This window comes from Mya arenaria, chromosome 2 (genome assembly GCF_026914265.1).
Source record: "Mya arenaria isolate MELC-2E11 chromosome 2, ASM2691426v1".
NCBI classification, from domain to species: Eukaryota; Metazoa; Mollusca; class Bivalvia; order Myida; family Myidae; genus Mya; species Mya arenaria.
In genome coordinates, this window is record NC_069123.1 from 4,288,155 (window position 1) to 4,432,333 (window position 144,179).

At 32.3% G+C, this 144,179-nt stretch overlaps 2 protein-coding genes across 2 annotated transcripts; both read right to left on the minus strand.

The window, feature by feature from the left end:
* Positions 1 to 6,246: 6,246 nt before the first annotated feature.
* Positions 6,247 to 9,883, minus strand: LOC128205436 (autotransporter adhesin SadA-like; the record flags this gene model as incomplete). The annotated part of the gene is given in 2 exon segments (XM_052907061.1): positions 6,247 to 6,685; positions 9,198 to 9,883. Coding segments are annotated over 2 exon segments (1,125 nt in total), but the record flags the coding sequence as incomplete, so codon positions are not given.
* Positions 9,884 to 14,687: 4,804 nt separating this feature from the next.
* Positions 14,688 to 58,919, minus strand: LOC128205484 (autotransporter adhesin SadA-like). Its single transcript, XM_052907167.1, has 3 exons — positions 58,841 to 58,919; positions 15,239 to 16,119; positions 14,688 to 14,702 (listed from the first exon to the last, which is right to left on the minus strand). Exons 1-3 carry the CDS (start codon positions 58,917 to 58,919, stop codon positions 14,688 to 14,690), a joined length of 975 nt encoding a protein of 324 aa, XP_052763127.1.
* Between the last annotated feature and the right edge of the window lie 85,260 nt (positions 58,920 to 144,179).

A 144,179-nucleotide genomic window follows, 5' to 3' on the forward strand; every position in this document is an offset into this window, starting at 1 on the left:
GTTCATGTAGTATGGAAGCGAACATCGTATATACCGATGATGTGTTCATGTAGTATGGAAGCGAACATCGTATATACTGATGATGTGTTCATGTAGTATGGAAGCATATATCGTATATACCGATGATGTGTTCATGTAGTATGGAAGAATAATTCGTATATACCAATGATGTGTTCATGTAGTATGGAATAATATATCGTATATACCGATGATGTGTTCATGTAGTATCGAAGAATATATCGTGATGATGTGTTCATGTAGTATGGAAGTGTTTATCGTATATACCGATGATGTGTTCATGTAGTATGGAAGCATATATCGTATATACCGATGATGTGTTCATGTAGTATGGAAGAATATATCGTATATACCGATGATGTGTTCATGTAGTATCGAAGAATATATCGTTTATACCGATGATGTGATCATGTAGTATGACAGTGTTTATCGTATATACCGATGATGTGTTCATGTAGTATGGAAGCGAACATCGTATATACCGATGATGTGTTCATGTAGTATGGAAGCATATATCGTATATACCGATGATGTGTTCATGTAGTATGGAAGCGAACATCGTATATACCGATGATGTGTTCATGTAGTATGGAAGAATATATCGTATATACCGATGATGTGTTCATGTAGTATGGAAGCGAACATCGTATATACCGATGATGTGTTCATGTAGTATGGAAGCATATATCGTATATACCGATGATGTGTTAAGCAGTATGGAAGCGTATGTAGTATAAACAGATGATGTATTATGCTGTATGGAAGTGTAATTTGTATTTACTGATGACGTGTCATGTAGTTCAGTAGACTTGTTTTATGCCGACTTGACAAGGTAACAAAGCGACATGCTGCCAAAATGTATGTCGACTTGTTCACTTGTGGTTATGATGACTATTTTGTATCGTAAAAACATTTTAACATTCCGTGTCGATTTTATGTCAACATATCCAGTTTATATGTCAGCACCTAATTGGGACAGCATGTGGTATTATAACTCACAAGCCGACGAGTCTGCAATCACGATCCTATTATCAGGAAATACGATATACGCTTCCATAAATAACCATTGTAAACAGTATTTGAAATGTTACATATAAGCATTCATTCTAGTTTATAGTATGTTTATTTATGTACGAATACCATGTTTTAGTGATAAATCTATTTAATGTTTGTTATTTGATATGGCATCAGGTGCAAAGCCGCTGCTTGAATAACCATTATAGTGTCTTTAATTCATCCATTGTCTCTTTTTCTACAAGTCGTGGTTTATTTGTGCATAATTCAGGTTTGAATTTTTCCAGTATAAATGTTTCTAAAACAAGCGTGGCTGTATGACTAATTTTGAAATGCTAGAATAAACTAAATATATATACATTTATATATCCTTTTAGTAACCTGTGGTTTCATGTTTTTATCACAGTTTATAAAAATAAGTCATTATGGAGGAAGAATTTTTTTTAGAAAATAACAAGTATAAGAGTGATACAAAGTAGACTGGGGGAGTAGTTCGCTCCACAAACTCCAAAAAACGGTTATTATCAAATTAAAGGGCATATAACTCTAAGACGAACTAACAGTAAATCTAGAATCCTACGCCAGGCACTACTAGCCATCATGCTGGTAATGCGTAAGAAGTACGAGAGTGATAATCTAAATAACAAGAAGTAGTTCGTTCCACAAAGGCTTTACAGACCGCCCACTCGACCATAGTACCATTTACTGTTTGCGGGAATATATGAGAATGTGGAAAATTGTGAATACCGTAACAATATATTTTTTTTAAAAACATGTAAGTGAAAAGAATCGTTGCTTGTATAATTAATATAATAAGCATGTTCCATGTCCACTTCTTACGCGATATGACTTTTATATTTGCCATGGGAAACTTGAAAAACAGGGCCTTTTAATTTCCTTTTCATTTATTAAGGATTGCCAAATAAGCTTTATAAATCTCCCTACACGGTGCGATTTTCTTTTACGAACGCGGACCCAATGCGGACAGGGATTTGGAAAAAAACATCGTATAGAAACCGGCAAACGAATCTAGTCTACGAACTCATGGCGCAAATCTATTTCCATAGACAAAATAATACGGAAAAATACCACTTTATGAGCATATCAAATATTTGGCGTACATTTGCTACAAAAACTAGATATGGTGTTTCACGAAACTGAGGCTCACATTGACGATCACCTGGGAGAACTGGACAGTTTGAAACTCAAAGATGGTGAATGTTTCAAAAATGTCTCAAATAAGAAGAAAACTCTGAAACTGAAAACGAGTTTGAAAGTGTTAGGCACAAGCATGTTTTACTCATTAAGGAAAACGTCAAACATATGATGAGAAAAGTAGATAGCGATATTTTCAAATTTAAACGTTTGTCATAAGAACCGTCCATTCTAACTATCGTGTCAAAGGATGAGTGCACGGCATCAGTTGAAAAACGTGCAGAACATTTGGTCAAAATAAAGAAGAATAAATAAATGGAACGAACATGGTCCTTGTTTGGTAGACAAAGATAAATTAATAAAGCAATGGCTAAGATTGGTGATAGGAATGATAATTGGGTAATAAAACTGTGCAAAGTCTCCTGAAACTTGATGACATTATGGATAAAGTCAGTAATGACTAAGAAAAGCAATGAATAAGTTCTTATCTGTATCCTTATATTTTACTATAGTGTTCATGGAATAAATAAATGCATACATATTTGTATTTCAATGTATTAGAACACCTTAGCAATCATCAGAATAATGAATGAACCAAGAGTGTAAATTAACTTAACAAAATGACATTAGGGTGTACATTACACTTTACGTCAAAAGTATCTGAAGCTCTGTGCTCACATACTCTGTTTATGAAAACCAATCCATCAATTTATCCATATCTTTCCCTATACCTAACCAGGTTGCTGCGATCTAGCTGAATTGTTATATCTTGTAGCAAATTGCTATATGAGTTTAGCCTCAACAATGATTTATATTCATGAAATACGCAAAGACCATGTGTTCCTAGTCAACCAATAACAAAACACTAATATAAATAGCATAAGCTATGGATTACAAACGACAAATGTAAAACTATGTTGTCATTTTCCATAAAATCCCTTCGTTAGCGTAGCCTGAACAATGGTTTATTTGTATTCATGACATACGCAAAGTGCCTGTGTTACTAGTCCAACTACAACAAAAACAATGATAGAAAAAAGCCTAAGCTATGCATTTCAAACGATAAATGTAAAACTAAGATGCCGTTTGTCATTCTCCATCAATTTGTTCACTTTTATCTGTCCCAGATCTCAGCAAATATTATGAAACAATATTTCCTGGAATGTAACGGTTTGAGATAGCATGATATTGAAAAGTCCTGCCAACCAAGTCATTGTCCGGAAGATTTGATTTCTTACGAAATATTCGAAATTAATAATCACTGCCAGAAACCAAAACAAAACGTTGTCACGACGGATCAAGGGAATGCCTTCAGTGGATGACTTGTTGTCTTAAATATTGTTATAACGGTAACCACATAAGTTTCACACAATTTGATGTGTCGATTAATGATCTACATGGAAACAGACATTTCTCTTTGAAGGAATATAACTACTATTTGCAAAAATGGACACTAAATATGACCTTAAACTGCATCCATGAACTAAGCAGTCTTAGCTGCATGATTGTATTTAATGATGGCAAGTCGGAAGGCCGTTATACAGAAGCGACTTAATATGTTTTCTTACATTTTATCTTAAGTTGTTATTGTTGAAATATCTTTTTTCAAGGAACATTGTCTTTAATTAAAAAGCTATGTTTTTCTTTATTACATTTAAAATATTTCGGATTAATGAAGCAGTAAAGAATTGTCAATTTTGGAAAAGATGAGAGTTCAACTTCATAATCTTCTGTAATGCGGCCTATAAAGCAGTTTGTTTTAGTTAGAGACTGAATAACATGACGTGTGGTGCTTGCCAAAGATAGTGACAATCCGAATTTCGAATATAATGTACGAGAACTGACATATTTCATTTCAGAGAATGCAATATATCAAACTGTCAAGCGGAACATCGACAATGATAGGGGAATCTTAAAATTCAATGTCATTCTCCGTCTAGACAACTGTTTCTCCAAGAGTTCACCCATCATTCATTCAATTAGCCAATTGGTTTTCATAGAACTAGAATAGTATCATGTCAATCTGAACCGATTCATAACTCTTGCTCAACTGGTTTACACAATGCAACAGGATACTCTAAGGACAGGCGAGCCTCTCGATTTATCAATTTTATATCTAATCTCAAATCTACTCCGATTGTCCATTTGGTTTGGTCAAAAGACACACGCCCAGACGGAATGTGTGAAAAAAATATCAATAAAATATTACATATTATTACGAGACCTCAACATCAATTGATAAGTATATGACGATGCATGTGTGGTTCATCGGTGTTGCTTGTACGTTGATTGTTTCTCGTTCGGTATCTGTTATGCCACAAATTTGTGCCTTAAAACATACATGAGCTTTGTTTCCATTGCATCATTATGTAAAGACCGAGGCGTCTATTGTTTATTCTTCCCTGATAAAGATAAATAGAAATGTAACCAATGTTATTACAATTAGGGTGCTTCACTCAGGCATTTCTACAATTTGTACTGAAGAAGTTATTATACACTATGCAACTTTAAGTCTAACATACGTCACCTTAAATATAACATTCCTCAAACTTGACGTCGATTGACATGATCTTCTGCTAACATGTAAATTAACAAAACCTTTTAAATTTGATTTAGTAATCCATGAACCATATGTTCTGAAATAACATATTTGACTTAAGCCATAACAACTTCATGTCTCCCTTTTAGTACACCCAAAAGCCATTATGCACAACACAGTAATTGTATTACATTTGATAGCAATCGTCAGTGAATACAATTGCCCCAAGTATGTTCCATATTGGATATCTTAAGAATGAGACAGTTTTGTAGTGTCACTCGTTTCTTACAACACACTGCTACTTCCATCAAACATTCATGGCTCTTAAGCTTAGAAAATATTCGGGAAGACCTATGTAACTAGGTCACTTGCTGTTTACAACACAATAATATTTTTACAAAAGCATAATGGGTCGTTACCTTATAAAAGAGTCGAGTCGGATCTTGTTGTTTTGCTGTCTTTTTCATACTTGTTGGTTACAACATAATGCTTCTTCTTCAAAATACTCATGGCGCTTTACCATAGAATGGAGTCGAATAGTGTACATAATTTGGTCACTTGTTGATTAGACAATGCTACTTCAGCAAAAGACTCCTGGCGATTTACTCACTTCTGGTCACTTATTGTTAACAACACAATGCTAACAGAATAGAGTAGGATACAGTTGTCTAACTGGGTCCCAAGATGTTCCCAGCACAATCTAGCTAGAAAAGGGTCGAGTTGTGTGTCTCCCATTTAATGTATGTTAGGCCCAAATATCTTCCAACAACCCACACCGTATCGTGTATGCCGATGATGTTTCATGTTGTTTGGAAGTATACATCGTATATACTGATGATGTCATCAAGTAGCATGGAAGTGTATATCGTATATAACAATGGTGTGTCATTTAGTATGGAAACGTATGCCGTATATAAAGATGCTGTGTTATACAGTATGGAAGCGTATGTCTTATATACAGATGATGTGCTATGCAGTATGGATGTGTAATTCGTATAAACTGATGATGTGTTATGCAGTATGGAAGTGTAATTCGTATTTACTAATGATGTGTTATGCAGTATGGAAGTGTAATTCGTATTAACTGATGATGTGTTATGCAGTATGGAAGTGTAATTCGTATTACCTGATGATGTGTTATGCAGTATGGAAGTGTAATTCGTATTAACTGATGATGTGTTATGCAGTATGGAAGTGTAATTCGTATTAACTGATGATGTGTTATGCAGTATGGAAGTGTAATTCGTATTAACTGATGATGTGTTATGCAGTATGGACGTGTAATTCGTATTAACAGATGATGTGTTATGCAGTATGGAAGTGTAATTCGTATTAACAGATGATGTGTAATGCAGTATGGAAGTGTAATTCGTATAAACAGATGATGTGTTATGCAGTATGGAAGTGTAATTTGTATTAACAGATGATGTGTAATGCAGTATGGAAGTGAAATACGTATCAACTGATGATGTGTAATGCAGTATGGAAGTGTAATTTGTATTAACTGATGATGTGTTATGCAGTATGGAAGTGTAATTCGTATTTACTGATGATGTGTTATGCAGTATGGAAGTGAAATTAGTATTAACTGATGATGTGTTATGCAGTATGGTAGTGAAATTCGTATAAACAGATGATGTGTTATGCAGTATGGAAGTGTAATTCGTATTAACAGATGATGTGTAATGCAGTATGGAAGTGTAATTCGTATAAACTGATGATGTATAATGCAGTATGGAAGTGTAATTCGTATTAACTGATGATGTGTAATGCAGTATGGAAGTGTAATTCGTATTAACTGATAATGTGTTATGCAGTATGGAAGTGTAATTCGTATTAACTGATAATGTGTAATGCAGTATGGAAGTGTAATTCGTATAAACAAATGATGTATTATGCAGTATGGAAGTGTAATTCGTATTAACAGATGATGTGTAATGCAGTATGGAAGTGTAATTCGTATTAACTGATGATGTGTAATGCAGTATGGAAGTGTAATTCGTATAAACAAATGATGTATTATGCAGTATGGAAGTGTAATTCGTATTAACAGATGATGTGTTATGCAGTATGGAAGTGTAATTCGTATTAACTGATGATGTGTTATACAGTATGGAAGTGTAATTCGTATAAACTGATGATGTGTTATGCAGTATGGAAGTGTAATTCGTATTACCTGATGATGTGTAATGCAGTATGGAAGTGAAATGTGTATATACAGATGACGTGTAATGCAGTATGGAAGTGTAATTCGTATTAACTGATGATGTGTTATACAGTATGGAAGTGTAATTCGTATAAACTGATGATGTGTTATGCAGTATGGAAGTGTAATTCGTATTAACTGATGATGTGTAATGCAGTATGGAAGTGAAATGTGTATATACAGATGACGTGTAATGCAGTATGGAAGTGTAATTCGTATTAACTGATGATTTGTTATGCAGTATGGAAGTGTAATTCGTATTAACTGATGATGTGTTATGCAGTATAGAAGTGTAATTCGTATTAACAGATAATGTGTTATGCAGAATGGATGTGTAATTCGTATTTACTAATGATGTGTTATGCAGTATGGAAGTGTAATTCGTATTAACTGATGATGTGTAATGCAGTATGGAAGTGAAATTCGTATATACAGATGATGTGTTATGCAGTATGAAAGAGTTGTTCGTATTAACTGATGATGTGTAATGCAGTATGGAAGTGTAATGTGTATATACAGATGACGTGTAATGCAGTATGGAAGTGTAATTCGTATTAACTGATGATTTGTTATGCAGTATGGAAGTGTAATTCGTATTAACTGATGATGTGTTATGCAGTATAGAAGTGTAATTCGTATTAACAGATAATGTGTTATGCAGAATGGATGTGTAATTCGTATTTACTAATGATGTGTTATGTAGTATGGAAGTGTAATTCGTATTAACAGATGATGTGTTATGCAGTATAGAAGTGTAATTCGTATTAACAGATAATGTGTTATGCAGAATGAATGTGTAATTCGTATTTACTAATGATGTGTTATGCAGTATGGAAGTGTAATTCGTATTAACAGATGATGTGTTATGCAGTATGGAAGTGTAATTCGTATTAACTGATGATGTGTTATGCAGTATGGAAGTGTAATTCGTATTAACTGATGATGTGTTATGCAGTATAGAAGTGTAATTCGTATTAACAGATAATGTGTTATGCAGAATGGATGTGTAATTCGTATTTACTGATGATGTGTTATGCAGTATGGAAGTGTAATTCGTATTAACAGATGATGTGTTATACAGTATGGAAGTGTAATTCGTATTAACTGATGATGTGTTATGCAGTATGGAAGTGTAATTCGTATTACCTGATGATGTGTTATGCAGTATGGAAGTGTAATTCGTATTAACTGATGATGTGTTATGCAGCATCGAAGTGTAATTCGTATTAACAGATGATGTGTTATGCAGTATGGAAGTGTAATTCGTATTAACTGATGATGTGTTATGCAGTATAGAAGTGTAATTCGTATAAACAGATGATGTGTTATGCAGTATGGAAGTGTAATGTGTATATACAAGTGTAATTTGTATTAACAGATGATGTGTTATACAGTATGGAAGTGTTCTTCGTATTAACAGATGATGTGTTATGCAGTATGGAAGTGTAATTCGTATTAACAGATGATGTGTTATGCAGTATGGAAGTGTAATTTGTATTAACAGATGATGTGTTATACAGTATGGAAGTGTAATTCGTATTAACTGATGATGTGTTATGCAGTATGGAAGTGATATTCGTATTTACTGATGATGTGTAATGCAGTATGGAAGTGTAATTCGTATATACAGATTATGTGTTATGCAGTATGAAAGAGTAATTCGTATTAACTGATGATGTGTTATGCAGTATGGAAGTGTAATTCGTATTAACTGATGATGTGTTATGCATTATGGAAGTGTAATTCGTATTAACAAATGATGTGTTATGCAGAATGGAAATGTAATTCGTATTAACTGATGACGTGTTATGCAGTATGGAAGTGTAATTCGTATTAATTGATGATGTGTTATGCAGTATGGAAGTGTAATTCGTATTAACAGATGATGTGTTATGCAGTATGGAAGTGCAATTCGTATTAACAGATGATGTGTTATGCAGTATGGAAGTGTAATTTGTATATACAGATGATGTGTTATGCAGTATGGAAGTGAAATTCGTATTAACAGATGATGTGTTATGCAGTATGGAAGTGTAATTCGTATTAACTGATGATGTGTTATGCAGTATGGAAGTGTAATTCGTATTAACAGATGATGTGTTATACAGTATGGAAGTGTAATTCGTTTTAACTGATGATGTGTTATGCAGTATGAAAGAGTAATTCGTATGAACTGATGATGTGTTATGCAGTATGGAAGTGTAATTTGCATTAACAGATGATGTGTTATGCAGTATGGAAGTGTAATTCGTATAAACAGATGATGTGTTATGCAGTATGGAAGTATAATTTGTATTAACAGATGATGTGTAATGCAGTATGGAAGTGTAATTCGTATAAAGAGATGATGTGTTATGCAGTATGGAAGTGTAATTTGTATTAACAGATGATGTGTAATGCAGTATGGAAGTGTAATTCGTATTAACTGATGATGTGTTATGCAGTATGGAAGTGTAATTCGTATTTACTGATCATGTGTTATGCAGTATGGAAGTGTAATTTGTATTAACAGATGATGTGTAATGCAGTATGGAAGTGTAATTCGTAAAAACAGATGATGTGTTATGCAGTATGGAAGTGTAATTTGTATTAACAGATGATGTGTTATGCAGTATGGAAGTGTAATTCGTATTTACTGATGATGTGTTATGCAGTATGGAAGTGTAATATGTATTAACAGATGATGTGTAATGCAGTATGGAAGTGTAATTCGTATAAACAGATGATGTGTTATGCAGCATGGAAGTGTAATTTGTATTAACAAATGATGTGTTATACAGTATGGAAGTGAAATTCGTATTAACTGATGATGTGTTATGCAGTATGGAAGTGTAATTCGTATTAACTGATGATGTGTTATGCAGTATAGAAGTGTAATTCGTATTTACTGATGATGTATTATGCAGTATGGAAGTGTAATTTGTATTGACAGATGATGTGTAATGCAGTATGGAAGTGTAATTCGTATAAACAGATGATGTGTTATGCAGTATGGAAGTGTAATTTGTATTAACAGATGATGTGTTATACAGTATGGAAGTGAAATTCGTATTAACTGATGATGTGTTATGCAGTATGGAAGTGAAATTCGTATAAACAGATGATGTGTTATGCAGTATGGAAGTGTAATTTGTATTAACAGATGATGTGTAATTCAGTATGGAAGTGTAATTCGTATAAACAGATGATGTGTTATGCAGCATGGAAGTGTAATTCGTATTAACTGATGATGTGTTATGCAGTATGGAAGTGAAATTCGTATAAACAGATGATGTGTTATGCAGTATGGAAGTGTAATTTGTATTAACAGATGATGTGTAATGCAGTATGGAAGTGTAATTCGTATAAACAGATGATGTGTTATGCATCATGGAAGTGTAATTTGTATTAACAAATGATGTGTTATACAGTATGGAAGTGTTATTCGTATTAACTGATGATGTGTTATGCATGATGGAAGTGTAATTCGTATTAACTGATGATGTGTTATGCATGATGGAAGTGTAATTCGTATTAACAGATGATGTGTTATGCAGTATGGAAGTGTAATTTGTATTGACAGATGATGTATTATGCAGTATGGAAGTGTAATTTGTATTGACAGATGATGTGTTATACAGTATGGAAGTGTTATTCGTATTAACTGATGATGTGTTATGCATGATGGAAGTGTAATTCGTATTAACTGATGATGTGTTATGCATGATGGAAGTGTAATTCGTATTAACTGATGATGTGTTATGCAGTATGGAAGTGTAATTTGTATTGACAGATGATGTATGATGCAGAATGGAAGTGTAATTTGTATTGACAGATGATGTGTTATGCAGTATGGAAGTGTAATTCGTATAAACAGATGATGTGTTATGCAGTATGGAAGTGTAATTTGTATTAACAGATGATGTGTTATGCAGTATGGAAGTGTAATTCGTATAAACAGATGATGTGTTATGCAGTATGGAAGTGTAATTCGTATAAACAGATGATGTGTTATGCAGTATGGAAGTGTAATTTGTATTAACAGATGATGTGTAATTCAGTATGGAAGTGTAATTCGTATAAACTGATGATGTGTTATGCAGTATGGAAGTGTAATTCGTATTACCTGATGATGTGTTATGCAGTATGGAAGTGTAATTCGTATTACCTGATGCTGTGTTATGCAGTATGGAAGTGTAATTCGTATTAACTGATGATGTGTTATGCAGTATGGAAGTGTTATTCGTATTAACAAATAATGTGTTATGCAGTATGGAAGCGTAATTCGTATTAACAAATAATGTGTTATGCAGTATGGAAGTGTAATTCGTATTAACTGATGATGTATTATACAGTATGGAAGTGTAATTCGTATAAACTGATGATGTGTAATGCAGTATGGAAGTGTAATTCGTATTAACTGATGATGTGTAATGCAGTATGGAAGTGTAATTCGTATTAACTGATGATGTGTTATACTGTATGGAAGTGTAATTCGTATTAACTGATGATGTGTTATGCAGTATGGAAGTGTAATTCGTATAAACTGATGATGTGTAATGCAGTATGGAAGTGTAATTCGTATTAACTGATGATGTGTTATACAGTATGGAAGTGTAATTCGTATTAACTGATGATGTGTTATACAGTATGGAAGTGTAATTCGTATAAACTGATGATGTGTAATGCAGTATGGAAGTGTAATTCGTATTAACTGATGATGTGTTATGCAGTATGGTAGTGTAATTCGTATTAACTGATAATGTGTAATGCAGTATGGAAGTGTAATTCGTATTAACTGATGATGTGTTATGCAGTTTGGAAGTGTAATTCGTATTAACTGATAATGTGTTATGCAGTATGGAAGTGTAATTCGTATTAACTGATGATGTGTTATGCAATATGGAAGCGTTTGTCGTATTTACAGATGATGTGTTATACAGTATGGAAGTTTAATTCAAATAAACTGATGCTATGTTATGCAGTATGGAAGTGTAATTCGTATTAACAGATGATGTGTTATACATTATGGAAGTGTAATTCGTATTAACTGATGATGTGTTATGCAGTATGGAAGTGTAATTCGTATTAACAGATGGTGTGTTATGCAGTATGGAAGTGTAATTCGTATTAACTGATAATATGTTATGCAGTATGGAAGTGTAATTCGTATTAACAGATGATGTGTTATACATTATGGAAGTGAAATTCGTATTAACTGATGATGTGTTATGCTGTATGGAAGTGTAATTCGTATAAACTGATGATGTGTTATGCAATACGGAAGTGTAATTCGTATTAACTGATGATGTGTTATGCAGTATGGAAGTGTAATTCGTATTAACTGATGATGTGTTATACACTATGGAAGTGTAATTCGTATTAACTGATGATGTGTTATACAGTATGGAAGTGTGATTCGTATTAACTGATGATGTGTTATTTAGTATGGAAGTGTAATTCGTATTAACTGATGATGTGTTATGCAGTATGGAAGTGTAATTCGTATTAATTGATATTGTGTTTTGCAGTATGGAAGTGTAATTCGTATAAACTGATGATGTGTTATACAGTATGGAAGTGTAATTCGTATTAACTGATGATGTGTTATGCAGTATGGAAGTGTAATTCGTATTTACTGATGATGTGTAATGCATTATGGAAGTGTAATTCGTATGAACAGATGATGTGTTATGCAGTATGGAAGTGTAATTCGTATAAACAGATGATGTGTTATACAGTATGGATGTGTAATTTGTATGAACAGATGATGTGTTATTCAGTATGGAAGTGAAATTCGTATTAAATGATGATGTGTTATGCAGTATGGAAGTGTAATTCGTATTTGCCGATGATGTGTTATGCAGTATGGAAGTGTAATTTGTATTAACAGATGATGTGTAATGCAGTGTGGAAGTGTAATTCGTATAAACAGATGATGTGTTATGCAGTATGGAAGTGTAATTTGTATGAACAGATGATGTGTTATTCAGTATGGAAGTGAAATTCGTATTAACTGATGATGTGTTATGCAGTATGGAAGTGAAATTCGTATCAACAGATGATGTGTTATGCAGAATGGAAGTGTAATTTGTATTAACAGATGATGAGTTATGCAGTATCGAAGTGTAATTCGTATAAACTGATGATGTGTAATGCAGTATGGAAGTGAAATTCGTATTAACTGATGATGTGTTATGCAGTATGGAAGTGTAATTCGTATTAACTGATAATGTGTTATGCAGTATGGAAGTGTAGTTCGTATTAACAGATGATGTGTTATGCAGTATGGAAGTGTAATTCGTATTAACTGATAATGTGTTATGCAGTATGGAAGTGTAATTCGTATTAACTGATGATATGTTATGCAGTATGGAAGCGTTTGTCGTATTTACAGATGATGTGTTATACAGTATGGAAGTTTAATTCAAATAAACTGATGATATGTTATGCAGTATGGAAGTGTAATTCGTATTAACTGATAATGTATTATGCATTATGGAAGTGTAATTCGTATTAACTGATGATGTGTTATGCAGTATGGAAGTGAAATTCGTATTAATAGATGATGTGTTATGCAGTATGGAAGTGTAATTCGTATAAACTGATGATGTGTTATGCAATATGGAAGTGTAATTCGTATTAACTGATGATGTGTTATGCAGTATGGAAGTGTAATTCGTATTAACTGATAATGTGTTATGCAGTATGGAAGTGTAATTCGTATGAACTGATGATGTGTTATACAGTATGGAAGTGTAATTCGTATTAACTGATGATGTGTTATACAGTATGGAAGTGTGATTCGTATTAACTGATGATGTGTTATTTAGTATGGAAGTGTAATTCGTATTAACTGATGATGTGTTATGCAGTATGGAAGAGTAATTCGTATTAATTGATATTGTGTTTTGCAGTATTGAAGTGTAATTCGTATAAACTGATGATGTGTTATACAGTATGGAAGCGTTTGTCGTATTTACAGATGATGTGTTATGCAGTATGGAAGTGTAATTCGTATTTACTGATGATGTGTAATGCAGTATGGAAGTGTAATTCGTATAAACAGATGATGTGTTATGCAGTATGGAAGTGTAATTCGTATTACCTGATGATGTGTTATACAGTATGGAAGTGTAATTCGTATTAACTGATGATGTGTTATACAGTATGGAAGTGTAATTCGTATTAACTGATGATGTGTTATGCAGTATGGAAGTGTAATTCGTATTTGCCGATGATGTGTAATGCAGTGTGGAAGTGTAATTCGTATAAACAGATGATGTGTTATGCAGTATGGAAGTGTAATTTGTATTAACAGATGATGTGTTATGCAGTATGGAAGTGAAATTAGTATTAACTGATGATGTGTTATGCAGTATGGAAGTGAAATTCGTATCAACAGATGATGTGTTATGCAGTATGGAAGCGTAATTTGTATTAACAGATGATGTGTTATACAGTATGGAAGTGTAATTCGTATTAATTGATTATGTGTTATGCAGTATGAAAGTGTAATTCGTATTAACTGATGATGTGTTATACAGTATGGATGTGTAATTCGTATTAACTGATGATGTGTTATACAGTATGGATGTGTAATTCGTATTAACAGATGATGTGTGATGCAGTATCGAAGTGTAATTCGTATAAACAGATGATGTGTAATGCAGTATGGAAGTGAAATTCGTATTAACTGATGATGTGTTATACAGTATGGAAGTGTAATTCGTATTAACTGATGATGTATTATACAGTATGGAAGTGTAATTCGTATTAACTGATGATGTGCTATGCAGTATGGATGTGTAATTCGTATTTACTGATGATGTGTAATGCAGTATGGAAGTGTAATTCGTATAAACAGATGATGTGTTATGCAGTATGGAAGTGTAATTCGTATAAACAGATGATGTGTTATACAGTATGGAAGTGTAATTCGTATTAACTGATGATGTGTTATACAGTATGGAAGTGTAATTCGTATAAACAGATGATGTGTTATACAGTATGGAAGTGTAATTCGTATTAACTGATGATGTGTTATGCAGTATGGAAGTGTAATTCGTATTTGCCGATGATGTGTAATGCAGTGTGGAAGTGTAATTCGTATAAACAGATGATGTGTTATGCAGTATGGAATTGTAAGTTGTATTAACAGATGATGTGTTATGCAGTATGGAAGTGAAATTCGTATTAACAGATGATGTGTTATGCAGTATGGAATTGTAAGTTGTATTAACAGATGATGTGTTATGCAGTATGGAAGTGTAATTCGTATAAACAGATGATGTGTTATGCAGTATGGAATTGTAAGTTGTATTAACAGATGATGTGTAATGCAGTGTGGAAGTGTAAGTCGTATTAACTGATGATGTGTTATGCAGTATGGAAGTGAAATTCGTATCAACAGATGATGTGTTATGCAGTATGGAAGTGTAATTTGTATTAACAGATGATGTGTTATACAGTATGGAAGTGTAATTCGTATTAACAGATGATGTGTTATGCAGTATCGAAGTGTAATTCGTATAAACAGATGATGTGTAATGCAGTATGGAAGTGAAATTCGTATTAACTGATGATGTGTTATACAGTATGGAAGTGTAATTCGTATCAACAGATGATGTGTAATGCAGTATGGAAGTGAAATTAGTATTAACTGATGATGTGTAATGCAGTATGGAAGTGAAATTAGTATTAACTGATGATGTGTAATGCAGTATGGAAGTGAAATTCGTATTAACTGATGATGTGTTATGCAGTATGGAAGTGTAATTCGTATTAATTGATGATGTGTTATGCAGTATGAAAGTGTAATTCGTATTAACAGATGATGTGTTATGCAGTATCGAAGTGTAATTCGTATAAACAGATGATGTGTAATGCAGTATGGAAGTGAAATTCGTATTAACTGATGATGTGTTATACAGTATGGAAGTGTAATTCGTATAAACAGATGATGTGTAATGCAGTATGGAAGTGAAATTCGTATTAACTGATGATGTGTTATACAGTATGGAAGTGTAATTCGTATTAACTGATGATGTATTATACAGTATGGAAGTGTAATTCGTATTAACTGATGATGTGCTATGCAGTATGGATGTGTAATTCGTATTAACAGATGATGTGTTATGCAGTATCGAAGTGTAATTCGTATAAACAGATGATGTGTAATGCAGTATGGAAGTGAAATTCGTATTAACTGATGATGTGTTATACAGTATGGAAGTGTAATTCGTATTAACTGATGATGTATTATACAGTATGGAAGTGTAATTCGTATCAACAGATGATGTGTAATGCATTATGGAAGTGTAATTCGTATTAACTGATGATGTGCTATGCAGTATGGAAGTGTAATTTGTATTAACAGATGATGTGTTATGCAGTATGGAAGTGAAATTCGTATCAACAGATGATGTGTTATGCAGTATGGAAGTGTAATTTGTATTAACAGATGATGTGTTATGCAGTATCGAAGTATAATTCGTATAAACTGATGATGTGTAATGCAGTATGGAAGTGAAATTCGTATAAACAGATGATGTGTTATGCAGTATGGAAGTGTAATTTGTATTAACAGACGATGTGTTATGCAGTATGGAAGTGAAATTCGTATCAACAGATGATGTGTTATGCAGTATGGAAGTGTAATTTGTATTAACAGATGATGTGTTATGCAGTATCGAAGTATAATTCGTATAAACTGATGATGTGTAATGCAGTATGGAAGTGAAATTCGTATTAACTGATGATGTGTTATGCAGTATGGAAGTGTTATTCGTATTAACTGATAATGTTTTATGCAGTATGGAAGTGTAGTTCGTATTAACAGATGATGTGTTATACAGTATGGAAGCGTATATCGTATTAACTGATGATGTGTTATGCAGTATGGAAGTGTAATTCGTATTACCTGATGATGTGTTATGCAGTATGGAAGTGTAATTCGTATTACCTGATGATGTGTTATGCAGTATGGAAGTGTAATTCGTATTACCTGATGATGTGTTATGCAGTATGGAAGTGTAATTCGTATTACCTGATGATGTGTTATGCAGTATGGAAGTGTAATTCGTATTACCTGATGATGTGTTATGCAGTATGGAAGTGTAATTCGTATTACCTGATGATGTGTTATGCAGTATGGAAGTGTAATTCGTATTACCTGATGATGTGTTATGCAGTATGGAAGTGTGATTCGTATTAACTGATAATGTGTTATGCAGTATGGAAGTGTAATTCGTATGAACTGATTATGTATTATACATTATGGAAGTGTAATTCGTATGAACTGATGATGTGTTATACAGTATGGAAGTGAAATTCGTATTAACTGATGATGTGTTATACAGTATGGATGTGTAATTCGTATAAACTGATGATGTGTTATACAGTATGGAAGTGTAATTCGTATTAACTGATGATGTGTTATGCAGTATGGAAGCGTTTGTCGTATTAACAGATGATGTGTTATACAGTATGGAAGCGAAATTCGTATTAACTGATGATGTGTTATGCAGTATGGAAGCGTTTGTCGTATTAACAGATGATGTGTAAAGCAGTATGGAATTGTAACTCGTATTACCTGATGATGTGTTATGCAGTATGGAAGTGTAATTCGTATTACCTGATGATGTGTTATGCAGTATGGAAGTGTAATTCGTATTACCTGATGATGTGTTATGCAGTATGGAAGTGTAATTCGTATTACCTGATGATGTGTTATGCAGTATGGAAGCGTTTGTCGTATTAACAGATGATGTGTTATACAGTATGGAAGCGTTTGTCGTATTTACAGATGATGTGTTATGCAGTATGGAAGTGAAATTCGTATTAACTGATGATGTATTATGCATTATGGAAGTGTAATTCGTATTTACTGATTATGTGTTATGCAGTATGGAAGTGTAATTCGTATTACCTGATGATGTGTTATGCAGTATGGAAGCGTATGTCGTATTTACTGATTATGAGTTATGCAGTACAGAAGCGTATGCCGTATTTACTGATAATGTGTTATGCAGTACGGAAGGGTAATTCGTATTACCTGATTATGTGTTATGCAGTATGGAAGTGTAATTCGTATTAACTGATGATGGTTTATGCAGTATGGAAGTGTAATTCGTATTAACTGATGATGTTTATGCAGTATATAAGTGTAATTCGTATAAACTGATGATGTGTTATACAGTATGGAAGTGAAATTCGTATTAACTGATGATGTTTATGCAGTATATAAGTGTAATTCGTATAAACAGATGATGTGTTATGCAGTACGGAAGGGTAATTCGTATTACCTGATTATGTGTTATGCAGTATGGAAGTGTAATTCGTATTAACTGATCATGTTTTATACAGTACAACAACGGATAGAAAGTCGGCAAACGCTGCTTGTTTACGAACTCATGGTGCATATCTATTCTTAAAGACAAAACAATACGGAAAATACCACTTTATGAGGATTTAACATGTAAGCTTACATTTGGTACAACAAATCGACCGGGTTTCTCACGAAACTGAAACTAAAAATGACGGTTCCCTGGGAGAACTAAAAAGTTTGAAACTCAAAAATGGTGAATATCTATAAAAGAAAAAAACAACACGCTCTTACTGAAAACCAGTTTGAAAGTATTAGGCACAATCTTGTTTCATTCCTTGTTGAAAACGTCAAACACAGAATGAGAAAAGCAGACAGTGATATGCTCAAATGTTTAAGTTTGACAATAAAAAATCGATTGAAACTAGTGCCTAAAACGATGAATGCATGGAATCAGTTGAAACACGTGCAGAACATTTGGTCAATATAAAGAAGAAAAATTAAAGAGAAGAAACATGGTCCTTGTTTGTGGACAAAGACTAATTAATAAAGCAGTAGCTAAGTTTGTAAGGAATGATAATGGGGTGATACAACTGTACAAAGACTGCTTACATTTGAAAACATGATGGATAAAGTCAGTAATGACTAACAAATGTGATATGCAAGTTCTTATCTATATCCTTATACCTTTTAATAATGTTCATGGAAGAATTAAAATACATGCATATTTGTATTTTAATGTTCCATTAGCAATCGCGAGAAGACTTTAATGATTGACCAAATAGTGTATTCTTCCCTTAACAAAAGGACATAATGGAGGGTGTACAATACACTGAAAGTAAAAGAAATTATCTGTATCAATTTATCCAAATGTTTCATGACTTACGCACAGAACATGTGCTACTAGTCGACATATAGCAAAAACACTGATAGAAAAAGAATAAGCTATGAATTTTAAGTACAAATATCAACCTATGATGCCGTATGTCATTTTCCATCAATTTGTTCAATTTTATCTGTATCATATCTCAGCAAATATAATGACACAAGTTTTCATTGAATGTAACGCTATGATATTGAAAAGTTCTGCCAACCACGCCATTGTCCTGAAAATATGACTTCTTACGAAATATTCGAAATTAATAATCACTGCCAGACACAAAAACAAAACGTAATCACGACGGATCAAGGGAATGCATTCAGTAGATGACTTTATTCTTTTATAACGTAATAACGGTAACCATATCTTAAGTCTCACACACTTTGATGTGTCGATCAATGATCTACATGGAAACAGTCATTTTTCTTTGAAAGAATGGTATTATTATTTGCAAAAAAAGACAATCAATATTACTTTCAATTTCGTTCATGAACTTAACAATCTTAGCTCCATGATTATGTTTATTAATGAGGATTGCAAGTCCAAATGCTGTATTACAAAAGCAACTAAATTTATTTTCTTATATTTTATCTTAAGTTGTAATTGTTAAAGTGTTTTTTGAGAAACTTTAAATGGAAAAGCATGATTATTTTGCTTTATTACAAACTGCAATATTTAGAATAAGTCTTAAGAAAGAAACAGTAAAGAATTGTCAAATTTTTGAAACTATGAGAGTTAAACTTCATAACCTTCTGTAACCATAAAGGGGTTTTATTGATCTAGAGACTAAATAACATGACATGCAGTGTTTGCCGAAGATGGTGACAATCCGAATTTCAAATATGATGTACGAGAACTGACATATCTCATTTCATAGAATGCAATATATCAAACTGTCAAGCGGAACATCAAATATCAAGTGTCAGCATGTCTAAAAATTAAATGTCAGTCTGCGTCTAGATAAGTGTTTCGCGAAGAGTTCACACATTCATTCAAAAAGCCAATTGGTTTTCATAGAAATAGAATAGTATCATGTCAATCTGAACCGATTCATAAGTCTTGCTTAAGTGGTTTACATAATGAAACAGGATAATCTAAGAAACACTTGAACCTCTCCATGTCTTAATTTTATATAAAAGTATTAAATAATGAAAAATCTACTCCGATAGTCCTATCGGTTTGGTAAAGAGGCACACGATTATACGAATGTGTTATATTTTTACCAATAAAAGATTACATATTAATACAAAACCTCAACATTTATAGATGGAGATATGTTGAAAAGCAGCCAATGTTATAAATTGTAGGGTGCTACCTTTATTTCAATATACCACTTTAAGATATTCTGTTAGAATGTAAATTAACAAAAGCTTAAAAATCTGATCAGAAATACATGCTCAAAAATATTATATGTTCTTAAAAAACTTATTTGCTTGATGATTGTAAATGTCAGAAATGTCATCATGTCTCCCTTTTGGTAAGCCAAAAAGCCATTAGACAACACAATAATTGTGTTACATTTGAATGCAATCGCCAATAAATATAATTTCCTCAAGTATGTGCCATATTGGATATCTTGTCAATGAGATATGTCTGTAGTGTCACTTGTTTCTTACAACACAATGCCTTTTCCACTAAACACTCATGACTCTTAAGCTAAGAAAAGATTCGGAAAGAGTTGTGTAACTAGTTAACTTGCTGTTGATAAATACAACATGATCATATTTTTCCCCAAAACACCATGGGTCTTTACCTGAGAATAGAGTCGAGTTTGATCTTGTTGTCTTGTTGTCCTTTTTATTATTCTTGTTTTCAACAAAATACTTCTACAAAATACTTATGGTGCTTTAACCTAGACTAGAGTCGAATAGAGTTGAGTAACGGGTTCCCTTGTTGTTTAGAACACAATGCTACTTCTACAAAAGACTCATAGCGCTTTGCCTTGGTCACTTATTATTAACAACACAATGCTACATCCACATGGTAAAATATAGTAGGGTACAGTTGTCTAACTAGGTCACCTGATGTTCCGAACACAATGCTTCTTTTATTAAGACTTATGACGCTTAACCCAGACAAGGGTCGATTTGTTATTCTCTCATTTAGTGTAAATTAGGCCCAACTATCTTCCAGCAACCCACAACAGTTTTCAAAATAATATTTGATGTCTAAACTTATCACCTTGATATGCTTTTCGTGTCCAAACAGGCTCACGTTTGCAATCATAAACGAACCATAGGCTTTAAAAGGGAAACGTTACATTTAACATTTTTATTGACAACCAGAATATTGTAGAATTACAAATGTTGAATGTGTCTTTTGAAGTTCACTAAAACAGCAATGATACCACATTGCAACTTTGTATCTTAGTATGCCTATCGTCGATTAATCAATAATTGCAATTTGTTTTGAACAATGGGCCATATGGGATATATTAAACGAATTGAGATAATTCTGTGGTATACCACTCTATGTTGTCTCCACTGAGACATTTAGTTTTATTACGATCTTTTAAGAACAAGAAGACAACATCAAACACACATCGATGAGAGAACAACCACAAAAGAATGCTTTTTCTCAGAGAAAGAGAAAAGGAAATACAAAATTTCGAAACACCACGGGAATTTTAAACGCCTTGTGGAGTTTTAACCATCCACAAGTTTACTGACAGAAAAATGTCTGCTATTCTTTGACATTCTAAATTTCTAAACAAGTTATTTTATGTCCTACGATTTACACTAGGCCCCAATATGACAGACGTTTTGAAGTCAATTTTCAATCTCGACTCATTTCAAAACAGCATGGTATGATTGCATTAGTTTTTGTTTTACTCTTTATAAAAGCGTATTTCTTACAGAATATATAGATAAAAAACAAAAAAGTGGTAATTTTATATCAAGCAAAGATGTTAATCAATTTAATAAGAGAATGCGTATTTAAAAAAGTTAAACGTTGGTAATTTTGAATCATGCCATGCTTGAATGCTGAAAATGAGTGGTGCTTGTGATTAAGAAACGACAAAGGAATTTTTGATTTATTGCAATAAGGTTTAACATTAATACGTTGAATATGGTACTCCAACCATGGCGCCAATTTTGTTGCACCGCCTATATGCTTCATTATGCTATAACACAACTCGTTGTTTTATTGGTCAACCAAAAAGGAAATGAAAACATATCTTAAAACTCACCGTGTGTATTTATTGGTCAACTAAAATGAACAAGAGAATATCTAAACAATTTACTTAGCGTATTGGTCAACCACAAAATAATTGAAAATATCTCATAAAATATTAATAAATCATAGAACGCAGGATATTTTAAGCTGTGCATATTTTTCAATATTGGGTCACAAATCTTTAAATCGTACAATCGCTACGCTCACTCTGCACATTCTTAACCATTAAGAATTTACTTGATGTCATCTTACTATTACCTAGGCCTAGCCGGGTTGTAAGCTTGCCTTAACAATGGTTTATATTCATGAAATACGCAGACCATGTGTTCCTAATCAAACTATAAGAAAAAAACTGATATAAAAAGCATAAGATATGGATTCCAAGCGACAAATGTAAAACTATGATTCCGCATGTCATTTTTCATCAATGTTTTTACTTAAACTGTCCCAGATCTCAGCAAATATAATGAAATCATATTTTCAGGAAAGTTAATCTTAGAGATTGCAGGATATTGATATGTTTTGCCAACCAGGCCATTGTCGTGTCCTGAAGATATGATTTCTTACGACGAAATATTTGAAATTAATAAACACTGCCATAAAACAAAACAAAACGAACTCCTGACGGATCAACAGAATGCATTTATTTGACGAGTTCATTCTTTAATATTGTTATTTCTCTTTGAATGAATATAATTTTGTTTTGCAAAAATGGACACTCAATATGACCTTAAATTGCACCCATGAATAGCAGTCTTGGCTGTATAATTATACTGTTCCAAAGGCCGTTTTACAGAAACTTATTTTCTTTAATATTATTTATATTAAGTTGTTATTGTTGAAATGTTGTTGGAGAAACTTTACCTTTCAAGTAAAAAGCACATTTTTAAGGCTATATTACATTTCCTATATTTAGAATAACTCTTAGCAATGAAGCAGTAAATAATTGTCAACTTTTGGAAATGGTGAAAGTTCAATTTCATAATATTCTGTAATGAGACCCATAAGGGAGTTATATTGAACTTGAGACTCAATGTCTTGACGTACAGTGTTTGCCGTGGATAGTGTCAGTCCAATATGCAAATATAATGCATGAGAAACGAAATACATCTCATATCAGAGAATGTCATGTGTCAGCGAATCTACAAATTAAATGCCTGTGTGCGACCAGACAAATGTTCTCTCACTGTTTCACAAATAAGCTTCTTGCTTTTGATATATCTAGAACAGTGTCGTGTCGATTTGTATCAACTCATTACTCTTGTTAAACTGCTTCGCACAATGAAACCGGATAGTCTAAGAACACGTGAACATATCCTTTTCCTAAGTTGTAAATATATTTAATAAAGGAAAATCTATTCAGCCACGCGTGAAAAGATGTTTTTTATGACACTCCTTAAATTGTCAATGTTTACCATTTAAATGTCAAACCCTGAGAAATAATGTAACAGTAAATGCGACGAAACCAAGTTTTCGATGATCAACAGACTAACTTCACCATTGTTGAAAGAGTCAGTTTCACCTTTTTTTCAAGTTTTGTTACTTTGAGCTTGACCCTAGCGGCCTCAAATGCAATCCCAGGAAAGTTCTCCATAAATTTCAAGTTTGGTCACAATATGTCAATCAAACGGCATCAAAGGCAATCGCATGAAAGATATCCCTTAACCTTTTGCTACATACCAAGTTTAGTCACAATACTTCAACTTCAACTAAACATTCACTGCCAACCGTTTTTCTATTTATTATGAAGTTCAACGCTTTTTCTATTTTTAGTAACAGTTACCTTGACCTTGACCTTATTTGCCTCAAAGGCAATCATGAAAGGTCTCCATTAAATTTCTTACATATCAGTTTGGTCTCGATATGTCAACCCAAACTAAAGATATTCAGTTTCAGCCGTTTTCTATTTCTAGTAACAGTGACCTTGTCCATGACCCTAGGGAATCCAAACGCAATCAAATTAAAGGTATCCGTAAACTATGCCTACATACCGAGTTTGGTCACACAATTTTAACTCAAACTTATGAAATAAAAGGTCCAAAACGCAATCAAATGAAATATATCCATTAAATATGACTTCCTTATTACCATGTTTGGTCACAAAGAATGTCAGCTCAAACTAAAAACATTCAATATCAATCGGTTTTCTGTTTTAACTGACAATGATAATGATCTTAACCCTACGAGCCCCAAACGCAATCCATGACCTCCATGAACGTTACCTATAAATCAAGTTTAGTCACAATATGTCAACGCTTCCTAATGTTATCCAGTTTCAACCTGTCTTTTAATTTCCTTTTTAGTAACAGTGACATTGACCCTACATGCTATACTGAGAGATCATTTCGTTAATTTCCATGCTTGCATTTATTGTGGCGCGCCATGTTCTAATTTTAAATTACATTAGTTTGAAACAATATGACTATTATTCTAATGATTTAGATGTCTCCCCTAAAATGACAAAAATAGTAAAAACCAACAGCAAACTATTGTCTTGCTGACCATTTGAAGGCGATGACTCGCGGATATGGAACCTACTCCACCGAAATAATTAACGTCAAGGATTTTAATGTCAACATGAGATATATTTATTAAACAAAAAGAACTATATCGCGTAATTTCCAAAAAAGAGATAACGTTTAATTGAGAAGGAACACCATTTATCAACGATAATACCCGGTAACATGCTATTTGGTTAAAATAACACCAGGGTGATTTCGCACGTTTTCCGTAATTTGTTGAAGTTTGTTGACAGAAGATCTGGAACAGCGATCAATCCCATTCGCGTTTGATCCTCGGGGACAAAGAGATATCATTTTTAGCCGAAATTTCTGTTAACAACATTGATTTTAAACTCCATGCAGATTTCAAATTCTTAACAGATATAGCAGACAATAGCAATTCATTTCAACGTTCAACGATACAATAACATCAGGCTTTTTCCCTTATCATCTCCCGCATTTTGACAATTTGTCTAAATAAAATAACTCATTCAACTAACATTCCCTTTCCCGCCTATCCCTCTGGGAATGAGCTATGATTGCTGGAGATTCCATTTCATTCAGTATTGCTGACAAAATGTTATGTTTACGACAATGAAAGGATACTTAACCGATTAGGCAGACATTTGTTTTATTTGTATTGTATCCAACACTTTTCGATATTTCGTTTTTCGTGGGTTATTACCAATCCATTTAACACGATCAATATTTTACTCGTAGGCCACCAGGGAGATATTATGTAGGAAATGTTTTACGTAACGTAACGCAGGACATGCACTATAACTTGTAAGCTATGAGGCTTACAGACAATATGTAAGTAATAAGTGCGTAATTCATTATGATAAAACATTGAAAAATACAGGGGCAAGCCCAATACTTTGTATTGTGTTATAATTTTATGATGTCAAAATTTCTCATAGAACTTTTAACCAAAATATGCAATTCTATTCCAACAATTTACCAATTGATTAAGCAAACCCAAACTAGATGGTTTCTTTCTTGGCATGATTTTGTTCTTAGCATTCTGATTGCTTAATGTGGATGTTGTCGAGATATCAAACATTGTCAAATAGTTCACTTCCACAAAAAAATAAGATTATTTTTTTTATCAGACAGTCGAATTGTCAGATAAGTTTTACTCATCCTAGCATAGTTTTGTTTTTATCATTTACAATTTTATCATTTCCGACAACGTTTGTCCCCCACTGGTCCCTTGAGAGCTGATCTTTGTTGATTTACCACTCAGAATATATAACCTTTTCATAAACCCTTAAAATAGCATGTGACAGTCTGGTGGCCGTTTCAGTAAAGGATTTTAGTCGTAACTTCAATTGTCTTAAATCTGTATAAAGATTACCAACAGTAATACATCATATTGGTCTTACTTCTTTATCTCTGTGTTCATTTTAATGATGGTTAAAGCTCGTTTCACTCAAATTTGAAGAAGAGTACTGGAACCATAATACTAAGATAATTTCAATTTACGACCAAAATCGACTAAGATCTTTATTGAAACGGCCTCCTGTTCTATTGGGAGAGTCTAAAAACTATAAATTTGAAAGAACGTGTCCAAAGCTATGACATAGTCTGAGACTTACTCTTGCGAAATATACCCTAGATTTATAGTATCAATCATGTGTTTCCGGTCCGCTTAAAAGCACGCCAACACGAAGACACGCGCGTAATCAGGCAACAATACTTGGCTATCCAACGTGCATGAAAAATACATCTTATGCAGATCGTTCCTATACGGTTATATTTACTTTAGTTGAATATATCCCTTCCAAAAGCGATTAATAGAAAAAACAAAGCATAGGAAGGACTAGATTTACTGTTTTATTGATTATGGTTTCGTTCTGGTATTTTTGATACATTGTCACACGAACTTTCGACTTAAAAGTATCATTACAGTTTAACACGATTTCTTGTCTATGCTATTTTGGTAACTGTGTAAATTGCGTCTTTTTATTATTTGTCTCCAGGTTATTAATTAAGATATGACAGTATTGTTTATAATGGTTGAGAAATACCACGAAATTCACTCATCCAAAATCTTCTGTCAAAATTTAACCAATCTTGACAGAATTTCTCTGATTTTTTCTTCATATGTCTCCAGGAATCTGATGAGTGTCTCAGTTTTTTTTATTCGTTGGAATATGTCATTATATGATGTGACACTTGTATGATAAGATAAAAACACACACCAACAACACTTTCTTAAATTCGATGTCAAATTAAGTGCATAATATTATTTAAACATTAATTTGTCCGACGTTTCTGCCATTCAGTGGCACCTTGGTTCGAAGCTCATCACAGATTCGAATGATTAGTGGTTCAACAAAATGAAAATGTTGACCATGATAATGCTTTTTATGTATGATGCATGTGATACGACATACCAAACATGATTCATTGCAAGAGTGCCATTAAGATCCTTAATCGCACACCTCCAAATAACTGCGGTGAGCTGGGAGAATCTTTGACTTCTAGCACTAGCGTATATAATCATATTCATAAAAAGACAAAACATCACTTTATCAAAATTTTACCCTTACCCTAACCAGGTTAAAGCTAGCTGAATTGTTATTGTGTACAGCAAAATCCTATTAAAGCGCAACCTTAAAAGTGTTCCATATTCATGCCGTTCGCAGTCACCATGTGTTACTAGATAACCTTTCTTGAAAGCACTTATAAAAATACAGCTTGATATATGATAACAATTGGCAAATATATAAACAGGGTGGCGTATTTCATTTTTCATAAAATTGCTCTCTTTATCCGTCCTAGATCTCAGCAAACATAATGACACACTATGTCATGGAATGTAACGCTAAGAGTTGGCATGATATTGGAAAGGATTTGTCACCAATGCCCTTGTCCTAAAGATACGATTTCTTACGAAATATTCGAAATTAATAATTACCGGGGGTACTGCATGTAACAACAACAGAACGAACTTATGATGGATCGAGCGCACGCATTTATTTAATAAGTTTATTCTTTTATAATGTTATACAATAACCATAACTTAAACTTCATACAATTTGATTTGTCGATTGATGATATACATGGTAACAACTTTTTCTCTAGTAAAGGTATTTCTATTCATGAATCAAAGCATAACCTTTTATTCTATGAATAATAAATAAAATATTTTTAGAAAAAGTATCGATGTCACCTCAATTGCATCCCTGAATTAAGCACTCTGCTGCATGATTCTGATTCTGATAGCGATGGCAAGGCCAAAGGCCATTATGGCAAAACAACTTAATAGTTTTACTAATATTTATATAAAGTTCTAAATGTTAAAAATTGGTATTTCTTGAAAAAAACGTTGTCTCTTAAATTGTGCTACTATTAAAACACCCTTTTTGCTATGTTTCAATCGCAACGTATGCATTAAGCAAAAACTCTTAACATAATATAATTCTCAGTTGCGGAATGACCAACAGGCAGTCAACTAAATAACACTGGTATGGAGACTCATCATGTTAAGTATTTGTCGAAGATAATGACACTCCAAAATGCAAATGCACAAGAACTAATTATTTCAAAATGTAATATATTAATTTGTCGAGCAGAACATCGAATTTCATGTGTCAGCGAAACTAACAAGTAAATGTCTGTCTATGTCTAGACAGATGTTTCTCCAAGAGTTCACACATTCATTCAATAAAGTTATTGGTTTTGATAGAACTAAAACAATATCATGCCAATCTGAACCATTTCATGACTTTTGCTGAACTGGTTAACACAATGAAACAGAATAATCTTAACACGTGAACATTTCCATTTCCTAATTCATAAATATACAAAATAAAAACAAAAGAACTATAATTGTCAAATTGTCTGATTGTCCAATGCTCCTTTGATTTGAAAAAAAAAAATTGTCAAAAGGCACAAGGCCATTCGGAATGTGTTATATTTTATCAATGAAAGTTTATGCATTAATAACAGGGTCTTTGTCAACTGTTAAGCTACTTTGGTTGTCACTGTTTTCCATTATATCATTGTATAGCGGGCGATCGTATTTTCGTCCCAGAAAATACAAATGTAGTCAAAATTATAAGTGTATAGTGATATCCGATATATTTCACACATTAAATTCTACATTATTTCCCTAAAGACATTTCTACAATAATTCACTCCATGTCTAAAATATGTAGCCTTAAATAAGACATTCCTCAAAACTGCCATCAATTTACATTATTTTGACATGCCCCTACGTTAAAATGTAAATGAACAATGATTTTAAGTACTATATAAACCTTATATTTTAAACTTTAAATAATAATGACAGAAAAAACCCATAATGTCCCCTTCTTAGTACATGCACAAATATTGTTTCAGTTAATAGCAATTGCCAGTTAATACAATTAACTTAAGTATATGCCATATGGAGTATCTTATGAATGAGGACAGTGTTACTTGATGCTTACAAAACAATGCGATTTCCATCAAAGACGCATGGCTCTTTACCTTAAAAAATCGGAGAGAGTTGTGCAACAAGGTCACTATGAGTTGGATAAGAATGTGAATTATTCTTTTGATTTGGATTTATCCTGTTATCTTTTTGTCTTTTCAAAGGTCGATTGGACTTTTCTGTCTATTTCTTTATTACTGTGCCATGTAAAAATATACAATTACGTGTTGTTATTTTAGAGCTGATATTGTTTAATAGCCAAGCTCATACTAATATTTGAACAAAGAAACACACAGCAGAGGACCCACAAAGCAAAAAGAAACGGTCATTTCCCACCAATAGCAGTCACTCTCCAACACATTTGATTACAACATGCAATGGGCTATACAACAACACAAGCCTTATGTCTCACATACAACCCCGGCATTTAGAGATTTAGTTAAGACAAAATATCTCAGTCAACAACCAATCCGCACCAATCCCGATCGAGAATAACACTGTTTGCATAAGATTTCCTTTCATTACGTTTTGTGGACTTATTGATATGTACACGACACTAAAAGGATGTTATCAAAATACTTAACAGATTTAGCAGACATTTTTTTTGTATCTTACACCGATAGATCTATCTTTTATGGCGGGTAAAAACTGACCCATTGTACAGTATTATTTTATTACGTTTAGGCTTTTAGGGAGATATTGCGTAGGTGAAGTTTTACGATACGTTACGCACTGTAACATTTAAAGTTATGAGGTCTACAGACGAGATGTTAGTAATTAGTACGCCATTCATTATGATAATACATTGAACTACAAAGACAAGCACATTTATACGTATGCAATTCTATTCAACAAGAGCCGTCGCAGTACAGCGCACTGGACTATATATCGCTTTGTCTTAGAAATTTATACAATAATGATGGAAAGCGTCCTACTCAAAAGAAATAAAAAGGTAAAAATAAGTAAATAAGCAACGCCGCAATGAGACGAAACCAGGTTTTCAATGATTGACAGAAGGTTATCAGCCTTCATTATGTGATTAAATTTTGACTGTTTCTTTTCTATCTTAAGTAACAGTGACATTGAATATGACATATGAATTCCGATTGACAAATGTATACATAAGATGACGTATGTCATTTCCATCAATTTCTTCAATTCTATCAGTCCTAGATCTCAACCATTACAATGACACAATATTTCAGAAAGATGAAAGGTCAACTGAACAAGATTTGTAATGATGTCCCTAAGGCAATTTGCAAAAAAAAAACACTGAGCCAGAGACATAAGTACATGCTGTAAGTGTTTGCCGAAGAAAGTGAGATTCCAAAATGCAAATTTAAGAGCAAGAAAACTGATTCATCTCAGAGAATGAAAAAAATATAAGATTGTCGGGCAGAACAATTAAATGTCTGTGTGCGACAATTGTTTCCCCAAGGTTTTTCACAAATTCATTAAATTAGGTTATTGCTTTTGAAATAACTACACCAGTATTATTTCAATATGTAACGACCTCCCAATTTTGTTTGCAAATCCCAGATTTCGCAAACTCAAGTACCCTTAAATAACGATGTAATCGAATACTGGCCTATAGTTTAGTTAAAAGGCTTCTTTTAGGAATAATTTTGGTGTTTTTTGTTTGCGAAATGTTTTTGGAAGTTTGTCATATTGACCCGCCAATTTCGGACCCCAGCGGTTTTTTGTAGAAAAACACGGGTTTTTTAACACTCCCGCGGGATTGAAAAGCTGGGGAAAAATCCCGCGGGGTTTCAATAATACAAGATTTAACTTTAATTAGCACAAAACAGCATCTTTTCAGTACGGGTTTTTTCTCCTGAGGGATAAAATTCACAGATTTTACCGATAATGCACAATCCATAAAAACGCCCACTTCTGAGCTAGTATGTTATTGTTATGAATTGTATCAATTCTTTACTCTTGCTCAGTTGGTTTATATTATGAAACAGGATGCTTTTAGAACACGTTAACCTGCCCATTTCCCAATTTGTAAACGCACTAAATGAAGAAACGTCTACTCTGTTTGTCCAATGACACTTGGTATAGGTTGATGTATTGTTTTTAATTAAATGCAATATTATATCTAACTCATTGGACTTTAAAGATGCACTCTTACTGCCAAATAAGATTTACCACAAATCATAATATTGTTTTGATATACCAAAATGGATGAATAAATGTCGAAAACAATGTTTCTTATGAAGGCTAACGAGTTTCATTTGAAAGAAATGAGCATTAAACACGGTATTTCTACCTTATGTGACCGTAGTAGAGCACAGTAAATCTTTTAGCATTTACCAATCATTTAATATTTATGCGCTTTCTGCTATTAAATACACAGTAACAATCTTGCTATCAGTAATTAATACTTTCCATAAATGCATTATTTAGTAAGCAGTTTATCAGTCAAAAATGATGTCTGTTATACATGTGTATGTATTGATTTTAAATACGAGTGACACTTTAATGATCAAACGCAAAGCAAGCATATGATTTATATACAAAAAATAATGTGTCTTTTTAAATGTTTTTGTTTCATTTCAATTATTAGCTACATGGCCGCCACAAATTTCAATATTAAAAAGCGCAAATATTTCGCTATATTTTGTTTATCTGTACTCAAATCATATAGAATGTGCTTTGATCATTATAGTCAACTGATTTAAACAGAAAAAAAAACATTTACATTAAGCAAACAAATGGATCAACCTATATTGTACCCATTCAGGACCGAAATGACAAAAACGTCGTGCCTTCTTTTTAGTACAGCAAAACACCATTACGCAACAGGACATTTTATAGCAATTGTCAGTTAATACAATTTCCTCAATTATGTGCCATATGGGAAATATTAAGATTGAGGACATGTTGTAGTATCAATTGTTGTTTATAACACAATGCTACTTCTAGAGAAGAATCACGGCTCCTAGAAAAAATATCTGGAAGAGTTGTCGTAAACTTGTTTATTGCAATACACAGTGGGTGTATACCACGTGATAAATTGCGTTATAAATGCTACGTCGGAAGGCAATAATTTGCTTCGAATGAAGACTTTAAACAAATATAACTTCACTATTTCTTCACCATTTTAAATGAAACCTAGCGCAGTCTTCGCCACTTAAGGAGCTGGTCAGTGGAAAACATATGGTGTATTTTTCAAATAGTTTGTTTTCCCTCCAAATCTTAAAAGAAATACGTGATATTTTCTCTGGATTCTTGTATAATAATTTTAAAAACGTTCGGTATTTATGTCTTTAACCGGGAAATGAGATCATGAATATAAAACACATTTAAAGAGCTAATTACAGGAAAAGCAAATGCATCCTGTGATTTTAACTGGATATTGTCTAAGTTTGCAATACAAATATAAAGGTATTTAAATGATCGCATCGATTTTACATTTTAAATTCGTCCTGGTACTACATTTCTGCAATATATATATATATATATATATATATATATATATATATATATATATATATATATATATATATATATATATATATAACGCGGAAAATGACATTGCTTTGAGATATTCTGCTGATCAGCAGTTGAAACAGTAAGGTATTTGTTTTGCAGGGAAAACACATGACACATGTCATCGTATGATAAATACTTTTTTTTAAAATCATTTAGGAAATATGTCAATAAGCTCACTATTGGTTCATAAACATATTGTATGATGTCGTTTAATTAAAGTGTGTATCATATAACGACTCTAGGCATATACCATTCATTATATCTCTTCAAAGTACATGAGCACAATGGACACATACGCATGAAAAATACCTCACAGATTAAAACTACGCATTTATCAGTAAATCTTTAAACACAAGAGTAAAATTTGTAATTATATTGAAATGTTATGTACTTTAAACATTTTATAAAACTAAGTTCTTAGAAAAGACCATCCTAACAAATTGTAAAGTTGAAGATATTCCTTCCAAAATATCTTAGGGAATAAAGAATGCATAGGACAATTCAAGACAGGAGTTAGTGTATCGGAAATTTGACCTAAAGTATCACTAGTTTTAAACAAGATGTGTTACCTGCTTATTTGCCTGCAGTGGTAAATAAATGACGGTATTGCATATAATGGTAGACATATACCACATTGAACTCGTTTTAACATAGTTTTTCTTACATCTTTTGTTTTCAAATGTCTCTAGGGTATATGATCAGTGTCTCAGTTAATTTCTTAGATCTGGTCATTATAGTATGTGATTTAAAAACAACAATAACAACAACAACAACAACAACAACAACAACACTTTGTTAAAATCGATACCAAATTGGAGAAAGAAGTGTACTAATTGTATTAACATCAATTTGTTTGTCATTTTTAACATTGATCCTTTCTTTCTACGTGTTAATTTGAAAGAAACAGAAGCCATTGAAATGTTTTATAAAAACGAATTTAATTACTTGTATTTGCCCGAAGAAAGCTTCACCGGTATTAAGTTTTGCTTAAATGTTTTACATTTCAACCCTAGGACCGTTATTCCGTAGCTCTTCAATTCAAGCCCTTTTAAGCTGATATACTTATTTGTGCATGTAAATCTATAGAAGACAACTTGTCTTCAAAAATGAGGAAACTTACTTACGGATAAATAAAGATCTAATAAAGATGAATGTAATCTGGCGTCAATCAATTTATTTTGTACGCTATGAGCAATTCTTTGTACGCATGCGTCAAATGAACAGATATATCTTATAGAATAGGCCTTAAATTATGTCTTGTATTGTTAGACATAATCCTGATTATAGCAGAGAGACAACACGCCCGATGATAAGAATGTTGAAGCTTGTTACAAAGCAAAGTAGATCACTGTTCTCGTGGCAATAGAGGTTTTGAAAACTAAATGAAGAGTGGCTCGATTAATATTGAGGCAAGGAAGAGCTCGGGTACCCATGGCATAGTTTAAACTCTCAATGATCATTTTTCTGATGACCTTTTCAATGAGGTAGCCCAACTATTTATCAATAAAGACATTTTAATGAGTTTGTAGTCTGTCTGATGTTCTAAAATAGGTTCTGTGTCTCTTATGTTGTATGTGTTAGACTAAAATATATTTCAACCTGCTTTAAAAAAGCTTTCAGAACCAAAATGTATTAATTAATTAAAAATATGTAAAAACTTATTAATTTGCAACGTTTTCAAAAACTTTTTATATTAGCTTATGTGCCTTTTCAGGAAACATTACATATACAGAAATAGTTACAGACACAAAATGGTTCAAATATAAAAAAATATGTCATTTAAAGTGTACTTAAACAGCAATGTTGTGATATCGTAACTTTGTTTTGGAACATGCATATCGTTTGTTAGTAAATTAATACATTTTCCCGAAGTTATGCAATTGAATTGCATGATTATTCAAGCTTTTAAGCTAGGGTCATGCTTGACGGTTGCATGCCGCCTGGGGGTGTTTTCCTTCTATTCCCAGACTACGGCACAAACTAAGTAACATTGTGATCAAATATCTAAAACAATTATTCTCTAAAAAATAAAGACTATGTAATTTTTCATGTGAATGAAATATGTTCGTATTAATGTGCTATGACAGTATTATATACATTTCAGTATATTTTATGAAAACATGTGATAAAATAAGTTGATGTTATTTCTCATGTCGTTTAATATTAATCGGCAATATGCGATTCGGTTGAAATAAATTAAGAATTATTTCTCATGTCCTCCAAGACAATTTGTTAAGCTGAACGTTGTTGACAGACGATCTGGAATAGCGACCAATCCATTTCTCGTCTGTCTCTTGGGGTAAAATACACTTTTAGGAGGAGACCAAATGTTTTGTTACCGAATTTCACTTGACAACAGTGATTAATGAAATCAAGAAAGGATTTAAATAATCCTTAACATATGTAGCGGACAAATTATTTTTTTGTACTTTAAACTGGTCGATTTGTCTCTTCTGACATTTCATTACTGTGTCATGTAATTTGAGCATAATACGTTTAAGCAACGGGGAAGTTTTTTTGTAGCCAATACATTGAATGATCTTGTTTTAATGCCAAGTCATCAGAATCAAATAAAAATAACCACAATAAAAAACAACATAGGACAAACAAAGCAACAAAGACATACTTTTTTACAAATGGAAACAAATGGTGAATCAACAATCAACAATTTTAACGGCTTTATTTCTCATATGCAGTCCCCTCATTCTGACAATTTGTTAAGAAAAAATCTCTCATTCAATAATTACCTCCCTTCCCCACCTATCCTAATGAGAAGGAGCACGGTTTTACCAGCCTTTTTTTCTGTAGTGTTGATTATTGTTCTGAACAGAAGCAGACAATGTTTTTTTGTATCTTACACTGGTCGAGTTGTCTTTCCTGAAGGTTTTCTGACGATTTATAACCTTCCCATTTAACAAGTTTAAGCTACTAGGGATATAACTGCTACATGAAATGTCAAGAACCTAACAGGCAGATGAAAGTAATACGTGTGTATTTATTATGGTAATACACTGAAAACAATAGGGCCAAGCACGATCATTTTCAGTGTATTATCATAGCATGATTTAAATTGTTCAATACATCTTTCCATAATATGCAATTATAGATGGTGTATTTTTGGGAAAGATTTTGTTCGTATTATTTCGAATGTTGGCGAAATATTCATAATCATAAAATACTGCAGTTCTACATTACATAAAATTGCTTCATTTTCCGTCAGACACATTAATAGCTGTTAACTGTTATTTATCCTAGCATAGTTGTGTTTATATGAGTAACAATATTATCATTCCTGACAGCGTTTGTCTCCGAATGGTCCTTTGAGATCTGATCTGTTTTGATGGACCACTCTGATAATAGCTTTTTTGGTATTTGGGGGAGTTCTTAAAAACAAAATTTGAAATAACGTGGCCCTAGCTTTAACAGACTAGCTCTTGAGAAATACATCTTAGACAGATCGGTTGGGGGGGGGGTACAATATATATCCGAAATATTCAAAGCAGTCCCGGTTTTATTGACAGCATTTGTAAATGCCGCACCACACACTCCAAAACTCCGATATTTATTCCTACTCAGAACTCACGAATCCTGCGTTAGTTTAATTTCTATTCAACGATTTTGAAAGTGTACAGAATATTGCGAAAGTTTTAGTTTCAGTTTGAGTCCTCAGTATTTCTTGAGTCACATACCTTGAAATGATACACATAACTGCATTCATTGTCATTTAATAAGCTATATAATGCTCAAAGAAGTTATATAAAGCAAATGTTTAATATCCTCTTAAACATTGACCTATATACACAGTACCGTTTACTTATACACACTTAACATAAATGATTGAAGATGGATTAATAAGCTGGCGGTAAACCATGTACATGTCTAAAACTCGTTGACAATATATAAATGGAACTATGACGGTGTACCATGTACATGCATATACATCTTGAAAAGATATGTTTTGAAATTTATGCTTTTATGCACGGTAACAATGTACATTTCTATACACGCTGACAATACATGTTTGGAAATGTAAGCATTTGTTCGCAGCGAATCATGAACTTGCCTACACACATTTACGAGACATGTTTGGAAATGTATGCATGCATATGTCTATTCGTGATAAGGTTTGATTAGAAATGTAGGATTTTGTGGATCTTGAAGCTTGTACACGAAATTAACACTTTGACAAAATATTAATGGAAAAGTATATATTTGATACCGTTGGTCTATGTACATGTCTTCACATGTTGAAAAGATATGTCTGCAAACGTATGCATTTGTGGACGGTTTGTCATTTACATGTCTATTCGCTTTTACAAGGTATGTTTAAAGTTATATTCATATGAAGACAGTGTATTAATTGACAATACACGTTGACAGGATATGATTGGCAGTGTATGCTTTTGTGGACGGTGAATCATGCAAATGTTTATACAGGTAGACACGTGTGATTGGAAATGTTTGCATGTTTAGACGATTAACCGTGTACATGCCTATACACGTTGACAATATATGATTGGATATGTATGCTTCTGTGGACGGTTAACAGTGTACATGCATATACACGTTGACACTATATGATTGGATATGTATGCTTCTGTGGACGGTTAACAGTGTACATGCCTATACACGTTGACACTATATGATTGGATATGTATGCTTCTGTGGACGGTTAACAGTGTACATGCCTATACACGTTGACACTATATGATTGGATATGTATGCTTCTGTGGACGGTTCACAGTGTACATGTCTTTACACGTTGACAATATATGATTGGATATGTATGCTTCTGTGGACGGTTAACCGTGTACATGCCTATACACGTTGACACTATATGATTGGATATGTATGCTTCTGTGGACGGTTAACCGTGTACATGCCTATACACGTTGACAATATATGATTGGATATGTATGCTTCTGTGGACGGTTAACCGTGTACATGCCTATACACGTTGACACTATATGATTGGATATGTATGCTTCTGTGGACGGTTAACCGTGTACATGCCTATACACGTTGACACTATATGATTGGATATGTATGCTTCTGTGGACGGTTAACAGTGTACATGCATATACACGTTGACACTATATGATTGGATATGTATGCTTCTGTGGACGGTTAACCGTGTACATGCCTATACACGTTGACAATATATGATTGGATATGTATGCTTCTGTGGACGGTTAACAGTGTATATGCCTATACACGTTGACAATATATGATTGGATATGTATGCTTCTGTGGACGGTTAACCGTGTTCATGCCTATACACGTTGACAATATATGATTGGATATGTATGCTTCTGTGGACGGTTAACCGTGTACATGCCTATACACGTTGACACTATATGATTGGATATGTATGCTTCTGTGGACGGTTAACAGTGTACATGCATATACACGTTGACACTATATGATTGGATATGTATGCTTCTGTGGACGGTTAACAGTGTACATGCATATACACGTTGACACTATATGATTGGATATGTATGCTTCTGTGGACGGTTAACCGTGTACATGCCTATACACGTTGACACTATATGATTGGATATGTATGCTTCTGTGGACGGTTAACAGTGTACATGCCTATACACGTTGACACTATCGTCTATACTAGTTGACAAAATATTTTGAAATGTATGCATATGTGGACTGTGAACCTTGTACATGTCAATACACGTTGACAAGACAAGATGCAGTTTAACAGCTTATATAAAAGGAATACAAATACAACATCATTAAAATACGGCTTTTCTTATGAGCATATGACAAATATCTGGTACATTGATAAGTCAAATTATTGAGATGATGTAAAGGTGCATATAAACCTGCTTTGTAGTTTTTCACTGACAATTTTTTATTAACTGTTTACACATCTATACAGACTCATTCTCATTTTAAGGTGAACTCTGACTGTGACATTGGTTGAGGTCTAAATTGTACTAATAAGCAATATTAGTTTAATTAATAACAGTACACGATACTGAGTGACAACATTGAATTGCTAATTATTTCCGTTTATTCTAAGATGCATTTCGGTTCAATATCGTGTTATTTCCACTGCAAGTTTCGCCAATGTGGACATTGGTTTCCGTGGAGTTTTTATAAAAGTACAACGTAGCTTTAACTATGATGGATATTTTACATGCCATTGATATTATTTTGCGGGAAAAAAACGAGCTCATTTAATAAGTAATTTGTTTAAAGGGACATGACATTTATTACGCTCTACTATTCATCCGTATACACTTTAGACAATGAAGAGGAAAAAAGTGAACACAACGTTAAAAAGGCAGAAATAGTAATCGTTTTTATCACGTAACACCCCATTCCCCCTGCCCCCGCCAACAAACTTTAAAGAAGACATGTTTATACGTGTTTAATAGGCAATACACTTTATTAGTTTACTTCTACCGTTCAGATATTTAATATGCCATTCTATTGAAATATTGTCTACTTTTAATTTAAGTTTAAAAATAATTTTCTGAGAAAAAATGAGCTTATTTAATTCGCTAGATTGAATATATCCCTTCCGAACTATCTCGTAGAATAAACAACGTTTAAGTAATATAAGTGTTAAACAAAATGTCTAGTCTAAAAGTCTACGGTTATAATGTTTAACTGCAAATTCCTATTTTTATTTGTCTGCTGTTGTAAGTAGATGACAGTATTGTATATAACCTTAGACAAATACAACGCCATTTACTCATCCAAAATCTTCTGAGACATCAGTACCAATTGAACCCGTCATGACAGAATTTCTCCTAAATCTTTCGCTTTTTTATGTCTGATCTAATCAGTGACTCTTTTTTCTGTTGGAATTGTAATTATATTATGTGGCATATGTATGGAATAAACATGATCAGAGAGAAAAAAAAACTTTGATAAATTCGATGTCCAATTTAAGATACAAGTGCAGCATCTAATTGTATCAACAACAATTTATCTGACGCTTCTTATTTTGATCGTTTCCCGTGTTAATTTGAAGAAAACAAAATACATTGAATTTTTTTTTATAAAAAAACCCTAATTTAATTATTTGTATTGGCCCGAAGTATGCATGACCGGTTTTATATTTTGCTTAAATGTGTTTACAAGCTAGTATGTTATTAATTTACGCATACATCTCTGTTTAAAGTTGAAATCAGACTGTCATATTTTCAAGTCTAAATTGTACTCAATATAAATTTCATTGATAACTGTTAGATTATGTGATCATATGGCATTATTAGTTTTTTCCGTTTTCTTTAAATATGCATTTCGGATTAATATAATGTTATTTCCACTGCTGGTGGTTTCGTGCGGACATTGGTTCCCGCGCTGCATTATAAAAGTGCAACGTAGCTGTAACTATGCCGGTTGATTTGTTTAACCTTACAAACAATTATAACGCCACACTTGTAATTGGTATACAATATAGACAATGAACAAGAAAAAAGCTGAACAAAATAGTAAGATAGTAATCGTTTTTATCACTTGCGCCAACCTTCTGCCCATATCAAATTATAAAAGAAGACGTGTTTTAATGTTCTTAAAAGGAAAAAAAAACTTTCTTAGTTCATTTCTACCGTTCCACCTCTGGATATTTAAAACGTTATTATATTGACAATCTGTGATCTTTTAAAACATGTTAAAAAAATCTGAGAAAAAAACCCGATCACTTACAATTCGTTAAATTGAAAATGAATCCCTGCCAAAAGCTCTCGTGGAATAAACAATGTAAAATGTTTATATATCATTTAGACAAATACCAGGACATTCACTCATCTAAAATCGTCTGTGACATCAGTAACAATTGAACCCGTGTAGACAGTTTCTCCTAAATCGTTCGTTTTCAATGTCTCTAGGGGATCTGTTCAGTGTCTCAGTTTATTCTTTGGGCCGTGTCCTTTTATTAAGTGACATTTGTATGGAATACCCATGAACAGCGAGAAAACAACAACCCTTCATTAACATCGATGACACATTAAATTAGAAGTGCGGCATCTTATTGTATGAACATCAATTTATCTGACGTTTCTAACGTTAATCATTTCCATCGCCTTGATAATTTGAAGACAAACAAATGTCATTGGAAAGTTTTATAAACACTTACTTCATTATTTTGTATTTGCCCAATAAGCCTGCTTGACCGGTTCTAATTGTTGTTTTAGAGACAATTTATCTCCCAAAATGAGCAAACTAAACCCAAATATTGACAAAATATTTCCAGCAATGTTTTGCTAGAAGATTGCCCGGTATTGAACTTTTTTGTCAACAAAGACATTGTTCTGACGATATAATTTCTTACGAAATATTCGACATTAATAAGAACGGCCTGAAGCAAAGACAAAACGAACACAATTCGGATCAAAGCGAGTGTATATATTTGATGAAATCATTCTTTTATAATGTTAAAACAATAAGTTCCATACAGTTTGGTGTGTCAATTAATGATATACATGGCGAAATGTATTATTCTTCGTAAGTAATGATGTAACAATTCAGAAGTCAAAATGTAACATTTTCTATTCTATATAAAAAAAGTATTTGCAAAAATGACATCAATATGACCTTAAATTGTATCAATGAAATAAGCAGTATTACCTACATGATTCTATGTATTCATGAAGTCCAAAGGCCGTTTAATAGAAGGAACTTAATATTTTTTCTAATATGTTATCTAAAGTTGAAATTGTTGAAATGTTGTACGTTTTGAAAACTTTTGTCTATGAAATTATGTTCATTAAAAATCCTTTCTTGCTATCTTGTAATTGAAAGTTATGTATTTAGCATAAGTCTTAAGAATAAGAAAGTAAAGTATTGTCAAATGCGGAAAAGATGAAAGCTCAACTCCACAAGCTTCGTAATGATGTCTCTAAGGCAAACCGCTAAGTAACACTGAACAAGAAACAAACATACACATTGTACAGTGTTTGCAGAAGAAAGTGACAATCCGAAATGCAAATTTCAGAGCAAGAATACTGATATAATTCATTTCAGAGACTGAACAAAATATCAGATTGACGGGCAGAACAATTAAATGTCTGTGTGCGACAGTTGTTTCCCCAAGTTTTTTCACAAATTCTTTCAATTAGGTTATTGGATTTAATATAACTACACCAGCATTATTTTAATATGTATCAATTCTTAACTCTAGTTCATTTGGTTTATATTATGAAACAGGATGGTTTAGAACACGGTAACCTCTCCACTTCCCAATTTGTAAATGTATTAAATGAAGAAAAGTCTACTCAGATTTCAATGACAATAACAATAGGTTGATATATTTTTTTTTAAATTTAATTCAATGCTTTATAATAGTTAACTCATTGGACTGATCTTACGAAACAAAAGCATCTGGTTTAAGTTCATATTAAAATAAGAAGCATTTATAAATGTTTTTTTTTTCAATTAGTAGCCATGTGACCACAAATTTTCCAGTTACATAGCGCCTAATATTGTTTTTTTTGTTTATATGTACACAAATCATCTATGGTTTACTTTGATCATTAAAGTCAAATGAGTTAAACACAGATAGCCATTACAATTTGGCAAAACAAATGCATTAACGTATATTGTAACCATTTGGGACTGAAATGACAAAATGTCGTGTCTTCTTTTAGTACAGCAAAACACCATTACGCAACATGACATTTGATAGCAATTGTCAGTTAATACAATTTCTTTAAGTATGTGCCATATGGGAAAACTTAGGATGAGGACAGGTTGTAGTATCAATTGTTGCTTCTTACAAAATGCTAATTCTACAGAAGACTCACGGCTCCTTGGAATTTTTTTGGGAAGAGTTGTTGTTTACTTCCGCAAAGACCTCATAACGCCTTAATAGATTAGAGTCGAGTTTAGTTTAGTTACTAGATTGACCTTTAGACTGGAAATCGGTGAAGGAAATTAATACATTGGTCACTGTCGGATCTGGGTCCTCCGAATCTTATCGAGCACGACATGTCAGAATAGAGCTCTTTGAGGCTCCATGGTCTTAAACATAAACCTTAAACAGTTTTATATAATGATTGACTGGTAAAAAGATGGATGTCTATGACTCTGTCTCTTCGAATATCCCTTATATTATTCACAAAGCGCAGTGATGAGCAGGGAAATATTTGATACAAAAAAGAGCTGAATTTTAATTGGCTATTCACATGTTATTTTATCTCATTGTCGAATTGTTTTGTTTAAATCTTTAAAAGAAATAAAAGTTCTTATCTGAACTTGGAAATACATTTGAAAAAACGTACATAAATAAATATGATTTTGAACGTGGTCATGTGCTTTTGATTATTATCACGTGCTTTGGATCATCACGTGATACACGTGACGACAGTGAGAATTGAACAGCAAAGAGAAGTGAGTTCATAAACTAAGACAACATGCTGAAGTATACACAGATACTAACACACTTTAATCAAAAATAATTCGCGTCAACACACAGTTCGGTTTAAATAACACAAGGATAATTTCTCATGCCCAGCCCGCAAGACAATTTGTTAAGTTGAACGTTGTTGACAGAAGATCGGGAACAGCGATCAATCCATTTCGTGTCTGTCTCTTGGGGACAAATACATGTTTTCGTGGAATTTCCAAAGAGATAGTTTTGTTGCCAAAATGTCTGTTAACGACAGTGATTATTGAACTTCCAGGAAAGTTTCAAATTATCCTTTATGGATGTAGCAGACAATTTGTAAATTTACATTTTGTTTTTTCGACTAATCCATTTTGTCTTTTCTGACGTACCATAACTTGGCCATGTAATGTTTACATTCATGAGTTGATTTTGGCGTCAACTTGAATGGTAACATTCATATGTTGTTTTTTGCGGATTGTTGTCCCCCTTATGCAAACGTATTATGTTAAGTTGATATTATCATGTACTTTGATATTACGTCATTTTATAAAATAAATGACATTTACACTCTATAGTGCAACGTTTTTGCACAATGAACTCTGGAACCCTAGTATTTACACGAATTACGAAATGAGGACTTGGGGGGTTAAGATAGGAGGCTCAAAATACGTTTTGGCTACGAAGGAGGTATTGTGTACCCAGTGACATTCTATGATCTTGTAAAATGACCAAGGCACATGAACTAAAATTCAAACAAACAAAATTGGACACACAAAGCAGCACAAACATATAATTCAAACAAAATACCAGTGAATGCTGAAGACAAAGACAATTATAGACAACATGTACACAATTAACAGAAGAAACGTGAACAAAGCAATAAATGGCAGTATTCCTCAATATAAGTCATACATGTTACTTTCAATTAATCTATTATTTAAAGCGTTAATTGTGTCAAAGAGTTCGTTTTCCCTCTCAATATTTGAGGGAACACATGAAATTATTACCTCTTGATTCGTAAAAAAACCTTTTTAAAAGATGTTTGATACTAATATGTTTACACAGGAACATATTTGTACACGAAATGAAGATTTATTTTCAAGCAAGCGTTTCTTACTGGATTTCATCTCAGTATGCAATCACTTATAAACGGAAGTACAATAATCGGATGTGTCTTCTGTTATAAATTCTTCCGGGTGCTACATTTCTGCAATTTGAATAAAAACAGAGCTGTCACAGAGATACCGCACTAGGATTTTCTGCCGATTTAAGTATAAGGATTGCAAAGGTTTTGTTAAACATTCATGGCTGATTGTTAAATAAGATAACTTACACAACCTTTACCAGAATGTCAAAGTCGAATTATACTGAGCCATTTACATTGTTTGCAAAATAGAGTTATCCAACTTGATTAGTTTTTTTTTTATCGTTGACAAATTGTATACAATCTCAATGCAATACATCAAGTAGTTGCTGAGATAATTACCTATGTGTGCGTTCATGCAAAGCAACCCAAATTGCGATGACAGCATACAATGGGCGATAACATCAGCCTAACATCGTATAAGCATCTCCCGCATTTGGCAATTGGTTAAGAAAAGAAAATCACTATGGAAAAAGGCACGGATTCTATTTGATTCTGTTTTCGGTTACTAACTCTTCCGTTAGTAATACTGAAAGCTATCACTAAATTCTTAATTTTCAGTTTCTTTCAATTCGGTTTTTGGTGAAATATCGTTATTTTCACTGGTTGTTTTTACGCTCTTGCGGGCATTGGTTACCATTCTGTATTATGAACGCACAATGAAGCTTTCAATTATGCCGGTTCATTTATTTGAAATGACATGACGATTATGAAGTCAGAATGCCATTTGTTATATGATATACACAACGAATAAAACAAAAACCTAAACAAAGCAGTAATTGCCAATATTGCTGCAAATTTCAAAGTGCAATTCTCATTTTTCATTATAAAGAGAACATTGTTTCAAATAGTTCGTTTTCCCTCTTAATCTTACACTTTGATTCGTTAAAGGGGTTATACATCGTATAATGAAATAGCGAAAAAAAGAAAATCGTCGAAAACTGACATAAACTTGGTATCGATCTTTACAATGCATTTAAAATAACTAAATGAAGTACCACATAGTTTACAGTTAATTTTTATTTCGCTTTTCTTTCGTATTAAAAAGATTACTAGGTATGTCTACCTAGTAGAATTATGTGTGATTGGCTAGTCGAAGGTATCACGTGATATTACCAAGTTATGTATATAGCTTAATATTCCAACGGTTTAGCATTCGTAGCACAGTAGGTACAGCACCGGACATAAATTTTGGCGACACCGGTTCGAACCCGGTCTCCGACTCGATTTATTTTTACATTTTGGTATTTTTTTACAATTATGATATCAAAGAGTAAAACAATTTATTGAATAATATTGTCTTGAGATTTGTTACAGAAAAAAACCTTTTTTGGTGCCAATCTGGTGTATAGTCCATTTAAAACATTTTCAAAAACGTTTGATACTTAATGTGTTTAAACAGGAAATGGGGGCATGCACATATAACACATTATAAAGATATATTAATAAGAAGTAATCTTTATTTAAAATAAACTGTTATCTTGTAATTCTCTCTGAATATCATCTGAGTATGCAATTAACTTTTTTTACAAAATAAATAAAAATAATCGGAAAAACCTTTTGTTTTATTCCTGATGCTTCATTTCAGTAATGTCAATAGCGCATGAAATTGCATTGATTTGTGGTATTGAAGCATCAGTTATCATCAGGCCCCAATTTCTCGAAACATCTTAAGCTTAACAGGCTTAAGTCGCTTATTCCAATTAGCCAAAATACTTACTAAAAATGGATTTTGATAAATGAAAAATGGTTAATTCTGATAATCATACAAATCATTCCTACATAATTTCTAAAATTTCTTGAAGAAGTTAATAAAACACACTTTATAGAACAACAAAAATAGTGAGATTAGCTTAATCCTGTTATAAGGGACTTAAGAAGTTTCGAGAAATTGGGGCCAGGTGAAACACTTGGCTATTTGTTTTGACATTTTTAACCGGTAAAGGCATGTAATAAAAAGAATGTGTCACAATTATTCATATGATACATTTTTGTATTAAATTCGTTCAGGAAATATGAAAGTAAGGTCACCAATTGTTCATAAACATAACAAATTGTGTATTATATGACGACTCGTGACAAATCCTATACATCTATTATAAGTACAAGAGTATGGCATACATATACAAAGAAATAACTCATTTGTTAGTATTTAAATATAAGAAACAGTTTTTTGTTGTTGTTTTTTGTGTGTGCTACCTTTTATTTTCCCCCGTACATTTATGGTATGCGTGGTTCGGGGCACACGCATATCAGAAACAGTTAAATTAAGTATTTTAACCAGTAATTAGACAACTATTTGTTTAGCTCTATAATTATTTTTTGACTCATTGCAATGTTATCAAGAAGAAAATATGATTATATAAGCGTATAAACATTTAATATTTTGAACCATGGTAGGCTGTAAAATGGTATAGTGAGTTAGGTTATTGAGTACTTACTTAAATATGTTTGAAAAACCTGGGCCAGGTATAAGCCTTTAGCTGTTGTCTTTATGCTCTAAAATACCTGGGTGAAATTATTTGTCAGCGTTTTGTCAAAACAGTATCATTTGCCTGAAGATAAATTTCCTTACGAATTAATCGAAATTAAGCAACCGATGCCAGAAACAAAACGGGTCACAAGGAAATAAGCATTTGATGGATAAGTACATACTTAAGTAATGTTATGACTTTAACCATAACTGAACTACATGAAAACAGTTATTTCACTTCCAAGAAGGGAAATCACCATTAATAAATCAAAGTATTACCATTTAAAAAAAATAAAAATAAAACAATTTCGTTATTTGCATTCATGAACTTATTACTCTTGATTACATGATTATGTTTATTGATGGTGATGACATGGTCTTAGGCAATATTACAGAATCAACTTATTTGTTTCAAATATTTTATCTGAATTGTTAGAATGTTATGAATCTTGCAGACATTTAGTCTCTAAAATATTTTAAAAGCACATAATGGTTGCTTTTAATTGGAACGTAATTTTCCACCCATTTGTTTACTTAATTGGAACGTTGAATATAATTCTTTAGAATGTTTGCAGAAAAAAGTGACAATCCAAAATGCAAAAAATAATGTACTTGATCTGATATATCTCTTTTCAGAGAATAAACTAAATCAATCTGTTGAGCAGAACATCGAATATCTTGTATCAACGAATCTAAAAATTAAATGTCTGTGTGCGACTAGACATTCTTTCCACCAAGATCTTACGAGTTCATTCAATGAGATTATTTGATTTGATAGCACTACATCAGTATCATGTCACTTTGTTTCAACATTTTACTCTTGCTCAGTTAGTTAATATAATGAAATAAGGTGTTCTCAAAGTACATGAACCTCTCCGTTTCTTTATTTATAAAAGTATTAAATGAAGAAAAATATGTTAAGATTGATGAATAAGTCGAATTGTGTTGATTTTTTACCAATACACGAATACATATTAATACTCTGAGTCCGTAGTGCTTCAAAAAGCATGCCTTTCGACCTGATATACTAATTCGTGCATATAAACCACGACAATTTAATTCCGAAAAGAGGAAACTTTGCGGATCTATAAAGGTCAAATACAGATGAATTTAATCTGGCGCCAATCAAGTAATTTAACATTTATACGCCTCACGATTCTTTGTACGCATCCGTAAAATGAAAAGGTATATAATAGAAAAAGGCTTGAAGCTATGTCATGCATTGATCGAAACACCACAAATTATTGCAGACAGACAACACGTCCGATGATCAGAATGTTGAAGCTTTTAACAAGCAAAAGAAGATCATTGTGTTCGAGGCAAGAGGGGTTTTGAAGGGTGGCTCAATAAATGTTGGGACAAAGGCGAGGATGGGTTTTGGTGAACAAGTTCAGGCCCCAATAACCATTACAAGGCGAAAATCTCAATAATTATTAATAAATACATTTAAATAAGTTTGTGTTTTTCTCATTACGTATATGTTAGGCTAAAGTATCTTCAAACATTTTACAATAGTTTTAAAAAAACAAAATATAATTTCTAAACTTATGAACTTGATTTATACATTAGCTTATGGGCCTTTATGGAAAACAATAGTTATATAACTAGAAACAGCCAAATCGTGGTAGAAATACCAAAGAGAAATAAGTAAATAAGTATGTTTTTATAGGGCATCTAAGCAGCAATGTTGCCATAGCGTAACATTGTTCCGTAAATGCCTATCGTTGATCATTAATAAATACAATTTCCTGAACTATATGCCATATGGGATATCATTAGCAAATTGAGATCATTTTGAAGTGTTACTTGTCATCTCCACTGAGACGTCAAGCAGTAAAACAAGCTCTTTGAGGATGAATTTTAAAAACGAAAAACACATAATCAAACAAACTGCAGCCGGGAGGCCTCTCCCTAACTCATCCCAAAGAAATATGATTTCTAAAGTATTTAAAGCAAATTAACAAAAATTTAACCTCACTGATATGTTTCTAATATGTTTTAATTCCAGCAAAGATGTGTGGTTTGTTTGATATTTTAAGTTTCTAAAAGTACTTTCTGTCCTCAAATAAACACCCGTGGTTCTCGAAAATTATTTATCAACTGAGTACACTGGAAATTCTGTGTATATTGCAATATGAAAGGAAATGAATTCTGGTTATTTTGTATTTTTTCAAACAAAGTCTTATAAACGAGTATTTAGACTAATGGCAAGGAAAATGTCAATGCAAGTGGTGTTTGAACTTTGTACAGATAACATGAAACTTCTTTTGAAACAGAAGCTTGTTTAGACAATATCACGTCAAGAAATCTTAAGATTGCCATTACAAAATTATGTATGCGCTCTCATTATTTAAGAATAGAAAATTGTAGATAACACATACTAGAAAGATCCTTCCGTCATTGTCATTGTGATTCTAATGAATTAGAGTACGCTTAATATTTAAGCCTACGCCATATGTTCATAAGACACAATAATACAAGACATAATCTTAATTCTAAAGTTTGGCCTATTCAGTCTAAACTTATACAGTTTAATACACATAATGTTAGGTGAATATATATTGGAAGCATTTAAGATTTGCTATACTTTATTAATGATTATATAAGCCAAATTATTATGAACTGATGCATCGTAATAAGTAAGTTTGTTATGTTATTTTTTTTACAATCAAAACTTGTCATGAAGAACTTTGTTTTCTCGATATTTTCGTTAAATCAAACTCTTTTGAATGTGTTGGGTAAGGTTATAAGCTTTGTGTTTTCGGTTATATCAAATGTTCTTTATCTCGAAGTATTTCCCGAGGACCGAAACTTTTACCTTAGCGATTTTTACTGTCAAATAATACTTTTATATAACCTTCATTTTTAGATATTTAATAATGTATATGGTATGCTTGTAAGTCGTTTCTTGAAAAATAATTCTTCCAACATGTATATGCATAACATAGCCAAATTATATTCTCGCACTATACCTATAAAGGGTTTGCGATAGTACTATTTTCAGTTCATCAATATTTTTAAATGCCGATTACTGAATTGTATGATTTTTAATGTTGATACATTTATATGTAATAATGTCAACCATTTTTATATTTTTAGTAACAATGACCTTGACCTTGACCCCAGGGGCGCTAAATGGAATCCAATGAAAGGTCTATATAAACTCTTCCTTAATACAAAGTTCAGTCAAGCTATGTCAACCCTAACTTAAGTTATTTAGTACTGTCTTTTTTCTATGTTTAAAAACAGTGACCTTGACTTTAACCCTAGGTCCCCAAACGCATACCAAGAAAGGTATACATAAACATTTCCTTAATACCAAGTTAAATCAAGAAAGGTCAACCCTACTTAAAGTTATTTATTTTCAAAGGTAAGTTTGACGCCGCCCGCCATTCCAATCGCCCGCCCGACCGAACAACGACGTACATCATTCTAATAACCAGGATTCACTGTGAAAACCTGGTTAAAAACATGTAAAGTCTACATGGTGTTCAGTTTGTCAAATACGCCAAGATCTGTTACTATTCAATCTATAACGAAATACTTATAGAAAAATACAACAGATATATAAATTCCTTGTTACGAATGTACTAATAGGATGGCGTTTGGCAGTTTCTATCATCTATTTCTCTTGGATATTTAACTCTCAGTTAATATAACTTCCTGGAAAGTAGAGCTTTAGGATATTGAAAAACGGTCTGTCATAACAATGTCGTTGTCCTGAAGAAACTCATAATTACTGCCCCAAACCAAAACAAATCACGACGGATTAAGGTAATGTATTAATTGATGAGTTTAGTTTTTAATAATGTAACAACTATAACTATAAATTTTCTTAGAAGTTTGATGTGTCGATTAGTGATCTTGATAGACACAGTATTGTCTCTGTATAGTATTCCTAAAAATGAATCAAAGTAAAACCTAATTCCATTCAATGTTATAATACGTATTTGCTAAAATGGGCATAAGTATGACATGTAACTGCATCCACGAAATTTGTATTCTTAGTTGCATGGTTCTGCTTATTTTGATGGTGATGGCATGTCCAATGGTCGTATTACAGAATCAACCTAATATATATATATATATCTTTTATCTTAACTTTTAATTGTTGAAATGTTGCATTTTAGAAAAAAATGTCTTATTGGGTTATCAGAAACCTCCTGTAACACGGCCCCTAATGCAATTAACTAAGTAACATTGAGACTAAACATAACAATGCATAGTGTTTGCCAAAGATAGTGTCAATCCAAAATGCAAAATTTCCGAAAATAGATATAACATATGTGGAGTAAAAGATCGCTAATCATGTGTCAGCGAATCTAACAATGAAATGTCAGTCTGCGACTAGACAAATGTTTCTCAAAGATTTCACAAAATCATTCAATTAGATTCCTGGTTTTGATAGAGCTTGAGCAGTATCGTGTCAATCTGTTTCAACTCCTAACTGTTGCGCAACTTGTTCACACAATAAAACTGCCTAATCTTAGAACTCGTGAACCGATCTATGTCCTCAATTTTAAACTTATAAAGTGAAGACAATTTACTCAGATTATCCATTTCAACAACAAAGGGCATTTGTTTTTTTTTTGTCAAAAACACAAGTTGATAAATTTTTAGCAATGAATGAATACTTATTAAAACATGAACCCAACATTTACCGATAAAAATAACATTGAAATGTATTTTAAACCACTTTTGCTAATGGAGCCAATGTCATAAGGTGTAGGAAGCTACCCTTATTTCACTCAGGTTTTTCTACAATATGTCACTGAAATAACTCTACAATATGTCACGTTAAGTCTTACATAGGACGCCTAAAGTATGAAAATCTCTAAACTTTACTTCAATAGACAAGATCAGACATGCTCTTATGTAAACAGGCAAACCAACAAAACCTTAAAAATCCAATTCAGACGAAGCAACTTTTTTTGCTGTGAGATTGGAATGATAGGACACGTCATGTTTCCTTTTCAGAACACCAAAAAGCCATTACGATACACAATAACTGTATTTCAATTGATAGCAATCTTCGGTTTATACAATTTCCTTAAGTATGTACGATATGAATTGTTTTAAGAATGAGGATAGTTTGAAGTTTCTTTCATGCTAGTCGATGAAATATGGGGTTTTATCAGTAAAATAACAACAGTGATAATATCAATTTGATATTTTCACTGCAAAATAAGGAGTGAAAATATCAACTTTCAGAACAACTTTTAAAATCCTTTGTCAAAACAGAACTCTTCACTTTGAACCAGAAAATGTTTGCAAAAAATCGTTTAAAATTTAAAGAAATGTTTAATAAATTTAAATAAATAAATATTTGGAAATTAACAAATTACCGTTTATTACCGGATAACCCGTTTTTCAAACGTTTTCTGCATTTAAAGCTTATCGAATGTTGGACATTTGCTTTCATACCAAACAAATTACAGACGAAAACAACTGTTCGAACAAAATATATTTTTATATCATCGTTCAAATGTATTTTAAAATGTCTGTCGTTGTAATACGTTAAACGAGCCTCCCGGAAAATGCACACAACAAACAGATAATCTGATATTTTTTTTACCCCACCCACGCCTCAAAATTTGTCAACAAACTAGCGTGGCATTCACTCTTTACCTGGAAAACAAACCTGTTTTCAAGCGAAACAGACTGCATGGCGTTCAGTAAGGCGAGCGTTAACAAAACGCTCGCAAACGTTTTGTTTTGTATCTCTGTTGCAACGCAACGCATACACGTTAAGCGGGAATTCAAACAGCAAACGTTTGCCGCAAACATCTCTTCTGAACGCGTTGCTGGTCTCTGACAGTAAGATGACTGAATATCCATGTTTCATGAAAAACAGTCTTAAACTAAGAAAAATGTTTAAAACCCAATGAATATCCGCATTTGTTTTGCTAACACGTTTGACTTTCCAAATGTTCATTCATAAAATGACGGCGTAGTAATTTGGTTATGTATTCATGCCCCGCTTAAAATCAAAGTGTTTTCGTTATTTTTTGGAACATATTTACACTTATAAAACTTCATTGATTACTATTCATAAAAGCTTTGCACTTAAAACGAGCGAAAAATAAACTATAAGAATAAATAGCAGAGAACTTGTTCTCAACAAATCGGAAATAGAAAAGTTTACAGCTAAAATTTTGCGTGAGGGGCGCCCCACGGGTAGCGGTGTAAATAACACCCTTTTCAAAAAGGGGGTAATTAAGAAAAAAATAATAAAACTCCGAAAAATAAGCATAAAAGATTTTTTTTTGTTTATTTCAGTGTAAGATCGTATTTAAATTCACTCGTGATAATAGAAAAACTATATTTTCACTCGTGGCTTCGCCACTTGTGAAAATATGTTTTTCTATGACACGCGTGAAATAAAATACGATCTTACACTTAAATAAATAAATATCCACTGTCATTTGTTACTAAAACACAATGCTACTTCCTTTAAGACACACGACTCTTAACCTCAGAATAGATTCAGGAATAGTTGATTTCAACATTTTGCTACTTCCACAAACGCCTCATGGCTTTTACCATAGAATACAGTCGGATGGAATGATTTGATTCTAGGCCGGGAACCAGGCGAGGGAATAAACACATCGCTACTGTCGCTTCGGGGTCCTCCAGATCTGTAAGCGATGTGGAAGCTAACCTGACAACCTTGTATTGTCAAACACGCCATGTAAAACTAAATCCCTTAAACATGCAATAAAATAGTTGTATATATAGTGATTGACTGATGATGAATTGGATATGCCGTGTTACGGACCACAACAAAAACATATACTTCGACTTTGTCACAACGAATATTAAAGCTGCAGTCCCACAGATTGAACGTTTGGACAACATTTTATCTTTTTTTTGTACTAGAAGGAGCCAATTTTTTTCGAGAATGCATGGAAACCATTGATGTTAGACTTCTGACCAAAATCAGATCGCATGTTTTCATATTTATGATCATAAAATGATGTTCTATGCATTTTTCTTAAAGCGTTAGTAACGCTATTAGCCATAAAAAATTACGTTTTGAAGTAATTAACATCCATTCCCACATTTAAACCATATAACATAAAATTATTGAATAAGTTTGTACTTGTATAAGTCAATTACATTCGAACCTTGACCTGTGATATTGTTACATAGCAAAATGAATAAAAGCAAACACCAAACCGAACAAATTCCTGCATATTGTTCCCCTTGACAAGCAGAAAAAATATGTGTAGTCAGGTACAAACATAGCTTGATATTTTAAGAAATGCATGTTACTTGATCTCATTGTCGAAATTACTTGGTTTAAATCTTTTGAAGAAATATTTATTATCTGTCGTGGAAATGAATTTGAATAAAAACAATAAGACCATCCCCATCACTTGACATCGGTGACGCTAGTGAGGATTGCACAGTGTAGGACAATGAGATTAAAAAAGACACACACAACTACATCATTTATCAGCAAGAATACGCGGCAACATGCGATTGAACAAATACTAGGATGGATGAGCATGCCCAGCCCTCAAAACAATTTGTTAAGTTGAACGTTGTTGACAGAATGTCTGAAACTGAGATCAATCTCTTTCAAATTTGTCTCTTGGGGACAAATACATCTTTTCGCAAAGATCAGCATACGTTTTGACTTTGACTAAGGTATTGTGTAGCCATGGCTATTTTATGATCTTGTTTATTGGCCAAGATATTTCATTTAACAAGATCATGCTTCAACGTTCAGACTACCAGTGATATACTACGCAGGTAATTATACGTAACGTTTCACATGACGTATTTTGCAAGATGTAATGTCATGAGCCTATGAGACAGGACGTAAGTAATAAGTGCGTAATTCATTCAATTTATGATAATACATTGAAAACAACAAGAACAATAAGCATCGTTCTATGTTATTATGATCTCATTTCTCGTAACAAAACAGTTAACCATAATATGCAATTCTGTTCAAACAAGTAACCAACCAATTCAGAAAACCCAATATAGATGAATGTCTTTCTCAGAAATATTTAATGTTTATCTTGGCGAGAAAGTCAATATTGTCAAATGCTTCACCTTTGCATTAAAATAAATTCGCCTGTTTATAATACAGACACATTGAAAGTAACCTGTTATTCACATAAAAATTGTAGTGTTTATATTATATAGTTAAAATTGTAGCCTTTCCGACTGTGTTTGTCTCCTCCTGGTCCCGGAAGAGCTTATATGTGTTCATAGACCACTCTGATTACAGGCTTTTATAATTCCCGATATTGCAAGCGACAGTCTGTTATCAGTGGGGGAGTCCTTAAAAATAATTGCAAAGCAACGTGTCGAAAGCTATGACAGCCTTACCCTTAAAAAATACATCATAGAGTATCCATAGGAAGCACAAAAAAACCCATCAGAGGTTTGAACATAGCAGTCTCGGTTTGATTGACAGCATTTGTAAATGTAAATGTAAACGTTAACAAAATGTATGCATATTTGAACTGTGAACAATGTACATATTTTAATACATGTTGAAAAGACATGTTTGGAAATTTATGCGTACGTGAACGGTAGAAAATGTACATGACTAAATAAATGTTTTTATTCTTGTGTTCGTATTAATGAGTAAAATATTGACATAATTATAGTTTTATATGAGCTGTGTTAAACGTTGGATCTAAATGGCAAACTATTTTCAGCATACATGTATTTAAATAAGGCTTTATTTCGGGTGCATTGATTGGTCAAATCATTAAGGAATCGGGGAGGTTTATAAAACAGGACAGTCACATTTAAAGGTCTAAATTGTGCGAATAAGCATCAGGAATTGAATGAATAATTATGAGCAATTATAAACGGCAACATTAAATAGAGAGTAATTTTCAATTTCGATGAAATATAAAGGTATTTCGACTTCCGGTATTTATCTACATGCAGATATAAGTTTCCATTCCATTATAAAGATAAAAAGTAGCATTCAATACTCCGGTTGATTCATTTAAAATAAGATGGCAATTATGACGTCACAATGCTTTTGGTTTACAAAATAGACCACGGAAAAAAACAGCCAAAGAGTTAGATAGGATGAAGTATTAATCGTTTTGATCACAAACCAAACTAACCACACTAACCACCTTACACATCTTACTTACGGATAAAAACACCTCTTATATAGATGAATGTAATCTGGCTTGAATTAATTTTTTTAACACGCTTCAAGCGCAAATATTTGTACGCATCTGTATATGGACAGACAGATAATATCGATAGGGCCTAAAGTTATGTATTGTATTATTTTTTAGACATATTACAGATTATAGCAGACACACAACACTTCCGATGATCATTGATAATTGATATGAAGAGTGGGTCAAACATTGATCGGATAAGTGTGAGGCTGGGTACCCATATATTAGTTTAAATTGCTGGTGAACGCCTGTTCCGATGACCTTAACGTGTATTTACACAAATATATCAATTGGTGTGTGGTCAGCCTGTGCCATTTTATACGTTGATTTTATCGCGTTTAATGCCTGTTATGCCTTAGCATTATGCCTTTAAAGGTATAGTTTAATAATTAATTAAATGACCTTTCCCCCCCCCCCAAATATCCTGCGAATTGCACACGGATGTTGGTCCTGATCTTCATTGCCTTCTGGTGTCAGTCATCTGCCAAAGCATGACAGGTGCAGCCATTTTTTTAACACATCCCTAGTCGCAATACACATAAATTTGTCACCCTGTTGTGACAGAAAGGCAAGACACAGGGGATGCATAAGTAATTGAAAGAGATATTTAAATGTGGTATTACTGTGTTAAGGAGAATGAACAGATAATGAGTTTTATTAGGGTACACAGTGAAATTCCGTTTATGCCTGCATCAGAAGTTGTATACTACCAAACATATCAAAACTGTACGAGTTTAAACAGATTTTGATAACATCCATAAAAAAATCAGTTCGATATACTGTTCTTCACTAATTAACTTGAAATCGCTATCAAATGTATCGCAAAAGAACGATAAAACATAGGGTCAAGAAGTACTTTGTTTTTGAAGAGGTCTTAATGTTCTCCACAACTTACTTCATCTATTACTCTCAACATGAGCACTGTATACAACGCTTTCTATTATTATAGTACGATGACCAAAATACACATAGCTACTCGCATACAGATGTAAATTTGAGGGGATATTCTGTGAGGACTTACTGAATTCTTACTGATGCCACAGTTGCCAGTTGTTAGATGAATTATTGAATGGTGAGATGTGTCTATCGTAGCGTGAAACAATATCATCTTTCAACAAGATTAGAAAGACATTTCAAATACCAGTGTCCGACGTTATTGTTTTTTCCACACTATTAAATTGAAATTTTCACTAGCCCGAAGTCAGTTCCGCTTACTAAAATGTATTCGCTCTTATTTTGTGATTAAAAATTAACAAACTGAAATATCTAGAAAGTTATCGTCTACGCACCAGAGTAGATCGTTTACTCAATGGTTGCATGCTTACTGTATTGAACGGTTTGATAAAGAGTGCAGATTGATTAGAATGTTCTTGTTTTGACTCTGTTAGAAGAATATACTCTCATAGTCTTTAAGATGTTGAAATGAAGGTCAATATTTTGACGAACCTTAGTTTAAGACCAATCATAAGTTTAACTTATAACTTTTTAAAGTATTTCAATCAACAATAAAAATAGTTATCTCATTACGACATAATAGAATCCTATAAAACATGATTTTCTATATTCTATTTTTATTTTCTATTCTCAAAAATAGATGAAAGAAGTAAGTAGCAAGTAAATAAAAGCTGAATGTTTTATCTCTTTTAAATAGTCAAATGGCTTAGCAAAAACTAAATATCAGTATATCAAAGAAACTACAGGTTCATTAGTTTCAGAGAGGACCTTTCTTTACAATAGTTCAATGAATCACTTCCAAACAAGCTCATGTAGGGAATGTAGACTTTTTGGGAGAATCAAAGCTTCCTGAAGTTGTTTTTGTATTATGTTTTGTTCTCCAATAGTATGTACCAAACTATGAATCGAACAATAAACAATATGACGTACGGAAATGTTTTTCTAATACCTTAACTAGATAAAAATCGTATTTGTTTTTGTCGGTCTGCCGTGACAAATGGATTAACGGTTAAGAAAACACGTTTGATTCACCTTTCAAGTTATGTGATATTAGTTACACTTGACAGAGTTTCTTAAAGCTACCATTTTTCATATGTCTCGTGGGCCTGATCAATGTTTGAGAACCACTCCGAATATTTGTTTGTATCGTGTCATCATTTTAAGTGAAATTTGTTTTGAAAGTTCATGAGATGAAGGGAGAAAGGAAATATAAAATATGAACAAAACATGCATCTAAATGTGATTTTGATTGTAACAGATAGTTTGGTCTGTCAGAAGATTCTCAAATAACTATTAATCGGTTGATTGTACGTGTTATTTTGTAAGTTCACATCTTTCGATGATTACAGAACCATTCTATTTTATTCGACAAAAAAAGTAACTTCAACTTATTATAACGTAGATATTTTCATTATAATAGATGTATTCACAATTGGAACTTTTTGTTATTCTTCACTCGTACTTGTACATGTAACCTATATAAGACGTTGCATATTCCAAAATGAGAAAAATTGCACGCAGTTAAATACTTGTCTTTAATTGATTATAATAGCCTAGCTTTAATCAAATTATATGCATTGCTTTAAGGGATTATTTGTACGTGTCCAGAGATCGTAGTAGAACGTAGTAGAAACATAAAATAGAAGCGGTTGTTTGTAATGGCGCATTGAAGTTATTGCAGACTGACATTTACTGGCGATGATCAGAATGATGAAGCTTATGATATGTCCAAAATAGAAAAAGTACATACTAAGTAATATTTATTCAGCTAGCAATCTCTAAAAATGATTTGTGAGTACATAACGATTTATCAAATGATATAAAAGTACTTAGGTTATTGTCTGCACAAGGTTTGGCTTATGACATTGATGCCACCAACACCAACAGATATACTAATATGCCACCTTTTCAGGCAACACAAACTATTATAAAGACTTCGTTAAAAGAAAAGAACATGTACATGTACTTTAAAAATATTGCCCCGATTTTATTAAAAAAGATTGGTCTTAATCTAGCATGAACTTACTCAGGACCTCGCTGGTTATGGGTGGAACATCATTCGCAGCAGAATGGTAGCCCTTGGACAGGAAAATGGTGTGGATCATTTTTATAAGTCCTGCAGTATGTCAACACGTCCGGCTGGCTTTCCATACCAATACCTATATACACAAATTTCATCATCACCAAATTCACTGACATTCACTTTAACATCAAATAAGCAGTTACTCTCAATCGTTTGTTCTAGTAGTCAACGTTTGTTTCTTTTTATGCACTGAACATTAACATAACTGTTTTTAAACCTATAACGGTTCTGCTGAATGAATTAGTAATTAACAGTTTGTTTTACCAGTTTAAGTACTTGCCTTGTGTACTGCTTGATGTGATCTGGCTTCCTTCTGTATCTTAGCCAGGATCTCTGCAGTCAACTGGCTACCATCCTGTATATATAATAAAATACCTTTAAACCACTGAACACAAATACAGGACTAAATAAAGTTCATAAAGGGCACATTCCCAGTATACAAACAATCCATTAAAATTAAATAGAGCAAATTATCATTGAACATTTATTGATTGGAAGGTATACGAATGTGGTTTAGTGGTTATGTTGCGGTCATGAACCCAGGGTTTCGTTATTTTACAGATAAAAAGTTGGAATCCAACGAGCGATACTTCTCCAATCCAATATCAAGAAATATCCCAGAATGTGGTTTATATTCCAACACGCCGTTGTATCGGATAGCCAAATAATTTAAAATATGGCAATGGGTGACAAAGATATGGACCAGTCGCAAAACTATAATAAGTATGACTTATTTAGCGAAACATGCTTTTTTCAGAAGGTTGCTGTGACCTTGACCCAAAACGTAGGGACACGTGCTATATATATTATATTTATACTAATATGTTGGTAACTTCTGAAAAATACTTTAAAAATCCGAACATGAATGAAAAATATGCGGAGCGGACAAAACATGACGGACGGACGGATGTACGTGAAGACAAACACGACTGATTTATAGACCTAACCTAATTGTGAAGCGGGGATATTATAAATGTAAAGATTCAATAATGCGCACACATGAATGTCTACCCTATTACCTTAAATGTGAAAAGTCATTTTTAAGACAGCCGAATTATACTTCTGTTCTTAAATAAATATCACGCCTTCTTGACATTTGGAATAAGATTAAATTCCTTATGAAACGATAAGACCTCTCCTAAGAGCCGCTCGCAATGTTTAATGTTTTTTTAAGAAATTGAAGCTGTTCAAAAGTACAAATCGACGCGGTCTAAAGCCTTGACGGTTGAACGATACAGGTTATGAGTTTTCGTTATAAGCTAATTTCAGTTTGAGTGAGATTACATTCCAAACACTGTTGGATTCCGAGTCTGAGAATTGACAGGTAATCGGAACACAACAATAGTTTTCCGTCAATCTTGTTGCCGCTTTTGATCTTATGCATCTCAAAACCAATTTCATGCACAATAGTTTAAAAGAATAATGTCACTATTTTCACAATTGTGTGAAACGGTTTTTGGTTAGATTTGTGGTCACCCAAATGAGCGTGTCTGAAATAATTCTCACACAAGACCAAGCATAGTTGTATTATTATCCATTTTACTAAGCAAAGGAAATACTGAAAAGGCGTATTCATCAAACATTTCAAGACATATGATTTTTTTGTCAACTCATTTTGAGAATGTAGGGGTTGAATAGTTCTTCACTTTCAATGACAATGCTATCGTATAAGGGATCACATCTTTGAAATAAAAAAGGTCATTGTGATGAAACGTTTTGAAATATATCTGCCTAGTTTTGTTTTAAATATACACTTGCTCACTTTTTGGTACTACTAGATATTCAAAGCGTACAGATCTGGTCTAATTTCTTCAAAGTTCTTAAGCTCAACAAGCTCAAAAGTAGCTTATTTGTTAAGCCAAATTTCTTACTTTATCTTAGTTTTACTTAAAAACATGAGATTATTGTTATACTCATGAAGATAACTCTTTTGAAGGCCAAAATATCTTATGAATGCTAGCATTATACAAATATATCGAAATAAAAATAGTGAGCTTAGCTTAATCCTGTTATGAGGGACATACGAAGTGATCGTTTGAGGCCCTTTGCAAGTTCACCATTGTATGAAAACAAAGATATACAACTTCATAAGTTGTCGTAAACATGCTACTCAAGTGCAATACCAGCTGTATTCAACATAACTAATACACAAATTGGAACTTAATTCTAAATGAATGACACCATCGTTTAGCATCGGTGTGCCTCTCGAGCCATTGCAACATAATAAGCATACTTTGTTTTGTTTTTGTGTCATTTGTTTTTGTTTATATGATATCTCTTGTATTATTTTCTAAAGAAGGCAAAACAAACAGGTTCATAACATGATAACATTATATCACGAGATATCTGATTGGACCGCGTGATTTTCCAGTCAAAGTTCTTTCCATAGAAAACTAGACTGGACTCAAGTCATTTATCACAGATTTAAAAACGACCAGGAGGGCGATGTTGACATAATTAGTCTAAATGTACTTTAACCACTGGATCACGCACTTTTATCTTCGCTTAAATAGACCACGAAAGTAATATGTAGGATGTCATGTTGAAAATACACTACCGGCTATGCTTCATAACAAAGCATGATCAAACATACCATATACGTATTTATCAATGTTAATGTTGTTTTAGTTAAATTGTTGAACTGTTTAATGATAACAAATACACAAAAAACATTAACTATAACACAAAACAGAGGAATGGCAAAGTGAGCTTTTCAGTGAGACATAAGGCTTTATAAAAATATTTTCTAACTGCTTTTGAGTATAACGTGTTTTTAAGAAGGCAGAGAACTAAATTATGACATCAGATAATTTGTAAAATTGCAATTATTATGGCTTAAACGTCACTAGGTTATTATTGATTACCGAAAGGCAATAACAATGGCTTGAAATATATTTTAGGGTATTCTGCTTCCTCAGACACATAATGTTAAATTTGCTTCGCTTGCCGCGTGTAAGCGCCTCGTCAATCCGATAGGTTTTGTTTTATAAGATTAGACATATTAACTTTCTACAAAAGCAAAATCATCAAAAGCAGATGCAAGCACACGACGATCAAGGGGCAAAACTCGACACACTTTAAAGAAAAAGTGTTGCTACTCATTTGCTATGAGTATTGTTACTTCATGTGGACAAAATTGCATGTACATACCAAAGCCGTTATTGAGTTATGGTCCAGGATGGAGATTTTACACAACAAGGCTATGTTAGTGAAATTGAAAAGATTTTAAGATTGTATGGGTAATCACTAGACAAGCTGTATGCTTAAGCATCGATGCAAATTAAAAGCAGAAATAAAATACAAAAAAAAATATTTTTATTATTGATTGAAATTTAAAATTGAGGCTTTTTTGTTATCGTTTTCAGAAACCAATAAACCTATCAACCGACGTTTTATTATAATGTATATCTGCTACTGTCGTGAAAACTGAAATTACATTTTCTTTGTAGTTAGAATAAACAGTCATGTTAACAAAAAATCGTGAGAGAAAAATAAAAAAGTATAATATTTTACATTGATTGGTTTAATAACATAACCATTAATATACAAGCTTAATTTTAAAGATAAAAGAATTCTAGAAATTACAACAAAACAACCGAGTTAAATTAACATGCAAGAAATGAAATTGTACTGAATAAATGAACATCAAAATAACCGATTGAAGATGATAATCCTCTTTCAAAACATTTTCGTAATCATTTTAGCTTTTCAACCGTAAAGCAATAAAACTACAGACATGATTTAACTAATCAAACTGTAGAAAACCCTGCGTTAATATACACCTAGTATATTTGTAGGAAAGCTTTGTACTTCAAAACATTATTGAACTGCAGTTATTATATTTTATACAGATGATTGAGTCATTCAAATGCATAAGCGACATCTTAATGGAAATTGTTCCATTTAATGCATTTTTTTGCCGCTCAGTATTATATAATTCTTTGTCATATTCAAGTTAACAATTTAATTCCAACAATTCAATATCAACCCTCAAATAATTGCAATCGTGAACGAACAATTTAGGCCCAAAATAATCGTACACCTGTTATTTTGTGCTTACAGTCTTACAGGTTTTTGTAGTTGATTGTGTTGCTCTTAAAAACGTGAATGGTTCATTAATTATCTATTGTATCAAGAAATGTTGGGAATCCGTGTCAGCAGTCATTAATTTTGCTGTGCATACCGAGTCCTGTGCTCATTATAATGAATTATTTGACCAAACAAATACCTGGCTGATATGTTTTATCTTGAAAAAATCAAGACTGTGTAATATTTCAACAAAACAAAACACTAAAACAGCGATCAGGCAATTATGCATTCCGCGAATATTCTGCCGATCTATATTTGCTTACATTGGTTACACATTGTTTAGTGTTTTATCATTTTTATACACTCATTGTTTGCTATCAAAAGGCATAATTGCGTTACGTTATTCATTAATTTATATGTTAGATAAAGTTCTTTATAACCATACACATTCTTGAAGAAAGATCGTTCGGAAGCACATTGGTCCCGCTAGGCCAACTCCTTCTGGCATGCACATCTAACAGAAGTACAACAACTGGTAAATTGCATATTCTATATAAAAGTAACAAGAGGGCCATGGTAGCCCTAAAACGCTCACCTAAGCAAAGGGCCACAACTCTGTGATAAAGCATTAATAAAAATATTGCAATTTTAACATATCTGTACTGATGACGATGCCTTGTTTTATATTTGTGAAGGGCCATGTAAATTTTCATTGAATTTGACCTACATATTACTTCCGAGTTTTTTTTTAAAGCAAAACAGGAAGTTGGCAAGCTTGTTGTTCTTGTTGATCAATCGTGACTGCTTGTTGTATTTTTGTAGAAGGTTACCTAAGGAAGCTTCTTTTAAAATTTTATTAAATATGGCTTGGTAGATTTAGAGGAGATTTTGTTTTAAAGCAGAACGGGAAGTTGGCCATTTTGGTGTTGGTGCTGTTGATCAATCGTGACCCCTTGTTGTATTTTTGTAGAGGGTCACCAAAAGAAGCTTCCTGTAAAGTTCTATTGAATTTGGACTGGTAGTTTCAGAGGAGATGTTAGCAATTGTTGACGGACGGACGGACGGACTGACGGATGAAAGCCGGACAAATCCCGAGCACAATAGCTCACCTTGAGCACTGGTGAGCTTAAAAATTGAAGTCAACAAAACATTGATAAAAAACACATGCTTCATTTAAACATATCGTTAGAAACTGTTATCATTTTTAACTTTTCTAAATCGAAATATTGTGTCATTTTCCCCTCTTGGTAAACGTAAAAACGCATCTGACAACATCCTAATATGAAACAGCAGACTCAGTTGATCGAAACAGCTGTCGAGTTCTACGTTCTTGAAGCAAAACAATATATTCAATTATCTCGGAGGACCAGTATTATTGGCATGAAAACATTTCCAACAAAAGCCGATACAAGTACACACACCAAATATGGAAAGTTCGTCATTGACTTTTGAAACAATCGCAATTTTGGTACACTGAAAGAAAATGCCAATTTTATCCTTCCTTTACATTTGTCACGATTTAAATGCAAATTCTTGTACGTTTATTGATATAAGACATTTTGATTTAACAAGTAATTCAGGGACATAACCAGTTTTTTTTATATAATATATGTGCACTGTGTTGTTTGTGAAGTTTTGTGCTGTTGTTCCAAGTTTCTGGTTTGTTATTGTTTGTTTTTGTGTTCTAGGTCTTTGTCGTTTACCCTGTATCATTAAATGGGGCTTATGTTTAAACTTTCGGCTACTGAGCCTTTTCTGTAGTTTTTCATATACATGTTGTAAAGAGAAAAACGGTCTGGCGATATCAAAACAATGTTTCCTACGCTTTTTGGATGTTTTGGTACGCGTCCATAAATCGTAGCAGACAGGAACGGATTTAAATTATGCCTTGAATGATAGACACATTGAAAATATTGGCGCGAGACAATACTGCCGATGATGAAGCTTAAAACATATCCGCACTTTCCCATCAATTAACGATAAAGCCATTTTGATGAGGGTATGGTCTGTTAGTTGTGTTTGATTTTGTGTATGCGGTATAATTTGTTTTTGATGTTTATATTTGTGTACGTGCTGATAATATGTTTGTGTCTATTGTGCATTTTCGGTAGGGTCCTTGCCGTGTGCCCCTAAACTGGGTTTGTTTTTAATTTTCGACTATTGGGCTTGTCTCTGTATTTTTCATTGTATTATTAATAATTGTGCAATCTCACTTATTTTCACTGAGCTAGAACTAACGTTTATGTAAATATCTTTAGGGTGATAGTCAATGCCAAAGATTTTGCACACCGAAGATACGCCGCCAACGACGACAATTACACAAACGCAATACTCAGACATCTTCTCTCAGATGATATAATTTTAAAACGGAATTGCGCGCAAATTTCATTCTGATGGCACATTTCTCTTTTTTCCAACAGGTGTCAGCAACCATTCGAGTATAACATTGATATTTAAAACAACTTCATTTCTAGTTGCGTTACCAAACGCTCTGTAAACATAAGCTCCACAACCTTAAAAAGAACATTGTTCGACGGGTAAATAGATATAGCCGGAACAATTTCCATGTAAAACAATATAAAATATGTCGTACATTCTCTGACTTCTTAAAAGATCCCTTTTCCTTTTTTAGAAAGATAAATACAAGTTGACCATACCCTCTTTTGCCATCAAAATAGCGCGTTTGCTCTAGCTTTTGATCGTTTTTCTATGTTCTCTTTTTGGTTTAGAAGCGAATGTTGACCGGGTATGAGGTAACGCAACTAATATATATATGGTTTTGTATTTGTTAAGTGTTACTTCGGCAAGTAGTTACGGCTGCTTTGATAATTATGATGTAATGGTTGCATGTGCTAGGTGTTATGCTTAAACTATAGCTCCTTATTTAAATCTACTTCTCGTATGCATGTTAACTAGTATGCGTTGTACCGTATCACATATTAATTAAACATAACTGTATTTTGTATTATCAATTGTGTTGAATTGCATAATCGTCAACCACATTAAATTGAATAAATCGGTATTGAACAGCTCAAACATGTACTATACACATATAGTATATACTATCATTGTATATTTTTATCAATTGTATATACGTTTTGCTTTTCATAATTGGAGGATGTACATATATATTCCAATGATTCATATTTTGACACATCTAAGGACACTAAGGACACACAAATCTCGTTATAGTACACTGACTGTTCTTTTACACTCACATTTGACAAGAACGATACAAGAAATTCATATAAATAAGTTTTGTGTTAGCTTGATTATTTTGCCAATGAGAGGTTCTTATTTTAATTTTAGGTAACTGGGAGTGGCAATGTAGTTTTAATTGTATGCATTCAATGACGAATTACTCACAAGTTACCATAAACACAACAACAACAACAAAAATGTGAAGCATTTACAATTTGTTTCTGTAGACAACTACCACGACATCTCTTCCTGACCTCAGACACTCTGTGTTATATATCTGTAAACCTTCGTAATTTATTTTGACACGCTCATATTATAATGATGCTTCAGAGAATTGTTTGCACTTAAAGTACAAAACAACGATCCAAACGGTCGTTAATCTAGACAGTTTAATTCTTTTTGAGGCCCTTGAAGTTTAGGAGATTTATTTATGAGTTGATTCCGGTATGAGTGAGATTATATTCTAATCACTGTTGGCTTATGATTCTTATTTTATACTGGTAATAGGGACACTCCGATAATTTTCCGTCCATAAGCTATATAAACATATGAATTATTTGTTGGTTTTGTTTATTAAACAGGCTTAACTATCTTCGCATATTTACCTTACATTCGAACACCAATTTTAGCCACAACACTTTAAGAATGATGGGGTCAGCATTTTTCACAAACGAAATTTGTTGTAACCCAAATGAACGTTTTGGTAATGTGCTGGTCCTCATTTAACATTGTTTGTTATATTTAGCGAACAGCTTGCGCAAGACTTATATAACTTTGACATCAGTTACAATATTATTCATAAATGAGGTAGTGATATTATAGATTCTTCCGTCTTCCAATTTCGCCATGATTTCTCCTGAGATTTAAAGAGTTATTGAGACCCGATTCATTTAGGATTTTAATCACTCTTTTATATTCAATTTCAGAACAAATTTTACTGCATGGCCTTGGAAAAAGTACTCTGTTTCCAGGAAAATACTGCAGTTAGCTAATTTCGCGATGTTTTCGTCTTTGCCATTTTAAGTATAATGATGTTTGTGATGCAAGGTAAATGAATTGGATTTCTTGAACGAGGATACATATTAAATTAATTTAATTCAAATATGAAGTCAAAGTCAATTAGTTTTAAGGGTCTTTTTGCATTCAACCTAAACTTTTATTGGATCCTATGGGTGTTGATTAAAAGAAATACTTCTTTATATAAAAACCTTAATGTGGCGGTCTTAAATTTATTGATATATAAAAATGGAACTCCAACCTGGCTGCTAGTATAAATCTTCTTTCTGGAAAATGATGACCCGATACTTTGTATGAGGTAATCAGTTATACCACCAGACAAACTTTAAACTCTTTAGAACAAAAAAACAAGAGCAATAAAGCGGACGCATACATTCGTAATATTGTTTCAGTCCATCAAGACAACTTTTAAATCTGGAGAGTTGATACACTTATGAATATCTGATTGCTTCTGAATCCTCCATAAACATTTATAGGATCTTTATTATTTATCATGCAGACTGGAGTTTTGCAGGAAATCAAATATATAACCATTACTAGTTAATTTTCTGCGAAATTAATGTTATTGATTTAAGGTTTTTCTGATAAGATGGAGCATAAATGCAAAATAATATCAGTTAAAAAACACAAAGATTCGTATTTATTATGTTTTTAAATTGATTTGTCTTTGTTATCGTTATTGAGTAATAATAAAAATATGTTTTATTATCAGGCATGTCTGCATCTTTGAGAAAGCGCAATAAAAATATTGCAAGGCTCTTCAATATGCATTGGTACGATTATCTGAAAATCCGAATGTTTCTTGTTAGAATGAACTGTCACATTAACAGAAAACGTGTCAAAAATATTAAAAAAACCCATAAATATTTACATTGAGACAAAAGAACAAAGAGTGCAAAAGTATGATATTGAAATTGAACACCTCGTAGGAAAAAAACGCAACCAGCTAATACGGACACTTTAAACTTTTTCATTAAAAATGCAGTGTCGTTTTAAATAAAATAAAAAGGTAACGCTAGAAAATGACAATAATCGTCTATTGTCGATTAAGGAGCAAAAACATATGTTGAGAGTTATGGCTAATATTACAGTGTTTGCATGCCAACGACGACAAAAACAAAAACAGGGGGAAGAAAATACCTCAATATATAAAGTTAAATTACGTATAGATTGACTATCGTAGGGCCAGAAAATGCATTGTTTCACACGTCTTGATCAAACTATGTTGTTCATATTTCCAAAAATTCGACGTCTATGCTAAAGTTAAAATATTAATTCAATTTATTTGCCATTCATGTTCAATTGTTAGTTATTCTTTCTAATTATTGGTAAAAACGCATTCTTAGTTTTGTAAAAAAAAATCTTATCACGTTTCCACTTCCGCTGAAAAGCGATAACACTGCACAAAATGATTGTTTATTTCGTGAGGCATACACAATAATAGGTGAAGTAGGTAATTAAGAAGTAACTTGTCAAATTATATGACACTTAAATTAAATTGATATTTTCACAGCAAAATAAGAGGTGAAAATATCAACTTTCAGAACTACTTTTAAATCCATTATATTAACCTGCCCTTGATCAAAACAGAACTCTTCACTTTTGAAACAGAAAATGTTTGCAAATAAAATATTTGAAATTTAAAAATAAATAAATACATAATTAAGTTTAAATAAAGATATATTTGGAAATTAACAACTATCTGTTTATAAGAAAAATGGTTATCACGTTTTTTTAACCGTTTTCGTGATCTTGAAGCTGAATGTTCGAACGTTGGCTTTCATACCGAACAAATCACAAACGAAAACAACTGTTCGAACATAAAAATAATGTTATATCATCGTTCAAATGAATTTTGACCTGTTTGTCGTTGTTTTCGTAATACGAACCGGAATATTTACGCAACAATTTACAGATTTTTTGATTTTTTTTACCCTACCCACGCCTCTAAATTTGTCAACAAACTAGCGTGGTCCTCATCATTACCTGGAAATCAACCTGTCTTCAAGCAAAACAGACAGTAAGATGGGTGAATATTCTTGTATCATGAAACACACTCTTATACTAAGAAAAATAATTTATATCCAATGATTATCCGCAATTGTTTTGCCAACGCATTCGACCTTTCAAACTTTCATTCAATAAATGGCGGCGTAGTAATTTGGTGATGTATTCATACCACGCTTAAAATAAAATTGTTTTCGTTATTTTTGGAACACGGATGCACTTATAAAACTTCATTCATAAAATGTTTGCACTAAAGAACAAGCGAATAATAAAGTACAAAACGGAATATCAGAGAACTCTTCTTCAACAAACCGGAAATAAAACATTGACAGCTATAATTTTGCATGAGGGGCGCCCCACGGGTAGCGGCGTAAATAACACCCATTTCGAAAAAGGGGGTAATTAAAAAATAAATTAAAACTTTATAAAACTCGGAAAAAAGCATAACATAAACAGAAAATTTGTGTATATCAGTGTAAGAGCGTATTTTATTCCACTCTTGATCCTAGAAAACTATATTTTCATTCATTGGTTTCGCCATTCGTGAATTGTTTTTTTTTCTCGTGACACTCGTGAAATAAAATACGATCTTACACTTAAATAAACAAATATCCTCTATATTTAAATTCATCTATTTACAGCCATCATGTTTGTTTTATAAAAATAATTCTATACTATTTAAATGCCGTAAAGCATTCTGGTAAAACATTTAAATGCATATTTTTTCGTTCGTGAACGTGTACATACGATTCTTTGTAATGATTTCATCGTACCAACGAGAGTGATTAAAATAAGTTGCAATAGCTTGTTTCACAATCGTTGTAAAGTTAAATAAGTTTAAACTAAATAAACGGTATGGAATTAATTTAAGCGTTAAGTAATTTTGGAGACCTTATCAAAACAGTTCCCCCCCTTTGGAAACAGTTTACACTAAAAACTAAACTAAAATTCATACTCCTTGTTTATGTTAACCCTTTTGTCATATGAACGGTATTGCGTCTACATGTTAAAGAAATGTCACGATATGTGTCAGAAGTTGTTGTTTTTTTGGCTGCGCATCCCGAATACTTTTATCGAAAAAAAAACCCTGGTCGCTTTGGGTTATCTTGAAGCACCTATTGCTGCACAATACTCCAACGAAATTAAACAATTTAAATGCGTTCATGCAGTAATGGTTTCTGCGCATAGTCTGCCAAATGCTTATTGCTCAGAAAAAAATAGTTCGCCTTACTTAGAGACACAGAATCTTGAATGTTTTTCCTGTGATAATTCATTCATTGTTGGCTATTTATAGGCATACGTTCACGTCACGTGATGTAATTTATGTTACAGATATAGTTCATATCTATAAAAAATCACTGAACAAAGACTATTCGTGAAAATAAAGTAAACTACCAACGGTGTAGCTTCCTCTAGGCCAATTGGTCTGGGCCTGCACATCAAACACTGATGACAACGTATGTTCAATATGTTCATATAATTATATAATATATTTATCTTGGTGTAATTGTTACTGTAGAAGTTTTCACTGTTCAAGAATCATTACAGTATATTCAATTATCTCGGAGGACCAGTAATACATGCAAGGAAACATATTGAAACCAAACTGTCTACAATCTGTCACCATTCTCACAAAGCGCCGGTTCTCGGTTTTCTCTGGATGTAAAAGATTGGGGATTCAGAATTCTTACAGAATCTTACGGCTTGCCTACTGGTTTTGGATATATTGTTTTGTATGGCACTGGAAATACTAGGGTTAATTTCACAACGAAATTATTTTAGACAGTGAGACGGTCCGAATGCCGAAAGTGAACAATTGATATTGTTTTATTATTGGATATCCACTGGATGTGAGTATGATATTAAGTTTTTTTTTTTTTAATTTTGGGCTTGCATCGTAATGACATTACCATTGTAGAGTACGGAATTATAGCTAGTTCTTACGTAAGAATTACTATAAATTTAGATATGATTTATATTTGTGGATTATGTACTGATATATGATTTATTATTAAATTGACATTTATCTATATAAATAAGCTCATCGCATACGAATTGATTCGACGAAAAATCATTTGTTATACTACTTAGGTAGAAAATAACAGCTTATTTCCCTGTAACATACCGATATATTTAACCGTGTTGCCACCAACATGAGTGGCTATGCTTGCACTGTGTTCGTGTGAAACAGTGAAACTTACTAAAAGACCAGGTACACGATACTTCTCGGTGAACAATACTCTTGCACCGTGTAGATCCCCTGTTATAATTTGGAGAACAGTCCTTAGAATGTTTACTGTTTTAAAATCTTACAAGGAATGAATAAACATGTCTTAACATTATTTTTTCAGTGCATCCCTGCTAATCTCGGAATACTACATTGTAATTTTAAAATGTACAAATTCAAAGTCCGAACTGTCACGTATTTTAACGATATATTGAATAATCTTTTCCCAAAAGAAGTAGAAGTCTTGATAGAATTTAGAACGACACTATGAAAGAGTTGTAAACCAAACTTAAATTTTCTTTACACTAACATGTACAAATATCCTTTCCAAGCACCTATAGCTAATTGTAACCAGCATTTGTTAGCGTTTCTACCCAAAATGACTTTCAGATACCATTTTAATGTTCAGACCTAACATTTATTCAATGAGTGACCATGTGTCAATTTCTTGTGACAGTGACTAAGGCCACAACAAATTGATCATTTGTTCTTCGGATTTGCCGCACCTTGCGCCCGCACATACTTTTTGGCCGCGCATATTACTTTTTTTTTGTTTACTTCTGAATTTTCTCTATTTCTGACGTTCTTTTACATAGAATTTAAACCTGCAACGTCGACTTCGCCTTTTCAATGCTTTACATTCTTCGCGACCAAAATTTCAGGACTAAATCAGGTCCGGGTAACCGCAAAACAGCCGATATTTGTTGACAGTCTTTTTTGTCGGGAATATTTTGCAGGACGCACCGTTGTTATTTATTTTCGGTATTAATTTTCAGGTTACTTTCAGTTTCCGTAATGTAAAATACACGTTTTAAATGAAAATCAGTGTCGCCTTAAATAAAAAAAAGTTTTTTTTTCGCTTGCTCGCTCCTACTTTTTTTTGGCAAAATCCGTAGAACAAATGTGTTTCATTGTGAACATAAATTATGAATTTAAGCGAATTGGCAAATTTCCTTCAAGGGGAGGCAACTCATATATTTATATGTAGGGTATTATTGGATAATCCATTAAACGTGTTACACAATCAAGTTATTCAACTAAAACAAACACTTTCAAATACAGAAAGCGTTATAAATAATACCTTTCTTGCTTTAAAACATTTGGGTTCAAATAACTAACTTTAAAAAAAATACGACTTTGTGTCAGACAAATGATTAAATCTTTGGATGTTTAAAAGTGTTCTTGAGTTCTTAATAGCTATGAAAACATCAGACAGTATTTTACGTAATGTAAGACAAATACCATTGGCCGAGTTTCTCCTCGTTAATACATGTCTCTTGGGGATCGACTGGTGTCTACAAACCGCTCAGTTGTTTTTGCATCAAGTCTTCATACTATTAGATGACATCTGTTTTGTTTGTTCATGATATTAAGAGAGGAAAAGTAAATTGTTAAAAGTTCAATATAATTTAAAAATAAATGTGATTTAAAGTTCAAATATATAGGAACTTGATGTGTCTGAAATCGACTGAATGATCTAGAAGTTTTGACAAAACAATCACAACATATCAGTATTAGCTAGAAATATGTAAAGGCGGTTTTCATTAAAAAATATTTACAGTTTTTGGTTGATAACTTAAAAGAAATAAATCTTAAGTCAGTATGTTTTAATAAACAAAAGCATATCTTTAGGTAGATAATACGTATAAAACACACATATATAAATCCGAAATGAAGAACAATAGATACGTATAATAAATGAATTGTTCAGATGAAAGTCGTCTGGCGTGATAAAAAAGTTTTCTACGTTTAAGTGATTCTTTGTTCGCGTCAATACAAAAGTAGCAGACAGATGAAATAGAAGCGGTCTGAAATTATACCTTGCAGTGATGGACAGATTAAACATTATTGCAGACAGACTATGCTGCCTATTAATCTCGATAAGAACACCTCTTTCGGCCAAAAACATCAAGAAATGTAAATAATGTGCAAATACGTAAGCCTTATTTTCAGCTTGTAAAGATATGAAAATGGACAGATTCTCGTAATATACTAACGAAAATTGTGATTTATGGACAATATATCAAGCAAAACTACAGGGACAAGCTTTTGTTTTTGAGTATTTTTAAATCTTTTTGGATGTTTTCTAAGTACTATATCACCAAACTGGATAACTTGATAACATTCTGGAAATTCCCCTTGTAATGCGTAAGACTTACGATGCACTTTTACTCCCAAATAAGATCTACCTCAATTTATACAATTATTTTAATTACCGAAAAGGATAAATAAATATCGAAAACAATGGTTCTTATGAAGGATACTGTGTTTAATTTGAAAGAACGGTGTGGAAAACACGGTATTTGTATCTTATAAAATGATAGTCGATTTGTTATATTTGTGCTTTTTCAGCTATTTAATACGGTAACAATCTTGTTATCAGTAAATAATATTTTCAAAAAATGCATTATTTAGTTAAGTAGTTAAAGATTTATCACTCAAATTTTATGTTCGTTATACTTGTGTATGTATTGAGTTTAAATACGAGTGTCACTTAAATGAATGTTGGTACAATTGTCCATTGTAGCACTAAATTACAAATAATTAAGGAAAACATTCTTCAAGTTGATTCTGACTTCGATTATCTTATATTCTTACTTGTACAATTATTGATGAATATTGGGACAAGTTTGAGATCATTTTTCACAAAGTTCTGACCCGGTTATCCAAACATTTATTAATGAAGATAGTTTGATGCATGTTGTGTATATCTCGTTTAGTGTGTAGTAGACCTCAGCTTTGTGTCTTTAACAGCATGCTTGACAATGTTGTGGCTACTGCACTTGGCCCTGTGTCTTTTGTACTAATTACCACATTGTGCATGTGTATGTAAGAAGATACTTATTCTTTTAACATTTTCACTACATCTATTGCCGTTTGGAAACAATACGTAGCATAAAATGGCGTTTCGATCTAAATCAATTCAATCATATAAAGCGATAAATGATAGGTAAAATTGCAAGTTCACATCATTTAAACTGAAAAGGAGCGACGTAACAGATACTTGCGTAACATTTGTTCCCATGATAGCTTTAAGTTAGAAATATTTTGCCTGAACATATTGATTTGGTTTAATAAAAATAATTTCAAGGCCAATCGTGATTATTTATTGATAGAACAAGATATTAGAGAGCGTTCGAGTAAGTTAACCAGGTTCCATTCTCCTTATCAATAGTGGTTGGTTGATTCTTGCTCCACGTTTTAATGCGCCAAAGTAATATGGCCAATAAATGAAAACAAAACAATAACAAAAACAGCCATCAGCCACCAGCAAGTATTCTCTCTGCGAATATTGTGCGAAATGATACTAATCCCATGGTAACAACTCATTGTTTGCTTTTATTTGGTATATCTTTGCCGCATTATTCATTTTATTCTAGGACCTTCAGGAAAAAAGGTTAGATATCAGCGGCGTAGTTACCGCGAAGCCTGACGGCCCAGGCCTGCACATTTCTAAACTAAAGTTAAACAACTGATCAAACGAATGTATAAACGACTAAAAATAACAGTGATAAAAAGTACTCCTTTGTTTTCAGATATCGTCAGTAACTTGGATACAAACTTCCCCTAAATTAAATTTACACGTCTAAATGTCATACTGGTTATTATGGGGAGTTCGACGATTTATTGTCTACAAAATATATAAACTATGACTGTCCCCGGTTATCGAAAGGCACTCGTGGCTCCGGGTGTGTGACTGTATTCGTAAAAAACAGCTCTGTGAGATTGGGGTTATTAAGGGAATATATAGCGAGTTTAAAGAATGCATTGTTCTTTATATTGATAAACAATTTACTATGTTGCCCACTAACATTGTGTTGTTTTTTACGTATGTTTCTCCAGATGGTTCAACTATATATGACACGAACTCAAATAACGGTATTGAAATTTTATCAGAAAAGCTCACTTGTATTTTATCAGACATGAATGATATTTCGCTCATTGTGGCAGGGGATTAAAACGCCAGGACAGGTCATATGCAAGATTATATTCTGGATGACAATGTAGACTTTGTTTACCAAAAGAATGTAGAATATCCTGGGGATAACTTCGACCGCCGACGGCAAAATTGTGACTCGAAATGTAACAGATACGGAAAATCACTAATTGAATTATGTTGCACACTAGACGTACACATCGTAAACGGTCGAGTTGGGAGAGATTTGACTGGCGACAACACTTGTTTTGCTAATAATGGAAACAGTGTTGTGGATTACTTCTTAGCATCGTCGAATATCTTTGAAACTATTGTCGATTTTGGTGTAGAATTGCTAGACATTTCTGATCACTTTCCACTAAGTTAATGTTTAAGACTTGATATTAACAAGCCGGGGAATGGGCTTGAACATAGGCCGAATTCACAATCGAACTTAACCAACTACACGCCGTTTTAGTGGAAAGATACGTTACGGTCGTTATTTATTGAAACATTCGCGCCTGCTTTTAACACCTTATTGAACACGGTCAATGACAATAACATTATTGAAAGTCAACAGCAGTTCGTGGACATTTTACAAAAGAGCGGTGAATGCATGCACGTGAAAGGCGGCCGACAGCAACTTCCGGCAACGCAGCCTCCATGGTGGGATAAAGACTGTGATAACGCTAAACACGAAAAATATGCTTCGCTTCGACGTCACCGGAAGTCACGCTCACCATTAGACTTAACCACATACTTAGCAAAGAAACGAGTTTTTAAAAGTGTGTGTCGTTCAAAGTCGTTATTATATCAACTTGAAATGAGAAATAAACTAATAGCCAAAATAAAAAATCCAAAAGCGTTTTGGGCTTCTGTAAAAGGCAATGTAAATAAACAGAGACCGCAAGTGCCAATTGACCACAACACTTGGACTGAATATTTTAGCGAGCTCTTCAGGGCTAAGGACTCCTTAGATTTAAACGTTGGCTCAGAAAACATATTAAATGACCTGCGCATTGACAGTGATGACTCCGAACTCGACACCGATATAACGGACGACGAAATCTTGAAAAGTGTTCGGGCCCTGAAAGGTTCCTGTTCATCTGGAGTAGACGGTATATGCATAGAGATGCTTAAAAGCACTATTGACTACACTTTGCCATATTTAAACAAACTATTTAATGCTGTTCTTTCTACTGGAAACGTGCCTGCAACGTGGTGTGGGAGCATTATAACCCCCGTGTTCAAAAAGGGCTCTAACACCGATCCGAACAATTATAGAGCTATTTCAGTTGGTAATATCCTAAGCAAAGTTTTCATGAAAATTTTAAGCAATAGACTAACTACCTGGGCTGAAAATAACAGTATACTGGACGAAGCGCAATCCGGATTTCGCATTAGATATTCCACCACAGATAGTATTTTCAGTCTACAGTCCATTATTCAAAAATACCTCAGCAAACGGAAGGGGCGTGTCTATGTCTTCTATGTCGACTTTTTGAAGGCCTTTGACAACTGTGTTCATGAAAAGCTGTGGCAAAGTCTCGAGCGTAAAGGCATTAACCAAGACAGTAAATTGTTAACAGTGTTTAAAAATATTTATTCCCACTTAAAGTCATGTGTAAAAGTACAAACTGATATCACAACCGGACTAACTAGCTTCTTTGACTGCAAAGTAGGCACAAAGCAAGGCTGCGTGAGTTCTACAATTGTATTTAATCTCTACATTAACGATTTGATTGCATGTCTTAAGCGTTATTCACGAAATGGAATATACGTCACCGAAGTTACGGGCGAGTTATATGGACTGTTATTCGCCGACAATGTATCTACTTTCGCCGACACCGTTAACAGAGCAATATTGACACTATCGGGAAGTTCTGTGACGAAACGGGAATGAAAATAAACCTTGACAAATCCAAAATCGTGGTCTTCAGAGGTGGTGGGGGCCTTAGACGCTACGAAAAATGGTTTTACAAAGGGAGAGAAATCGAAGTCGTACCCTGTTATAAGTATCTTGGCTCGTACTTCACACCTACATTATCGTGGACAAAGACTAAAGAGTTACTGTCGATACAGGCTACAAAGGCATTAAAAATACGCTTTACAAGTATCAAAAGCAATTCGGCTACTTCAATCTAAATGATGCATTCAAGTTGTTTGATGCGATGGTGAAGCCAATATTGACTTATTCGTCTGAGATATGGGGGTACGAGTACAGCCACCAGATCGAAAGAGTCCAAATAACATTTTGTAAGCGAGTGTCATGTCTCAACCAAAACGTCGCTAACTTTTTTGCACTAAGTGAGTGTGGCCGACATCCGTTCTCAGTCACATACATGTCACGTTGTATACGGTACTGGATTAAACTCACACAGATGCCACGTGGCCGCAACCCTCGTCAGTGCTACGAGATGTTACTGCGCCTGGACGAAAGCGGACGCACCACGTGGGCGACACGCGTTAAACGTCTTCTGTTCCAACATGGCTTCGGATACGCCTGGATTGCCCAGGAAATAGGACAAGTAGACATGTTCATAAAACTGTTCACGGACAGGTTGACGGACACTTATAATCAGAAGACTATGGCGGATATCAATAGTTCCCCAAAAGCTTTGTGTTATAGACTGTTTAAATCAGCACTGACGCCAGAGACAAACATTTCTGCATCAATACCGTTTCAATACAAAATGATATTAGCCAATTTTAGATGCTCAAGTCATGCTCTAAATATTGAAATAGGGAGACATCAAAATATTGAAAGAGATTTCCGATTCTGTTCATATTGTCTCAATCGAAATGTGTATGTTGTAGAAAATGAAATACATTTCCTTATTGATTGCCCTTTGTATGATGAATTAAGAGCAACATATTTATTGAATATAGAAAATATTGTTAGCAGTGAACGCCGTTTTGTTAAATTGATGGCTAACGACAGTATCACTTCTATTTTTGCATTATCTAAGTTCTTAAAATCATCATTTGAATTACGAGAGGTCTACATAAATAGTATTAATTAGATATATGTATAATAAAATATTCTGTTTAAAACTCACATATTATATATATATATATATATATATATATCATTTCCATTGATTTGTTTAATTTATACAACTGTAAATTGTGCATACCATTTATATTATATGAAATCATGTACATCACTTTTTGAACACTGTATATTTGTATTTTGGGCCGGTGGCCTTATGCATTACAAATAAATCACTATTGTATTGTATTGTATTGTATGTATCTTTATAACCTATTTTGTGGTAAAAAAACCAACACAAAGATGTCTGTAAAAACCTCAACATTACTGATTTTTTAGATACTCATCTGAACAGAATAAAGTCAATCCAAGACTTAAATATTCAAAAGTGTTACTAACGCTTTTGGGCAAAATAAGGCATCTTCATTCACATTTTTCAATTATTATTAAAAATAGAGCTTATTTGAATCTTTGTAGATGTTTTTTTATTGATATAATTTTTTTGTTCATATTTAAAAAGAAAAATCAATGTCTAACACTATAAAACGTGAACGAGTCCATTTAAGATATAAGGATAATACAGTGGCAAATGAATCTTTTAAAACGGTACATTTCAATGAATAGTACTCTAATAGATAAAATCGATGATCAATTTTCATAATCGCTTTTCCCCTGAATTCAGAGATAACATCAGGAAACTAGTGTATTATGTATATATTTTGAATAGCTAAACTAACATCAAAAACTTAATTGGTAAAATCCTGCCAATAGTCATCGGCGCAATTCTTTTCACCTGACAAAATCTAGGGCTCAAGTCTTTGTAAAAAAACAACAACATTGAGATGTGGTTACCTCAAGTAGCACAAACCGTCTTCGTTCTAGAAATATTCCATATGACACATACTTGAAACAATTATATGATGTGAAGATCGGTATTATTTAAAGTGACACTTGTATTTAAAATTAATACATACACATGTATAACAAACATAACTTTTGAGTGATTTATGGAAAATATTTATTACTGAAAACAAGATTGTAACCGTATATTTAATAGCTGAAAACGCACACATATTTAATGAATGGACATATATTAGTTAAACAAAATTCTTTTCACATTCTTTAACCCAAATCGATATCGAACATATTTCACGATAATTCTATAAAAGTGTAATTGGTATTTTGTTTAACTAAAATCTTAGCTTGTGAGTGTTCAATAAAAGAGGCATGTTTAAAAAAGTGTGATAAATACTTGTACATACAATTCTACAAGGACAATTTATTTTCCAAAAAGAGGAAAAGCATATAAATGTAAATGAAGAATTGAACAGATGAAAGAAGTCTGTAAAATTGTCTCAACGCTTTAAGGAATTTTATTTACGCTTCCATTAAAAATATTAGACAGATAAATTAGGAACGGACTGAAAGTATGCCTTGAATTGATAGACGCATTAAAAATTATTTCTTACAGACAATGGTGCTGAAGCTTTATTGGTATTGTGCGTCCTCAGTAATTTCTATTAAGCAAGTACTATTAGAATTATGGTTTTAATTTCTAATTGTTTTCTTTCAATATTAAACGGACATCAATAATCAAGAGCCATAAAACCTACAAAACAGGAGCATAAAGTTTCCGGACAAAAACGTTCATATAAATATCTAGACGTTGTTTTGATTATACCCAAGGTCATAGCTAAGCTACGGCTTTAGCTTATGTCACATCCACATTTTTGCACCCCGATAATACGCCGACAACGACGACACCAAGGCAACACTCAGTCATTCTTTTTTTCGAAGATGATACAATTTTCAAACAGAATCGCTGGCAGATTTTATTCAGATGGCATGATCCTTAAAGTTTGTAAAACCTTAGTCAGCCCTTATTCGACTTTCCATCAGATTTTATGTTTTTATTTTTATTTAAAAAAGTTGCATTACCTTCTCTATTTTGAAAATCTAAAGACACATATCTAAAGACACATATTTCGTATAAGTGCACAAACCGTGCGGTTAACCTTTTAATATAATGTGTTTGCTGTATTTTGAAATTCTCTGCCTCTAAGTTAGTGTGAGTTTGGCAATGATCATAATGTCTTTAAACATATATTGTTTTTTTAATAGCCTACATGACGTGTCCTAGAAATTTCAATTGTTTTCATTAAGTGACGAATTATTCACAATACAAGAACAAAAGACCATTATTCAGTGTCTATCCTATTATTTCAAACGTTGAACAGTACAATTTGTTTTTGTATACAACAAATACGCTACACGTTCCTGACACCCAGATACAGTATTTATTTTAACCTTCTTAAAATGTCGATCTCACATAATATTAATGTTTCAGAGAATTGGCTGCACTTAAAAGTACAAAGAACAAACAAAGCCAATTGAGGGTAAGCCTAGACAGTTTTATTCTCTTTGAGGATCATGAAGTTCATGAGCTATCTTTATGATTATATTTATGCAAAAAGCTACAGAAACATGCTCAGTAGCAAAAAGTTTAAACATAAACCCGGTTTAGTGGCAATGGTGTGATTTCGTTATGAGTCAGATTATATTCCAACTAATGTCGTAGAGGTAACAGTTATCTCTTCAACTTCAAAGACGTGAACACACATTTTCCAACAATATCTAAAAAAAGAAAATGTTATTCGAAGTATCAGATCCTTGAAATGGTGAAATGAATCGTTTGATATTTTTGATAATATTTTGTTTTGAGTTAGAGTAGCTTGTAGATTTTCTCTGGATAATTCATACCGAGATCAAGTCCTTTCACAAATGAAGCACAGACACATTTTCAGTTTGGGAATTATTGATACATGTTAGTACAAAGGTCCCTGTAGTATCCAAAGTATAATTATCCATGATACTGTTTAGCGAAGGAAATACAACATTGGCGTATTCGTCCAACACTTAACAACTGATATTGCCTTTTTGATTACCGATACAAACATACATTACTTCATAAGCCATCGATAATATGTTATTTTAGTGCTGGTGTCGCCTGTATTAAAGAACCCATTTGGACCCTTTTAGGAAACAAAGCTACTAGCAATGTGGGTTGTGCATAGTGATTTTTCATGTTCGTTGATTTTGTTTCCCAATCATAGACCCAACTATTTCACACAATGATCTCCTGTAATCAGACATTGTTTCTGAATAAGCCAGAATAAACGGGTGTTTGACATTTGCAAAGATGATCTACAAACTATCTAATAAGACCACGTAATACTCCGGTCAAACATTGTGCATGGAATTGAACTCAACAATGAACCCACATCATTTATAACAGATGACAAATCACCAGGGTGGGCGAAGTGACAACATACTGAAATTGAACAATTGGAACACGCTCAAATTGTCTTCTTTTATATAAACATTGAAAAATAATTTGTGGGACGCAATATTGAAAGTAAATCACAGGGTACGTTAGCTTGATCAGACATACCATATAAGAAATTGGCAATGTTATGGCGGTCTTAAGTGTATTGCTCACATGTTTTATTATATTGCTCTAAGAATGCTCTCATGACTAAGGCATTGCATAGTTTATAGATAACACGTAAAACAAAATGAATATGGTTTTAACCTTATTCGAACCAATACGAAATTTGCCGAGAAGTTGTGATTAGTATCTTAATGGTTGAAATAACCGTCGTCCACAGGCAATTTATTTGGCCTGAAATGTAGGTTAGTAGATATTTCTTCAAATATAAAAACGCAACTCTTCGCTGCCTGGGAGTATACATCTTAAATCTGAAGAAAGGTATCTTTAATAGCATGAGTGTTACTACACTCATACAATATCTATTGGTCCCTAAAACAGACCAAGTTTTATGTACATCACTCATAAGCAATTATGCAGGCTGTAGTTTTTGAACGACCTCAAGGCTATGGCAACAAAACAGCGAACATTGTTAGTGAAATTATTTGTTTTGATTAAGGGTTTACTTGATAAATCAATGAGTCTAATTCTGTACTATATTTTTTCATCAGTTATTGAATATAATGATTCAAATTAATTAAGGTCTATTAATTGATATGCCTTTGGAATTATTTTTAGTCAAACATAAAACAACCTTTAAATATAAGGCTTATCAGCTACTGTCGAGAAACGCAAAACTAAATATCTCAAGAGGTTTTCCAAGATTTATAAAAACTTTGTAATTATCATGGTTATTAGTGTAAACAGTCATGTCAACAGAAAATGTAATAGAAATATTAAGAAAAATATATATAATTTAACATTGATAAGTTGAGCTACAAAATTACAAAACGTGCAAAAGTCTTGTATGGAAATGGCATACCTTATAAAACAACGACACACAATTAGAGTTTTTCTTTTCATTACAAATGCAGTAATCAAAAGCTCCGCAATAAAATGACAATGTTCGTCTGTTATTTGTGTCAGTCGAATAAGTGGCGATACTTAATCACATGTGCATCTTGACATTGGTAACATTTGTACATAGTTGCATGAAAATATCATGAACAATTATGAAAGTTTTGTTCAGAGTTTGGTCCAAGGCTTAAGTGTTTGCAGGCTGACAACAACAACAACAACTACTACAACAAGAACAACAAGAACAACAACAACAACAAGGTTAATCCAAACCTCAAAATATAGATATCAAATATGTGTAGTCCCTAAATATGCATTTTTGTTAGGTCGCAATCATAACTGTGCTTTTCTTATTGCCACAACACTTGTGTATACTAAGTTAGACACATTAATTCACTTAATTTGCAATTTATATTCATATATTTGTATTTCTTTCGCACACGATTTCCTCGTTACTTAGCCAATACAGATGAAAAGCGATAAAACTGCAATAATTAAGCTTTTTTTAGGAGGCCTATTCACTAACAGATGAAATAGGTAATTAAGAAATACCTACAATACAAAAAAAACAAACTTGAAGTAGATTGTGATAAAGCAATATATTTAATGATACACTGAAAAATACAAGGACAAGCCCAGTAGTCGAAAATTCAAAACTGAACCCTGTTTAGAGGCACAGGGCAAGGGCCCAAACGACAATAGCACACACATTTTAACGTCGACATAAACAAACACCAACAACAAACTAACACCACAAGCACAAACGAAAGGTAGCGTAGATCGGAGTTAAAATTTCAAATTGCCCTTAAGCTTTGATTACCATATTGATTGTATGTGTATGTCTATTAAGGGTCATTATTTAAGTTATGACTTATGTAACCTAATTGTATGATGGCCGTAAACAATTGCGTGAATAAGAAATAGATTGAATGAAGGGTATGGAGTGCGAACAATAAAAGTTTATCAGAAACACAGTATGCTTCTGTCAATAAGGGGCCATAATGTGCATTCATGATAATATAGATTTATTTTTCTTAATTGGGTGATGGTCCTTAACAATTACGTGAAGTATGAAGTGTATTGAATGAGGGGTATGAAAGAAATACATGAAAATGCTAACTTGCCCCCAAACTTTTAACCGGACTCTGTGGCGTAAATTTTAACCTCAGTCAATCAGGGACCATACTTTTTTTTATTCAGGATGATATGGAGTTATGTAGCCTTATTCTGCGGTGGTCCTGAACAAACGAATGAAAGATTTTGGTGTTATGAGTGAAAATGCTAACTTGCCACTAAACTTGAACCGGACGCCGACGCCGGGGCAAGTTAAAAAAAACTGTCCTTATCTTGCGAATGGTCCAGCAAAAACTTGTAACAATTCGTAGGATGTATGTAAATGTATATCAAAGGTGTTTAGGTTCGTAATATGAAATTGACAAAGACGTCAATTATGTTATACTTTCATATTGTTTAAGTATTTAGAATGATTATTGTAGTACATGTACTTCGTTTATTGAACACATGCGAACACGTATAAAAATGTTAATCAGTTTCATTATAAGATCGCAGTATATTTTACGTAGTCAGCACCAAAAGCCATATAATACGAGCGCATGCGAATTGGAGTTTGTGGTCACCAAGCCCGACTAGTGGGTTTCCACCAAGTTTACAGGTTATCCCAACAACACAAGACCATAATCTCGAGTAACATCGTGTCAACGGAAGATATAATTATATATGTTGTAATTACTCGTTTAACAATTATTGTTAAAAACAAGGTTTAAACTATATTTCACGAGTGTTTTTACCCCGAGGAAAATATTAACTTTTGGTGTCAACGAGGTGAAATATATTGCAATCTTACACTGAATCAATTATTGTTTGTTTATTTGAAATGTAAATGTATATGTATTGACCGCAAAACGTAGTTTGTAAGAAAAATGCGTCCATATTGTTTTTTTTTTCGGAAATGACTTCCTTGAAATTGTTTAAACTTTATGTATTTGAAGCAGTGACTAATTATTTTTTAACAAAGCTAAAATGTAGTTCATCCCTTATATTTAAGTTGAAATATTCGAAAAATTGTCGCCTACTACAATGCATACTTGTAATGTAATTTGTTGATTTGTAGTGTATATCTCTGATGTTACACACATATTTTATAAATAACATGTTACACACTTAGTTCTGTTTAGTTCTGTTAGCGTAACATTTCTTTTAAAATACATCTGTTTGAGAAATTATAAGAACAATCGTGTCATTGACCTTAAAAACAAAGATAAAACCCAAAGCTAATACAAGAGGATACTGGGAGTCTTTAAGTACTGTCTGTCAAGGAGGTGGTATATACATTTTAAAATTTATGTCGAGCTCTCAGAGTTTATTGCTATTAAAAATTTAGTAATATTCGCTAATATTGCAAATTTATAGTTACCATGGAGTTATTATTTTATCATACATTACTTATTCTCCAAAGCATAAAAAAAGATAAGTTTAACTCCGCATAAGCTTGTGATATGTTATGAGGTGTTAAACATGAGTGTTGCAATTAAATAAAAAAACAGACCGCAATTTTGGTACAAGTAATATTGGAGCATTTTGTTCCTATCCTCAATGGACCTTTCTACAGTCTTTATTTGACTCGTGCGTCTTATCTTTCAAAGACCGTCTTATAGACCAAGCCACACGCATTTTATATTAACGGATGGTCAAAGGCCTAAAAAAAGATATTCATCAACGTGAATCGATTCAGTAGGTATCAATGCGATAGAGATATTGAGGTAAAATGATGTCAAAAATGATAAAACAATAGCAGATAAACGTACAAGTATTAACAAGCTTTAGGATGAATAACCATCGAAGTGCCGGTTTAGAAATCAAACTGTTTTATGTAATCCGAAGTGAATTATTTGAAAATATTTGTTATATCCGTAACACAATCGAACAAGGAAGATTATTTTTAGAAAGACAACACTATGAATACTTTATACAGCAGGCTCATGACATACAGCGTTAGTCCTGTGTTACGTTACGTAAAACAAAACCTACAAAATACCTTTCTGGTATTCAATACGTCATTGCCTTTTACAACAATTTATTTCGGTTTACTTAGAGCAAACGGACACATGTGCATTTGCATAAAATGCTGCCAAAGACAATCATTCTGTTCTTAACTAGAATACAAGTTGCCGAAATCAAGTTCCTAACTATCGTGTTGAAGGTTTATTTTTCCTACTAAAACAATCAAATTCAAACTTAAGTCAGCTTAACTTTCCATGACCATTCGGATAATTTATGTAATAAAAAACATACCAAAAAGTCTACTAGTAGGTTTTTAATGCACCCGTGACTATTATAAAGTATTCATAATTTGTACTAAAATTATGAGGGTAAAGACGAATATTACAATATCTTGGTGTTTGCATTAAAAATATATATAGTTCATCTTACTATTCATTTGTAAAGCTTGGCAATACGCGGAAAATATTTCTATCGTCTGCGTATCGAACAAAAGGATGTATTGGGTTTCTGGCTGTGGTTCTTGTTATACATTGTAACAAACGATATGGCAAATTGGAGAAAGTGAGATAGTTATAACAAAGCGCATTTCCATTTTCAAACTATCTCTGATCTTTTGTGTTCGGTAAAGACCAGGAACCTATTTATATCAGTTTGCAGAAATTAAGGATATATGGGGAAGACGTTACTAATGTTGTTAGAACTTGTGTCCAACCCATTTGTTTTTTTTTATTCTCTATATCATTGTTGTAAATACCGATCATGTTGAAAGAAAAAAGGCAATGAAATATGTTTAAATCAAATAGGATAATATGAAGGCGAACGACATATTTATTATGCCTAATCATGTTTATGATTGTCACAAGTATTTCACGATTTCAATCCGTTTTACAGAACCTGGTTTTGGGGTTCATCTTAAATCAGGGACTGGCTTTTAAGAACTAGATACGGACAAATTGCTTATTAATAATTATGTTTCTGTTATAAAGGCGTACAAAGTACTTAAAAAATAAAAATTCCAACATAGCAATTTTGAAGGAAAGTATTCGTAATTAACAATACATTTTTTTTTCACCGACAATATCTAGGTTACGAGTTTTGTGAAAGAAGCATTTTGCTGTTAACAAGAAGTGACACTTCAACCTGTCATCATTCTAAAGATATCTAATATGGGACACACTTCAGGAAATTGTATTAACTGAGGATCGGTATAATACAATAACGTGTGCGTATACTACTAAGGTGAAGTGAGCTCTTTCAAATAGTTCCAGTCTCCTAACTTACGGCCAGTAATAAATCTTCCATTTATTTTCAAGTACCTTCTCGGGACTGATCAACGTTTACGAACACCAATTTTAGTTAAACATAGAGTCACTATTTTGCACAATTTAATTTTGCTGTTACCGAAAAAAGCATGTCTGTTTAGTGTAGATTTTTCGACTGTTTCATTGAGCGAATATCTTATACAAGACCAGCCATAAACTTTGTATTTTACAAGTGAATACAAACAAATTTCAGAATTCTTTTTTTTTAATTTAATATCGGCGACATCAATAACAATTGATTTCTAAGTGACGTAATGACATTGAAAGTTCTTCAGCTTTCTTATTTCACCGTCAAGTCGCCTGAGATTTAATAGTATTCTAGACTCGATTCATTAAGAATTTTAATTATTCGTGTGTAAATAATTTCAGAGCAAATGTTACTGCATACTTTTTATCACAAACACTCTGCTTCCAAGGGTTAATGCAATTGGCTAATTTAGCGGATGTTTCATTTTCTGTCAAACCCCTTGATAAATATCAAAACTGTTTTAAACAAATTGCATTTGTGACATAAAGGGACGTAGTTTGCAAGTTCTTAATTTACAATTTTATTGAAACGTTTAGTTGCTGTTTTAAAAATATATTTCTTTATTTAAAACTAATTTGCACATATTTGACGTCAACTAGATGAATGAATAAAATGCCGAAAAGCGGTCACATAAATTGTCATCTGTTATTGAGATGAAAGGCTTTGGAATACTTTCTCAGCAAAATATGAAATAGGTGACAAAACAGGATATAATGCTTATCAGATTCTCGTAATGGTCAAACGAACATTTTGATTTATGGATTTGTTATTGTGAATACACAACCGTCTTTTGAAATATATACTGACCATCAGAGCACCAATCGTTATTAGAAAAGAAACTATGAAAGATTCTGTGAATTGATGCTTGATCCAAAAAGGTTTATTCTTTCAGTTTGAATAATTGATAAATAATCAGTCTCTGTAGTATTCATTGTTTTACTATCCATGTTGTTCAACGAAGGAAATATTCGAAAATATATGCTCCCAACGCTGCACATTAGTAATCGCCATTTTGAATTCCAAAATTACAATTCTTTCGTGAATACGCTTTTTGAGTGTCGTCTGTACTCAAGAATCTATTTAGAATCTTTCAGAAGACTACGCAACTAGCAAAGTGGGTTTAGTATGGTGATGGCTACTGTTCGTTGATTTTGTTTGTTTCCTCTATCACCGACTTGAGTATTTCAACCAACTAAGAAATGAATTTGAAATTCCTCGATCTGTTGCGTTTTAATATACATCATCAGTGCTGAGAACAGGTGCGCCTTTTGAGCTCTTGCAAAATAACTATTCGTGTACATCAACAACCTGATCGTTTGGATCCGGTGTGCTTGTTGAGCCATTGAAAGATATTAAGCAATAATCCGTTTTTTTGTGTTTATTTTATTACCTGATTTATATAATAGTCTTGTTTATTTCATCTCCTTATGTAATTAAAAATTTGTTCCAAAAAAGACAGAACAAACAGATGTTCTACATGTGCTAAAATGATGTACATGATAGCTGATTGCACCGAGTAATTTCCCGGTCAAGTATTTTTAAGATTGAACTCAGGCCATTCATCACAGATGACAAATGACCAAGAGGGCTGAAATGACAACGGTATGTAATTGAACCGTTGGATCACGTTTGGCCGTCTTCTTTCATATAGACCTTCGAAGTTATATGTAGGACGCCATATTGAAGTAAACCACCTTGTACGCTACATATTGACTAAGCATACTAAGACAAACCTATCAATGTTATGGCGGTCTTAAGTGTATTGTTCACATGCTATTGTTTATGAGAAAGCTTACATCTTGAAGGCATTAAATAATTGTAAAAGTAAAATATCAAACAAAACAGAGTACGGTTATTACATTCTAGGTCAACGGATTTTGCCGAGCAGTTGTGATTAATACTTCAATGGATAGAATAACCCCCTACCGGCGATTTCATTTGGCCTGTATTGTCCTGAAATGAAGTTTATATTCTAATTTTTCTTTAGATATATAATGTGCAAGTATTCGCTGGCAGCGAGTTTAAATCGCATGTCTGAAGACGATGACCCTATATCTTGCGAATAAGATGTAGTCACATAAACACCTAAACAAACTTTCGAACAAAAGCAACACGACCGGATGCTTACACCCGTCGATTGTGTCCAGTCGATCAAGGGCAAACGTGACTTTTTATATACAATGACTAGTGCTTCTTATTACAGACTAGGTTTCATGTATATATTTTGAACTCTTTTAGTAAATATGCTGGAGATTTAGCCCGATATCAAAGATATGGCGATTCCTCGTTTATTTTCTTCGACAGACATACAACAAAACAGCTTATTGATTCAAAGTTGACTTGATTAATAAATGCATAGCTCAAGTTATGTTCAGAGTCATGCCCATTATTTTAAGTCCCTCAAATGTCACGTTTTTGCTAATGTAGACCTATATATTCAATTTATTTGCGATTTATATTAATAGTTTTGTTATTCTTTCTCACTCTTAGAAATAAACCTCTTTTGAAGTTATTTAGAAAAAACCCCATTATTATCACTTTTCCACAACAGCTGTAAAGCGATAACGATGCAAAAGATTTATGTCGTTTTTAGGAGGCATACACAATAGCAGGTGAAGTAGGTAATTAAGAAATAACTTGTCAAAATATATAAATTTAAATGATTGTGATAAAGCAGTATCTTAAAGCATTCTTCTACAGCAGTTTGTTTTATAAAAATAATTCTACGTTTTAACATTCATTGAAGGATTTTGATAAAACCTTTTAATGAATATTTTCAAGCAATTTTAAGGATGAATTATATATCTCACCATACTCGTATTGTACAGGATTATAAATTGAATGTCATATGTTTGCGTTTGAATTCCATCATGTCAAAATACGACTTTTAATTTTTATAATAATATGCTAGATAACAATCGATTATTAAGGTGGTTCAATATAATTTTGATTTATATATGAATACACCTAAGGAGTGACAAAAATATTTTAAACATATCCTCAGTTATAATGTTAAAACAAAACTAACCCCGAATCATACTTTTTGTCTGATTTAGCCTCTAGACATAATATTCAGGGGTAAAATGCCGTCCTCAAAATTGTATTCAGCTACGCACCTCACTGCAGTCTGATATGAAAACAACGGTCTTCTATGTTCAAGAATTATCATTGGAATATAATGTATTCAATGATCTCGGAAAACCAATCATACGATCAAGGACAACAAATTCCAACCAAAATGTCAACAATCTGTCATCAGTCTTCTTATCGCGGTATTTTTTGAATGTAAACGATTTGGGATTCACAAATCTTACAAAAGTTTGCGGCTTTATCACTGATGTTGGAAAGTTATATAGTTTTGTTTGGCACTGGAAAAAAGATTACAAACCAAGAAGATTAAAAAGTTGGAACGCCCGAAGGCCTTTAGTGAAAAAGTGCAATGCTTTTATTTATTATTTCATATCGAACAGATGTTAATATTTATGCAAAATTGATTCTTTTAAGTCTTACGTTAGAATACATATATTTCAGGTGTTTCCTTTTATGCCGCATGTACTTCTATATGAATGATTACGCTTATGGATAACCAAAATGTCAACAATCTGTCACCATTCTTAATACCGCGGTATCACGTTTTTCTCTGAATGTAAACGATTTGGGATTCAGAAATTTTACACAATTATGCGGCTTGATCAATTATGTTTGATTTATTATTCTGTTTTGCACTAGAAAAAAAGAAATGTTCACACCAAAAGATAGTATTAAACAGTTGGCCTAATGCATATAGTGAAAAAATCGTTATGCTTTTATTTATTGGATATCAACCGAATATCTTTATCTTACGTTAGAATACATATAAATTCAGGTGTTTCCTTTTCTATCGCATTGTACCGATATATAAATAATTATTTAATTCCCATTTATGGATATCATATATAGCTTCAATAAGCTGAACGCAGACAAAACAAAAATTATACTTAGTCGTCCTGTTTCCGAATCAGCTCGATTGAAACTATATATATCGTTCCAAGAAAGACATCATTCATAACCTACTTTTGCAGTAATATATTGAAGTGAAATAATAGCGTATTAAGATATATAAATATATACTTTGTTTCGTAGACTGATAACATACAAGGTAAACCCTGTGTTATGTAACATAAAATCAACCTAAATACTACCATTCATGGTTGTCAAAACGTAACATTGTTGAAAGGCGCAGTTTTGAGCACTCCGGAAATATAAATTGAACAGAGTAAAATACAAAATGCACATATATAAATTTCGGCCCTGTCTTAATTAAATTCTAATTTTATTGTTCACTTTCGTTGTCGTCGACAGAACAGATATCAACAAACAATATGTGCCTATCAGAAAATCAGAACCAAGCAGCAAGAGTTGTGACCAACATACCAGTCGGTCATCCAACTACCAAAGTCTTCAAATCCCTTCAGCGGCTACCTGTTAGGGCAAGAATTTTGTTTAAAATTCTTGTCATTGTGTTTCGTATTGTGCAGGGAACAGCTCCATCTTATTTGAAGTCCTTGTTAAACGGTGTTAAGGGCATACACAGACTAAGATCTTCTGGTGACATTCAATTTATTGTTCCCAGAACCAGAACCAGAATTATTGACGGATCACTTGCTGTGGTTAGGCCAAAATGGTGGAATGCTCTTTTCAGAGACACATCAAAAGTGAACAAACTTTTCAAAAGGATCTGAAAACTTATTTGTTTGGACTGTTTTATAATTAAAGAGTCAACCTAATTTTAGGTGTAAATGACTGTATATAGCCTAGTATAAAATAGCGCATGATCTGTGTGAAGCGCAATCGAATATTGAACAATATTTTTTGCGCTTATCAAATGTATTTGTATTTGTATTTACATTTAGTAAGGATAAAGGGGTCAACAAGTTTATAACAGAATATCATGGTAACTTTTAAAAGTCGCTATTCTTTTAACAGTTTGCATTTATTTTTATTTTTTCAGCCTAAAACAATTATATTTACTTATCTTGTGTGAAGCTTGGCAAAAATCAAAAGAAACTGTCGTCTGCTTATTTGACAAAATACTGTTTTTGATTTTCTGGCAGTGTTTATTTATACTCTTAATTATAGAAGAAACGACATATTTCATTTCCCATTATCAAACTTTCTATGATCGTTTGTGTTCGGGAAATACCAAGAAACTATTGCTATATGAATTTTCAGAGATCTGGGCCAATATGAAGGCAAAAGACATATGCCATCCCATGAATATATTTGTCACTAATAGTCTATAATTTCACGACATCTATCTTTCTTGAAAGTTTGGTGGCATCATAAGCTTGGAATTAAGCCTATGCAGAAACTACCTTTTAAAGACATTGATACAGAAAAAAACGATTTTCAACACTATCGAAATCATAATTATTTTTATATTGCAAAGGATAAAAAACGCAAATTCCAACATGAAAGTTTTAGCAAAATTTATATAACTTACATTACAATTTGTTTTCCACCTACAAGATGTAGGGTATGATCTTTGTTGAAGATCCGTTGTGCTGTTTACAACAATTGACACTTCATACTGTTCTCTTTCTAAACATATACCATGGGGTACCTTCTTAAAAGACGTTTAGTATTATATAAAACCCTCTGTGTACGTACGAGGAAACATGTACGCCTTACCGTCTGCGTGGCCTAGTGGTCAAGGCCAAAACACTTGAACTGTTGATACAAGGAGCTCCCTTGGCTGGCGCTCGGACCTTAAAGGTTGCTTTATAAAGTGGTGTAAGCAGTACTGGTTTTACCACTAGCACTCCGGGTATCGGAGCGTTACACCGTACACGTCAAAGAACCAAGGAGTCTTTCCCGGACTTCCTTGTATCATACCACTGTCTTTTCGGTACCTTATCCCTATATCATAAACAAAGGACCCCCATTGGAAAGAAGTGTTTGCATATTTCCGAGATATCCATGACCGCAAGGTCTAAAGGAAAACATATATACATACACACATACATACATACATCCTTTTTCATCTTGTTGCAATATCCATTACTGACGGCAAAAAAATAATTTCCATTTGTTATCACTTGTCTCTTTACGACTGATCAGTGTTTATGCACTGCTTCAGTTATCATTTATCATCGTTTCATCATATTATTGATAAGTGGCATTTGTTTTGCAAGTCAATTATATAAGAAACAGTGCAGTAAATCGTTAAAGACTCATTATATTATCTGTTTCAATTGATATTCATGACGATATGAGATTACTATTTATCATTTCTATTTTGCGTGAATTGTGCAAATTGTTCAAATTTTAGATTTATAGTTCTTTAATTTTAGGAAAGTTTCATTGGTACATACAAACCAATTTAAAAATCGAAATCATTTATTTTCCAAAACGACGTAAACTATATACGAGTTAATATAAGTTGTGTATAGATGAAAGTGGTCTGGCGATAATCAAAAGACAAGTTCTACGCGTTCATGAATTCACTATCTTTGTCCATAAAATGTAGCACATAAAATAGAATTTCTAATAAACTTCTTCTCAAAGAATACTCTACATCATTAATACATATTTTTAGGCAGTGTTCACTTTGATACATTTGTACTCAGTGAATTATCTGATATAATTATATATTTTTGTTTCTATTTACATTGTGTTCTTTCCGGGTTTGCACAATGATACTTTCATTATAAGACTGAAAAAGAACATAATTTTAAAACTAGCTAAAGCGAGCTATGCCAGATGGTTCTCTTTGAATGACTTATTCGTATCTTTTAAGAGCTAGAAATATTGATCACTCCGACTTGATTCATTTGTTAGCAGGTAATCTTTGTTCATTGTGTTTTAGTTGTTGCTTGATTCCATGAGGCATATATTTTTAGTTTTAAATAATTGATAAATGTTGGGACAAATTTGTGTTGTTATGGTTTTTTGCATAAATATGGCTATGAAAGCCCCCAGTACACAAGGCCATTCATAATATTTGCATTTAACAAGCTGATTCAAATACTCAGAGTTTGAATAATCGTTTGTATGAGCAACATCAGATACAATTGACAACGTAACATTATAGCTACTTCAATTTCCAATTTCCCCATGAGGTCTCCGGAGATTTAAACGATATTTTAGACCCGATTCATTAAGGATTTTAATAACTCGTTTTAATTTAATGTCGGAGGAAATTTTACTGCATGTTCTCAAAACAATTGTACTCTCAAAAAATGCAGTTGCCTAATTTCGTAATTTCCTGCCAACAACTCCAATAGGAATGTCAATAATATTTTGTTACACAGGGAAAACGAAAGAGGAATATTCGGAAGAGGAATTTTATTTACTCAATTAAGATCTAATACGCCGTCAACTTGTATTGCAGTGTAGTTTGAAGTTACTTGTTGCAATTAAATTAAAAGAACAAATACTGAATTGTATGGTTCCTGTTTCAAAGAAATATTTCTTTATATATATTTTATTTTCACACCTAACGTTAATCAATCAAAATGTATAATATGTCGAAAAACATCTGTAAAGAGGAAACAGTAATTCTCCATTTTAAAAGAGGTAAAAATGCAGCGATACTTTGCCAACAGAACTTTAACAATATTTTTATTTAATTTATTATATTCTCGAAATGGCCAAATGTACCGATTGATTTTGGACAAGTCTTTGTTTGAAGTTTAAACAAATATCTTCAGATAACAAAGCTCAAATCATTTTTACAAAAGAAGCACAAAAGACATTCTTTAAACCATTGCTGACTCAAAAAAAGCTTATTCTTTTATTTGTGAAATAAATGATGTTTATTTAAGAGTCCCTTAAGTATACATCGTTTTATTTTCCAAACTGTTCAGCGAAGATGCTTTTGCTTGGCTTTCTTAAACTGTGAATTTATCTTGGAAGTTGATATGAACAATCATGAAAACAGTAAACGTAACAACAAAGTTAAGACTAATTTGAGGAAATAAATTTATTTATAAGCTAAATAAGAAAAGTGCAAAAGTGTTTTTTAAAATTGAATATATTTTAGGAAAAAAAGACAATTAAGTAATCTGACACGTTTCATTAAGTTTTTATAAAAAATGTCATGTCTTACTGAATATAGTAAATAAACAAAAGCACCGCAAGAAAATGACAATGCTCGTCAGTTGATTTGTTTCAATCGAAGAAGAGGCATTATGTTACATGTAACATTATGTTAATTATGTGTTTTGATGCACATGTGTATATTGTCTTTGGTAGCATGAGTACATCGTTTCATGAACGAGTTGTAAAGTTACATATAGCGTTACGGCCAATGTACATGCATTTTTCTTACGTCGCAATCAAATGATGTTCTTATTGCCACGAAAATCGGCACACGTTTTCACTTAAGTTGTCATCTGTTTTCATACAATTGTAATTATTTCTCACTCCTTGAATAAAACTGCTTTTCTCGTTATTTACAGAAAAATCACTACAGCTGAAAAGCGATTAAACTTTAAAAATGTATTTCAGAAAACGCAATAACAGGTGAAGAAATATGGAACTTGAAAAAGATTGTAATAAAGCAGTATCTTAAAGCATTCTTAAGCAGCAATTATGCGTATTTAAAATGATAATTATGTGTTATTTAAATGTCTTTAAGCATTCTGGTAAAATCATTTTTAATGGATATTCTTTAAGTTTGATCAACTTGAATGAAATATTAAACATGTTCCTCATTATTATCTTATGTAATCGTTTTTCATGTTTATATTAAAGTCGAATAACACAAGTTTCCATCATTTTCAAAATCAAAATACCATTATTTCAACACCAAAATTTCATCATCCAAAAATAAGACTTTTAAATTAATGTTATAGAAGTCAGCAAACATGATTTTGTAGACCGTCCCAAGACGGTAGCTCCTTCACCAAACTCCATCAGAATATAAAGAAAGCAAAATTGAATACAGTAAATAAAAAATATTTCACTTCTTATTAGTGTTTTCTTTATGTCATGCAGATGGTACCATACCTACTGGTCAAAGAAATATCAGGATATGTGCCAGCAGTAATACAATCTTTGCTGCGCATCCCGAGTAATTTTATTCAAAAAATATACAATAAATATACATATATTAATATCTTGTCTGAATGTATTATTTTAAAACAATCATGGCTGCACAATAATTCAACGGAACAGATCAGTAAATCAGCAATGAGGCTATAACGTTTTCTGCGAACAGTCTACCAAATAGTGTTTGCTTAGACATAAACGTTCACCTTGCTAAGAATAAACAGTTTTCAAGTGCCTTTTCAGTGGTTATTCAACCATTGTTTGCTTTTAACAGGAATAAGTTCATATTACATCAATGATTAAAAATATGTTAGAGATACAGCTTTCGTATTAATTCATCTTTGAAAAGACCGTTTGTAAAAATAAAGCTCTGATAGGCCATTTTGCCCGGCCTTGCTTATCAAAAACTGATGATAAATGTAAATTATGTTAAATATAACAATGTCAATTTAAATAAATAAATAAACGAGTGATAAAAAAGATTCGAAAAACCGTCAGTTATTCTGATTAAAAAAAACTAACCCCCATATCAGACTTTTTTTATCAATTTCCTCTCTTGAGTCACACTAAAAAGGATTAAAAATGTTCATAATTTAGGGGGTGAATTCTACCGGAACCAGCAAAACGGGATCTAGCAACGCCCTTGACTCTATAATAGCAATATATTCAAATATCTCGGAGCAAGGAAACACATTGCAGACTGTCACCATTCTTACATATCGCCGGATCTCGTTTTTCTCTGAATGTCAAAGATTGGGAATTCAAAATTCTTACAGACTTTCGCGGCTTGACCGCTAATTTCGGATATATTGTTTTGTTTGGCACTGGAAATAATATGAAGATATTCAAACTGAAAAACACTATTAAACAGTTGGAAAGAACGAACGCATAGCGCTAAGAAGTGATATGTTTTTTTCATTATTGGATATCCAACGTATGTAAGTGTTTTTTTTTTAGTTTAACGTTAGAATAAATATAAAGTCAGATTTTTTGCTTTTGCGGTACATGTACTGACATATGACTTATCATTAAATTCCCATTTATGGATATTGGATAACGGTTAAATAAGAGTATCGCAAACGGTACATATATTATACTAGTCTTGATTCCGAATCAGCTCGATTTTATCAAAATATTATTAAAGTACTTGTGTAATATCATATATGTATACAATATATTTTTCGATAAAACAAAATGCGATATACTGCTTGTTTAGAGAGTATTTTATTTTCAGTGTAAGCTCCATAACTTTCATAACTGACAAAATAATTCAGAAAACATAATTGTTATATATCTACCAGTCTTACTTTCAAAAACCGCTATAAAAATAACGGCATTGAGTTCATAAACTTGTTTAATTTGATAAATTATAGATGGAAAGTTCGTGAAAATGCATTAACAATGATATATGCGCTTTTGATGAACTACTTTCATGACTATATTGCTGAACGGTGGAGGACAGTTCTTGAATATTCATGCACAGATCATTACTCCTTTATAGATGCACGATAAAATAAGATCAACACTGGTTGCACCTTATATAAAAGGGGCATCGAAATATTTAACGTTTTTTAAAAAATATTTATGTGTATATTAGCAATAAAGCTTTGCTAAAACTGCTCTGCAATTTGACATTTATTACACAATATTTAGTTCGTACCTTATTATAATGCAACGAAGAACATATACGTTAGTGAAATCTACATAAAACAAATGTGACAACCAATAATCAATTTACAGTTTGTAGCTAAAAACACCCACTTTATCAAAGTTCTTCAGGCCTCAGCCTCAGATCTTTCACCAAATTTCTAATATAATTTATGTTCTGAAGATTAACCAATAAGTTTTGCGCATAACAATCTAGTTTACGAACATAAGGCAGGCCGTATTCCGATAAACTTCACAAGGGCATTGTAACAAAATGGACGTTTTCAGTTTTAGATTGCAGACACAGTGATCATATACTTTGATCAACCCATTGGTAGAAATGGTAATTTTATCGGGATATAAGCGACAAAAACATTTCAAATAACCACCGAAAAGCAAGCAGTTCTTCATAAGAGGTTTTAATACAATCAATACTATCAAGAATATAATAATTACTCAATTTGAACACGATATATATTTCTCCAAATATTTAAAAAAAAAACATACGTCCAAGCAAACAAAACAAACTAAATTGCAACTTATTTACTCAGTGTATATTTACTAGTTCTAAATACACTCGTCGTATATAGCAGTTTCACCAGCATATACAGTTACAAAGCATTTCATGTCAATTAAATTTGTTTATTGTTTGCGTCTAAAAGCATTAAAACAAAACATGAACGGCCAATCAAAAATAGTTTCGGAGGAAATGTTTATTGCAAACCGAAATCAATCCTATTTTACATGACAGGACAAAATGTACTTGTATATTTAGTCTTTTCGTCGATTTCATAAGTAAAGTGTTAACTTGCTGCAATAACGAATTATATTATTTGTTTATTTTTTGCGTCTAAAAAGCATTAAACAAAACATGTAATCCCCATCATTTGTTTCTGGAGGAAATGTCTATTGCAAATCGAAATCAATCATATTTAACATGAAAGAACGAAATGTTCTTGTATAATTAGTCTTTTCGTACTTTGTGTCGATTTCAAAAACAACTTTTATTAATCTTAAGTGTTGACTTGCTGCAATAAGGAATTAGATTACGCTGCGTAAAATGTTTATATGATATACGATCTTTGTTCACTATTGAACAATATCACATTTTTGACTTTGTAATAATATATATATATATCACGTACGTTTTTAGAAGAAAAAGAACAAAATACAAACCGCAATACTGTTATATATACCGCATTTTCATTCATGTATTTGATGTATAATACCAACACTGTATGGCGGTTGCTAGGCATCACAACGTTACGTTTCTGCTATTGGCGCAATGAAATTGAAATTTGATTTTACATCGGTTTTCTTTAATGATGCCTCAGATGATTTAAAAGCGAAATGAAATAGCTCTGCATAAATTGACACCTTTGAGAGTTTTTGAGATAGTTTCATTAAAATGGCAGGTCGGATAGCTGTTTGATACTGTATAGTATATGCAATTCATAGGCATCGAATGCAAATTTCAGCATTTGCCAATACTTGTTTGTGAGCTATAGGATATCTAGAGCTACGTCGTATTAGAATTATTGTACCTCGTGCATTGCGGAAACATGTGGTAATTGGTAGCCTCTTTGCAATGTTTACATTTAGCAATAACGATTACCATGTCAAATACAAACTGTGAATTAACATGCCTTTTTCTCTTTAGCACAACCGATTGTCCAGGCCCCACTATCACGAAAATACTTAAGTCAAATCTCGAATTCAATCTCAACTTATTTTACTATATAATACACAATTTATTGGAAACAAAAAATATGTTTTTACCAATTTTTAAAACACATTCTTTCATTGAATATGTTGATCAAAACCTTTGGTCTAGATTCCAATTGAAAACTTTTGTATAGCCGAAAATGTCTTTGAGTTCATTTTCTTACTCTTTAACAATTATTTAAATATATTTTTTGTTCTGGTTAAGATTTCTTTGAAATTAATATTGTCAAAATCTTTAAATAACCCATTCTCAGAGAAAAAAAGGTTTACAAAAAGTATGAAAACATGCAATATTTTGAATTATCCGAAGCTTGTATATAGTAAAATGAGTTGAGACAGAGATATAGGGTTTGACTTAAGTATTTTCGTGATATTTGGGCCTGATGAATTCAAATTGTAAATGAACATGATATGGTTGTCATGGAATATAAATGCTATGATATTATACAATTGTTGAAACCATGTTTGAGATTGTTTTTGTTTGTTTTCGACACCAGGCCCCAATTTCTCGAAACTTCATAAGTCCCATATAACAGGATTAAGCTTATCTCACTATTTTTGTTATTCTATAAAATGTGTTATATTTACTTCTTCAAGAATTTTTTGAAATTATGTAGGAATAATCTGTATGATTATCAGAATAAACCATTTTTCATTTACCAAAAAACATTTTCAGTATGTATTTTGGCTAATTGAAATAAGCGACTTAAGCCTGTTAAGCTTAAGAAGTTTCGAGAAATTGGGACCAACGTCGGAACGTTAACATAATTAGTTTATTTATTTCTATGTAATGCTTCAATAGAAAACACATGTTACAATTAGATATATGCAATTGTATATCAGCTGTTGTTAAGGTTCGATATATGAAAATGACAAATACATAAGACACATTATAATTCAAAATGTTTTAACATCTACAATGTAAAATAAATATTTTATGTATTTACTATAATACTATTATATATGTTTATGTTGGTACTTATATGTTATGTGTTATGACCTACTTCGCTCATACCACAAAAATACTGGAATTGTTTTATCAATACTTATATTCACTTATTCTTGAATGACAAATAATTATAAATTACGATTAAAAATAGCAGTATCTTATGCAAATAAGTATTTGTTCTAACAGAAATGTAACCGACAACATAATATGTATAAAAGAGTAGCTTATTTTCGTCACGTCGTATATCATTAGTTGAATTACGTCGCGCAAATATAATCGGAGCGCAAAAATTGAAACAAACAATGACGTCTTAACTCTTTGCGGGGCGTACAATAAAAGGTCAATAAACGTCAAGTTACATCTATACAAAGGATTAGACGAATCTTAATATTATGTAACAGAGAGATTTTCTCCTTATTCTTACACGTTTTACATGGTGAATCTAAATTTTATGCAACATACAGATATTCTCCTTATTCGTACACGTTTTACATATGGTGAATCTAAATATTATGCAACACAGAGCTTTTCTCCTTATTCTTACACGTTTTACATAGAAAATCTAAATATTATGCAATTAATAGACATAATTTATCTTAATTTTACACGTTTAACATGCCTCGTCTCGGGTCTGATCGGTAACAAACCGCTCTATTTATTTTGTGCAGCTTTATATGGTATAAAGTGAGTTCTGTTACGAATGTTTATGGTATTAAGAAAGGATAATTATCTGTTATAAGCTTATTCAAACATAATTTGAATCTGATTTTATCTAAATATAATAGTAATGTGTACTGGTTAGCGACCCCTTTTCGGCCGGAAATGGAGGTTTTTCCTATGTTACTTTTGACACAAGATAGCTATTACGATAAAACCTTACACTCAGATAGGTCGGCCCTTCCGACAAAAACTGTGTAATTTGTTTTTAAAAATAGCTAGGGATTTTGAATATTCCCTCGTGCAAAGTACCCCTATAATTTCGCTAAAATAAGCACCCTACTGTACCAATTATTCGCCCACCCAATAAATTCGCTGTTCATACAATGTTTTCATATATTTCTCTCTAAACTATATCTTTAAACATTTTTATTTTATTTGACAAGTCTAGCGACCGTTTAAAACGACAATTGATGAATAAATATAATATGTTATTTTATTTGACAAGTCTAGCGACCGTTTAAAACGACAATTGATGAATAAATATAATATGTTAACTATTACATACTGTTTATGTATGTTTAAAATGATACAGCCCCTACTCGGTAAGCCACCTCTTTGCAGAAATTGAAAAAGCTACCGGGATTCCTTCTTAAAACATGACCTACACTATGTATGGTTATTTATAGACTTCCGAAGAGGGACAACGCATGTCCGTACAAGAATGTAATCATTAATTCAAATTTGAGTTGCTTCCCTTAGACGAAAAATCCAGCGATTACTTCACCGTTTTCAGGTTTTACCATTTGCTTTTTCTAAAATTGAACGTAAAATATAGCAATTTATTGTATTTGTATAATTTAACACCGTTTTTATTACTTTATAATGACAAATCAATAATGTCGTCTGATAGTGCAAGGTATAATGAAAATTAAAAAAATCCTTACAGGGCCTCATGCAAATGAGCGCGCGCGTGATGACGTAATCCCCGCATTCAACTTACAAGGTCAGAAGTGTAAATAATGTTTATTTGGGTCAAATTCCACATACTACTTACATTTGAACGCAAAAACAGCTGATATCTGTCAAAAATGATGCCGCAATGAAACGCCATACTGATTTGTGTAAAATATTTCGTTTTGACTGCTTTTAACTGGGTGGGCGAAAAAGTGGTACGGGCGAATTATAGGTCGCTAACCAGTATGGATCTTAGATTGCAATTAATGGTGTCAAATATTCTTCAAAACAAAGGCATAAAATAATGCAAATGTTATTTTAGCTAGAAATATGATTAGGTCCTTTTCATTACAAATATGGACAGTTTTGCAAAAATACCCTTTAGTCTGCTGTTCACCAATCAGAGAAGCATGCCTTAACAGCCATGCTATTTGTACAATCACAAACCTATTTCAGTCCATTTATCTTCAGAAAAAAATATGGGAACGGATCAATAAATATATTCTACAAATGGAAGAAGTCTAGAGTTCATAAAAATGTTTTTACATACTTAAGAAATTCTTTATTCGTATCTAAAAAGTGCCAGACAGATAAAATAGAAACAGCCTTACATTGAAGCGATGGACGCATTAAACGTTATTGCAGACAGACAATACCTCAAATTATCAGATGATAAAGCTTAACACATGTCAAAAATAACTGATTTTGAATACTGACTAGTGTATATTCAATGTGCAAGCACTGTAATTATTATAGTCAAGCTAACTTATTGTTTATTCTTCAGTAAGACACGGGAACTTAGAATAGCACTAGAAAGTGAAATAGTACTCAATATTTAATAACTTGAAGTTCTACAATTACCCATCTAACGTTCTTGTTCTGTTAGAGAATCCGATGCACCCAGTTATAATTCTTAAATTTCTTAAAAAATGTTCCTTTAGTTTTATAACTGACTTAATAATTTAGGAAACATACTTTGAAAATATCCACCAGTCAAACTTTTAAAAACAGCAATATGGTATTTGGTTCGTAAACTTGTTTTGATAAATTATAGATTAATTAGATTTATGAATGATGAACTACTTCCATGAACATGTAGTTTATCAATATAGGACAGTTGGTGAATATTCATGCACAGATCAGCTCGTTTATAAATTCACGACAAGGGTGTTCACCAAGATCAAGATCAACACTGGTTTCACATTATATAAAAGGTGCATCGAAAGATCGTACGAGTATTTGATTATTTAAATGTATAATATTATAACTTATCATTTTGTAACTCGTTTGTTGCACATTTTCGTGTTTAATATATCTTAATGAACCGCTATGCAATTTGTATGTTTTAAACAGTATAAAGTTCGTGTTGTGTTATAATTCGTCGAAGAACTTATAATCTTGTTAAATTTGAACAATGTAATTAATATATAATTAGTTCGTGGCCCCATCAATTACAATTCTTCAGGCCGCAGACTTTTTCATTTCATTAGATCGTTAACAGAATTTCTAGAATAATTGAAGAAATAAGGTTTACCTGCGACAATCTGATTTACGAACATAATGAAGGCCTATTCCGATAACAATTCCCAAGAGCATTGCATAATATAACCATCTTGGATCAAATTCCAAGGGGCAATGCTTAAAAACACGGTAAAACAAGTTGTGCCACACTGTATAATCTTCACAAGAGCATTTCCTTATATATACGGTAAAACAAGATGCAACAAATTGAACGGCAGCTTTAAAACGGCATAACCGTTTTTTATTTATCAATACTTCATAGCCCATGTTGAGGCGATATTCTAAAATTTAAAATGAAATTAACATTCCTCTTATTTTTTCCATTGCAATGTGCCAATATGATTGCAATGTAAGTGAATATAACAAAATATACGTCTAGTTGACAGACTGTTATAAAAAGGCTAAGACTACCAGAGCCCTATAACACTGGCAGTTTCCGTCTTCTAAGACAATAAAGTTCCACTTAACATAAACCGAGACTCTACTTTGATACCAGTCAGAAGACATCAACCGAAAAGTTTTAAGTACAAAATATACAGATACAAATTGTCTGCTAAATCTTTTAGGGTTTACTACCATTTATCCTTTTGAAAAAGAGGAAGTCAGCATTATTTCCATAGGGATAGTCTGAGAAGGGCATTGATCGCCGAATGAGATTTTTTGTTCTTAGCAAACTGTCAAGATGCGAGGGCTGCATATCAGAAATATGGCCGTTGTAAATGTATTGCCCAAAGCATGTTTTAGCCGAAGTTTGCAATTGTAATCGTGTGTAATATAAAGCAAGGATAAATGTGTCTTTGCAACAGTTGCTACCCAAAGCAATCAAGCCTTGTAACGCCGCATAGCGGCATCGCCGCATAAACGTGTTTTCGTTTATGTGGTGATTTTCAACGCATAAAAAATGATTTTTATGGGGCAAAAAGGCACACTTTCGCCGCATAAAAAGCAATTAAAACATATACTAGTACAATAGTGGTTGATAAAGTTTCATCAAGATCGGTCTTAGTTTTTTATGTCCACTAAACCAAGCTGTGAACTAGACCTTTGGAGGCGTATTTTTTTACAAAGATATAGTAAGATCGGTTCAAATGTGAACCAAATCACTTGATCTTTCTGCGAAAACGTTTGAAATGACGTTTAACCCGACTAAAGGATGGAATAAATGTTACGACAAAGCACAACACCGTCATTAGGGACATTCAGAAAACTGAATCGTCCTATGACGTAAGATATATTCTTGCCTTATTGTCAGACTGACGGGCATGTACCCTTGACAATGCGAACTTTCAACATGTACATGAACTAAGCGGCCATGCGTCCTAGCGGCCTAGCGGCGTGAAGTTATCGGCCTAGCGGCGTGAAATTATCGGCCTAGCGGCGTGAAGTTATCGGCCTAGCGGCATGAAGTTAGCGGCCTAGCAACTTGAAGTAAGCGGCTTGGCGGCCTAGCGGCGTGATGTTGGCGGCCTAACGGCCTAAATTTGAATCCTATTTCAAAGCATGTATACATGCATTCTCTCTTAAAACAATGACATAGTAACTGTTTATGCACAAATTAACACATTGAAGCTATTATCAACATTTATTTTTCAAAAATGTCGATAAAGTAGTCAGCTGTTTTAAAGCATTAAACATGCCTGTTCTTCGAAAACAATGATATATTAACTGTTTTATGCACAAATAATCACTCTTAACCAACTACCTTTTTTTCAAAATAGTCGATTAAGCAGTTCAGCGGCCTAGCGGCCTAAAATTGGTTTCTTATATAAACCATTTATACATGCCTTTCCTTCTCTAAAAAATGACAAAGTTATGGTTTCTATCACAAATCACCATCCTTTAACGAATGTCTGCATTTCGCCCAAAACTCGACCAAGCTGCCTAAAAAATCCATTAATATAGCGAATATCAGCATTTTTATTTTTTGTATTTAGCAAAATTGTTAAACCATATATTTATCATTGTTTTGGAAGAAAAAGCATGTATACATACCATTTGAGGTTGCTAGGCCGCCAGGCCGCTAACTTCACGCCGCCAGGCCGTTGAAGTGCCCGATAGACATTTAAAAAAAAAGATTTATAATTGCTTAAGAGTGATAATTTGGGCATAAACACAGAACATATATAAACAAAATAGAAGAAGAGGCATGTTCACATGCTTTGAAAAGCTGACTGCTTGTTCAACTTTTTTAAAAAAAATGTTGATAATCGCCTCAGAGTGATAGTGTGTGCTTAATACTCAGTTAAGAAGAAAATAGGATATCATTTTAGGCCGCCAGGCAGCTAGGCCGCTAACTACATACTTTCAACGTCATTTCAAACTAATAATAGGGTCATCATGGACTTCTATCTTTCATTGATTGTGTTTTAATGCAATAGTCATTTGAACACTCTAAGGGTTTATTTTCAACTTCCATTTTGGCTCAACATGCATGCCAACTGTTCCCATATTTTCTTTAAAATGACAGTAATATGCAACGCCCTAATCTTAATCATCACCACAATCACAACCACTACCACCATCATCATCCCCACAACCATCATCATCATCATCATCATCATCATCATCATCATCATCATCATCATCATCATCATCATCATCATCATCATCATCATCATCATCATCATCATCATCATCATCATCATCATCATCATCATCATCATCATCATCATCTTAATCATCATCATCATCATCATCATCATCATCATCATCATCATCATCTCCACAATCACAACCACCACCACCATCATCATCATCATCATCATCATCATCATCATAATTATTATCATCATCATCATCATTATCATAACTATCATAATTATCATCATCATCATCATCATCATCATCATCATCATCATCATCATCATCATCATCATCATCTTAATCATCATCATCATCATCCCCACAACCATCATCATCATCATCATCATCATCATCATCATCATCATCATCATAGTCATCATCATCATCAATGTCATCACCATCGATTTTGTTGAAATATTTTTTAGCTTTATAATAAATGGTTAGGTTAATCCTCTTTATGTGGCAAAAAGGCACAGTTGCACCCCATATAAGCAATTTTTGCTTTATGCGTTGAACGTCGCCTCATAAACGTTTATGCGTTGAAAATCATCCCATAAACGAAAAAAACAACACGTTTATGCGGCGTAACATAGCGTTCTGTTCTAAACAAAAGAACAAGCTTAGTGTGCGTAATGAACATCCCCATTCTGCCAGATAATCAAATTGTTTATAGCTTAAAACTTATTCCGTCCAAACTAACTAAATTTCTTCCCTAAAACATATTTTGCCAAATGAAAATTATTGAAATTAATTAATTCATATTAATATCAATTTATATACAGCTTAAAACTTTTTCCGTCCAAACTAACCAAATGACTTCCCTAAAATATCGCTGTAAAGGTATATTTTTCCATGTCCAAACGATAGTAATTAATTAATTAATCTTAACTTTCACTGACCAAACCGTTTAAACTAGTAAAAAAGCAAATAGTCTCTACACATGTTACCTGAACGAAAAAATATGGGTCTAACACGTTTATAACAATGTATCATGTATACTATGAAAAAGAGTTATATTTAAAAACATGGCCATTATTAATTCGCATTATAATAAAACAATATTCAAATTAAAAACTAGTTGACAGTTCGCATGTTATATAGCAGATTTAGTATAATTCGAAGCATGCCAATTGGCAGAACAATGTTTCGATGTCTGCAAATATACTACAATACGACAGCTAATGGCAAATGCCATCACATCTTTATCCATATCTATTTGTCAATAGAGTGTCATGGTTTTTATATGGTTTCTACTACATTTACTGGCTTAATAGCTTTTGGTTACACCGTTATTCAGAAAAAGGCTATTTAACAACTGAAACGGATAAAATAGAACGCTTTTTCAAACTACCCAAAACGTTTTGTCCATAACAACAAACACATTCAAATATGTGTATGATTATTGTAAAGTGAGAAAAACATGCATTGACAAACCATTGAGGTGCTTAAAAATAAATCTTCAACAAAACTAGCATATCGATTTTAATTTGACTAGTCCTCCAACATTCATTAATCGAAAATGTTATGTGACATACATTACAATTATCATCATTAGAGAATTTCTCCTTAATCATGCTTGTTTAAACATGTCGTTTGGGGACTGAACGGTGACTGCGTTGATTTGTTTTCAACGTGTCATTTTATAAAATGACATTTGTTCATGATAATAAGAGAGGAAAAGTAAATCGTTAAATTTTAAAGCTCATTGAAATACTGTCAGTGAATCTAAGTATGATATTCGTTTGTATATGATAGTTATGTGTATTGATTTGTCTGACGAATCTAACTCTTTCCAAGTTGTTTCTTTGAGTTCATCATTATGCCGCGAATGTATTCTTGACAAAAAGGTCATACTATATTAGTTTTAGCAAGAAATATGTATACTTGTGTTCTTTAAATGTTTGATCCATACAATTTACCAAGTCAATTTATCTCCGAACGTGATGAAAAGTACATACAGGTGAAAAAAAGTTTCGTACAGGTGATAGTACTCTGGTATTCTTTAAATTGTTTTTTTTATACTTTATAAATGCCTTGTTCGAGATCATAAACTGTAGTAGATATATTAAATAGAAAAGGCCTTAAGTTATGTATTGAAGTAATGGACGTATTAAACATTTTTGTAGATAGACGATATTGCCGACGATCAGATTATGAAGCTTAAAACATATCTAAACTAAACTATTGTGAGTACTTACTAATGTATATTTAGCTAGCATTCTTAGAATAATAAATTTGATTATTCATTCTTTTCTTGCATTGCAAAAACGGGCACAACTTATTAAAGAAAGAGTTCTACATCGTGCAATTTAGTTAAATCCAATAATAACGTGTTTGCACGGTTTTGATACGCCGACAACAATGACACAATGGCTATCGCAACATATAGACATTTTTTTCGAAAAGAATACTTTAACGATAGAGCTTGATCTCAGGTAATAAAAAAATGGAATCCCTCACCTATTTCATGCATACGGACATTTCTGTAATTTGTACAAACTTGAATCAGAACTCATTGAAATTCAAGTGTTCCACAAGTATTTGAACATTTCTTCTTTTAAGCATGTGTTCACCATAATAAGGGTGCCTGTTAACTTTTTTATTCTTATACAGAAACATTTACGATATACTTTGCACTCTTCAAGTAAATACAAAGACTTTTCAGCGTTCCAATAATCATAGTTTCATCAGTTACATCTGTTACAATTGAGTGTCAGAATGAGATATTGGCTTCTTCGATTTTCCAATTTCACCATGATGTTGAGACTCACCAAAGATTTTTGAGAACCAGTTCATTTAGAAGTTAAATCACTCGTTTTTATTAAAGTGATGAGTACCCTCGATAAAAAGTTCTTTTTCTGCCAAAACGTCAACAAATTTAAAAGATAACAAATCCAATAACCATGTGCAACAAAATAGGTAACTTTGATCTTAAATTTGTAAAATGATGAACGACGAAAGATTCTTGTTATGTTCAAACTGAAATATTAATTTATTGACAATAAATGTTGGGACACAATATGGAAATTAAACCATCTGTCACGCTACACATCTAAGCATATCAAAACACACCACATACGGAGTTATCAATGTTAATGCCGTTTTACGTGTATTGTGTCATTCTTTAATGATATTGTTTATCAGGAAGCTAATATAATCAGTGCTATAACATAAAACAAAACAGCGGAGAGTTATTAAAATAAACCTATATGTTCTAAATTTGCCGGACTGTTGTGATTAGTACTACAATGGTAGGAATAAGCGCCGATATGCAAGTTCATTGACCTATGTTACAATCTTTCCTCAGATATAAACAATGCACCAATTTGCTGAATGTGCGTATTCATTCAATAACGTTTGAAAAGATTTTAAATTGTTAGTGCCCTAGATTTTTTTACGAAAGCAAGATCATTAACTTTAAAGCCAATGCAAACACTCATCATTTTTACTCAGGCGATGAAGTGGAATAACTCGATAAGCGATGGGGTTGCTTCAAAAAATATATGCGTATTGCTACTGTGAACTTTTTTAATTTTAATTGGGCAGGCTGGTGTTCTTGCCCGACATCAAGAATATCGCAATGTCTTGTCTATATTTTTCGAAGGACATACAGCAAAACATTTAACAAAATCAGTGAAATTAGATGTATGGATTAAAGGATAACTTGATAAATCCACAAAAGCAATTACCTTTATTTTATATACCGGGGATTTTTATATCGTAACAAACAAGAAAACAGTATCAGATTACATTGTCAGAGATCCGAATGTTATTTTGGGATTATATGATTTGCAACTCAATACACATGTATTACAACAAGTAGTGTCAGTCTAACACTCTACAGAGAGTTAGTATAATGAATAAAACATTGAACTATTCTAATATCAATAGAATATCAATGACAACGGTATGTAGTATATTCAGCAAATTACAGTTTTAAATTAATGGTAAGGATTTTGGTTTGGAAACATACCACTGTCTTTAAAATGTAATGAAATCAAAATTGGTCAATCTACAATAAACAAACAACAACCCATGAAAGCAAGAAATATGGAATGAAAATAAGTGAATTAGTAGTTAACAGTTTCAATAACTCTACCTACAAAACATCTCACTTGAAAGTTGATATGCAATTAAAACAATAAAATTGTAATATAGATCCTGTACATCATAAACATGCTTTTATAACCATTACTTTGTAATTTTACTTTTTGGTCTACACAAGTCACAATCATGTGTTTAACTGAAGTTATGAATAAGTTTTTCTGTATTATTGGTATTAGAGTAGAACTCTGCGGTTTCAGTGTCATCGCAACTCGGGCGCATAAGAATGGAACATATCGAAACTATTTACAACTTGCTAGCATTGTTTTAGTCGATTAATAAATGTGAAAGAGATCACATTTCACCGTTGTACGTTGTATTTAGTCTTTGGCGACCTCGTAATTAACGATGGATTAAAAATATGAATAATTCTTCGGCCTCGTAAAAAGGTTAGTTGTTTTCAAATCGTTTATACATCTTTATGGCAATTTGGAGTGTTGTCTTTGGATTGTGGGATGTTTATTTGTTGAAATTTCGTATTTTGAAGTTCGTGAATACACTTAATTTCTTCAAAATGATCTTTGTTTTCTATTTGTAAGACGTTAATTAATTTGATCATACTCGCGTTAACGAGATGATATATATTTAAATACTTATTTCTCAAATCAGTACTTTCATGACATTTAAACAGGTAATTGTCTGCAATACATTTTATTGGATGGGATATTATTTCAGCGTCCTATTTTTGCTTTAAATTTAATCCTGCAAGCTTGCAATTTGAACACCAACTTAGCTTGGTTTACTCATAGTGTCGTTAGATATTTTTTCACATTTGAAATCATGTTTAAATGCTATATAATTTATACTTTCGAGTGAAATAGTCATGTATTCATTCAAGGTTTGTTTGAATTTATCTATAAGCTAGCGTTTTATTAATACACTGATACTTTTTTGGATAATTGTAAATTGACTATGAAAAATATCTCTATAGCCAGTTAAAGGTGGTGATCTATCGACAACTGTAGGATAATAATACGCTTACATAAACCAATTAACCTATCTGTATTCCAGATTTTCATCTGGTGGATCATAAATGCAGATCAAAAGTAGATGTAAAATACAAAGATTCAGATTAATTATGGGCTTTAAATTGATATATACTTGCTAGTTTTCAACATAAAATTAATTTATATTCCAAGATGAACTTTTACGCATTTCTGAAATAATATTCGTCTAGCTAGTTAGCATGAACATTCATTTCAAGATCAAATTGAAACGGAAATGGTAAACAATAATGAAGTTCTCTGCACAGATTGATAGAATCACAAAACAAACAATAGTGTGTTATTTCTAAATTAAGCAAATTCCAAGAAGTACCACTATACGCAACATGGACACGTTTTTGTTTACATAAAAAAATAATAGGTCCTATACTACATTAAACAACAATATCATAGCCAAATGTTGTTTATGATGTTCTTGCTGCAACATAATTCATGTTTTTGTCAATGTGTAGGCATATCTTTACTGATGATTACGTCAATATTCACTTTATTTGCAATGAATACATATTTGTTTTCTTTCTAACTCTTGGATAGGACACCCAAAATATTGTCATTATCATTTAATCATTTTACCAGGAAAGCGATAAATCTGCAACAATGTTGGTTTATATTTGGTAAGCTACTAAATTATCAACAGGTGAGTTAAATTGTAAAATGCCAGAAAAACCTGCGGCAGTATACACATACTACATTTGTGAGAAAGCCTTGCTTTTTATATCATTCTTTAAGTAAAAGTTTGATGAACTACAGTATAATCCTCATAATGGGCGGAGTGAGCGAAGCGAAGAAGCGCTTCTTAATAATTACGATTTTACTTCAGGTTATGTTACTGTCTTAAAATACAACCTCATTGGCTTATACATTGTCGACTCAAAACCTGAAGTATGGAATGTGTATCGTATGAGTAGCAGTCGGTTGAGCTTTAAACACCCGGGAACGTTGATTAATCCTAGAACTTAAGGTTGTTAATCTGCATTTTCATTGGCCGAAAATGTGGCTGTATTTTACAGCAGTTATAATATCTTATTAAGTTAATAGCGAGTCATTCAAATGCATAGAATCATTTAATGACAAATGTCCAGGTAAGAATGATATTTATTATTTTTAATTTCGCACATTATTTAATGATTGTATTGTTGTTCAAGTCGAGGTCCCAGTTATCAATTTAATTCGACCATTTTAATAGAAGCCTTTAAATATATTCAATCATAGTCAACACACGATTTAATTTCCAAGTAATGTCCTACAAATATCGTACACCTATTTTTTATGATAACATAATTTGGCTTTTGTAGTTGTTTATGTTGCTCTTTGTCCTGTGAATCTACTGGTGTAAGAAATAATGGGATACGTGGCAGCAGTCAACATTGTGCTGTGCATATCGAGTCCTATGCTCATTCAAAATAAATTATTTATACAAAACAAAAACCTACTGATATGTATTATCTTGGAACGATCATGGTTGTGTAATATTTAAACGAATCAAAACAATAAAATAACGAGTTTTCTGCCAAATGCTATAAGCTCAGACGAAATTATTCACTTTGCTTACAAAAACATTGCTTTGCGCTTTCCCATAAATTTACACTCACTCTTTGCTATCATTAGGCATAAGTTAACGTCACGTCATTTATTTTATTTACAGTTTAGATTTATTTCTTTATATATACATTCTTGAAGAGAAACCATTCAGAAATACAAAGCTCACTACCAGAGGCGTAGCTTTCGCTAGGCTAACAGACAAACATGAAGTACAACAAATGATACAAAGCATGTTCTTTAAAATAGGTTTAAAATGAATACAATAAAACGCTGATGAAAATGTAACGCGTAGTTCTTACATACCGTCAGAAACTATGAGTAAACAAAACAATATGAAATCAAATGAAATATCATGCCGATTTCAACTCTTGATATACGTCAATATGACTGTATCCAAGTATGAAACTGTATGAGTCTTCAATATTCAAGAGTCATTGCTATATATTCAATTATACTGAAGGGCCGGTTGCATTGGTAAAAATACTTTAACCACCAGACGCTAATGGAAGTTCACACAAAGTATGGGAATAAACGTAATTACCTATTGAAACAACTGTTCTTTGGTTACCTTGAAGACAATGTGACGACGAAAGCCATATTTCATCTTAATGCTGCATTTGTACCTAAACATTTTGTAAACGATGTGTATTCGTTTTCTAAAACGTTACTGGAATAAAAGATTTTGGTTGAAGCGTAATTCAGAGAAAATATGTGAACGAAATGGATACAGAAGGCTTTTCAACGCTTCCAAAACATAAGTATTTGTCCATTACAAACTAGTACATAATATTTTATGTTGGCAATTCCAACTTAAATTTTTTAAACACAAACATGTATTACTTTCAACGCATTTGATATATTTAGCTGGTAAAATCTACAAGTCATTATGTAAAAAATGTTTCTCTGTTAACAACGAGTGACACCTCAAAATGTCCTCGATGCAACAAACATACCATTGCGCAAATCATTTGTGAGACAATTTTATTACCTGACGATCTGTATCCTTTAATAAATTAGTGTGCACTCAAAGGAGATGAGAACGTTTTCCTCTCCTTGTAATCTCCGAACAAGCGGAATAGCATACACGCTCGAGGTACGGTATTTTCAAAATTAGTAGAATGAGGCATCACAATTTTTTTAAAGAAATATATTTATATAATAATATATATATAAAATATATATATATAATATATTGATTCTGAGTATCAGAATCAGGCTTTAAAAAATTGAATTCTTTAATGTTAACAGTTTCAAAATGTCTATATTGTAACTTACTTTGACAAATGATGTGTGCCTGATTGTAAAACAGATGATTCCTAACAGATATAAAAATATTAAACATTTGTTTTTTTCTGTTATAAAATTTTACAACAATATTAAGTTTTAGATTTTGAATTCCTGAGTCTGAGTCTGGAATCAGTTTAGTCAGTCTTCAATAATACAACCATAATTTACACACTTTACATCTTGAACAAAAATGTTTCCAATACTTCCTTTACATTGATATATAATAAGGTAAAGAAATGAATTGTGATATGCACAAAACCTTTTCCTCTTTCAAATAAAAGAGTACATGTGGTCTCTATAAATAAATACTAAATCTGACAACATACATATGAAAATATAAACCTGTATATGTTCAGCGTTACGCATAACTCTGATAATAACTATATGTTTATTATTTCTTCCAATACTAGAGTACAAATGACTTAGCTTGTATTTAAAACACACTCAAACCACATCGACGAAATCTACATTATCTTTATTCGTTTTCCTTTCATATACATCAGTACCCTTGACTTCGGAAACAAACACCTAAACTTCAATATTCACAGGTTACTACGTGATCAGTTTTAAACATATCAATCCAGTACATAATTTTTACACCTGGTGAAATTTGTACCAGCATGATTAATGGATTTCAGTATTCCACCTAATGACAGACGAATCCTCAGCATTTACTCATTCGAACAATGTTATGACACAAAGTGTTTTATTTTGGGCGAAAATTTGTCAAACAAGACCTGCATTCGTTAGTTCTTCATTTTCAGAACCACGTTCTTAGAACAGTGATACAAACATGTACAAAAGAAACTATATAAAACAAATTGCCTTCCAAAGTAGGAAAAGTACATATGGATAAAAAACGTGTCGTTTTTTACAGATGAAAGTAGTATGGCGTTATATTTCTTTTCTACGCTTTAAAGATATCTTTGTACGCGTCCGTAAAGAGTAGCAGTGAGATCAAATAGGGACGGACTGAAGTTATGCCTTGTAGTGATGACAACAGTAAACATAAATACAGACAGTAAATACTACCGATGCGCTAATGATTACAACATATCCAGACTAAATGATTGTGCTTTCTCACACATTTTGAAGAGGTGGTTACATTTTAAACAAAACCTGAAACAAGAAAAGGTAATACAGCTTAATCGCGATCAAAGCTACGATCTTCCTATTCCCACACAAATCGTCTGCTTTGCAAATGTGGAAGCATTTATGCAATTTATTTTCCATTTATATTCATATTTTTGTTATTCTTTCTCACTCATAGAAAAACCGCTTTCGTAGATCTTTAGAAAAATCATTATCACTTTTCCACCAGAGCTGAAAAGCGACAGCACTACGGGAATATATGATTATTTTAGACGGCTTACTCAATAACAGGTGCAGTAGGTGATTAAGAAATCACTCAAAATATACAAAACTAAAAGTACTATGTCATATATAAATACCTTAAGACATTCTTTAACAGCAAGTATATATTTAACAAAGAATATTCTGAGTATTTTAAATGCCTTGAATCATTCTGGTAAAACGGGTTTAATGGATATTGTAAGTAAGATCCATTTTTAGGATGTTTTATGTCTCTCGGTATAATCGTATTGGATTGATTTGTAAAGTGGATATTCAAATTGAATGTCGCAAGTTAAATTGTTTACATTTTAGGGGAATTGAACGCCTTTAACTTTTTACAATGTTCGGATTGTTTATTGTAGCATGACAGCATGGACAATGATATACACGAAGAGGCTATTATAATAATGTTAGATATGACAATCAGGCATCTCTCCAAGTAACACATATAAACTCTTTTTACCATATATGTCCATAATTTAAACGTTAATACATTTTAATAATATTGATTGTGGACAAACCAAGGAATTGCGAAGTTTATTTAAGCTCTGATATCGGTTAAGGCTTGCATTCGCTCAGCTCACGTTAGCAACATGTTATGCTTTGTATCCATGCTACATTGTAGCCCATACACAACAGGCGGAAACCAAATTGCACACTTAAACCGCAAACAACTTAACAGAATGCTGGACTTATCTCCATTTTTAGTTTGAAGCCATAACATAACAGCCTTAACCTCAGAGCTGAAATAAACTTCGCAATTCCTCTAAGAATCCGTCTATATTAATTCCACGTACAAATTTTGACGTCACCTTTATGCTCTACCTCATGAACCTTTCCGTACTTTAAGTCCGTGTAAATCTGGCCGTCCACAAAGAGTTTGTTAAATTTCATATAAGCATCCTTTGCGTATTTTCTGATCGCCAGCATTATAGTACTGTAAATGTTTCAAGTTACACATCAACTCATTTCAGTGGAAGTTTCAAATCGAAAAGAATCCAGCATCAATGAAGGAATAAAATGTCCTGTATAACTTGTCCTTTCAAATTTTGTGTCATTTAAATAGACGCTTACTATAAGTAACCTTTTTGGCAAGAAATGTTAACTTCCTGCAATAACGTAATTAAGGTCTGCGATGTAAAATTATGCTTATTATGGATGCCCGTTAATCCACATTATTTTGCAATATTTGAATGTGGTCAGTATATAGTGGAATAAAATGTAAATATTGTAAAGGATTTTTGTTAAGTATTCAATTAAAACTCATTTTTGATTATTTTTTTAAATAGGAATACATATCACGTCCGATTTTAGATGAAATAGAGAAAAGGAAATCGCAATAACTTTATCAAGAACATATTTCCATTCATTAATTTTATATTTATACCTTTAAAATGAAACCAATACTGTATGGTGGCTACTAGGTTTCACAACGTTACATTTCTGTCATTGGCGCAATGAAATTAAAATTTGATTTTACATCGGATACCTAAAATGCAACATGTGATGATGAACTTGTGAAATGAAATAGCTCTTCATAAATTGATATATTTAAAGTTAAAGTTAAATTCACATTAATGGACAAAGGATTTTTGATAAGCAATACATCTTTAACATGTATTCGTCCTGTTTATGAATTTAACCGATTAAAACAAAATATTATAAAGGAATTTTTATATATGTGCAAAAAATATTTTTCAATAAAATTAAATTCAATATCCTGCTTGTGTAGATTTTTTTAAATGTTAGATTGTTTAGATTGCTATACAATTTCCGAATAAGCAACAGAGCACGATAGGTGTAAATTGGACTGTTTGCCTTCCATTTTAATCAAATAAAGGGAATAAACAAGTAAGCCGAAGTAGTAGGTAATATTTGATGCCTTCTCCATGCGATACTCTAGAACGGACATGTTCTAGAATTGTGTGAGAACGTTAAATGTTATTTTATATCTAATAACTAGAAGTTCTACAATTAGCCATTTAACGTTCTTATACTGAACGAGAACCCAATGCACCATGCTGTAGTTATTTAATTTCTTAGAATGCGTTCAATAAGTTTCGTAACTGACCAACTCATTTAGAAAACGTAATTGCTACAAATCCACCAGTCACCCTTTGTTGAAAACTTAGATAAAATAATTAACGACATTGGGTTCATGCTCTTGTTTTGATAAATTATAAATGGACAGTTTGTGAAAACTTACATCACAAACACATCATTTAGTTCGTGCTTTATTATAGTTCGCAGAAGAATAACTTTGTTAAATGTACATACAAAATGTGAAATCAATTATTATTCGTGGCTAAAATAACACCCATCAATATTAGTCATTCTGACCATAGACTCAGTCTTGTCTTTTATCATTCTTTGAGAATAACTTATGTTCTGAAGAGCAATCAATAAAGTTTGCACGCGACAATCTGGTTTACGAACAAAAGGCAGTCCAGGTCCTATTTCAAGAACCTTCCCAAGAACAATGCCAAATATGCATTGATAACCAATTTGTACCACCTTTGATAAACGTCCGAAGGGCAATGCCTAATAACACGGTTGTTCCACACTGGATAACCTCCATAAGAGCACTGCCTTATATTCACGGTGATACTCTTGACGTTTACTGTGCACGGCAGCTTTAAAATTCCGATAACCTTACTAAGGTGAACACACTTTACCGTTTCATCAGCTTTGAAATTGCAGAAACGGTGAACCTTAACTTTGATAAACCCATTGTTCGAAATGGTAATTGTATAGGGATATAATCAACAAATACTCTTTAATTAAACTCTGAAAAGCTAGGCAAAGAAAAGGTTAAGTTTGACTTACGTGATATCACATTGAGTTATGTGATAACGCAGTACATGAAACAATGGCACTTAGTTCGTAATCGGCTGTTTGACATTTTGTTTTAATATGTTTTTGTCTAAGAATCAGCTAATTTTGGTATCAATGCCTTTAATTCATTCAGATAAGATAAGTTCACAATAGAACAGATCTTTATCTTTTGTGAAACTGTCGAATTATTTTTTCTTAAAGCGTCAGTAGCGCATTTAGCCATAAAACATCAATTAATGAACGTTACTGAAAAGCTGTGATCTGATCTTTTATCAGCAATCTTGTATTACAAGTTTCAAGACATTTACGCACAAATTGGCTCAGTCCAAGAGGAAAAGTAAAAACCAAATTGTCAAAACGGTCTGTTTGTGAGAGTGAAGCTTTAAACGAAAACGTTTAAGCGTTTCTGACTCTGAAATGTATCACTTTCGATTTTAGAAGAAATAAAGACCACACATACAAACCGCAATAACGTTATTATAATATATATTGCATTTTCGATCTTTTTTTTAATATATATAAGTACCCTTCAAAATGATACCAACACTATATGGCGGTTACCAGGCATCACAACCTAATATTTCTGCCATTCGCGCAATTATAATATTGAAATTTGATTTTACATCGGGTTTCGTTTTTGGAACATCAGATGATTTAAATTAAATGTAATAGCTCTTCATAAATTGAGAGTTTATGAGGTAGTTAAATTAAAATGACTGGGTGAATCTTTGGATTGCTTTTTGATACTGAATATTATATGCAATTCATAGGCATTATATGCAAATTTTAGCATTTTCTAATACTTGTCTGTAAGCCATAGGATATCTAGGGCTACGTGATATTAGAATCATTGTTCCTCGTGCATTGCGGAAACATGTGGCAGCCTCTTTGATATGTTTGCGTTTAGCAATTACGATTACCATGTCAAATTCAAATTTGAATTAACACGCCTTTTTGTCTTTAGCACTAACGAATGTCCGAATGAATTCAAATTGTAAATAAACATGATATGGTTCTGGAATAAAAATGATATGATATTATAAAATTATCTGTACTATGTCTGATATTGTTTCTTTTGTTTTCGACACCAAAGTAAGAACGGTAACATAATTACTTACATGGAGTTTATTCATTTGTATGCTTTGCTTCAATAGAAAACAGTTGTAAAAATTAGATATATGCCAATGTATATTAGCAGGTGTTCATTTTATGAAAATGACGAATACATCAAACATACATGTTTTATAATTCAGAATGTTTTAACATCTACATCGTAAAAGGAATATTTTATGTATTTACTATATCAAGACTATATATGTTTTTGTTAGTACTTTTATGTTATGCTATCGCTTGCTTGCCCTACTTCGCACATACAGCATAAATGCAAGAATAAAAAGCGATCAATACTTATATTCACTCATTCTAGAATGATAAATAATTATAAATTACGATTACAAATTAGTAGAACCTTCTGCATATAAGTATTTGTTCTAAACGAAATGTAACCGACAACATAACATGTAAAAATAGTAGCTGTACCGTCGTATTTTATAAGTTAAAATACGTCGCGCTTATCCAATCGGAGCGCAATATTGAAACAAACAATGACGTCATAACTCCATGCGTGTTATACATTATAAACGTCTAGTTACATCTTTTCAAAGGACTAGGCGAATCTTAATATTATGCAACAGAGATATTTTCTCCTATATCTTACACGTTTCACAAGGTGAATCTAAATATTATGCAATAGAGAGATATCTTCCTAAATCTTTCACACTTTACATGTCTCTTTGTGTCTGATCGGTAACGAACCGCTCTGTTTATTTTGTGCAGCTCGTCATTGTATTAAGTGAGGTTTGTTACGAATGTTTAAGATACTAAGAGAGGGAAATTATTATCTGTTATACGCTCATTCAAATACAATTTGAATCTGATTTTTTAAAATTATAATAGTTATGTGTAGGAATCTTAGATTACAAGTAATGGTGTCAAATATTCTTGAAAACAAAGTCATACAATAATAGTATAAGCTAAAAATTTGAATAGGCCCTTTTCAATATAAATATGGGCAGTTTTGCAAAAATACCCTTTAGTCTGTAGTTCTCTAATTAGAGAAGCCTGTCTTTAGAGCCATGATATTTGTACATTCAAACTTATATACGTCCATTTATCTTCAGAAAAAAAAGAAATATGGGTACGGATCAATACATATTTTCTACAAATGAAAGAGGTCTGGAGTTCATAAAAATGTTTTCTACACTTTAAAGAATTCTTTATTCGCGTCCATACAAAGTGCCAGACAGATAAAATAGAAGCAGCCTAACATTGAAGCGATAGACGCATTAAACGGTATTGCAGACAGACAATACCTCAAATCATCAGATGATAAAGCTTAAAACATGTCAAAAATAACTGATTTAGAATACTGACTAATGTATATTCAATAAGCAAGTAATAAAATAATCATAGTTATGCTAACTTATTGTTTATTCTTCAGTAAAAGACGATTATTACAAAAGTTATAAAAACGTATATACAAATATCAGGCGACTCCTAAACTTAGGTTCATTTAAATATCCTGAAAATTTTAAAGAATTAAAGGCAGGGCTAAAGGTTTTTCACGTCTACGATACGCCGACGACCATGGTACGAAGGCTACTGCAATACAAAAGGCTATATGACTCATTCGGGTGAACATTTTAAATTTAACTTTTAGAATATTGTCTTTCCGCAGTGTTACGTACGCTTTATATTTTCACTTAAACGTATCTTAGGACACATAGAGATGGAATAAGTGCACTGACCGCGCGGTATATCAGCGGCTACAAAGCGAATTCGCACTATTGAAAGCGATTGTGACGCTTACTAACGGTCATTTCAAAATTTAACCGCCAAATAACATGTTTAGACATGCGTAATGACTTATGACGTCACGCAGGTATCACATTGCTCTTAATAATTGTTTGCTTCATTTAAATGGATTAAACTACGAATGTGTGTCGTAAGACAAACCTACAAACATCTGTTGATAGTTGGGACATGATTTATTGTATTGTTGTAAATTTTTTATGTGAGACTATTTTCTTTTCTGCAGATAAAGCATCCTTGTAACACACAATTTAAATTCTTCGCACAAGAACATCAAAACGTGTATTGAAGAATCTGTGACCTAGATTTCGAGCGTGAATTAGTAACGCTTTTAAATAGAAAATCATTATTAAAATCGAAGTTTTAAAACTCTCATTTAAAAACGATAAAACTCTGCAGTGCCTCGTTTTTTACGTTTCAAAATAAACTCGATTAATTAATTCAAAACAATATAACAACAAATTTGAGAACCTCTAGGTATTTACCAAGTGAGCACCATAGCATGAGCGGTTATAATTGGAATATTTGCGTTCCGTATGAAACAGTCAAATTGGTTAAAAACAATAGCCAAATAAGAGGGTGATATTTTGTGCGTTGTATCCGGTTCAGAAAACTGCGAGAAGTGGGTTCTAGAATAGTACAAGGACGTTAAATGGTTTTTAATATTTAAGAACTTGAAGTTCTACACTCATCATCTTACGTTCTTACACTATAAGAGAACCCGATGCACCCTGTTCTAGAATTTCATTTTCTAAGTTCTATTGGTTTCATTATTGACAAAATAATTTAGGAAACAAAATTGATACAAATCCACCAGACGTATAACTTTTGAAATATAAAATAAAACAATTAACGAAACTAGGTTCATCACCTTGTTTCCACATATTGTAGATGGACAGGTCATGAAAAATGCATTAACTAAGATTTGTGAACGATTTATGAACTATTTACATGTACATGTTGCTGAACGGCGAAGAATGGTTCTTGAATATTCATACACAGTTCATTAGCTCATTTTAGCCCTTTTCATTATAAATATATTCATAATTTGACAGTTTAGAGCCATGCTATTTGTACATTCAAACATATGTAAGTCAAATTATCTTCAGAAAAAAAGGAAAAAATAGGTACGGACCAATACATATATTTTACGAATGAGAGTCTGGCGTTAACATTTTTTTTTTCAAAACCATAAGGAATTCTACATTCGCGTCCATAAAAAGTTCCAGACAGATAAAATAGAAACAGCATCACATGTAAGCGATGGACGCAATACACGTCATTGCAGACAGACACTACTGCCTATTATCAGATGATAAACTTAGCACATATCAAAACTTAGTGATGTTGAATACTGCCTATTGTATATTCAATGAGCAAGTACTATGATAATTAAAGTTATGCTAACTTATTGTTCATTCTTCAGTAAAAGTCGGATACTTAGAATAGCACAAGAACGTTGAATGGTACTCAACATTTGATAACTTAAAATATACAATTAGCCATATAACGTTCTTGTATTGTTAGAGAACCCATTGCACCCAATTTAAGTTTTTAAATTTCTTAAAATAAGTTCCATAAGTTTCATTACCGACAAAATCATTTAGGAAACATACTTTGAACATATCCACCAGCCAACTTTTAAAAACAGCAATACGACATTTGGTTCAAAAATTTGTTTTGATAAATTATAGATGGACAGCTCGTGACAAAATGCATAAACTAAGAAATATGAACGATTGATGAATTACTTTCATGAAGAAGTAGTTTATCAATAGAGGACAGTTAATGAATATTTATGCACAGATCAGCTGTTTTATAGATTCACGACAAGGGTGTTCATGAAGATCAAGATCAACACTGGTTGCACATTATATAAAAGGTGGATCGAAAGATTGTACGAGTATTTGATTATATAAATGTATAATATTATAACTTATCATTTTGTAACTCGTTTGTTGCACATGTTCGTGTTTAATACACCTTAATGAATTGCTATGCAATTTGCATTTATTAAACAATATAAAGTTCGTTTTATGTGATAACTCGCCGAATAACTTATAATTTTGTTAAATTTTAATAACGTGAAAACTATTAATCTGTAATTAGTTCGTGGCCCCATCAATAACAATTCTTCAGCCCGCAGACCCACTTTGTTCATTCGATTAGATCGGTAACATAATTTCTAGAATAATTTAAGAAATACGGTTTGCACGCGACAATCTGATTTATGAACATAATGCAGGCCCTATTCCGATAACCATTCCCAAGAGCATTGCATTATATAACTAAGTTATACCATCTTGGATTGATTTCCAAAGGGCAATGCTTAATAATAACGGTGAAACAAGTTGTGCCACACTGGATAACCTTCACAAGAGCATTGCCTTATATATACGGTAAAACAAGTTGAAATACACTGTACGTTTGCTGTATACGGCAGCTTTAAAATGGCATAAACAATGAACTTATTCGTTGATTAACCTATTAAAATGGGGAGTTTACCGATATATCACCGACCAATATGTTTCAATAAACCTCCGAAAGTTAAGCAAAATTAACCAAGGGTAATGTGATAACACATACTTTGAAACAGGTACAAGTCGTTCCTCGTAGGAGGTTTTGACCTAACAATTCTTGATAAACATACCTATATTTTATATGTATAGTATGTATGCACTGTGCTGTGGAGTTTTGTGCTGTTCTTCTATGTTTCTTGTCTGTAATTTTATGTTCTATGTCTTTGGCGTTTGCCCAGTGACATTAAACCGGGTCTATGTTTAAACTTTTTGCTACTGAGCTTGTTTCTGTAGCTTTTTGCATAAATATTGAAACAAAACCATATTATAGACTATAATAGTTTCTCCATTTGAACAGGATCTCCATATAACCAAATAATGAAAAACATGCCACCAACATGGCATTTGTGAGCTGTTCGATCTTACTGATAAGCATATAAAACAAATTAAGTTGAAACTCATTATATATTTCATAGTTCAGGGACTTTCCTCGTAAATATCACTACCTATGCTATAATAAAGATTCTTTACAAATATATGAATGGGCCGTTGGAAAATAACCTGATACATATCATACTTTTCGTACACATTACAATATCTGCCTAGCAATTCTCACAGTTAAACGTTCAATCTTATTTTGCACACAATTGCCATAATTTTCATCCACGTACTTTTAATGAACAAACCAACGATTTGCAAAGGTAACTTCAGCTCTGAGTTAACTTAAGGCCTACAAGAGTGAGGTCAGCAAACCTTAATGTTTTGTATCCATGATGGATTGTAGCGCATTCATAGCAGGTTGATTCTTAACCGCACACTTCAACCACAAACAACTAAAAATTACGGAGGGTTTATCACAATTTAGCTTGGAGACACTACTTATGGCCATAGTACGTATACGTTAAACAACACTAGACTATGCCGTTTCATAGCAGTAACTGATAAACCTATATGTACCAGGACATATGCTAATTGCTTTATATGGAAAGGTTTTTGCTTCTGTAAATAACATTAAATGACTTTTTACATCCACATATATAGATATTTATAAACCAACGAGATGCTTCGTCTGTTGTACGTTCTTAAAAAAGATATATCTTTACAGAAAAGGGTCCAGCAAAGGACTAACTTAAGAACATTTAGGAAAACCACAAAATATACCCATAATACTGGTATCAAAATAGAGTATCGGTTTAATTTAAGTAGAACTTTATTGATCAATACTTTATAACCCAAGTTTAGGCGGTATTCTACTTATAAGAAAGAAACAAGAGACTGGAATTTAGAAATTCATTTTCCTCTTGTTGTCAACAACAGACCAGTGAGAGAGAAAGAATGATGTAAAATTTTGTAAAATATTATAAAATAATAGATTACAAAGGTATTACCACCAATTAGGATAAATAACTGTCAATGTGTCTGTTTTGAGGCAGAACTGTTTTATATTAAGCCGCTGGTGTTCATGTTTAGTATGTACGTTACAAAATCGATCAAGGAAAATCATTCCGAGAAAGTCACCATGCATATTGTATTTCCTATATATAATTGCATAACACGGTAAGAGTATACATTGTTAAGCAGGCTCATGCTATACAGTGTGCGACGTTATGAACAGTCAGAAGAGATGAACCGAACAGTTTAAAGTACAAAATATACAGATACAAATTGTCTGCTAAATCCTTTAGGATTTACTATATTGTATCCTTTTATTCCCATAGGGATGGTCTGAGAAGGGCATTGATCGCCGAATGCGATATTTTGTCCTTAACAAACTGTCAAGATGCGAGGGCTGCATATCAGAAAGATAGCCGTTGTTAATGTTTTGCCCAAAGCATGTCGTAGCCAAAATTTCAAATGTAATCATGCGTACTATACGGCAAGGATAAATGTGTCTTTGCAACAGTTGTTACCAAAGGCAACCAAGCGTTCTGTTCTAAACAAAAGAACAAGCTTAGTGTGCGTAATGAACATCCCCATTCTGCCAGATAATCAAATTGTTTATAGCTTAAAACTTATTCCGTCCAAACGAACTAAATTTCTTCCCTAAAACATATTTTGCCAAATGAAAATTATTGAAATTAATTAATTCATATTAACTTTTACTGACAAAACCTTTGCAACTTGTAATGAAGCAAAAGAATAGCATCTACACATGTTACCTGAAAGAAGAAATATAAGTCAAACCCGTTTATAACAATGTACTATATATATTTTGAAAAACAGTTATATTTAAAAACATCATCATTATTAACTTGCATTAAAATTAAACGATATTTAAAATAGAAACTAGTTGACAGTTTGCATGTAATATAGTAGATTAAGTATAATTTGAAGTATGCCAATTGGCAGAACAATGTTTCGGTGTCTGCAGATATAGAACAATATGACAGCTAATGACATATGCCATCCTATCTTTATCCATATCTATTTGTCAATAGAATGTCATGATTTGAATATGGTTTCTACTACGTTTACTGGCATCATCGCTTTGGGTTTCACCGTTATTCAGAAAAGGGATATTTAAGAACTGAAACGGATAAAATAGAACGCTTTATAAAACTCTCCAAAACTTTTGTCTATAACAAACACATTCAAATATGATTATTGTAAAGGGAGAATACACTGTATTGACAAACCACTGAAGCGCTTAAAAATAATTCTTTAACAAAACTAGCAAATCAATTTTAATTTGACTTGTCCTCCAACATTCATTAATCGAAAATATTATGTGACATAAATTACAATTCTCATCATTAGAGAATTTCTGCTTAATCATGTTTTTTGAAAGTGTCGTTTGGCGAATGAACGGTGACCACAAGCCACTCCGTTTATTTGTTTTCATCGTGTCATTTTATAAAATGACATTTGCTCATGATATTAAGAAATGAAATGTCAATCGTTAAATTCTAAGGCTCATTTAAATACAGTTAGCAAATCTAAATGTAATTTTAGTTTCAATATGATAGTTATGTGTATGAATTTGTCGGACGAATTTAACTCTTGTCAAGCTGATTTTCTAGCTCAACATTATGCCGTCGAATGTTGTCTTGATAAAAAGGTCACTTTATATTTGTATTAGCAAGAAATATGTAAACTATGATTTAAAAAACCCCACAACAATCATACAATTGGAACTGTTGGCAAAAACATGTTCACGCAAATAATTTTTCAAAAAAGATGTATGTATTTAGATCAATGATATGTGTACAAACACATAACAAATTAAAAGTAAATTTACCTTCGAAAGTGATAAAGAGTAGATATAGGTGAATAACAGTATCGTACAGGTGATAGTACTTTGCTTTTATTGAAATGGTTTTCTGCTCTTTAAAAATGCATTGTTCGAGGTCATAAACTGTAGCAGATAAATTAAATAGAAACGAACCGAAAATTATGTTAGGACGTAATAGAGGCATTAAACATTATTGTAGACAGACAATTCTGCCGACGATCTGATTATAAAGCTGAAATCATGTAAAAACTTAAATATTGTGAGTTTTTACATATGCATTCTTAGCTACCACTCTTAGAATAACCACTTCGAGTATATATTCCTTTTATTCAGTAAGTAAACGGGCCCAATTTAAAGCCAGATTTACACAACGCGCAAAACGTAAGCATTATGGCTTCTTCAAATTAAAATTATGCTTTTTTTAGATACTTTCAACTTGTTTAAGTTAAATCCAATGCTAACGTGTTTGCACGCTGTTGATAAGCCGACGACAATGACAAGAAGGCTATCACAATACATATACATTAGTTTCGAAAAGTAAACTGTAACGCTGATTGATCTCAGTTAATTAATGTTTCTAATCCATCACCTATTTCATGCATACGGACATTTCTCAAAATGGGACGAATAAGAATCAGAACTCAAGTGTTGTTTTTTTTTATTATTTTTTATTTCCGTAGCGTTTCAAACACTATTTATGTTACTTAACAGAGTGTTTACATACAACATCTCGTTTATGTTCACTAACAGTGTGGTGACCCTAAAACTTACAATTAACGTTATTTTGAAATCCGTGACTGTTTTCATTTGACTTCGTGCGTCGCACCTTTACTTTAGTGTAAGTTTGGAATTGATCATTGAGCATTTTAAGAGGTCAATTTAAATTTCGACCCAATTTGTTTTTGAAGACAAACACCACGTCATCTTTTGCTGATAACAGATATAGTAATTTCATATGTCTATTAAGCTTCTCCCACAACCAAATTTCATGTCTCGTTAAAATTGAAAAGAAGTTTGATTGTTGATCTGACTTAAAGCGAATTTTTAACAAACATGCATAGTTTCATAAGCTCTATTTTATTGTTTGATTGCAATGGTTGTACATATTTAAATACAGACGGTCTTGTATAATGGCAGGTAAAGTAAAATTCATCTTCAATATCATTGGAATTACCAAAAAGACAACATCTTTTGTTTCGATCAATATCGATCAACCGAGACTCTTAGTCATTTCACCACTACGGCTGAAAAGCGAATACACTTTAAAAATATATTTCAGAAAGCGTACGCGATAACACGTGAAGACATATGGAACTTGAAAAAGACTGTGATAAAACAGTATCTTAAAGAATTCTTAAGCAGCAATTATGTGTATTTAAAATGATAATTATGTGTTATTTAAATGCCTTTCAGCATTCTGGTTATTTTTTTATAATGGATATTCTTCAAGTTCGATCAATTTAAAGCAAATTCTATGTTCCTCATTATTATCGTATGTAACCGATTTTCCTGTTGATATTAAAGTCGAATGTCACAAATTTTCCATCATTTTCAAAATCAAAATTCCATTATTTCGACATCTAAACTTCATCATCTAAAATAAGACTTTTAAATAAATGAGACATTATTCCTTTTGTGTGTACTTTTAATCCATCATTACCAAACATTGGTAAAATTATAAACCAATATTGGGGACTACTCAGATATTCAAAAAGTAAAGCTGTCCAAGATCTCATTAACTACAAACCAATTGTTGCATATAAGCGGCCTAAAAATATTCAAGATATACTTGTGAATTCTAAACTTACAAATGTTGTCACTAACGGGTTCGTTACTAAATGTAATAGATCCAGATGTTCACATTGTTGTACTATTTTTGAAAATGACAAATTTTCAAGTACATATTTTTGCAAAGAATTTAAGATAAATCATGAATTGTCCTGTTCTTCTACAGGTGTTATATATGTTATCAATTGCAAAAAATGTAAAAAGCAATATGTTGGTCAGACACAACAAAAATGTAGTCAGAGAATGAACAGTCATAAGTTTGATATAAAGCATTTTCCAGATTCATATACAAATGTGTCTGAACATTTTAATGCTCCTGACCACAGTATCAATGATTTTTCTTTTATGCCAATTGATAAAATTGAGAACAATTGGAAACGATTATTAAAGGAGAGTAAATGGATGCACATTCTTGGCACAGTCATTCCTAATGGTATGAATTCAAAAATATTATTTTAATTCTTCTTGCAGAATTAAAAAAATCACAGAATTAATCTGGTTTATAACTGTTTTAACCTATTTAATGTTGCATAGTTTATACTGGTTTATTGATGTTTGTTTATGCATTTATATTGCATTTTACCAGTATAATTGTATCTCTTTAGATCCTATAAGACATTATTTTGCGCAAAAATGTATGCTATATTTTGACGTTATCAACGTTGACGTCATTTGATGTTGACGTCATTTCCTGTTCATTATATACATACAACCTGATGAAGGCCGAATGGCCGAAACGTTGTTTCATAAATAAATAATTTGTGTTGAAGTTGGACTTCTTTAATTATCACCAAATAAATGTGATAACAGTCAACAAACAGGATTTTATAGACCATCTAAAGACGGTACCTCGTTCACCCAAATTCCATCAGAATATAAAGAAAGCAAAACTGAATACAGGAAATAAAATAAATATTCCACTTTTAAATTGTATTTCCTTTATGTCATGCAGGTAGAACCATACCTACTGGTTAAAGAAATGTCAGGATATGTGCCAGCAGTCTTTGCTGCGCATCCCGAGTAATTTTATTGAAAAAAATACAATACATATGCTTATAATAATATCTTGTCTGTATGTATTATTTTAAAACAATTATGGCTGCACAATAGTTCAACGAAACAGATCAGTAAAACAGCAATCGGGCTATAACATTTTCTGCGAACAGTCTGCCAAATAGTATTTGCTTAGACATAAACGTTCAACTTGCATAGAAAAACAGATTGCAAATGTTTTTTCTGTGGATATTCAATCATTGTTTGCTTAAGACATAAGTTCAAAGTACATCAATGATTAAAAATATGTTACAGACACAGCTTTTGTATTATTTCATCTTTGAAAAAGACCATTTGTAAGAATAAAGCTCCGATAGGCCATTATGCCCGGGCTTGCAATTCAAAAACAGATATAAAAAACCGATGATGAATGTAATTTTGTTGAATATAATAATGTCTTTTTAAACCAATTCATCAAAATGTGATGAAAAATGTTTTAAAAAGATGTCATTTATTATGTTTTAACAAAAACTACCCCCAAAATAAGACTTTTTTGTACAAAATCCTCTCTTAAGTCACGCTAAAACGGATTATAAACGTTCATAAATGAGAGGGTGAATGCAACCTGAATCAGCAAAACGGGCTCTGGCAACGCCCTTGACTACATTATATCAATATATTCAAATATCTCGGAGCAAGGAAACACATTGCAGACTGTCACCATTCTTACATATCGCCGGATCTCGTTTTTCTCTGAATGTCAAAGATTTGGGATTAAGAATTCGCAGCTTGACCGCCAATTTCGGATATATTGTTTTGTTTGTAATTTAAACCAATATCTTCAGATGTTCTGGAAATAAAAGGGAAATATTCAAACTGAAAATCATAGAATTAAACAGTTGAAAAGCACGAACGCATAGAGCTAAGGAGTGACATGGTTTTTATTTATTGGATATCCACCGGATGTAAGTATTTTGTTTTTTTGCCTAGAAATTTCCAAAGCAATTACAGTTACAAAGCATTTAATATCAATTTAATATTTTGATTATTGTTTGCGTCTAAAAAGCATTTTAACAACACATATAAGCCCCATCAAAATAGGTTCGAAGACAATGTCTTTTGCAAACAGAAATCAATCATATTTTACATGAAAGAACCAAATGTCCTTGTATAATTAGTCTTTTCATACTTTTTGTCGATTAAAAAACTAACTTTTAGTAATCTTAAGTGTAAACTTTCTGCAATAACGAATTAGGTTATGCTATGTAAAATGTTGTGAATTGTTGAGCAGTGAAAAATATTTAAATATGGTATAGGATCTGTGTTCACAATTGAACAAAAACACATTTTTGACTTTGAAATATAATGTTTATAACGTACGATTGTAGAATTGTTTTTACAAATCGCCATTACGTTATATATAACCCATTTTCATTCATGTATTTGATATATGGAACCCACATTATATGGCGGTTGCTAGGCAACACAACGTAACATTTCTGCCATTGGCGCAATGAAATTGAAATTTGATTTTATATCGGTTTTCGTTAATGAAGCCTCATATGAGTTAAAGGCGAAATGAAATAGCTCGTCATAAAATGATACCTTTGAGAGTTTATGAGGTAGTTATATTAAATTGGCAGGGTGAATCTTTGGATTGCCTCTTGATACTGAATCTTATATCCGATTCAAAGGCATTAAATGCAAATTTCAGCATTAGCCAATTCTTGTTTGTGAGCTATATGATATCAAGTGCTACGTGGTATTAGAATCATTGTACCTCGTGCATAGCGGAAACTTGTGGTAATTGGTAGATATAATGTTTGCGTTTAGCAATGACGTTTACCATGCCAAATTCAAATTTTGAATTAACATTCCTTTTTGTCTTTAGCACTTACGATTGTCCTAATGTATTCAAATTGTAAATGAACATGATATGATTCTCATGGACAAATAATGTTAAATTATGATGTTATAAAATTGTTAACACCATGTTTGAGATTGTTTCTTTTGTTTTCGACAGCTTGGTTTGAACGGTAACATAATTCATTCCATGGATTTTATTCATTTCTATGCTATGCTTCAATATAAACACTTGTAACAATTAGATATATGCAAATGTATATCAGCAGTTGTTAAGGTTCGTTTTATAAAAATGACAAATACATCAAACATATTATAATTCAGAATGTTTAACATAATGAATGTAAAAAATAAAAATAAAATCATTTAACTCATGTATTTACTATATCAATACTAAATATGTTTGTGTTAGAACTTATATGTTTAGTTAGCGCTTGCTTTCCCTACTTCGCGCATACAGCATAAACGCAAGAAAAATTACGATCAAGACTTATATTCACTCATTCTAGAATGACAAATAATAATAAATTACGATTCAAAATTAGCAGAATCGTCTGCAAATAAGTATTTTTTCTAAAAGAAATGTAACCGACAACATAACATGTATAAAATAATAGCTGTAACGTCGTATTTCATAAGTTAGAATACGTCGCCCTAATCCAATCGGAACGCAATAGTGAAATAAACAATGACGTCATAACTCCATGCGTGTTATACATTATAAACGTCAAGATACATCTTTACAAAGGACAGGGCGAATCTAAATATAATGCAACAGACATATCTTCTCCTAAATCTTACACGTTTTACATGGTGAATCTAAATATTATGCAATATAGAGATTTTCTCCTAAATCTTACACGCTTTACATGTCTCTTTGGGTCTGATGGGTAACGAACCGCTCTGTTTGTTTTGTGCAGCTTGTCATGGTATTAAGTGAGTTTTGTTACAAATGCTTATGGCATTAATATAGGAAAATTATCTGTTATAAGCTCAGTCAAATACAATTTGAATCTGGTCTTATATAAATATAATAGTTATGTGAATGAATCTTAGATTACAAATAATGATGCCAAATATTCTTGAAAACAAAGTCATAAAAATAGTATAAGCTAGAAATATGATTAGGCCCTTTTCATTGTAAATATGGACAGTTTTGCAAAAATACGCTTTATTCTGCAGTTCTCCAATTAAAGAGCATTCTTTTAGAGCCATGATATTTGTAAATTCAAACCTATGTAAGTCCATTTATCTTCAGAAAAATGAAAAATGGATGCGGGTCAATAATTATATTCTACAAATGGATGAAATCTAAAGTTCATAAAAATGTTTTCTATACTTTAGGATTTCTTTATTCGCGTCCATTTAGTGCCAGACAGATAAAATAGAAACACCCTTACATTGAAGCGATATACGCATTAAGCGTTATTGCAGACAGACAATACGTCAAATTATCAGATGATAAAGCTTAACACATGTCAAAAATAACTGATTTTGAATACTTGTGAGCTATAGGATATCAAGTGCTACGTGGTATTAGTATCATTGTACCTCGTGCATTGCGGAAACTTGTGGTAATTTGTAGATATAATGTTTGCGTTTAGCAATGACGTTTACCATGCCAAATTCAAATTTTGAATTAACATTTCTTTTTGTCTTTAGCACTTACGATTGTCCTAATGTATTCAAATTGTAAATGAACATGATATGATTCTCATGGACAAATAATGTTAAATTATGATGTTATAAAATTGTTTACACCATGTTTGAGATTGTTTCTTTTGTTTTCGACAGCTTGGTTTGAACGGTGACATAATTCATTCCATGGATTTTATTCATTTCTATGCTATGCTTCAATATAAACACTTGTAACAATTAGATATATGCAAATGTATATCAGCAGTTGTTAAGGTTCGTTTTATAAAAATGACAAATACATCAAACATATTATAATTCAGAATGTTTAACATAATGAATGTAAAAAATAAAAATAAAATCATTTAACTCATGTATTTACTATATCAATACTAAATATGTTTGTGTTAGAACTTATATGTTTAGTTAGCGCTTGCTTGCCCTACTTCGCGCATACAGCATAAACGCAAGAAAAATTGCGATCAAGACTTATATTCACTCATTCTAGAATGACAAATAATAATAAATTACGATTAAAAATTAGCAGAATCGTCTGCAAATAAGTATTTTTTCTAAAAGAAATGTAACCGACAACATAACATGTATAAAATAATAGCTGTAACGTCGTATTTCATAAGTTAAATTACGTCGCCCTAATCCAATCGGAACGCAATATTGAAACAAACAATGACGTCATAACTCCATGCGTGTTATACATTATAAACGTCAAGATACATCTTTACAAAGGACAGGGCGAATCTAAATATTATGCAACAGAGAGATTTTCTCCTAATTTCTTACACGTTTTACATGGTGAATCTAAATATTATGCAATATAGAGATTTTCTCCTAAATCTTACACGCTTTACATGTCTCTTTGGGTCTGATGGGTAACGAACCGTCTGTTTGTTTTGTGCAGCTTGTCATGGTATTAAGTGAGTTTTGTTACAAGTGCTTATGGCATTAATATAGGAAAATTATCTGTTATAAGCTCAGTCAAATACAATTTGAATCTGGTCTTATATAAATATAATAGTTATGTGAATGAATCTTAGATTACAAATAATGATGCCAATTATTCTTGAAAACAAAGTCATACAATAATAGTATAAGCTAGAAATATGATTAGGCCCTTTTCATTATAAATATGGACAGTTTTGCAAAAATACCCTTTAGTCTGTAGTTCTCTAATTAGAGAAGCCTGTCTTTAGAGCCATGATATTTGTACATTCAAACCTATGTAGGGCCATTTATCTTCAGAAAAATGAAAAATTGATGCGGATCAATAATTATATTATACAAACGGAAGAAATCTAAAGTTCATAAAAATGTTTTTACATACTTAAGAAATTCTTTATTCGTATCTAAAAAGTGCCAGACAGATAAAATAGAAACAGCCTTACATTGAAGCGATGGACGCATTAAACGTTATTGCAGACAGACAATACGTCAAATTATCAGATGATAAAGCTTAACACATGTCAAAAATAACTGATTTTGAATACTGACTAATGTATATTCAATGAGCAAACACTAGTAGAATTATAGTTATACTAACTTATTGTGTATTCTTAAGTAAAAGAAGGATACCTAGAATAGTAAAAGAACGTTAAATGGTTGGTACTTCATATTTATTAACTTGAAGTTCTACAATTAGCCATCTTACGTTCTTGTACCGTTAGAGAACCCAATGGACCCAGTTATAGTATTCAAATTTCTTAAAATCAGTTCCATAAGGTTCATTACTGACTTAATTATTTCGGAAACATACTTTTAACATATCCACCAGTCAAACTTTTAAAACAGCAATAAACAAATATACGGTATTGGGTTCATGAACTTGTTTTGATAAAAGATAGATGGACAGTTCGTGACAAAATGAATAAACTAAGAAATATGAACGATTGGTGAACTACTTTCATGAAGAAGTAGTTTATCAATTGAGGACAGTACGTGAATATTTATGCACAGATCAGTTCGTTTATAGATTCACGGCATGGGTGAACAAGATCAAGATCTGGTTGCACATTATATAAAATGTGCATCGAAAGATTGTACGATTATTAGATGATTTAATTGTATATAAACATTATCATTTTGTTACTCGTTTGTTGCACATTGTTTTTGTTTTAATACATCTTAATTAATTGCAATGCAATTTTCATAAATAAAACAACATAAAAGTCAGGTTATGTTTTAATTCGCCGAATAACTTATAATTTTGTTAAATTTGAACAATGTGAAAATTATTTATCTGTAACTTGCTCGTGGCGCCATCAATTACAGTTCTTTAGCCCGCAGACTCACTTTTCTCATTCCATTAGATCGTTAACTGAATTTCTAGATTAATTTAAGAAATAAGTTTGCACGCGACAATCTGATTTACGAACTTAATACAGGCCCTATTCCACTAACTATTCGCAAGAGCATTGCATTTTATAATTACGTTATACCATCTTGGATTAACTTCCAAATGGCAATGCTTAAAAAAACACGGTACAACAAGTTGTGCCACACTGGATTACCTTCACAAGAGCATTGCATTATATATTCGGTAAAACAAGTTGTAACACACTGGAGGTTTACCGTATACGGCAGCTTTAAAACGGCATGAACATTGAACCTATTCTTTGATTAACCTATTGCTCAAAATGGCGAGTTTGCCGATATATCATCGATCAGTATGTTTCAATAAACCTCCGAAATGTTAAGCAAAATTTACTAAGGGTTATGTGATAACACATACTCTGAAACAATTACATGTCGTTCCTAATAGGAGGTTTTGATATAAACAATATTATAGATTATAATAGTATCTATATTTCAACGGGATCCCCATTTGACCAAATATTGAAAATCGTGCCCCCAACATGGCATTTGTGAGCTGTTCGAGAAGCATATAAAACATTCTTAGTTGAAACGTTTTTTCTCATTGTATATTTCATAGTTTAGGGACTTTCCTCGTGTGTATGACTATCCATGCTATCATAAACAATCTTTTCCAATATATAACGGGGCGTAGGGAAATGATCTTTTTCATCTTCTGATGTTTTTTATCCATGTTGAATTGTAGCGAATACACTGCAGGCCGATTCTTAATCGCACACTTCAACCACAAACAACTTAAACTTCTGACGGGCTTATCACAATTTAGCTTGGAGACATTAATTATGGTCATAATACGTATATGTTAAACATCACTAGACTAGGCCTAATTGAAAAAAAAATAGGGAACACAGCAGACCTGATGAATTAATTGTGTTTATTGTTAGCGTCAAAATACCATTAAGCCCTATATAATTTATTTCGGTAATAATGTCTGTCTTGTAAAATTTCTCTTTTCGTAACTTGTGTCGATTTGTATTTGAAGTTGTTGCGTCGAAATGTCAATTCTTTTGATTTATGCACATGTATATCAGCATTTTTAAAGGTTCTTTGTATGAAATTGACAACAACATTTGTCTTGTTATATTTTCATGTTGTTTTAGCATTAAGACTAACTTGATTTAAAAAATAGCAATTCCGTTTACAGGAAAAAATCGAATCCAAAACATTTTTATGAGTGTCAATACTGTTACCGACCAGTGTAAGTATATGACTTTTAATACAATTAGCTAGTTCCTTTACAGTAACTGATAAACCAACATGTACCAGGACATATGAGCATTTCTTTATCTGAAAAGGTTATTACTTCTGTAAATTGAATTAAATGTTTTTTACATCCATATTACATATAAAACCAGCGAGATATGATTCGTCTATTGTACGTTCTTTCGAATATATATCTTTTCAGGAAAGTGTCCAACAAAGAACTAACTTTAGAACATTTCGGAGAACCACAAAACATACCCATAATACTGCTATCAAAAATGAGTCTCGGTTTAATCTTATAAGTGGAATGTTTTTATCAATGCTTCATAACCCAAGTTTAGGCGGTGTTCTAATTATTAAAACAAAATCAAGAGACTTGAATTTAAAATGAAATTAACATTCCTCTTAATACTTTTTCCATTGCAGTGTTCCAATATAATTGCAATGTAAGTGAATATAACAATATATATATAAGTCTCGTTGACAGACTGTTATGAAAAGGCTAAGACTACCAGTGCCCTATAACACTGGCAGTTTCCGTCTTCCAAGACAATAAAGTTCCACTTAACATAAACCGAGACTCTACTTTGATACCAGTCAGAAGACACCAACCGAACAGCTTAAAGTACAAAATACACAGATACAAATTGTCTGGTAAATCTTTGAGGATTTACTTCTTTGTATCCTTTTGAAGAAAAGTAAGTCAACATTATTCCCATAGGGATAGTCTGAGAAGGGCATTGATCGCCGAATGAGATATTTTGTTCTTAACAAACTGTCAAGATGCGAGGGCTGCATATCAGAAATATGGCCGTTGTAAATTTATTGCCCAAAGCATGTTTTAGCCGAAGTTTGTAATTTTAATCGTGTGAACTATAAAGCAAGGATAAATGTGTCTTTGCAACAGTTGCTACCCAAAGCAATCAAGCGTTGTAACGCCGCATAGCGGCATCGCCGCATAAATGTGTTTTTTTCGTTGATGTGGTGATTTTCAACGCATAAAAAGCAATTAAAACATATACTAGTACAAAAGTGGTTGATAAAGTTTCATCAAGATCGGTCTTAGTTTTCATGTCCACTTAACCAAGCTTTGAACTAGACTTTTGGAGGCGTAATTTTTTACAAAGATTTAGTAAGATCGGTTCAAATGTGAACCAAACCACTTGATCTTTCTGCGAAAACGTTTGAAATGGCATTTAACAGACAGACAGACAGACAGACAGACAGACAGACAGACAGACAGACAGACAGACAGACAGACAGACAGACAGACAGACAGACAGACAGACAGTTTTTATTTCGACTTGTACATTGTACATCGTCATCAACACATATGTTTATACTGAACAATGTCAACGTGTATGCATAAAAACAAACAATGTAATACAAACGAGTATATATATATACATATATATATATACACAAAAAATTATCTATATGAATCAGAGGATGAACAAATGTTACAATATTAAGTTCTAACATTAATTATTGTGGATCTTACTTTAAGCGAATCTTTAACAAACAGACATAGTTTAATAAGCTCCATTTTATTATTAGATTGCAGTAGTTGTAAATATTTAAATACAGACGGTCTTGTATAATAGCATTTCTTAATATATTTCTTTCTAACATCATTAAAAGCTTGACACACACAGATAAAGTGAAATTCGTCTTCAATATCATTGGAATTACAACAAAGACAATATCTTTGGTTTCGAACAATATTATTTCTAGCGTATCTACCAGTCTGAATATGAAGTGGGTGCACAGAGAGTCGTAGTCTACAAAAGAAAAATCGTAAACTTTGGGGTAAAATGTCTAAATAACTCTCATATTCAAACCTAGCCTTAAAATGTCGATACATATCTAGCACTGAACTGTTTTCTAAAGCACCATACCAATCTTGTTTAAAAGCATCATGTATTCTACATTTGAGAACTGGTATAAATCTATCAACATCAATATTGTAGATATCGTCATAAACATGGCTAAAACCAAAATCATTTAATATCTTTTTTATGTTATACACCCAATTACGACAACCTTTATCACAATCAGTCTTAGCTTGTGTATATATAGTTTTGATAATAATATTATCAGTGGTAGCAACCTTAAACCAAAATGACAATATACGCACATATCTTTGAATATATAACGGAAATCTTCCTAATTCGCCATAAACAGTGGCATTACAAGTATTTGTTTTGACTCTTAATAATCTTTTACAAAACTTTAAATGTATTCTTTCTAACTCCTTAGATTTCGTATAGCCCCAAACCTCTGCCGAATAACTTAAGATAGAACCAACAAATGCGTCAAATGATTGACACCATATCTTCGGTTTTAAGTCATACTCTTGACATTTACAAAATAAAATATTCATTGCCTTAAGGGCATTACCGATCAAATGTTCTTGGTTAAGGCTAAAATTGCCAGTATAATTAAACACAACACCTAAATAATTAAAGTCGTTAACAACGTTAATATCATGGCCATTATAAGTCCATTTTTCATTGGGTAATAACCCACCTCTCTTACGAAACACCATAGCTTTGGTTTTATCAGTATTAACTTTTAATCCCCAAGTATTGCAGTAATTTGCTAAATTAACTAAATGGGTTTGAATTTCATCAGGAGATTTGCCAACAATGGCCATGTCATCCGAGAATAATAGTAAAATCAATACAATATCATCTATGTGTAATCCTAAGTTAATATCACTTTGCAAATATAATTCAATATCTTCTACGAATAGAGAAAACAATAAAGGGGACATAACTTCCCCTTGTTGTAAACCTACAGCATAACTAAAATAATCAGAATATGACGACAATGATTTAACACATGATTTAACTCTTTGATACATGTCCCGAACAATTCTAAGTATTTTTCCTTGTATTCCAAATTTATACATCTTCAACCATAATGCATTTCTATAAATAGTATCAAAACATTTCATCATATCGACAAAAATAATATAAAGTCTTTTATTTTCAAACAAATAATTTATTTTCAGAGATAACAGTATATATATAGCATCTATTGTAGAGCGCCCCTTTCGAAATCCGAATTGGGCATCCGAAATAATATCATATTCTTCACAAAACGTTTCGACACGCTTATTTATAACAGTGGTAAATAATTTTGATAAACAGCTAACTAAAGTAATTCCCCTGTAATTATTGACATCAAATTCTGAACCCTTTTTATGAAGGGGAATAATAATACTTTCAGTCCATTGCTCGGGAAAATGACCCGAATTTAATATATTGTTAAACAAATCGCATAAATGTGAAGATAATATATCTACAGTTTCGATAAAATATTCATTCAACAAATAATCACTGCCGTAGGCTTTACATCGTTTCAATGACTTAACAGCATTTATAAGTTCTTGTACAGTTATAGGTTCATCCAGTTCAGGAAAAGAAATATTTGTATCATTAAAATCATTATTATTATTTAAATCTTCTGCATCGTGATTAATACCACCAAAAGTGTTATTGCTAAGTGTTTCAAAATATTCCCGAAATTCGTTTAGTGGTATTTTGTTTGATTTATTAGAGGATTTAGACTTAAAATGTTTCCAAAACTCTCTAGGTTTGCTCTTTCTTAAGTTTTCAATATCGCTCATTCTCTTTTTATAATCAATATTCTTCTTTTTACGGACAATATTCTTATAATAAGTTTTCCGATCACATAAAATCAATCTGTTATCATCTGATTTATCCTTATTGAAAATTCTTAGTGCTTCTAAATACTGGTTACGTGCAACAATACAATCTTGGTCAAACCAGTTTTTATTACTATTTGTATAATTTGTAAAATATACCTCATCTTTATAAAAACATTCTTTAGAAAACAATGGGTCGGCTACATTCCTTATTGTGTTTGTAAACATAAGTAACATATTATTAACAGAGTCTTTACTTGAGCAATCTGCGCTATTAACAATGTTATTAAAAGAAGGTAAATTTGCAATAATCCCGGAGCGAAACTGCTCCTTAAAAGAGACATTCCATTTGTATTTAATCTCTGAGTAGTTTGTAGTATCAGGTACAATATTATTACATAGTAATGAAATATATAGCGGAGCGTGATCATTCCATTCATTAAATGATTCTATAGTAAAATCTTTAATCTGTGAAAAATTTCGCTCAATCGATAACAAATAGTCAATCAAAGAACAGCCGTTATGTGACATAAATGTATGTTGATTGGTATTACCAATACGACCGTTTATAATGCGAAAATTTGACCCTTTACAAATATCTAATAGTTTTATCCCATGATTATTATGTGATCCGTCGATTGAGGCACTGTCAGGAGTGCAATCAGATTCGTACTCATGACTATCAATATAAGAGTTATATTTATCATGAATAACATAGTCTTTTTTATTTCCAACCCTACTATTCAAATCACCACAAACAAATACACAACCAAGACAATCGTATAAAAACAGATCATTTTCTAAAATATCAAATAAATCAACATTAACAGTATTGTATATGGGCGAGTCCTCACCCCAAATGTAGGTACCACATACATTAATATCTTCGGGGATGTTAAAAAAGCTGCGATCGAGTTTAAGCCAGATTATTGTATCAAAATGATTTTTAATTACTTCAATACCATCACTTAAATTGTTTTTGTAATATAAAACTATTCCACCACTATTTCGTTTAGCGTTCCTATGTTGAAATTTACGATAAAAATTATGCGATTTATAACCATTTAAATCTATATTACTAGTAGAATCACCACTACTATTTCTATCTTTTCTTTTGTTAGTCATGATTAAAAAGTCACATATTTAATCCGTGCGTGTAAATGCCAATTAATCCACATATTTGAAAATAAATCCAAACTATATTTATTTAATTAAAACTAAAACAAATCTGTAATTTTATCCCCGATTTGAAACACGTCCACCTCGCGCCATATCACGTGACTAAAGGATGGAATAAATGTTACGACAAAGCACAACACCGTCATTAGGGACATTCAGAAAACTGAATCGTCCTATGACGTAACATATATTCTTGGCTTATTGTCAGACTGACGGGCATGTACCCTTGAAGATGCGCACTTTCAACATGTACGTGAAGTAAGCGGCCATGCGTCCTAGCGGCCTAGCGGCGTGAAGTTATCGGCCTAGCGGCGTGAAGTTAGCGGCCTAGCAACTTGAAGTTAGCGGCTTGGCGGCCTAGCGGCGTGATGTTGGCGGCCTAACGGCCTAACATGGAATCCTATTTCAAAGCATGTATACATGCATTCTCTCTTAAAACAATGACAATGACAGTAACTGGGTATGCACAAATTAACACATTGAAGCTATTATCAACATTTATTTTTCAAAAATATCGATAATTAGTCAGCTGTTTTAAAGCATTTAACATGCCAGTTCTTCGAAAACAATGATATATTTACTGTTTTATGCACAAATAATCACTCTTAAGCAACTACCTTTTTTCAAAATAGTCGATCAAGCAGTTCAGCGGCCTAGCGGCCTAGTGACCTAAAATTGGTTTCTAATATAAACCATTTATACATGCCTTTCCTTCTCTAAAAAAATGACAAAGTTATGGTTTCTATCACAAATCACCATCCTTTAACGAAAGTCTGCATTTCGCCCAAAACTCGACCAAGCTGCCTAAAAAATCCATTATAGCGAATATCAGCATTTTTATTTTTTGTATTTAGCAAAATTGTTAAACCATAGATTTATCATTGTTTTGGAAGAAAACGCATGTATACATACCATTTTAGGCTGCTAGGCCGCCAGGCCGCTAACTCCACGCCGCCAGGCCGCTGAAGTGCTCGATCGACATTTTAAAAAAAAAGGTTTATAATTGCTTAAGAGTGATAATTTGGGCATAAACACAGAAAACATATAAAAAAAATAGACGAAGTCTCATATTCACATGCTTTGAAAATCTGACTGCTTGTTCGACTTTTTAAAAAAAAAATGTTGATATTCGCCTCAGAGTGATAGTGTGTGCTTAATACTCAGTTAATATTTCTTTGTTTTATAAGAAAATAGGATATCATTTTAGGCCGCTAGGCCGCTAGGCCGCTAACTACATACTTTCAACGTCATTTCAAACTAATAATAGGGTCATCATTGACTTCTTTCTTTCATTGATTGTGTTTTAATGCACTAGTCATTTGAACACTTTAAGGGTTTATTTTCAACTTCAATTTTAGCTCAACATGCATACCAACTTTTCCCATATTTTCTTGAAAATGACAGTAATATGCAACGCCCTAATCTTAATCATCACCATAAACAACAACATCATCACAACCACTATCATCATCACCACAATCACAACCACTACCACCATCATCATCCCCACAACCATCATCATCATCATCATCATCATCATCATCATCATCATCATCATCATCATCATCATCATCATCACTACCACCATCATCATCTCCACAATCACAACCACCACCATCATCTCCACAATCACAACCACCACCACCACCACCATCATCATCATCATCATCATCATCATCATCATCATCATCATCATTATCATCATCATCATCAACGTCATCACCATCGTTTTTGTTAAAATATTTTTTAGCTTTATATAAAATGGTTAGGTTAATCCTCTTTATGTGGCAAAAAGGCACAGTTGCACCCCATATAAGCAATTTTTGTATTATGCGTTGAGCGTCGCCGCATAAACGTCTATGCGTTGAAAATCACCTCATAAACGAAAAAAAACACACGTTTATGCGGCGATGCCGCTATGCAGCGTTACAAAGCGTTCTGTTCTAAACAAAAGAACAAGCTTAGTGTGCGTAATGAACATCCCCATTCTGCCAGACAATCAAATTATATACAGCTTAAAACTTTTTCCGTCCAAGCTAACCAAATGACTTCCCTAATATATCGCTGTAAAGGTATATTTTTCCATGTCAAAACGATAGTAATTAATTAATTAATCTTAACTTTCACTGACCAATCCGTTTAAACTGGTAAAAAAGCAAATGAATAGCCTCTACACATGTTACCTGAACGAAGGAATATGGGTCTAACACGTTTAAAACAATGTATCATGTATACTATGAAAAAGAGTTATATTTAAAAACATGGCCATTATTAATTCGCATTATAAGAACAATATTCAAATTAAAAACTAGTTGACAGTTTGCATGTAATATAGCAGTTTGAGTATAATTCGAAGCATGCCAATTGGCAGAACAATGTTTCGGTGTCTGCAAATATACTACAATACGACAGCTAATGGCAAATGCCATCCCATCTTTATCCATATCTATTTGTCAATAGAATGTCATGATTTTTATATGGTTTCTACTACATTTACTGGCTTAATAGCTTTTGGTTTCACCGTTATTCAGAAAAAGGCTATTTAAGAACTGAAACGGATAAAATAGAACGCTTTTTCAAACTACCCAAAACGTTTTGTCTATAACAACAAACACATTTAAATATGTGTATGATTA

Excerpts from the sequence above, each read along its gene's own strand:
- LOC128205484 (XM_052907167.1), bottom strand. The coding sequence starts at position 58,919 with ATGATCCACACCATTTTCCTGTCCAAGGGCTACCATTCTGCTGCGAAT. Across the intron at positions 16,120-58,840 it reads CATAACCAGCGAGGTCCTGA|TTAATACGAATTTCACTTCC; the intron begins GTAAGTTCATGC and ends ACACATCATCAG.